Here is a 125,923-nt window from a genome sequence, read left to right as displayed (position 1 = left end):
TTTCTGAAGCTTTGGAGTCATCACTGTGTGTTTGATTTTTCTAGAAGCAATATAACAGTACGGGACCGATACAAGGGGAAATGACTAACACACATCCTGTTGAAAATTGGTAAGTTTCAGCTAGCTGAAGAGCCATCAGGTGGTCTGCACATGTGTGGCTGTCAAATGGATTGTCACAAACAAATTGTAGCCTTGTCAGTCTCACATGTAATTGAAACAACCCAACATGTAGGCAAGTACTGATTTCCCTTTCTAAAGCTCTCATCGGTCTATGATTGAAGCTGGTTCGGGTGCATCAGCTGTTGGCATCTGTCATCAGGAATGTCTTGATATCGCCTAATGCTAGCAAGTTTCATAGTTGGCATTTACCAATCCAAGCACATTTGGCCAGCCAAAGTAAGACAAATTGAAAGTGTGTTTGATGAGCAGCTACATCCCAGCAGGATCACTTTTATCAGCCACTTTCCCCTTTGTTTTGCTTCCTGACACCATCCTGAGCAGTGACATGGGGGTGCACATGTGACTTGAAGATTATGGGATCAGTGGTGGCGTGCAGAAAGACCAGAAGGGGCTCTAGGTATTGAAGGAGGTGTTTAAAGCGGAGATAACAGCTTGCTTCTATCAAAGTTTGGGAATGTGAATCTAGTATTTTTCTTTTAGAGCCATCACACAGAAATGATGATAAAATGGCCTACTGTGATCCTGCGGTTATGAAAGTCCATTCAGGCTGCAGGCTTTGCTGAATGCTTTCCCCGCATGTAGCTTTTCATTCCTGCGAAGATATGAAAGTGCACTGTGGAAATGTGAAATGGACATCCAAGATATGCTGTATTTAATCAGCGAGAGACTTCATCAAAAGCACTGTGTGCACATAATGCCCAGAAGTTATGTGCTGAGCTAATGACATATGAGAAGAGAGATTATACACTTTCCAGGAATCCCTAAATATACTATTTGTTAAATTGGGTGGCGCTAGCAGTGAAGTGACAGATACCACCGGGGAAGTAAAAATAAAAGCCATGTAAGAACAACAAAGGCTTGCACAGCCTTCCTGCAGTTCTGATGGATAGTCCTGTTGTTTACCCCAATGAGAGTATTTTGGAATGATACCTGTGGAGGAAAAAAAGTGTGAGAAACTATAATAGTCTCACGACTCAGAGTTCAGTAGTGGCCAGGACACTGAATTGGAAGCTGGCTGAGGAACTGGACCGGGTTCCTATCTCAGCCTGATATGGATGATCAGGGACCAATGAACCTGAGACTGATAGGGAAGGAACGGCCCCACCAAAACCAAGTTGAACCATTGTACCAGAATGTGTCTCCTTCCCAAAGCAGGAACAGTTCTGTCTTGCCTGATTGAGTTTCCTGTTGACTCTTGCTAGAGGATCTTTCCACTGTAACATTGCCTGCTTGCACATCTTCATGCAGGTAATCTACTGAGTTGCATTTTCAGTTTAATGGGGTCTCTTAAGTCCTTATGATTGGTTATATTTCCCTAGTGCGTCCAAATCAGAGGTGGGGAAACTCATGTCCAAGGGCAAATGTGGCCTTGCAGGCCTCTCTCTGTGGACCTTGGGATGCTCTCCATGGCATAATCCACACAATTGCTTCCCCAAGTTTTGCCCCTGCCCCTACACACCAGTCGCCCCTGGAAGATGGTCCATGAGGGAAAGTGCCCCTCAGGCTGAGAAAGGTTCCCTAGCCCTGATGTATGCAGAATGAAAACTCCATGTGCATGCTTGCCATGTGCAGTAATTGACACATGTATTTCTCATTAATTCTCCACATTACTTCTCTTGCCTTTAGCAAGCTACTGTCCTCCAGACGTTTTGGACTACAACTCCCATCAGCCCCAGCCAGAATACTTCCATTTTTTATTTATTGTTACATATGGAAAGGAGAGGCAAGTAACTCTTTGTCATGTGCTGAGCCATTTGGATGCCTCACTAGGACCAACACATGGAAATACATTCCATATCACAATACTGGAAGAATTACTGCATGTATTGTTTATTTGACTTCACATGGTAGGAGTTTTAAACTGCTTTTTAGAAAGTTGTTTTAAATTGCGTTTTTCTTTAGAAGGTTTAATTGTACAGTCGTACCTTGGTTTTCGAACAGCTTAGTGCCCGAACGTTTTGACTCTCATTCCGATATGACTGTTCCGGTTTGCAAACTATTTTTGGAAGCCGAACGTCCAACAGGGCTTCCGCAGATTCCGATTGGCTGAAGGAGCTTCCTGCAGCCAATCAGAAGCCATGATTTGCTTTTCAAATGTTTTGGAAGTTGAGCGGACTTCCAGAATGGATTCCATTCAGCTTCCAAGGTACGACTGTATTAGTATTGATATATTCACTGCCCTGGACTCCTCTGGAGGAAGATGTGTGTATAAATCTAATAAATAAAATAAATGTTAGCATATTTCTGCTGTAACATAGTTTATTAATGTTAATATAGTTTATTAATTTATTCAAGAACTATTTTGGATACTTATTTTCCATAATTTTTGAATACATGGTTTGCGTAGGATTGCTTCCTTGTATGTGAAAATTGTCATTTTGTCTGTGGTTTTCTCTTTTACTTTCAGGCCATGGATCTTAGAGGACGTAGCAGTTCTAATCAATCTTGAAAGAATCATTACACTGAACATTTTGTCCATCTTTCTGCAGGGAACAATCACAGAAGCTATTACACTCTAGAAAGATATCAGAATGAGGAAAACAAAGGGGGTTTTGTGTGACAGTACTAACCAGTATGGAGTACCAGCACCCCATTTTTAAAAAAAACCAAAAAGAGCAGAGTAAAACAGTTGTATTTGTGTTACAGAAAGCTGTGGATAGAATAATCTAATAGTATGAGGTCATTTACAAATTGAGATCGTACATCACAAGGAGTGTAAATCTTCTACAAAGGTTTCAGGGGAGTAGAGGGTGAATCATAATGCCTATCCCAGAATCCATTCTTTCCCCTTCAAATTCACTAAAGTTTCCAAGTTCATTCCAAATTCCAATTTTGGGAGACAACTGCATTTACTTTCAGTCTCAAAACTGGAGGAGTCACAGCATCCTTAAAGTGTAAAAGCCTGGAATAATCACTGTTAAACAGTGGGTGTACTAAACAACCTCAGTGGTTTCAAAAACAATTTAGGTAGAGGTATTAAGGATGTGGTTTTGAATACTAGCCCTAGAGATGTGCATCCTGAGATAAGGATCAGTTTTTCTCCTGTTCTCTACTTCTCCATCTGTAAAATATAATAATACTTAAGTTCCTGAATATTTCACACACAAAATTCCTGTTTTTGAGATGTGGGTTTTTTATTTTTGCTATTGTATGAACAGGAGACTCAACTAAAAAATTGTTCTGAGTTTTTATCCTATATCCTGCTTCTATTACAGCGTGTGAGGATGAGAATGTGGATGTTTATCTGAGAATGTTTTGTCAGTGGACAATTGATGTGGCGTTAATTTGACTGGGGTGGACTCCACACACATGTTAAAAATGTGTGAAAATAAAAACCGTATTGAATTTGCTATGGCTCACAGTCGCCGCCTAGTGTCACAATTGTATATTGCACTTTACAACACATTCAAAACGTTTTATTTGCAGCTGTATAGCTGAGTCCTTGACTGTTTTGGTGGTTTCCTGCTCCAGTACACCCTCCTCCTGCTTCCTCCTCCTCCTCCTCTTCTAAGGCACCAATGACTGCCTCAGTTAGATGTTGACATTGGTGGACTTATTTGAGAGCAGGGGCAGCTCATGTTTGGACATCCAAATATTGTGGGACTATGGCTGTTATCATCACTGACTGGAGACTCGACTACATTAGTAAAGAAAAAGTGCTTTATATGAGTTATAGCTCTGTGACACCAGATGGTGCTGTGGAGTCTCGTCTTTGGCCAACAGGATTTCCCTTTATGTTTAACTGAATCACTTTTTTTAATGTGTCTAGATCCGGTCTGGGACTGTTGGGAGTTGGAGTCAAGCAACAAGTTCTAGAGGGTCTAGAAAATAATCTCCTAGGAAGGTTTGATAGATGGATTTTGCTTTACATGCAGAGCTTTTGTTATAGGACTGGAAAGGAATGTTTCCCTGCACTGGATTAACTATCAACTATTTATTGTTTTCAGTCTGTCTGTGTGGCTTGCCTCCATTTGGATTATTTTACCAAACCACCAGTTGAACAGCACACTTTTAGGATGGGACCCCTTGTTTCTACCTGTGGGATGTAGACTGATTGTGGAAGAGTTTGTACTCTGTGTGTTAAGCAGGATCTGCCTTCTGAGAAAGAAAGCCTGCACAATATGATCTTTCTTTGTCTGGGGTTGAATTCTTTTCCATATTTAAAGAAATATGACTACAATCATTCAGCACAACAGGATTCAGTTGCCAGTCTTGGCCTACTAGCCCGCCTGCATGCTCACTATAACCTCCTTTGTGGATGCGTGATTGACAGATGTGAACACAAAAACTGCTTAGCTGGCCCAGAGTGCCAAGAAACATTGTGTGAACAAGTGAAATGCAAGGCAGAAAAGCACACACAAAAACCCTACAGATGACTGCAGAGTTTTGTTATTTCACTGTATCCGTGGTATGTTTTGAAAGCACTCTTATCCATTCTGTCAGTTACAATGAGGCAGGCATCCAGAAATTTCTATTTTCAACTCTGTTGTCTCTCGTCGGGCTTTATCAATACAACATTCTTTATCCTTGACCTAATGACCCGTTGCTATTACGTTCCGTGAATGTGGACACTTTTGGGTCTAGAAGAGAGAACAGATTGCTGATGAAATGGCACATGGAAGAAATCTTGGTGCTAAATTTAGATAAAGCTTGACTTTAAAAAAAAAAAAGGGGGGGGGGAGAGACATCTTCAAGCATGTGTTTCCTTTCCCAAGCCAGCCTGGTGTACATTTTAAAACTTAAAATGTGCATCAGGTATTGGTGGTGGCGTTGGAGGGTGGGGGAAGTATATCAGATAAACTCCAGATTGCCTGCCAATATGTGTTTGTTTAAGCCAGATCTTTCAGATAGATCAAAGGAGGCCTAAATTAGTTGTGTGATAACTGGGGATAATTGACTAGATCTAATTTTGTGCTTCTGGAAAAGCAAGATATAAGCCCATTCAGAAAAATTGTCAATATCTGCAAGGCAATCGATTGCATTAGAATTGAGCACTCTAAACAGTTGAGTGTTAACCCAGATGTAGGGTTTACCATACCTTTAATGGCAGTAAGAGATTATATTAGTATATTCAATTACATTTATGAGAAAAGGCATTACAAACAGCAGCACAGCCTTTTCAACAAACTCAAAGATTAATACACGCACACAAACACACACACACACATGGTACAGAGAGAAGGTCTTTAATGAATTGACTCCAATATTTTTGAAGCCTGTTGTGGATTCATTTGTTTTTGAACAGAATTAATGCTGTATTAAAATAAATTGCTAACGTTTTTATTTCCCCAAAGGGGAAAGGATTATGGGTGCGTCACAAGATGGACAGAGATGGTATGCACTGATGAGTAGTTAGTGGTCACAAGGACTTTAATCAAAACTGAATTAATTTGCATTTGTGAAGGGATTATTTTTCTATATATGCTTTCACTTGATCGGGGATGATCTAACACTATTTATAGGTCTGTATATCAGCCTGCTCTCAGAATGGGAGTCTGTTTACTTGTGAACAATTTCAGGACTTTCTATAAACAGTATGTGTGGGGTCTCTGGAGACGGTTTGAGTATACAAAAATACAACACTAAGAAGACTATCTGTAATGTGAATGCCATCATCATGCAGCCCACTGAGGTCACATCATAAAGCATAGCAAAGGGGATTGTTGAAAGCAGATGGCTCCCATGAACACTAAGTTAGTTGACCTTGAAGAAGAAGAAGAGGAGCTTGGATTTGATATCCCACTTTATCACTACCCTAAGGAGTCTCAAAGCGGCTAACATTCTCCTTTCCCTTCCTCCCCCACAACGAACACTCTGTGAGGTGAGTGAGGCGGAGAGACTTCAGAGAAGTGTGACTGGCCCAAGGTCAACTAGCAGCTGCATGTGGAGGTGCAGAGACGCGAACCCGGTTCAGCAGATTACAAGACTACCGCTCTTAACCACTACACCACACTGGCTCACACCACACTTGACAACCTATTATCCAGGCTTTGGGGAACATTCCAACTCAGGAAAGGTCTTAATTCCTTGAGGTGCGCGAAGCTTTTGCTACATGCAGATTAATGTCCTTGCACAAAATTGAATCGGAGCTTTCATAGGGAAATAAATAGCCTGGCGAAGACACCCTGGTCCCCACTTTCAGGTTAGCATCAGCGAAAGAAAGTGACTTGGAAACACAGTGGGGGGAAGTTGCCTCGCAGCATTTGAAGCTGCTAATGTGAACTTAGGTAAAGGGACCCCTGACCATTAGGTCCAGTCGTGGCCAACTCTGGGGTTGCGGTGCTCATCTCGCTTTATTGGCCGAGGGAGCTGGCGTACAGCTTCCGGGTCATGTGGCCAGCATGACTAAGCCGCTTCTGGCGAACCAGAGCAGCACACGGAAACGCCGTTTACCTTCCTGCCGCAGCGGTACCTATTTATCTACTTGCACTGGCGTGCTTTCGAACTGCTAGGTTGGCAGGAGCAGGGACTGAGCAACGGGAGCTCACCCCGTCGCGGGGATTCAAACCGCGACCTTCTGATCGGCAAGTCCTAGGCTCTGTGGTTTAACCCACAGCGCCACCCGTGTCCCTAATGTGAACTTAGTCTAAGTATTAATCACCACATTAAACTGAGTGGCAAATCTACCTGGACAAGTTCATAGAGCCTGTGATATAATAGTTCTTTCACTGAGCCTTTCCCTGTTTTGAATTTCCTTTGTTCATCCTTAATACATTTGAGACAAGAGTTTAAATCCATTGTCTGGGCATTGTCTTCCCTTCTGAGTTTGGAGTTTAAAAACTCAGCACCAGAGTCAAAACAGGAAAATCAGCCATATGGTTTTACTTATATGTGTATCTTGCATACTCGACCCATAAGATGCTTTAAAGCACATTTTTTCTATTTTGACTTTTCTTGCTAATCACTCTGCTCTTGGGGTTTAAAATACACTTGCTGCCTAGAGTCATTCCTTAGAACCAACTAATAAACATGTATTTGCATCCATAAGAGAGCTTGCAGGTAAATGTATCTCACTTTCATGCATTCTATTCCAACCAGCACTGAGAACATTTAATCTTGTGCCTGGGATGGGCTTAACATCTCATACCCTATCACAGCTATAAATGGAAATTTCACACTATTAGAAAGAAGAGGCTCTTAGATTTCCACTGTGACACCAGGGTTCATTCTATTACTGGAAGCACTTCATATTTAGAAAAATGTATATATTTATGATCTTTTCTCCTTTTTTATTTACGTGCTAATCATGCATATTTGCATTAATAGACTGTGTTTATAGCCTTAAGGAGAACAAATATAATTTCTCACAATTATTTTAGCACAATAATAAACAACATTTCCCAAGCTGTGGGCAATACAGAATTATGATGCAGTAAAAGGCTTGTTCCTCCCCCCCCCCCCCCCCAGTGAAATGTGCCTACCTGAGTATCATGTAAATGCTTGCCAGTCATTCTTTCTTCCTTTTAATTCTTCTCTTATTAGAAGAGTAAATATTGATACAACACGTTGGGCTTACTGTTCCTGGGTAAAAGAGGATTCATCAAGAAAGGGGATTTCAGCATTGTAGACAGTAGTTAAAGCAAAAGATTTGGAAATACGATGTGGGTTTGCATGCCAAAAGGCTTCTGTTATAAAGGCTGCAATCGTGATCGCAGTTATGTTGCTTAAATCCCAATGAAATAAGGGAATTAAAAATTAATTGAGCAGAACTGCAGTTCATATGCATAAACCAAAGAGTATCGCGCACTATCCTACATTGTTTTGCATGTTCCTGTAGCAGTTATAATTTTTGAAACTGAGGATGAGGAACTATCTGTGTTTTTAACTAGAAATACAAGGCACATTTCATTTGCGAAACTACTGAAATTTTGATATGAATACCAGGAGATTTTTATGCCCTTCTTTCAAACCCCCCAACAACTATTTATACCAAAATCTCAGTAGTTTTCTGTGTGAAACGTGCATAGTAAGTCTAGTTTAAAAATTAGGTTGAGGAACTAAAAAATAAGAAACATAAGAAGATTTTTTAAAAAATTAAATTTAGGCATTAAACCAGGTTGGAAAACCCTTGGCCCTCCAGCTATTGTTGGGTTCTGACTCCCATCAGCCAGCATGTCCAATGATCAGGGATGATGGGGGTTGTAGTCCAGTAACATCAGGGGAGGAGGGCACCAGTTCCCCAGTTCTGCTTTAGTTCTTTTCTTAAACTAGGCAAAGAGAACCCATGGGTCTCCAGATGTTGTTGTGCTACTACACCTTTCATCATTCCTGACCATTGGTCATGCAGGGTGGTGCTGATGAGAATTGAATCCCACAACATGTGGAGGGCCAAATGTTCCCCATCGCTTCCTTACAGTGAAACACAACCCTATGTATGGCCAGTTCTGTCCTGTTTCCTGGGAATGCTCTCAAGCTGGTATTGCCCCAGACCAATGCAAACATGCAGTTTGGCTCTGCCGGGAGGTTGGGATGGTGGTGGACAAAATGAAGCAGGGTTCAATGCTAATGTGAAGGGATAATTTGCCTCATTACGAATGCGCTGGAACGTGCAATTGTGCAGTTCCAGTTATTTGGTTTGCTGTTAACAGTACAGTCCCATGCATAATTACACAGATGTAAGTCTCGCTGTGTTCAGTAGGGAGCACTCCCAGGTAATTCTGTATAGTATTGCAGCTATAATTATGGGATGCCCCCCTTTTAAAGGAAGATTGTTTATATTTTAGTGCTTCATCCAGTTAAACTGTTTTATTAGGACAAGGGAAATATTATTGTTATTCTGCACCATCATCACTTTCAAAATACTGGTGTTCCGCTTTATATCCTATTCCCTTCTTTATCCACACATCTCACTATTTTGATTTTTTCAAATAGATTAGCTACTGTCTGGGGATCTTTTCCTTGTACCATCTGCTGTTTTTCATCTTGTGAAACAGAACCCTAAACATTCCTGCAGTGCCAATTTCTCTTAAGCTGCCATACAAATTACAATGGGGAGATATCACAGCCAAATCATATCATAACTAACTTCTATTGCCTAATCCTTATTAGCTGATAAACAGATATCTCCCCGGCCCAGTGATTAATGTGACAGCATCAAATGTACAAATGATGCAATCCTAAACTTCCTTACCTGGGAGCAAGCCCCTTCTGAACTCAGTGGCATTTGCTTCTGAGTAGACACGGATTGGATTACTCGGTAAAAAAAACAACCCTTAACATATAACTGTCAACAATGGCATACAAGAGCCAACATTCAGACATTTGAGATGGATATTTTAAGTACAATTATCATCCTTAAAATTAGAACCCATTTGTATGTATAAATAGTGTACGCTCACGTGAGTCTTAAAAATGTTCTTGCTGTGACCGCACTTTTCAGCCAGGCTCTTGATCTTACATGAAAATACTGAAAAGCCATATTTACATAATAAAACCAGCGTTAATAATAAGCAGCAGGACATACATTAGCATACAGAGAAATGAAACTAGTAGATTTAAAAGGCCTGGATAGTGAAATGAGAGAGAGAGAGAGAGAGAGAGAGAGAGAGAGAGAGAGAGAATTGGTTCCATTGTAGAATTGCTCTTACTCTCAATATGTTTCTCTTCAGCCAAAATCTTCTATCCCAACATAAGCCCATTAAGTTGGCTATGTCTCTTTCAGGCAGCAGAACTCACGTCTTTGCCTTCTTCCATGTGGCATTGCTCTTCATGCTTCCCCTTACACTTCTCTTTTTCATGCTAAACATATCCAGTTCTTTCAGTTGTGCCCCATAGGGCTTGTTTGCCACAGGACTCACCACCTTCATTGTCATTTGTTGCACTGACATAACTGCTACCAGGAAACTCTGTCAAAACACTCAAGAGTTTTCTCAATCCATTTCTCAGTCCATCAGCCTTCAGGTCTCTGTGTGTGTTTCCCCTTTGCTATATATTAAATATACTAGCTCGCTCTATGTTTATTTCAGGATACAGAGCCATAAAAACCCAAATACATCCCTATATATATGTTTTGTAAGAAGAGATGTAAAGGAGATATTAAGGGTACCCAATCAAAGATAAACTATTTTAAGCCCCACTGATTTCAATGAGACAGTGATGAAATATTTGACTTTGAAATCAATCGGATTTACAAAGTGCTGAATTTGGTGGCATTGTGCCCCAAATATATAGCAAAATACCCAGTGGATTTTTGTATTGTATATTACATTAATCAGGCATTGACAATTCAATCCTATGTATGATGTGAGTATCACTGAGTACAATACAGCTTATTCCCCAGTAAGTGTGCAGAGGGGTTGCAACCTGAGTTGATTAATTACATGATACTTTTTTCTTTCTTTTTTTTGCAGATACTATTCCTCAGTCTCATATGCCTTCTCTTTCTCCTTAATTGCATCCAGGGAGCTAGAAACTGCTGAAGAAGTATATTTAGGACTCCTGAATTTCCCTTCACAAATAGCTCCAAAGTGAGATGCAAATCAAGTTTACATCCTCTACAATCTGGGCAGCCTGCTCACTTTTGAGGTATTCCATTAGCACAACATTCTCAGGCAATATACCCCGTTCTGCATCATTACATCTTGTGCACCGAAACTGCAGAAGCTGCTGACGACATCGTTTTTAAAAGTGCATTTCACAGATACAAATTCCTGCTTCTGAAGTGAAGGTTTTCTTTTTTTAAATGGCTGTCATGAACTTAAAAGTTACCCAAAGCTTGTATTCACATTCACAACTGTCCCAGATAGATAAGTTCTGGTCAATTGCCAGATTTTTCCTTTTCCATTATTTCTAGCATTTAGGGACCTAGCCCATACAATAGGTGAGGGGATAGCCCTGCATTTTGGATTTATGAGAAAGGCAGGTAACCTATTGCTTCTTTAGAAAACATTCATGAAATACATTTCCACAAGGACACTAGGTAGAACCACCTCAGACAGGCATCATATGATATGTGCCCAGGCCAAAATTTTAGAAAAGGAGGCAAGTAATGACTTCAAGCCTTAGAAGGTTTCTCCTCATAAAAAATAGCTATTTGGCTCGCCATTTCTATACACCTGGGCAGAAAACTGGGCGTTTCTCATGCACAAGCCCCATTGACAAGGGGTGTGGACATGGCCATGCCCCCACTTCTCACATCACAAGCAACTATACATTCCATCAAGTACTTGTTGCGATGTACGTTACCTACCGTATTTTTCGCTCTATAACACGCACCAGACCATAACACGCATGTAGTTTTTAGAGGAGGAAAAGAAGAAGAAAAATATTCTAAACGAAATAGTGGATATATGATTTTTGTGGTTCATGCTGTGGCCACAGACATGTGATCTGACAGTGAGTTTGGAGTAGCCCAATGCAAAAATCCTGAGGATCCATGTGGATCCATGCTTTGTAACCATGGAGGAGGGAAGGAAGGGGAACCATGGATCCTCTGCTCACGACTGCAGCAGACCCCCCCCCCCGCCACCCGTAGGCATTCGCTCCATAACACGCACAGACATTTCCCCTTACTTTCTAGGAGGAAAAAAGTGAGTGTTATGGTGCAAAAAATACGGTAATGCCTGCTTCAAGATTTTGAGGTACTAGTCGTTTCCATTCTGGACATTTTTCTCAATTGCTGCAAGATTTATTCACCACCTCTTTCTACAATATCTTTTTAGGTAGCAACTTGCTTGTCTGGGATCAAACACACTGGAAAATTAATTGGACTGAACCACAGCCAGAATGTAGTAACAGATAACGCGGTATAGGTCACGGAACAAAAACACATTGCTTTGTAACCAGATCAAGCTTTTTTCCTAAGGAATCAGTTCAGCTTCTTGTGGTTTGGATTTCTGTAGCATCCCCCCCTCCCTTGGTACAAGACACTAAACAGGAGTTTAAAGTGCCACTGAACTTCACAAGACCATCACATCACACCACATCAATATGCTTTATATTAATGTTATTGAAATCTGACAGGTGGGAAAAGCCTGAAACTGCTGTTGGCTCTGTATTAATCTGATTACAGCTAAATAAAGAGAAATATGTCAATCCCTGGGGTTCCTCCTCACCCCCTGCCATCCTAAAGGATACCTCAGCACTGCAAGGATACATACTATTTGGAAAATACATCCATTGCACAGTCAACATAAAGTCAATGTACTTGCTCAGGGGGAAAAAAATATTGCAACCGTACTCCAACTCTTGATGAGTGCAGTAAAAGCTACTGATCAGAAATATTAAAGAACTCAGTTGAGACATGGCCACCAGGTCTATCCCAAGCAAAGTGTACATTTATGGGAGCTCGTTTTTATCTTTGAGATAACTGTAGAGCGCATTCAGTCCTCCATCTATAATCTGTGGCAGTGGCTTGGACAAAGGGTTGTGCACAATGTGTAGCCCCTTATCCATTGGATTCCAAGCAATTTTTGGCAATCGGCGCAGCAAATAGAGTTCATCTGGAAGCATTTGAATGGAATTGTAATCAACATTTAGCAGTTCAAGAGCAGTGACTGAGCAGATAGACCTTGGCAAGCTGCGAATCTTGTTATAATCAGCAATCAAGATCTGCAGGTTGACTAGAAATTGGATACTGTCTCCAATGTTTTCAAGCTTGTTGCAGCCTACATGTAGAAAATCTAAATTCCGCAACGCAAAAACACTTAGGGGAATGTAAATGAACCGATTGTTGCTGAGGTTCAGCTTTCGCAGGTTTATCAGGTCTGTGATGCTCGAAGGGAGATGGGAGATGCAGTTGTGAGAGAGGCTCAACACTTCCAGCTTCTTGCAGTGTCCGAGTTCGGCCGGTACTTCCGTCAAGCAATTCATGTTGACAAATAAAACCTTCAGGTTCCTGAGTAGCCCAATCTCTTTCGGCAGAGACCTCATGCGATTCCCACACAGGTTCAGCACCACCAGCCTGTCAAGTTTCGCCAAAGCAGGAGGAAGGACCACCAGCTGGTTGTGGGAGAGGTTCAGTTTCTGGACCTGTGGCAATCCCCACAAAAAGTCAGGCGTCCTTGTCATCCCTTTCATGATGAGGCTCAAGCTGACATACTGCAGTCCACGCTTCAGGAGTGCTCTTGGGTCTTTCCCAGAGAGGAGAGCGTCTTCCCACAGAGGCAACTTCTGACTCCTCTTCAACAGCATCGTGCTTTTCTTCTCTTGGTTCTTGGAGTTCCTTCCACCCATAAAACCTCCAGCTTTGCTGATTCTGCTGAGGGAGGTTTTGTTTTATGGGCTTCTGCAACTAACACCTGGCAAAAGGTTTCAGCTTTCAGGAGGTTCATAAAAGAAGATCCACCCAAGAAGAAGTGCAAAGACTTTGAAGAGCACCTTTCCTGCTAAACAGCCTCTGCAGCTGCTGAAAGAAGTTTCACTTTTCCAGGATGGGGCTTAAAGATGTTTTCCTTGGTGCTATCTGCTGTCATGACACGCTGGCGACTGACACTTCTGAGCAAACCTGTTCCATTCAAGCTGAATGCCACGAGGCAGCTGTCACTGTCATTTTGTCTGGGGCTTTATTGGAGAGATACGCATCCTCATTGCAAAGAGGTCACTGCAGTGCTGTATATAACTTTACCATGTCAGCTTTCTTGGATTTCTGGAGCATGAGGTAGCAGCAGGACAATTAGGAAGAGTAACTATAAAAAACATGGAGAGAGGATGATCCCCTCCCCTCTCTCAGTACTGTTTATTCAGCTGAGGAACAACTTTCGTAATAACTTTCATATCTACAGCTGCAATTTTTTAAAAAGAGGGAATTCCACACATAAATTTTATTTTCGGATTCAATTTTATTCAAATTCAAAAATAATCCAGGATGCCATTTTCGGAGGTGAATTCAAGGACATGTGTGCTTCTGCTTCCCCATGAAAATGGCAAGAAAGAACTGTATACTGGTATGGTGCCCCAAATTTCATCTTTATTCCCAAGATTTTGTGGGTTCATGATATTGCAAATGGATTTTTTTCTGTCTACAATCCTTCACCCACTTACCTGGGAATAAGCTTCACTGCACTCAATGGACCTTGTTTCTGAATAGACATGTATAAGATTGTACTGGTAACAATTTCTAAAAGTCAGCACAGTTAAACCCCGCAATTACTTCCTTTGGGAATAAAAGTGCTTAACTTTGAAAGGATCGTACAGATCTGAATGAGGACAATCAAGTTGACTGATTTGATTAAAAGAAGCAGGAATGCACCTGCTTATTTCAGATAGTGTTTGACCACGGGCAACTACCATGGAGAGATAAATCACATTTTGCTCTGCAGCTGGGACTCCTATTCCAAAAAGGAAACACAGCCTAATGCTCTGTGAAAAGAATATATTATCAACAGATTTTCACTTAACAAAACAAAACCACCCTTTTATACAGGCAAGTATTGTACACAGGCACATAAGTATACAAGTGATAACTCTTTCTATATGGTTGGAAGACAAAGCCATTCTGAACAGTTTGCCTGGAGTCACACTACAGTTCAGTACCAACTTCTGACTTCCAGCTCCCTTCCCATCCCTTTCCTTTGGACCATGATGTCCTGAGGGCAGAGAAAATGAAAGAGAAGTTGAAAATTAATTGAGCAAATACAATCTAATTCTAGCTGGTATTAAGTTTAAAACAATTGCATGTTTCTTAAACTGAAAGCACCCTAGACTTGATGTTTGTTCCTCATAAAACAAAAAAACTTGAAAAAGGAGCAAATCAATTTGACCAGAAAGGATGTGGATTCAGCCAATTGCGTCTCAAGTTCATTGAAATAACGAATGAAAAGAACAGGCATGGAAGTAATGTAACCAAAGCTGCTTCGTAGGGTTAATCCCGGATTCATGACTGCTCTACAAATTTCACAGGCAGAAGTTAAAGAAACTCTGGAATATCAATAAGTCATTTAAAACAAACAAACTGCAGGCAGACTTTATTAAACCATGTCCCACTTAGTCCATTATGGCTTTGTCTTGAATAGAGAATACTGACAGTTCATCCTTTAATATTTAAACTATTGAGTAGCTCCAGCTAAAGATAACACATTGATGAGAGAATCCCAGTGATCCACTGTAGCAAAATATGACAAGTTCTCAACAAGTCTTATTTTTCAAGGCATTCATCCTCCACCAGTCACTGTAGCTTGCTGGTTTGTCTGCATCCCTGGTTCTGGAAAAAAGAAAAATACTGATAGCGGACTTCCTAAAGGCACCACTTTAGGGTTTGTCTATCATGTCATATAATGTTTCAGTCTCCTTGGTTATCTCCCTCTCTCTTTAATTAGTGCCCAGTTCTGTCAGGTAGGAAAAAGTGCAGGCCCTATTCTGAAGAGACGAGTTATAAAGCAAAAGTCTCTTTTGATCAGAAGTTGCCAATGGAAGAACTGGGCAATAAGCCATAGAGAGATAGGAGCCTAGTAATTAGAAAAGAAAGTAAAAAGAAAAAGAAAAAAAATTTGAAAAGGGCAGAAAATCTTTACTTCTCTTGTCCGTACTGTTTTTCATTGAGAATGATCCCAAGGTGTAGATTAAAAAGAACAAGAAACTGTAGAAGAATGGAGCCCAGCAAGTGGGAAGAACTTGGTTTCAAATATTGCACCTTCCAGTTTGAACAGATTGTCTCAAACCATATTTTAATGAGCAGTTCAGACAGCTTTTTGCATTCATTATGTCTGTTCTCTGCATTTATTCCACTGTCTTATACAAAATAAGAAACCCCATCCAGCAGCACAATATTGTACTTTTTGTACCATGAACTGAAGGAAATTTTGTTCAAGGATGGAGAGTTCCACCCACTAAAGGGGCCCTTACTAATTAAACAGTAATTCAGGAGGGGAGAACAAAGGAAGAAAGAGGGGCTGTATCCAGATCACTCTGCTTGGGCTGAGCCAACCTGGGTTGATTTAGTCTGGATCCCGCCAAATTCTTCTGATTCAGTTTGGGCAGATTTGGGTCACAGCCCTGATTTGTGTTAACTACAACTGTGGCTGTTCGTGGACTGTGATAGCCTGACCGCCGTTGTCCATGCTCTGGACTGTTGCAAAACACTCTGTATGGGGCTACCTTTTTAGACAACCCAGGAACTACAGCTAGTGCAGAATGCGGCTGCTTGGTTAGTGAGTTGGAGCAGCCTAATGGAACTAAGTGTAGGGTTGCCATACGTCCGGAATTTCTCGGATATAGCCGGAATACTGCAGTCGGAAGCAGTGTCCAGGTGGAAATTGCAAAAATCTGTGGGAAATTTCTGGCGTATGATAACCCACATGGGCAGTGTTGTTTTCCTTAAAAAACAACAGCACAACCCTCAACAACTTTTGTGTCTGGATTTTCACTTTTCAAAATATGGCAACCCTAGTCCAGGAGCAAAGTACTTGAAGTACCAAAATGCTTCCCACCAATATCAATCATCATGGACCTGATGATTGACAGGGAAGGCCTCATTGGTGGAATGTTGTGGAATGCCTTCCCTGGTCTCCCTCCCTCCCCCTCTATATTAAGATTTAGGGGGAATTTAAAACATTCCTATGCACCTAGGCATTTGATGGCCAAAAGGTACTGTTTGACAGTCTTGGAATTATTATCTGTGAGGTTCTGTGACTGTTTTAAAATGTTTTTAGATGTTTCTAATTATTTTTAAAATGATATATCTATATAAAATTTAAATTGTATTGTTTTACTACTTTGTTGTTTGTAGCTTCTTTGGGAGGAAGGACAGGACAGAAATTTAATTAAGTGAAGCAAAAGTTAAAGCTTCGAAATACTGTTTAATGCCACAGTGTTTAAGCAGTGTACCATAGGCTTAAAGCAGAAAATCAGTTCAAATTAACCATAACTTCCTAAGAACACTTAAAAATGTTGAAATAAAAATGTCTTTGCCATGCACTGGAATTTCAGCAAGGAGGGAAGTTGAATGAGGGGGTCTGCCTGGTCTTAATATTTGGGAGCATTGTTTTGATGGCACAAGCCTATGATCTGCAGATGGCTGATATCCTCTCTCATCCTTTGGATCCAGTGCTATGAAGTTTGTCAACAGCAGAAGGATTACATAGAAAGACAGACAAAGCCACCCAGAGTGGCTGAGGCATCGCAGTCAGAAGGGCAGGGTACAAATTATAAAATTATTATTATTAAAGCTTACTCACTGAAGAGGAATGCCACAGAGGAAGAGGATGAACCAGGCAACTCTACTGCAGAAGGTGAAAGCTGACTTTGGAGAGGTTGCATAAACAGTTTTCTTCAGTGGCAATCAGGGAAGAGAGCAACAGTAGAAGGGCGCTGTGTTTGTCACTTACCAGGCAGTGTCAATCAAAACCTGTGAAAGATCATTTAGAGGTGAAGAGGCTGCACATGGCCTACAGAGTGTCACCAATGCACAAATTGTAAGACCGTGGAAGAAATTTCTGTCTGAAAGCAACATCAATACCAGTCTGATCACATTCCTAAATGATGAGTGGCAGAAAAAAGATTATAGAGAGAAGCTGAGGGAGAAGGTGCTCTTCACGACAGTCAATGGGAAATCTGTAAAATAAAAAAGACAGCAGCAAGGAGGTGCCTTCTCCCTGGTGCATGCATGAAGAAGGGGAATGCAGGGCTATGTCTGCATGCATCCCTTGCTACTGAATAGAGCTCTGCGTTGCTGAAACATATGTATTGGTTATGTGCCTGGAATTTTGTGACAGAATTGTGGCACAATTGTTCCTGAAATGAGGTGGTACGACTTGCAGCACTCTGACATTGGGAAAATCACCTCAAGGTTTGGCAGAGATGTATTTTTTTAAAAAAATAATTTTTATTAACAGACCAATCAAATCAAATCAAATCAAATCACATAAATACCGAATTACAGAGCCTAATTTTAAATTTTTGTTGGGGGTACCCATATTTCAAGTTCCAAAAGGAATCCAATCCTCTTGTTGCTGCTGCTTTAAAAGTCCACAAATCTGTCCAAATGATGTTCACAATTCTGTCCAGTCCTTTCTTGCTGTTTTCCACATCTCTTCTAGTTGTTTTCATATATTTTTCCTTTCTCTTTGTCTTTGTGGCCTCTGATAGTCTCCATAAGCAGGTTCAAACAAATTTATATTCCTGTGTGGGTTTTTCCGTTCATCCAAGAGTCATATTTCAGACAGCAGCAGTATTCCATCGCATCCATAAAGAAAAATATTATTGCTGTCTACTCCTTAGCTTTTCACAGGTCGGTCCCTCTTTCTCAATCCTCGAGGAGGTTCTACCAGGAATCCAATATGAAAACAAAGCTTCCTCCTCCCGATCATGAATCTTTCGACAGGACCTGTCAAAATGGCGACTCCCTTTTTGTTGCTGCGCCATCAAAAGCCCTTGTTCTTTTTCTCGATCTCACAAGCCAAACTTTTGGTAGTAAATCATTTCCACACAGTTTTTAATCATCCTGCTTAGGTCGGTTATGCCACGGTTCTTTTTGAGGAGGGTTTATTGATTAATCACATAGAAGAAAAGAAAAAAAGGTTCCCCCCCATCCATTCCCGCTCCGGCATACTGAACCTGGTGTATTTTCTTCATGTTGAATTCCGTTAAGTCCAACCCGTTGCTCTCGTTTGACAGAGGTCACTTCAGTTAGCAGTCTTCACTCCCGTTCTTCACTTGAAATATGTGCATTTGCTTCATTTCCAATTATATATTTCGAGCTGATGCAAACCAGTGCGCGATCAGAGACAGCGTCCAGGAGAGCCGGACCTACCCAAGGGCTTTGTGCCTAGTGCCCTCACCCCATTCTTTCGAATCCGGGGGTGAATTATGGACACAGCAGGCAAGGCAGCGTTCCCCATTCCCTTGGGGCAACGAAGGGAGGCTGCATACTCCCATATCAGCCTCTTATTTACCTCGTGTGGGTCGGAGAGATGTTATTGTCAGCCATCTTCCAATGCGCCCCCTGGTGGCCCCCTCAAGGCTTGGCAGAGATGTATGTAGGAAGTGAGAAGTGAGGTTACAGGGAACCAGACAGAGGGCCTTCTCTGTTTTGGTGCCCACCCTGTGGAATGCCCTCCCGTCAGGTGTCAAGGAAACAAACAACTGACTTTTAAAAGACATCTGAAGGGAAGTTTTTAATGTTTGGTGTTTTATCGTGTTTTTAATATTCTGTTGTGAGCTGCCCAGAGTGGCTGGGGAAACCCAACCAGATGGGCGAGGTATAAATAAAAAGTTATTGTTATTGTTATTATTGTTGTTAAAAAATAGTCAAATGCCCTGCAAAATTTTGGAAAACATTTTATGAGTTGGAGGAAGAGTGGAATCTGTAAGCTGACATAATGGAAAAAACTAGAGACAGATGCATGTTGTCTTTATACTCTGAAACTTTCTGGAGTGAATGTCAGTGATCTAAGGTACCACCTGTACTTGAAAGGTAGAGAGTTACCAACTGCCACCATGCAGGGATTGTTTGGTGAAACATGCCCAATGTGCAAACTATCAGGCTGCAATATGGAAAAGGTGTTTAGGGCAGCACTCAAAAACACCAAGGCCTAATGAGAGGTGCTGGAAGTTGGAAGTCAGAGCTTCAATTGAACACCTAGCTGTACCCTTGATGAAGGGCCTGTCAGGGACCTGGGACCTGGGAGCGTGCTCAGTCTACTATCCTGCAAGTGTGAGCTTTCAGAATGTGTGTGCATGAAAAACGGGCTCATGTACAAACTGCCCAACTGTAGTAACCAGGACTTAAGTTCAGAGGACGATGAACATTGATTTGAGAAGGAAAAAGGTGATAATTAGGATGACTAATTGGAAAATGAACCAGTCAAACCATATATGCCCCCAAGACAAACTAAATAAACATTTCATTTACCATGTGAAATTGTGAAGTTTCTTGTGAAGTTGCTAAAGTTGACAGTGCCTTGTTCAGGAAGATAGCAGTGGGCTGGATTCAATTATATGGCATGTCATAGGAGACATTCCCCTGCTGGCATACATGCATCATTTGAGTGTGACCCAGTGCTTAGTTTTTCATAATTGTGGACTGAGGTTCTTTTGCATTAATGTGCTTTGCATAAAACAACACCCCCCCACCCCATAGAATAATGGTAGATCTCAAAGGGGAGGGTTTCCCATTGATGGAGGTGCACGATGTGGGGTATTATAATTCATATTTTTTGGTGTTGAGTCAAATAAACGATTTAGGCTATTCACACAGCTCTTTGTTAAATAAGGGTTTGAGACCCAGGAAGCAACTTCAGCATCATAAAGAACACATAACTGCAAGGCCACTTCCTGTCTTCTCACTACTGAGGTATAAATCTTGTAAAAAACCCACACTCAACTTTATGCAGCATACATGGTACCAATTTCCACCCCTGTACTATAAGCATGAAAATGGCCAATCTCTATATTGTATACACACACATATTTTGCAGGGGAAATATTTCATAGTAAGCTGGATATTTCTCACATTTTGTGGACAACATTTTACCGATGGATTCTAGCATTATGTACAGGTATGTCATTATTATGTTCCTGATGATTTCCACTACTTGAGAAATGGTTCGGTTCAGTTTTATTTCCATATTGGCCATAGGCCATATTATGTTCCTGATGATTTAATGTTGAGAGCATGGTAGATTTGTTGCTGTAATTTTTCCTCTGCCATATATTTTGCTACAAATTGTAATTGTTTATATAATCTCTCTGAGAGACATGCTGCTTTAACAGTGCAATCAAACAGTGCCATCTAGTGGATATCTACACTTCATTCAGAAGAAAAAGTCCAAAGCATTTCGTGAGGAAGATTATTTAAACAAGCTTCCAAAAGAATTGAGAGACGATCGTGTAGAGCAATGGTTTCCAACTTGTGGTTTGAGAACCCCAGTGGATCTGTGGCACCATTCACGTCACAAAAACTACCTAAGAGATATCAACATTTTCAAAAGCTTTTGCCTTGGCTTGAAAAACAAGGGGTCTGCAGTACTTAGCTAACTGGGAACCGCGGGTGTAGAGGAAGGGAAAAGAAAAAGTTATTTTAACTATAACTGGAATACAGTGCAAACCCCACAAGAGGTCAACAAGTTGCACTGAAAAGGTATGAATATAATGCTAAATTGTGGTTGAACAGTGAATAAAAAATATCTACCCTTTGCCAAATACTGTTATGTTTGTCTTTTTGTTGAATATCTGACAAACTAACAGATTAATTATTACTATATAGCCATTAAAAATCCACACAGTCTGCTTCATCAAACTTGAAATCCAGGGAGCAATGCAATCTCTGTAGCACTAGAGCAGGCATCCCCAACCTGCGGCCCTCCAGATGTTTTGGCCTACAACTCCCATGATCCCTAGCTAACAGGACCAGTGGTCAGGGATGATGGAAATTGTAGTCCAAAACATCTGGAGAGCTGAAGGTTGGGGATGCCTGCATTAGAGAGAACCTTTAGAAATGATTGTGCCAATTGCTGTCCTCACTTCACTGTTCTGCTGTAAAACAAAAGCTTCAACAGGAGCACTTGCTCTCTCCACTGGGAAGTCCTCCTGAGCCATCAGGAATCCATTAAATTCCATCAGCCTCCAAGGGCAGACCATCTGAACAGGTCCCCACCTCTGAGGTGGGAAAAGCTAGACCAAACATCACCACAAATTGGTCTGACCATGACAATGGGGCAGTATCTACCCCTTCTACTTTCAGACCACTCCTCTTCCCATTTGGAGCAAAGGCCAAATTGGGCAGGTGTTGGACTGATGACCATTTGAGATAGTCCCATGTTTGCCATGAAATCTTATGGCCTGAGACATCCTCAGCATGGATGTTGAAGTTGCCCAGGACCACTATCACTATCAGAGAAGTTGTTAGTCAGCAGAATGGGTGGTGCATCAACAGTTTCCCTAACCTGTGCCTTTGGCCCTGCAATCATTCTCCAAAGAGGAGGAGTTTCCTGGTGATTTGACATCACAAAGCCAAATAAGACTAAAGGCAAGAAGCATTGTCCTCCCTCTGGTGGCCCACCTGCCAACAGTACTTCTGTCTTGTCTGGATTGCTTCAGGTATTCCATCCAGACTTTCATAGCTAGCAGTGTTTCCACTGCCTCCCTAGGATCAGATGCAAATAAGAAACAGCTGGGTCTCATCAATGTACTGATGACTTCACAGCCCAGTCTCCAAATGTCTTCAACCCAGGTGTTTCATGTTAATGCAGTATAGGGGATAGAATGGAATCCTGTGAACCACAATCCAAATAGTCCTCCAGACCCACCTTCTGTATCCTACCCCTCAGGATAGGATCCAGTTCAGTACAGTGCCACCAGGATCTGTTCTGCCAGGTGTCCCAGAAGAATGCTGCGGTTGGTGGTATCAAGTGCCATTGAGAGGTCAAAGAGAATCAAGAGACTCACACCATGTGTGATAATATCATGAAGTCAAATGGGTGAGGATGAGGGTTCCTGCCTTCACCTTGAATAGGTAAGGATTTTCATTTCATTTTGTTACCTCCTGAGCAACTGCCAAAATGGGAGCTGCATAGACCCTGCACCCAAATGGCATTGGCCCTTCACTATACATTTTTTCACAGTAAATAAATATTGAATAAAGCAACAATTTCAAAGAATATACTTTATTCACAAGAGCCTGTTTGAAATATGATACAACTGTTGCAAGCCCGCAATTAAATGGAACAAGATACTGGGGGGGGGGGGGAGGGATCTTCTATGCCTAGCTTTTAAATAACTTTCTAACACTGACACTTTCAGTAGAAGTAATAACTTTGAGAACAAAAATAAAGATACTGTGTTTTATAGAACTGGTTTTAATGATTTTAAAGAAAAAGCAACATTTCGGTTTAATCTGCAAGGGAAATTAAGCCACTTTTTTTGCTGGTTATGCAAAGAGAGGAAATAATCAAATGATAATGCTAAATGGCTTGTTATACTTTAATACATATCAATCAGTAAAATCATACAAACCTAATAAAATATCAGTTTTTATATAACATAAAACAGTAATGAATGTTTTTAAACCAAAATAACCTGTCAGTAATTTACTGAAAAGAATAGTTTACCTTGCTGTATTTTGGGCAATGAGTCAGCTACATTTTGGACAATGAGTTCCACTGGTAAGGAGAATGATTTAGAAAGTCCTGTTGTGTTCTCTTTGTGAATTAATCAGCTAAAAGAGTTCACAGAAGGACCACTTTGGTATTAACTGTCAGGAGCTGGGCCAACACTGGCTTTGGAGTCGTCCTGTATCACTTCAGGCCTGAGCTTCTTTACATGCAAGGTCAATCAACAGAGAACCATCACAGAGCTTTTGTGTGTGTGTGTGTGTGTGTGTGTGTGTGTGTGTGTGTGTGTGAGAGAGAGAGAGAGAGAGAGAGAGAGAGAGAGAGAGAGAGACTTTGACATCACCTCCCAGTGTTTTCAGTAATTTTGATTCCCCCTGGATCCTTGGGTCTCAGATCACTTTAAACAAGTGAAATGTGACACTATATGTGTTGGTTTATTTCATGCTAACGATAGGAGACCTGTGGTCCTCCAGATATTATTGAACTACGGCGCCTATCATTCCTGACTGTTGTCCATGCTGGCTGGAGCTGTTCAACAACAGCCAGAGGCCCACAGGTTTCTTACTTCTGCCTTAAGCAGAGAATACTATGCTGTCGACTGGTTGGCAGTGGTGGCTGATAGCCATTGAAACTAGTAGCAAAGTAAAACATGGAAACATGGACTGAGACCTTTGAAATATCCCCTTCTAAATTGCTTCCAAAGTCCCCCACTTCCTTTAGCATAGAAAGAAACAGGGCTTTCCCCCCACTGGACCTCAATTCTGGCACCTCTCAGGTGGGCACCATCCTCTATGTGACATCCTTTTATATATTTGAACATGGCTATCATATCACCCCTTAACCTCCTCTTCTCCAGGCTAGACATGCCCAGCTCCCTTAGCCGTTCCTCATAAGGCATCGTTTCCAGGCCTTTGACCATTTTGGTTGCCCTCCTCTGGACACGTTCCAGTTTGTCAGTGTCCTTCTTGAACTGTGGTGCCCAGAACTGGACACAGTACTCCAGGTGAGGTCTGACCAGAGCAGAATACAGTGGCACTATTACTTCCCTTGATCTAGATGCTATACTCCTATTGATGCAGCCCAGAATTGCATTGGCTTTTTTAGCTGCCGCGTCACACTGTTGGCTCATGTCAAGTTTGTGGTCAACCAAGACTCCTAGATCCTTTTCACATGTACTGCTCTCAAGCCAGGTGTCACCCATCTTGTATTTGTGCCTCTCATTTTTTTTGCCCAAGTGCAATACTTTACATTTCTCCCTGTTAAAGTTCATCTTGTTTGTTTTGGCCCAGTTCTCTAATCTGTCAAGGTCATTTTGAAGTGTGATCCTGTCCTCTGGGGTGTTAGCTACCCCTCCCAGTTTGGTGTCATCTGCAAATTTGATCAGGATGCCCTTGAGTCCATCATCCAAGTTGTTGATAAAAATGTTGAATAAGACCGGGCCCAAGACAGAACCCTGTGGCACCCCACTAGTCACTCTTCTCCAGGATGAAGAGGAACCATTGATGAGCACCCTTTGGGTTCGGTCAGTCAGCCAGTTACAAATCCACTGAGTGGTAGCATAGTCAAAACCGCATTTTACCAGCTTCTTTACAAGAATATCATGGGGCACCTTGTCAAATGCCTTGCTGAAATCAAGGTAGGCTACACCCACTGCGTTCCCTTCATCTACCAGGCTTGTAATTCTGTCAAAAAACGAGATCAGGTTAGTCTGACATGACTTATTTTTCAGAAATCCATGCTGACTATTGGTGATCACAGCATTCCTTTCTAGGTGCTCATAGACTGTTTGCTTAATGATCTGCTCCAGAATCTTCCCTGGTATTGATGTCAGACTGACTGGGCGATAATTATTTGGGTCCTTTCTTTCCCCCTTTTTGAAAATAGGGACAACATTTGCCCTCCTCCAGTCTGCTGGGACTTCGCCGGTTCTCCAGGAATTCTCAAAGATGACTGCCAGTGGTTCTGAGATCACATCTGCCAGTTCTTTTAATACTCTTGGATGCAGTTCATCTGGCCCTGGAGACTTGAATACATATAAACTAGCCAAGTATTCTTGTACTATCTCCTTAGTTATTCTGGGCTGTGTTTCCTCTGCTGAATCATTTGCTCCAAATTCTTCAGGTCGGGCATTGTTTTCTTTATCGGAGAAGACTGAGGCAAAGAAGGCATTGAGGAGTTCAGCCCTTTCTGTGTCCCGTGTTTGCATTTCACCATCTTCTCCTCTGAGTGACCCCACTGTTTCTTTGTTCTTCCTTTTGCTACGGACATACCCATAAAAGCCTTTTTTGTTGCTTTTAACCTCTCTAGCAAGCCTGAGTTCATTCTGTGCTTTAGCTTTTCTGACTTTGTGTCTACATGTGCTAGCTATTTGTTTGAATTCCTCTTTGGTAGTTTCCCCCCTTTTCCATTTTTTGTACACATCCTTTTTTTAATCTTAACTCAGTTAAAAGTTCTTTAGATAGCCACCCTGGCTTCCTTAGGCACCTTCCATGTTTCCGTCTCATTGGTATTGCCTGAAGTTGTGCTTTTACTATCTCCCTCTTAACAAACTGCCAGCCATCATGAACTCCCTTTCCTTTTAGTATTACTGTCCATGGGATCTCACCCAGCACTTCCCTAAGTTTTATGAAGTCAGCTTTCTTAAAGTCAAGAAATTGAGTCCTAGTATGCTTGGCTGCTCCTTTCCGCTGTATAGTAAACTTCAGAAGAGCATGATCACTCGTGCCTAATGATCCTTCCACTTCTACCCCACTAACCAGGTCATCAACATTGGTTAGGACCAGATCTAAAATGGCTGTTCCTCTTGTTGCTTCTCCCACTTTCTGGACAATGAAGTTGTCTGCAAGGCCAGTGAGGAATCTGTTTGACCTTATGCTCTTGGCTGAGTTTGACATCCAACAAATATCCGGGTAATTGAAGTCCCCCATTACTACTATCTCCCTTCCTTCTTCAAAGGTCAGATTCATGTGCTTTTCCCTTCCTTCTTCAAAGGTCAGATTCATGTGCTTTTCCATACAGCAGAAAGAAAAGATTGGCAGTATAACTTAGCTGCAAAATGGTAAATGTTTCTAAATTATTGGTATAGAAACACAAAGATGGCTTGCTAAAGCCACATGGTCTGAACTTGGAGCATCCAGCTTAGATCTCCTTACAGCTAGGATTCACACTGTGGAATGAGAGATAACAAAGAGCTTAGTATCCCTTCCTCCCAAAGGTTAGGGTTTGTGACATAGCTAAACCTGGCAGAACAGTTTACTCTATGGTCTTAACCCCCTCATGCATTAGAGATACACATATTGGTTATATGAGGCTGATCTATTCCACATGAGGTTGGTGTGGTACTGCTGCATTTTAAATTAAGACTTACGTAAATAGAAGCACACTCAAAGCCGCTAGGCAGGAGATGAAAGATAGAAGAATATTGTCATGGTAAATGAACAGCTAAAATGTTGAGTCAGTGATAGCAACTCAAGCACACCTGAAAAGTTTTTTTTTTTTACGTGTCTCAGTGCAGAGACTGATGATAAAAGTCAGCAAGAGAATTTATCTCTTGAGACTCCTAATTAGGTTCTGATTCCACATGTTTCTCATTCTTAGTAACATGACTCTAATCAACAGCTCTTGTTTACACAGAAACACAATCTTTATAAATTACTAAATCCCCCTTACCCAGTCTTCAGTTGATACAGAATACATCTGCAAGTTCTCTTTTCTTACTCATCAAGATAGCAAGATACCAGGTCATCAAACACTAAGGCAAATTTAGTGATGGAATTATCTTAAAGCAAACTCTAGAATTATTTCAGATTAGATTCACAATGCCTTTCAACTCACAACCAGAAAGTACGTAGAAATCTATAATTTTATTGTCGCAGATGCTTTAACAGAATCGCAACTTAATACATTTTGGACAGGATTCTGAAGCACCCCCAATATAATGGGGACACAGTCAGAAAACCAGCTTCCATCTTAACCACAAGTCGGGTCAGTGCAAGGTATTTTGGCACCTTATGCTAAATAAGATTCCATTAAATGTCCAGAAACCATTAAATGTTCTGGTATTTGAATGGTACTTCTGTAGTGAAAACGAATCATCATCTAGTATTGCATCTGAGAGCAATAAGCTATCTTAGAGGGAAGAGGACAGTTTGCAATACCTCGTCACTGCTCCCTATCTCTGTCTAATAATACGATACAAAATGGAGAAACATTTATGTGGTTTGCTGTGTTTCCATGTACACGTGAACAATGTTATAAATGCATATTCTGCAGCTTCGTCTTGGTTCATCTATTGTTTTAGATTGGATTTTTTTTTCAACCACTGAGTTTCTGTTCAGATTCAACTTTTTATAGTTACAGTGGTACCTCGGGTTAAGTACTTAATTCATTCTAGAGGTCCGTTCTTAACTTGAAACTGTTCTTAATCTGAAGAACCACTTTAGCTAATGGGGCCTCCCGCTGCCGCCACATGATTTCTGTTCTCATCCTGAAGCAAAGTTCTTAACCTGAGGTACTATTTCTGGGTTAGCGGAGTCTGTAACCTAAAGCATATGTAACCTGAAGCGTATGTAACCCAAGGTACCACTGTATCTCATGCTAAAGATGATGTAGACATGGAACATTAGTTTTAAGTTCAATGAGTATTCAGGTAACTACCTACTTCCTGTCTACCCAACTCAAACTTTTCATAGAAAAGCATTCTAAATCTTAAGAGGTAATTTAAGGGTGCCCATCATCAGGACATGCGACGATGGGTGGAGTGGCCGTGACTTGCCCCTACATCAAACAGCACCCTAGGCAAGGAGCATCTATCACATTCACTCTGTTGGTTTAATATATTTAGAATATTTTCTTTATTATCACAGTTGTAGCCCATTTCACAACTATGATGCATGGCTTAACTTTGTTATAGAAGGCAACATATTTGCATACATGTATCTGGATCACCATCACTCATGATACTAGGTATTGCATAGGCAATGAGGTTTTTAAAAAGGTGTTGTCAGCTTTAAATGTGAAGATAAAATGTTGGTACTAGATATGTGAGATTTGAGTGGCAGGCTCCCTGATCCCAAGCCAGGCACCTCAGGCTTGGGCCCTGCCTGCCCCTAAATTTGGCCCCTGCTGCTTAATTTATAAAGAGGCGCTGGTGCCCATCAGCCTACATCAGAACTCCACCAGCTGAACTACAAAGCTCTGCCCCCTAATGTCAGATGTGCAACTGCAAACGTTGGGGAGCACTCCTAAAAGTGCACTTTTCAAAAGTCGTGGATATCCTCCCAAACGTGAAAACAAGTTCTGGTTCTGAATTGCAGCTCAAATCAAGCTCCAAGGTGAGAGAGAGCAACTTTTCTGTTATGGCTTCGGATACACAGTGGAATTAAATGAACATTTTATATTGATGCTTCTCTGTCTCCCGCCCCATGTATTCACTGGCTTTATCCTGATTTAAGACTGTGCAAAGCGTCATTCCAACACCAAAAGCCACTTCTCCTTTGTAACACAGGATGTCCCGGGGTGGGCATTTCACATGGATAGGATAGAGCATATTCTTCGTCTTCAAAACACCCTGTCTCACAACGGATTCCTTGAGTTGAATGCAAAGCTTGCAACGTAACTAAACGCAAGCGGCTCTACAGTCATTGTTCTTGTTTCCTCTGGAGATTTCTCTCTTTTTTGGAGGGGGGGGGTCGCAGCACGTCGGCTTAAAATAGCTCTGAGCGGCTCAAGAATGTGTCTCCCCTGCGCCTACCCCAGCTACTGCTGGAACGAACCACGAGCGGGGTGGGGGGGGGGATGGAGAGAGGGAAGGGACGACGCTGTGGCTGGGAAGGGGCTCGGGTAGTCCAAACACCGCCCTGGGAATCTTGGGCAGGAGCCTTTGGAGGGCAGCTTTCTTGACTCGCGGGTTCCCAGAGGAGGAGCCAGCCGCGTCCCCAAAGCCCCGAGCCCTATGGGAGAACCCCGCCCTTTGGGGAATGGTATCTGCCCGACCCTCTCTCCGCTTTCGAGGGACGGAAGGCTCACTTGCCGCAGGGGGCGGCAGAGGCGGGCGGCAATAAAGGGGTGGGCTGAGGGAGAGGAGGAGGAGGAGGAGGAGGGGGCGGGTTGGCGCGGTGGGCGAAGCAGCAGCAGTAACAAAAAGGCTCCGGGGAAACTTTCTTCTCAGGCTGAGGCTTCCCGCGCTTCCACCTGTGGAGCTGCTGCCGCCGCCGTCGCCGAACAATCCCCGCGGGAGGAAGATGGGCTGCTGCCGCTCCTCCTCCTCCTGGCAACTGGCACTCCTGGCTTCGCTGCTCTTCGCCGTGGCCGACGGCCAGCTCCGAGGTGAGGAAGCCGCGCCGGTCGGGACTTGAGGGACTCCCCCCTTGCCGAAGGTTTAGCGCGGCGCCTCAGAATGGCAGTGCCGGGTGGGGTGGGGGTGGCCGGCTGAGCACGTGCGAAGGGTGCCGTTGCAACACGTGCAAAAAGGGACTCTGGCTTCCCTCCCCCGCCCCGTCGCTGGGGTTTCCCACTTGGAGGATGCGATGCCACCCCGGGTCGCTCGCTTCGACGTCCTCGGGGGTGGTTTGCAAACGGGCGAGGTGCGACCAGCCTGTTTCTGGTGGCTGCCCGAGGGAGCTGGTTCTTGGAGGCTCCAAAATGCCCGTGGACTGCAGTGGGTGAAGCCTGGATTGGGATGCTCTCGTTAGGGAGAGAAACCCCTGGCGATGCCACCAGATTAAAAATAAATAAGAGCCATTATTGTCTGGCTACCACGTGTTTAGAATGTAGCTTCTCGTCTCGCTTGAAGAAAGCAGATGGTGCCACTTTGGGAGACTTGGCTGGGCGCGTCTCTGGTTTATTTTGCACTTTTTGTAGATGTGTGTTGGTGTGTGTCAAAGTCCTCTGCCCCAGCTGTGGCAGGGATCCTTCTTCCCCTGGCCTTTCCCAATGGCTCCCCGTTTGGCTTTCTCGCCTCCTCTCTCTTCTTCTTCCAGGACTTTCTGTTTGCAATTTGCATCCCCCCTTCTTCCCCTTTTCTCTTTTCCTCCCCTGCCTTTTCTTTCATCTCCTCTGCTGGCGGTGAAGTGGATTCCAGCGCTCGCCTTAGCTGTTGAGGATGAAGGGGCCGCCGATTTGCTTTGTGGCAGATGAAACTTTTTTAGGGGTAGGGAGAAGGCTTTGAAGTGAGGGGGGAAATCAACTGGTTTGGGATTCCCCCTACACATTTAGGTGGAACTCAAGAGATTTTCTTTGTTACGGTTTATTGTATGAAAAACTTTCTTGGCATTAAAAAAAGTTTTAAAATAGTTTGATGCTGTTGGCCTGCTTCCAGATTAACATGTGATTATTTCAGGGGATGCTTTTCACAAATGCTCCCTCATTGTCTGCTAACAAGGACAAGCAGCCAAACTTGACAGACTTACCCCTCCCTCCTCAAACTGTTCTTTTCTTTCTGGATGGACAGAGTCAGGCATTCAGGACTGCTAGGAGGGGGTTCACTGGCCATTGTATCTCCCGGAGGATGCTGGGCTTTTCCCTGCCCCCAAACGCCTTGTTTCTGGATTTTTGCTTCCAGCCACTTTGAGGATTAGATAGATAGGATCTGGCACTCACCCACAGGCTGCAAAAGGGCTACTGCATCCCAGACTAATGATGCACGTGAACTATGGGGTCCCAGGGAAAGGACACATTTCATCAAACTGCTTTTGTGTGGCGCTGAAGCAAGTGTGTAGTCAGCCATTCAGAGTAGATGATGATGGCGTGCCTTATTATTGGGGCTGGAGGGTGAGAGAGAAAGAGCTTGGGAAAATTCATTAATATGTGCATTCTGTGTCTATGATGGCTGGAAACCCTTAAAAAAAAGAGAAAGAAACATGACATTTTTGCAGTGTGTATCACATATGAAAGAAGTAATTCTCAGCAGATTGCAAGTCGCAGAGATTGCATTCATGCATACTGAGTCAAATTTCTGGCAGAATTTCTACACCAAAGTTAGGAAGGCATAAGAGGCAATCTGTAGCCAGGCTGGAAGCATATGTTGCTTTATCTATGTCTCCCATCATGATGGTGGTAAAATGTGCTTTTTCATCCATTGGCACACTACTAGTCATGCAGGGTTAGCCAATGTGTCACCATCCAGATGCTGTTGGACTCCAACTCCCAGCAGTCTCTGTCAGCAGGACCAATCACCAGGCACAAAGGGAGCTGTAGTCCGCATTGAGGCAACCATGTTGGCTACTCGTGATATAGAGAAAGGTCACATTGGGTCATACTGATGTCATAATTGCTTTGCTAGTTATTGCATGAATACTTTAACTGACAGCACAATCCTATATATGCCTAGTTAAAACTTAATCCCTATGAGGTAAGTTGGTATAAGAATGTAGCCTTAATTAATTTATTGACATGCATTATTAAGACCCTAGTGCTACGTCTTCTCTAAAGCTTTGGGGCTGGCACATACATTATCTCTGCATGAGGCATGTGTTCCAATGTGTGAGATTATGCTGGACTAGTAACCTCATTGAGAACTAAGGATCAGCTTCCATGAATGGAAACGTAAATTTTCAGAGTTCCACTCCAGCAACTGATGTACAATATTCCATAGTTTCCCTGCTCATATGGATAAATCATTTGTGTGAATTGTTAAAAGATGCAAGAGGGCCAGCTGAAGTTACCTATGAGCCAGCTCCTCTCAATTTTACCAATGACAGATTAGCCCATGCAAAAGAATTGCCCTGGGGACTCCGTTCAATTAGTCTGGTAGAGCTGCAAGTGTGATGAAATAAAGAATAAGGCACAGCAGAAAGGACAGATGAAGACGAATATGTAGCACGTGGTCAAGGCAGTGTTAAAATCACCATTGCAAGCATTGTTAAGCAGCTGGGTGCTCTGGACTAGTGCATAAGGAGTAGTGTGTATGTAAAATGCACATGTTTTGTGTACCAGTAGAATCTTGGGGGGCTTTATTTGCCTAAATGGATCCTGCATTATTTTGTAATTCTTTGCTAGTCACATACAAAGGATACAGATCTACCTTGACTATGTGTGTTAAGCTGTTAATAGTGAGTATGGGAGCATCCCCACTTTAAAGGCATGGTTGATATACAGTGGTACCTCTGGTTACAGGTGCTTCAGGTTACATACGCTTCAGGTTACACTCCGCTAACCCAGAAATAGTACCTCGGGTTAAGAACTTTGCTTCAGAATGAGAATAGAAATCGCGTGGCGGCAGCGTGGTTGCAGCGGGAGGCCCCATTAGCCAAAGTGGTACCTCAGGTTAAGAACAGTTTCAGGTTAAGAACGGACCTACAGAACGAATTAAGTTCTTAACCCGAGGTACCACTGTATTTGTATCAAACCAGAAATGGCACCATGTCTGAAAGTGGAAATGCAGTTGTTTCTCTATAGCAGAGATGGGGAACTTGTTGGACTGCAACTCCTATGTCTTCCCATTGAACATGTTGACTGGGGCTGATGGCAGATGGAGTTGAACAACATCACAAGTTTTGTGTAGTGTAGGTGTTACATCACATGAAAATTAGTGTTGAATGTGTAGTGAAAGAAAGAAGCACTGGTTGTTTCTTCAAATTACATTAAGGGTTGGTTTAAAAGTGTATAGGCATAATAAATCAAACAAGTTGTTAGACATATTTGAACATGACAATACCGGAAACATTCTAGCTGTTAAGGCCCATTGGCATTCTGTGTACTTATTTGCTGTGTTTGTTTTAAGAGACGACCACATATGGGAACTAAGAATTTTAATCATTAATAGTAGTAAGTGAACATTTCTTGGTCAAAATTCTAATCTGAGATAAATTTGACCCATTCAGAAAAGCAGTTGGCACGTAAGAATCTGCTGAAATCTTTATTTGACTTCTGTTGATAACATTAAAGGCAGTGATGGGGTTTTGTGCTGTACAGGAAATGAGTTAAGCAATATCCTATAAAGAAGGTATGATGCATCATGTGGTTTGTGTCATCTGGGATTTGCATCTCTGGGCTATCTTCTTAGTGAGGCAAGACATGAGGAAACAGACAACTTACTGATCCTACTAAACAACTAGAAAGCAAAGACTTTATGGACCTGTAAACAAGCAAGAAGAATTTTAAGCTCTTACAGCCTGATATCTGGTGCCTCTGTAATCATCTTTAAATCTTATATGGGACTTTGAGCCAAAAGAGAAGACTGTTCTTCATCCTCCTTTGTGTAGTGCCCAATGAAAGCTCCCTATCCTTGTGATGAGTTGTATAAAGTGACGGTCTGTATAAAGTGCCATTCTTTAGTTTTGTTTTTCCTGTGCCACTCCTGAACTGGTATCAGATAGGTGAACAGGAAGGCAGTTGTTTATAAAGCATTTCATAACCAGTGCAAAATATTTTCTCATAGATTCTCCTGAAACTGGCAATATTGAGTGACATCCATATTCAGGGTTAGGCAGAAAGCACAACCTTATTGCATAAGTGGTCTTAATTGCTGAGCGCCGCAATTATATACTGTCTCCTTGGGGGCATTATACAGTGGTACCTCGGGTTACAGATGCTTCAGGTTACAGACTCCGCTAACTCAGAAATAGTAGCTCGGGTTAAGAACTTTACCTCAGGATGAGAACAGAAATTGTGGCAAAGGGGGCCCCATTAGTTGAAGTGGTGCCTCAGGTTAAGAACAGTTTCAGGTTAAGAACAGACCTTCAGAACGAATTAAGTTCTTAACCCGAGGTACCACTGTAATGGAGTTGGGCAAAGATAGACTCAAATCCTGAGTATCAAGGATCACGTTACCACTTTCCCCAGATAAGATGCATATTCAACCTTATCTTGGACCACATATGTGCATTAAAGTATACATATAGCATTTTCCTAATTGCTTCACCTACGCTGCACGTACAAGTAATGTGTATGCAGAGTTGCACCTTCACTGAAATTAATGGGAATATATATATATGTATCATGTGTGCACATGAGAGCAAGACTGTGCATAGTGTTTTTGAGTGCACACCAGAGCCTCTATTGTTATAATCAAGAGTCTTGATTATTCCCTTTAAATACACACTGCAGCTTCTCAGTTTTCTTCTGGAAAAAAAAACCTTCCCCATTTTTTATGATTTGGGCAGAAGACCACACTTTTCATTCATTCAGATAACAGATAAGCATGTCTGCCCATTACTGGAATTTTGTGGCTATCAAATCATTGCAACTGGTTTACAGAATGCAGCATTCCTTTTTTTATCTGAAGATTCTAATCCAGAAGCAATCCCAAGAATGTGGGGAAAATTCAAATGCCTACATTGCTTTTGCTGAAGATAAACACAGCTGAAACTCAAAATAACATAAAATTAACAAAACCTAGATTCTTGCATTACTAAGACAGCTACTCAAGTCATTTCCATTATCTAATGAAACCTGTTGCTGGTGACAGCCAAAATATATGTGCTTGATTACCATTGAAAATAATGTTGGGTGAAATAGTCTCTTCAGCATTTCCTGCTTTTCATTATGTGGGTGCATATTTCCTGACAGCAAACAAAGGAGCTTTAAGATGTAAGAATGCCATTGCCTTGCTAAAAACGCTGATTATGCAGTAACTCCACAACATTAGCTATGATGACCTTATTCTGAAGCATAGTTTCCTTTGATTCTAGCCAGCAAGTATGTTTTTAATGTGCTCACAAATGTTTGCAATATAGCAGAACAGTTTTGACCGTCTGTGGTCATTGTGCTTGCTGCAGCACTGGGTTGCGTATCTGCCCAGGCCTTTGACCCAGGAAACTCCTTTTGCTATGGGTACGGGTGTAATCTTAATGTTTAACATGTAACCTGAGGGGGATTTGGTAGAAATCTTAGCTCAACCATGAACCAAAATCCAAAATCTTCCACCCCTATCTGTAATATAGGGATATAACCACACACCATTCATTATTTAGTGAATTTGTATCCTTTTGCAGAGGTGGCGCTAGCTGCTCGGGCACCTGGAGTGGTGCACATGCTGTGCACCTGTGGGAGTGGGGCTAGCCGCCTGCAGCCAGCATCTCAGTAGGTTGGCATGGCGATGTCAACCGCCCTCAGGGATTACACCCGGGGCGGGCTGCCCCCACCGCACTCCCTTCCTCTGCCAGTGTCCATTTGTCCATCATGGAAATAGAGGTGGGGAGCATAGGGTTCCCAGGCAGCTTCTCCTCTAGGTACTGGCCAGACTCAGAAAGGTGGCTGTGTCAAATCCTCTTAGACCTCACCATGGTTCCATATTATGGGTACATGCTTAAAAAATGGTTATTTGGGAGCATTTGATTTCAACATATAATGGCTACTAGACTACTAATGTTTTGTTTTACTCTTATTTTACCCCCTAAACGTCTTGAGTTCCTTAAATTATTGGCTCCCTGCCTCACAATAGCTATTATCATTAAGAAAAACTGCTGGGAGTTGCTCTGAAAACATGGGATAGACTTGGGTGTAAATCAGATTAATAAAAATACTTAGGACTGACTTGGGTATTAATGCAGGGGCAGAATGCTAGATCCCCCACTGGTCAACTTTGACACACACACATATCGATCACCTGATGTCATAATGACACCAGATAATTGAAACCTGCCAAAGTTCAAAGGAGGTTGCTGTAACTGCAGATATACTGATTGGTGATTTCAAGGGGCTCCTTCTTGGTGCTTCAAGAAGGCACCAATCAGCTATGCAGAGGGGAAAATGTTCCTATAAATTGAGCATTTCTCCCTCTGCATTGCTGATTGTCAGGTATGAAGGACTTTCTTTAAGCACCAAGAATAAGCTTATCGCCAGTGCTTGCAGAGAGTCCTGCAGTTTGCTTATAATGAGAAGCTATGGTTTCCTCCTACATGTGTGAGCCTTGGTGAGCTCTGGGCTTGTGCACTTCTGCTTTCCTTAGGGAACAAACCAGCTGCGTAAACCATGGTTTGATCCAAGCTTGTCGGAAATAAGGACCCAGAGGTGGCTTGTCAGATCAGGATACAGAGGTGGGTTTAGGGCAGCATGACCGGTTCTGCCACACAGGGCACTGAGCCTGGGGGCATCACAGGGCAACATAACTATGATGTAGTGAGTTGAGCAGAACAGAAGGTGGGAGGCGAGGGGGGGATCCAATTTTTGGCCTTGCGCAAGGCGCTGTTGAAATTTGAAATACCAAAGTCTACTCCTTCAGGACCCATTAGTGGATCGTGGCCTGATCCAGATTGCAACAAGAGCACTACCGCTATGCAAATATATAGTAAAAGATTAAGAAGTGGGTCCCACAATGCACAGTGTGGTTAATAGTGAGTCCTGCGTATGAAAAGGTTGAAGATAGCTGGTTTGAACTGACCAGAGTAGCACGAGTTAAGCTAAAATCTTCAGTCTCCACATATGTGTGAATGTGGAGGAGAAAGGAGGGGAAATACAGAAAAGCCTGAAGCTTTTTCCAGATGGTGTATGAATAAGGAAACCATGGTTTCCCATCATGCCTTAAACTGACCCTGGGTATTTATAGCACTTTCCCTAACCTTTTCAGTAACCTTGCTGAAAGGTGATTATCAGTCTTACTGCATTGATGTATGTCAAGCACACTGAGCAGTTTAGAAAAGCAATTTCTAAGAACTGGTATTATTAGTTTGCGGGTCTATTACATGGCCCAAGGTAAACTTAAATATTCTCACATGTACATTTTAAGCATATATATTTTCACACAAGTAAGCTGTATGGATAAGAGACAAAGGGATCTCAGAACAAAGGGATAGTACTGGAAGGAACATATTTCATTATAAATTAATACTGACCAAGAGGTATCATGGGTATATATATGGAATAGAAGGGGGTGGGTGGTGGGTGGGAAGAGGAAGTGTGGTTGTTAAAGCACTTGCTAGGAGTAATGTAGGAAAAAAAGGTTGAAGGTGAAATACCGTAACTTTAATGGCTCAATCAATTGCTATGCAACTTACAGCATGGTTGGGAAAACTGCAAATCTTCTTAAACAAAAAAGAGAGAGGCATAAAATTAAATTTATGGACACCATCTGGGCTGTTCAGTGCCTTTCATAGACATTTGAGTTGGAGTTTTACATTTAAACAGTGTGACCCCTTGCCACGTGCATAACAATGTGTTCCAAATCCTACTGGTGTCTTTGATATTTTTGGTAGTTAAACTAGTTATAATCTCACAGCCTTTGGACATGATATGACAAGTTATTGTGCTAAGCTAGCCATATTTTTGTCTGTGAGCCACTGAGAGACATGTAAGAGTGCAAACTTGCTTTGTTTATGTGAAACAAAGTTTTTGTTTGTTTCTGTTGGCTCCTTGATACGATGTTAAATGTTGCCTGACTTGAGCCTGGTGTGGACCACTTGTCTTAATTCTGTAAACTAGTTCAGGATCCTGTTCTAGCTTTCTATTACTGTTTACCATGGTGTCATCATAGAATTACAGAGATGGAAGGGACCACAAGGGTCATCTAGCCAAACCCCCTGCAATACAGGAATCTTTGGCCCAACATGGGGCTAGAACCCAGCATGGCTTGGAAAGTGAACCAGAGTTATTTTCAGCATAAGGTAAAGCAAAATAGGTATTTGCTTTGCTTGTACAGTGCAAAGGTATGTGTGATACAGAAAAGTAGTGTGAATGCTTTCCTAAGCAGGCTAAAGATTAACATAAAATCTCCTTGCCATCAACAAATACTGTGCATTTGTCCATGTCCACCAGGATATTATTTACTGGGTTTCCATTTCCAGGTTTTAAAGGGGGGGCTTATCCTAAAAAAGAAGCAAAAGCCTCAACACCGTTGCTTTTGTTTTACAAGGGCTCCACAGCTGCTGTCCTTGATGCACTCCATCCTGATACCTTCCAGAGAGAACAAAGAAGTGTAGTATATAAACTAGAAAAAGTGCTACAATATGAGATCACTTCATCATCCTTTGATATACAGAAGTACTCACTCTATTTTTGGAAATGTGCAAATCAGATTGTGAGAACTCTTCTGTTATATGTGTTAATCATGAGTTACCTTATAGCCAAAATGATATTGTTGTATTGACATTGAAAATCTTCACTTTGTACATCAAAGAATAATTCAGAGCCTTCAGTTTTTCCATCCTTTCCATCTGGGTTCCTTATTCTTTAAAAAACAAGGTCCAGAGGAGTTGTACATTAAATTATAATTTTATGTTTTATGTTTCGTGTAGGGTGACCTGGAAGACTATGAAAATAAAAGCAACTATCTGGACCTAGCTTTTCACTGACTAGTACTTTTTCATATTAAAAAGGAATTATAAATGTGAAAAAATGCAATATTATTACATATGAGCTTTGATCATTATTTATCACATATCGTGTGGCTTGGCAATATTGTACTACATAAAGAGAAGACAATTTTTTCAGCTTTCTGAAACTAAAGAGTTAACAGCTTGGTTGATAATGATTCTTGAAGAAATATTACTACCTTACTACCTTACTACATCACTATATCACTTGAAGAAATATTGCTATTGCCCCTTTGAAGATAGGTACAGTGGTACCTTGGGTTACATACACTTCAGGTTACATACGCTTCAGGTTACAGTCTCCACTAACCCAGAAATAGTACCTCGGGTTAAGAACTTTGCTTCAGGATGAGAACAGAAATCATGTTCTGGCGGCGCGGCGGCAGCAGGAGGCCCCATTAGCTAAAGTGGTGCTTCAGGTTAAGAACAGTTTCAGGTTAAGAACGGACCTCCGGAACGAATTAAGTACTTAACCCGAGGTACCACTGTAGTTGCATTCTAACTACTAGACCCATTGAAATGAATAAAACAAAGATATTCGTGTTCATTAATTTCAGTAGGTCTGCTTTGCTTATGACGAGCATTGGATACAACCCATGTTCACTTGCTGTTTTGTAAGTTTCAAAAACAGGTTTGATTGAGAAAACACCTTTTGAAATAATGACCCTTTCCCCACCTCAGCACTGTCCCCCCCCCAGTAAACTCTGAAATATTTCACGAGATTTATCTTGGGAGATAAGGCTGTGTTCATCACTGCCTTATCTCCATACATATGCTGGGGGTTTTCTTTACTTTATGGTCCGCAGTCTGTGGTGATTGCTAAACTGACAGGAAAGTTCTCTGTGGGGTTTCTTTGGCCAGTAACTTGAAAGGGTCTAGACTGGGAGCTTTAGTGATATCACCTTAAACTCAGAAATGCTTGAGCAGCGGCAGATTGTTTTATTGCTTCCTCTTGGGAATGAGCTGTTTCAGAATGTTGACCAAAAGGATTGCATAATACTTTGCAAATTGGATGGTGCCTCCTCTATGTCCATGTTGCACACAGAGCAAGATTAATTTCGTTGCCTCCCTTTGATCCTAATATATCCAAAATCATCTGTTATTCATACTGTATCTATTTATTTCTTATCATGCTGAGAATTCCACTGTTATTTCTTAGTATCATGTTGAGAAGGAGGATTCATCACATTTTATTGGAACCACATGTAAAAACTGTACCATAGCAGTTTAATCCAATAAAACAGAGCACTTTATAGCACACTAAGGATTCAAAGCACTTCACATAAATTATATCCATAATCAGCCACATTTTATGTGGGACTACTATAAACACGCACCTCACCATTCAGAGCTTCAGTCATCATTTTTACTTAAATGGAATTATGTTATTGGTGTTACTGCCTTCTGCTGAACTTCTTTTAAAATATTAAGAATGAATAATTGTTCAGTTTAAAAAGTTTTTAATGTGCGAATAATCTGAATTAACTGTGCAATCTTAAATATGTATTCTTGGAAGTAAATCCCATTTAGTTCAATGGAATCTAGGAAAGTGTGAATAGAATTACAACCAGGCAGAGAAATCCTAATTATTGTCCAGGAAGGATTGGAGAGATGGAGCCATGGCTACACCCAAAACTCATGCTGGCTAGGATGGAAGCCGGTGGTGGGGCATTTTCTCCCTTCTTTTGTTGCACCGTATGGGCTGATGAAGCAGAGAGCTGGATTGGTCCTCTCTCTGGGAAATATATAATTGTAGGATTCAGTGGACCCATGTCTATTCCTGCTGTGCCCCCCCCCCTTCTTGTAACACTCCGTTTTTGAAATCCTCTGCTTGCTTACAACTGATGGAAACACTTCCTCTGGTAGCTTCTTAGTCACCCATGTTTTCAGTGGGTGCAGTATCAAGGCATCAAGATTATGGCCTCTGTTGGCAATCCTGCACAGTCATAACATATCAGTGGGTCTGTTCATACAACCAACTTGATGTATGGAGGATGCGAATTTAATACAGATGTGTTTTCAGTTCAGTGGCGTAGCGTGGGGGGTGCAGGGGGGGCCGGCCGCACCGGGCGCAATATCTGGGGGTTAGGGTTAGGGGGCGCAAATCCACGGGTTTGGGGGCGCAAATTACTTGCCTTGCCCCGGGTGCTGACAACCCACGCTACACCACTGTTTCAGTTCTGCTTTTGGTGAAGGATATTGTGATGGTTCTGTGTCATATAAGCCACAGTACTGTAAACCAAGTACTGCATGAACCTCTAGTTTGCAGCAAACTATGGAATAATCAGGTATTCACCAATTTACACACATAATTTGTAATCCTTGAGATTTGGAAATTCAGCCATAAGCCTCTTTCTGACACCATCCCAAGTAGAATCCTAGGAGAAACAGAGTCTGAAGTAATAAAATACAAGTAGGACAGAATCTATTCTGAGGGTGCAATTAAGCTACACATAGTGGGATTGTGTTTGTATCTGTTTGCTGTGGCAAAATAAGTGATAATCCAGGGAGACAATCAGATGAGTTCATTGCTAGGTAGATAGCCCCACAATGGTGGGATAGACAATGTTTCCTTGAAACTGAGGACAGAGAAAATGATTTATTTGTCGCTGATTGGGTTTTTCAGACATGAATGGGTTATTTCCCTCCATTATGAAATGTAGATATTCTAAGTCAACTTGCTGAATTAGTAACTTAGTAGAATTGGTTCTACAGTATGAGTTTACGCAAGTTGCTTAGATGCATACCAAACTAGTTAACTGTGCAGATTGTATGCTAATAGTAAACTCATTCTCTGATTCTGATCCTTATGGAGCCAAAGCAGTACCATCCACACACAAGAGGGAAATATCCTAGTTTGCAGAAACACATTTTTTAACCTAATGAGGGGGATAGCTCATATCCAAGAAAGACAGTATCACCAGTGGCGAAGCTGCATGCTCCAATACCGGGGGCGGAGACCAGGTGGGGCGTGGTTGGCGCCCCTTGGGGAGCTTGACGCACGCTCCCGGGGGCTGACATGCCCCCTGCGAGGGCGTGGTGTGCGTTCTGGGGGCATGATGCATCCTATGGGGGCGTGCAGGTGTGTGCGTGGCGCATGTCCGGGGGGGGGGGGGCTGCTGCGATGACATCCTGCCGGAATAGTGGTGCTGGGGGTGGTCCACTCCCTCTGCACTCCCGTTCTTTCACCAGTGAGTATCACTGAGTAGTAACTAATACTGTAGTCAAACCAGCAGTGTTGTAATTCAAGAACTAATCTCAGATAACCTAAAATAAGCAGGGAAAACTAAAGGAAAACGTATCAACTTGATGTACAGCAAGACATTTCAAGATGTGAGGTGGCAGATGGAAGAATCCACAGTGCAGATAATAGGGAAAGGATCTGCCTTCACAGGAGCAAGAATGACAAAAACTTGGTATGTCAGACAACAAACCACCCTGAAGCCCAGTTGATTAGATGAGAAAGATATTGTAGGACTGCAGTTACAAAAGAACCAGAACCAGCTAGAAATCACCTTTTTCTGAGTCAGCATTTTAAAATGTAATTCAGATGCTGTGGGACAGGAAGCTTTGGATACAAACCCTTGTAATTGTTATGAGGCTCTAGTGAGACAGTAGTTAAGGATGCTGGCTGATAACTATAGTGCATAATAATGTTATTAAAAAGTGAATATTGAGGTGTCGTCTTTGGGAAATTATTTTATTAATTTTAATGAAAATTACAGGTGTTCAGTTATTTTACTAAATGCTACTCACCAGAGGTTTGTGTATGCTTCAGTATGCCCATGGATTTTGTAGGCATGTGGAAGTCGATGTTAATTTCAGTAGCAGGAGATTTTATAACTACTGTATACCTTACCATTCAGTCAAAAATGAGCTTCAAGGAGGATTTACAACAGAATAGTAAAAGCAATCATAAAACCATGTTGGATCCTTGAATGAAAAGGAGTTTGTACACACATTGGCTTCTCCTGTGGGAATGCTGGTGAGGTGGATAATGCATGTGTTAAAAGTTCTCCAGGTCACTGTACTGGGTTGTGACAAATCTGTTCATGCAAAATTATGAGGTATGACAGGCTGCAACTCATCTTTTGTTATTTCCTCTGAGTCAAGAGTAAACAGTTACTTTTCTTTTTATGATACCTACTTTCTTTGTCCCTCATCCTTATTCCTAATCTTAATAAACCTTATTAATTTGGAATCTGGAGTTTGACTGTATGCATTTGGACAAGCCAAGGATTTCCCCACTGCATGCCAGATAAGTCTTTCATGCTAAACACTTTGACCAAAGAGAGGAGAAGGAAAATGGCTGGACTCACTCATTGGTGACTGAGAGATTTGGACAATAGATGCTACCTTCCAGATAGAAACCAACAGATATTGACGTTCCCATCAGATATATGGAAGAAAGAAGGATGTTGTCAGAAAGAGAAAGAAAGAAAGAGAAAGAAAGAGAGAAAGAGAGAAAGAAAGAAAGAAAGAACAGTAACAGGCTGGTTTTCCCTGCAGGAAATCTGGGCGCACTTTCCATTGACTGATTCAGCCATCCCAAAACAAGGCATATAGCCCCATCCATTGAATGCTTGGTTTTCAAACATCACAGTCATGTAGGGTGGGGCAAAGTCCCAAGGAAGATCTTTGTTGTAGTTCTACTCATGGTTGTAGCTAGGGGGTGGTAAGCGTGGCCCCTTCCAGGGGCGCAAGCGAGGGGGGTGCGCAAAATCAGCTAAGATATGTCCATAAATATGTCTATAAAGAAGAGCTAATTTGTCCTTGTCTAGGGGGCGCAATCTGAATGGTTCTGCCAGGGGTGCAAGATCACCTAGCTACAGCTCTGGTTCTGCTACCAAATATTCTGCTCCGATTCTCATAATTTTCAACATTCAATTTTAATGACGAAATAAGTGTCACTGATTCAAAAACAAGTAGGAAACTCTATGGAAATATTTCTATGTGGGAAAATATACCGGTAGTCTGTGCTAAAAGTGATTTAAGAAAAGACAGGAGCCACTAAAGATAACAAAAAAAAAAAGTTTAAACTCTTGGAGCACGTGGGAAAAGGGTATTGTTGAAAAAGCAATAACTAATTTTATGGTCTAGCAAGTTTGCTGTTTTTTGGCAAACTGCCCACCTGTCTCCTTTACTTTAGGTTGTAAGCTGTGGCAGAGAAACTGTTCTAAGCAGGTATCTACAGTGTCTGAAAATCAATACTTGAACACAGGAGTATTTCCATCTCAGATGCATAATAAGCCATTGCCTTTTGCCCCTATGTAATGTGGCTGAGTTGGTGACATATAAAACACACCCAATTTTTTATTGTTCTCCTTCACCCTAATATTTATCTGCAACTGGTTGCTGGTTTTTTGTTTTTTTAAAATAATTGCCCATTTCAAAAACGACTTTTTATTTTGCCAATTTTCTTAGTGCTATGTTCTGGGAGCAAAAGCAACAACAAAAGCTGTTTTATATATGCTGTTTGTAACATTCAAAATCTGGATCTTAATCCAAAACATAACGTCCGAATTTAGTGCAAAATGTCTGAATTTAGATAGTCGTGGTTTATTCAAGGTTGTATTTAAGATGATATTTCCTTAGAGAAGGTTGAAAGATGTCTAATATGGTGATTATGGAGCAACTCAATTTGACATTGATACCAGAAAAGATCCTAGAACAGATAATTACACAGTCAGTCTGTGAGCACTTAGAAAAAGGATGTTTTGATTACTAAGACCCAGTATGGGTTTCTCAAAAACAAGTTGTGCCAGACAAATCTTATTTCTTTCTTTCTTTTTAATATGAGTTAAAAGCTTGGTGGATCAGGGAATTGCTGTGGGCACATTTCACTAAGGCTTTTGACCAAGTCCCCCATTATATTCTTGCAGAGAATCTGGTAAAATGTGGTCTGGATGAAGTAACCGTTAGCTGGATTTGTAACTCAGTAATGGTTCCTCATCATCCTGGGGGGAAAAGTGACAAGTGGGGTGCTACAGGGTTTTGTCCTAGGCCCGTTGTTCAACACCTTTATTTGGATGAAAGAATTGAGGGGATGCTCATCAAATTTGCTGGTAACACCAAACTGGGAGGGGTAGCTAATGCTGCAGAAGATAGAATCGGGATTTAAGATAACTTGAACAGATTGGAGAACTGAGCAAAAAACTTAACAAAATGAATTTGTACAGGGGGGTGATTCCGGGGGTCTTCCTAACTTTATGTGATTTTGCCTTGACATGTGGACCCACAGAACATAACCCCCATGTAAATTGTGGGCCTACTGTTCATAGGAGCTGGAGGCTGAATCCTTTTCTGGTTTGCAGTAAGGTTCCACATGCTCCCTCCAACTCCAGCATAGTCTCAAGTACGGTTAGATGAGCACTTTGCTGGGTACTGAAGTTTGTGCCTCGTTCACCTTCTTCTCCATTCTTGTAGTCCTGGGGGAGTACTGTAGTAGTGGTGACTGAGACTAGCTAGGGACCTGGCAGCTGCCATGAGGACTTACAGTCCTGGAACTAGAGTGCCCAAATCTGGCTCCTCAGAAAAAAATAGTATTTGGTAAGCTGCTGGAGAATCCTGCTATCTTTGCTCTTCTCCTGAGGAGACCTCAGGTTTGTGGTCCAGGCAGGGCTGAGCCTTAACATGCTTATATAGAACTGACTGATTATGGCAGACCAGAATAGCATATTTAGCTTCCATCTTTCTTCAATAACTTGCATGGATTTCATTATTCTTCCACTAATTTTAAATTCAGAATATTTGGGCATGGAGAATTGTGTTGAAAATAAGTGTTTTGCTATAACATTGAGAGTTTTCCAGAATGGATTTTTCACATCTTCTTAAAAATTCTCACATATCTATCAAAGTCGCCTACCGCTTCTTTTAAAAAGAATTCGTATTACCAAAATTTCAATTCATTCACTGTATTTAAGTTTGGCATTTATTTAAGCCTCCTTCACCCTAAACAAGTGAAGTACAAGCTGACTGTACTTAAATCAAATAAGTGAGATTTCTTTCTCACATACTGTATTTAGGATTGGCTGTTACTGTGCCAGGTATGACTTATATTCAAGGTCAAATGGTCTTAAACATCTGCATGTTTCCTAGTATCAGGTAGCATATTTTTTTTCCTGTGGGAACTTCTTTCTTTTTTGGACAAAATGACACAGCTGAGTAATCAAAGGAATACAAATCAAAGACAACTTAACATCATTGTGTAAAAGGATAGGGAAAGGTTTAAAAAACAAAACAAAAACCCACACAGCTTCCTTGTTTAGTTTAGCACTTGGTCGTCTATCTTGCTCTCTTGTTTTCTCTGAGTCTTGATTGGTATTTTTAAAAATCTTGTTAGGCCTCTTTCAGCAAAGATGAAGGCACAGGAAATGGCCATGGATAGGGTTTAAAAGCCAATTAATTCGTTTGCAATTTCTCTTGTTCAAGTATACACCTCGCAGTTGCCAATTGTTTACATTGGGCCACCAATCTAAACTATTTAATTGGGATACACATTTTCCTTAGGCTGAGGTCCCAGTAAGATTATGGCAACAGTATCTTGTTCAAAACTCAGAGGAAAAGCAAGCAAGCCTTCTTCAGATATCCCAGGGGCACACTTGCCTTTAAAGCTGGGGCAAAGCACTGTGGTGGCAGGTTCCAGCCTTGTTGTACCATTTGTTTACATGTCTGAACCATACTTATGTGTGTACAAACCTAGAGGGCAAAGAAAGTAGTGTATATGTAGATGCAATGTAGCATGTACAGTGAATGGGACGTGCTGTGCTCCCCTGGCCTGCATGTATTCACATATGTGTATGTGGTACATGGCTTGTGTGAGCCTTGTGTGTGTGTTGCATGGCACATAGTCACCACTCCTTTGGCCTCTCTTGGCAGATAGACATTCCTTTTTCTATGGCGTACTTAACTGATGCTAAAGGCACAGTTCTTACCCTAATCCTAGATCATCTGGGATGAGTGAGGATGTGGCAGGACTCTAGCTCAGACCACAGGTTCTCAGCATAGCCAGACTTTGTCTCCTTGAGTCCTCAACCCCAAGTCAGCCAGAGACATGATGGGAGCATAACTCACTAATCCTGGCTCATTGAGCTAATCCATCTGAGCCAAGACTTCTGGAATTTACACTAGTTTAAGCCCTGAAAAATGGGTGTTCCAGGGGAGCAGAGGGATGGGACCGGATAGGGAGATTTATGCTTGATCCTAACAGTTCATCTCAGACGTGTGACCTGCAAATCCAGTGGAACATACACAGGCAAAAAGGGTGGTGTAAATCAAACTCTATTTCAAGTTTTCCATCTGCCCAACTTCCGCTGTCTCATCTGGCAGTAACCCCACTCCTGAACAAAGTTTGGAACTGGCATACTGTACTTAACACCGATTTAGTTTAAGATGGCACACATTACACTGGCTTTTCATATTTAGGATTGCTTCCTAATTGAGTTAATGTAGGACATGTTGCTTTAAGGCTAAGCACATTTAAGAAATCAACCCAGTGGTAACAGAAATCTGAAAAATGTGGGGAGCCCTCTCTGGTATCATCAAATGGCTTCTAAAGGCACCAGTAAAATAAAAGTGTAAAGTAATGAGAAAAAACCATTATAATTATTAAATGACCTTCCTTTTACTCTTTAGGTTTATTTCCTGCCATTTTAAACCTTGCTAGCAATGCTCATATCAGCACCAATGCTACTTGTGGTGAAAAGGGCCCTGAGATGTTTTGTAAACTTGTGGAGCATGTTCCAGGTCGGCCCCTACGCAATGCGCAGTGTCGGATCTGTGACCACAATAGTGCAAATTCCAAAGGCAAGTTCACTACTTTATACTTTTTTCTGGCTCTTCCAAGAGACACTGACTATGGTATTCAGCTGGTTCAAGAATGCAACTGGTTTAGCCACATGAACACTGTAATCCAAAGTAACCCCAGTGGAATCAGTGGGGACTGAAGCAAAATTCGGTTTTTTTAAATTTCATTGTGTTATTTTTGTCTGGAATGCATTTATGTTCTATGTGAAAGTTTTATTCTATCTGAATTTATGTTGTGCTTGTCCATATTACTCTCCCCCACTCCCCAAAACATAAGAAGACACAGAACAAACACACATCTGGGCCAGCGTACTTGTCTCAGAGTGGCCAGCTAGATGTCTATGGGGAGTCTTAAAATAGGAGATGACTGTAACAGCACTCTCCCCTCTTGTGCCCCCCAGAAGCTGGTACTCAGAGGCATATAACCTCCAATATTGGAGGTAGTATTTATTGTACAAATTAAGGTCAGTGGCTGAAATCCCCACGATAGGGTGAGCTCCCATTGCTTGGTCCCAGCTCCTGCCAACCTAGCAGTTCGAAAGCACGTCAAAGTGCAAGTAGATAAATAGGTACCACTCCCCCCAGAGTCGTTTGCGACTGGACTTAACAGTCAGGGCTGCTTTACCTTTATTTATTTATTTGTACAAATTCATATACCACTTATTCTTGTGTACACACACACACACACACGCACTTATCATAAACATTCCAGTGGTGGGCAACAAATGAAATAAAATGCATAAAAGAAGAACACCAGAAACCCACTTTCAAAGATCTGACTCACATATCAGGGAAAACTGGCTCATAGCCACCATGGGCTCATAGTATATGACCTGTGTACTTTACTCGTAAGATCGTAATCATGATAACCGAAAACAGCAAAAGTGGAGGGGGAAGAGGGGAAACGTGATCTTAATTTGTTTTTGCTTATTTTAGAACAACACCCTATCTCAAATGCTATAGATGGTACTAATAACTGGTGGCAAAGTCCTAGCATTCAGAACGGAAGAGAATACCATTGGATAACCATAACTCTGGATTTAAGACAGGCAAGTAAAAATTGTATAAATGTAGCTTTGGTGTGTTGCATGATCAAAGAATTCCTACTTATCGTTGGTTTATAGAAAGTACAGTGGAGAGAGGTTAAGGGAGGGTTCTCCTTGGTAGACTGGGAGTTTAGGTTTTTGGTTTTTTAAAAAAACTCCAAAATGGTTGTCTGTCTTTCTTACACTTACTAATGCATTACTTAATGACGGATACTCAGACACAGAACTTAAAAGCACGGACTATGCCTGGAAAGAGCGGAGGAAAGGTGTTGGTAAGTCCCTACTGCTGCACCAGAACAAGGGGTGGATCTTGCTCACTGTGACCGTATAAGTGCATTTGACTGTTGGACTTACTGCACATTTCCATCAGATGTCAAAGAGATAAATAATTACCTGACATTCAGAAGACATCTTAAGGCAGCCCTGTTCAGGGAAGTTTTTAATATGTAACGCTGTACTGTTTTTAACACTGATTGGGAGCCGCCCAGAGTGGCTGGGGAAACTCAGCCAGATGGGCGGGGTATAAATAATAAATTATTATTATTATTATTTCACATCAGAGCATAGGTTGTACTGGTGTATGCACTGGAATTTCCCTTGCTCCCTTCCCCACACCCCATCTGATCTGTAGGATACCCACCCCTCTGGAGTAAATTTTGGGGGTGCATGGGGACATCAGGGGAGAGGAGAGGAATGGTACCGGAGAGTGAGAGGGGTTGGTCACACCGCCCCCTCTCGCTCTCCAAGCTTCAGCGAAAGCCTGCCTTCGCCCCATAGGACGCACACAGATTTCCCCTTCATTTTTGGAGGGGAAAAGGTGCGTCCTATAGGGCGAAAAATACGGTAAGTCCTGTTTGCAGAAGTGGAAGTCTGATGTACAGGCAGGATGCCACAATAGGGATATCACTCTAAATGAGTATTTGGATGATTCCTTGTTTATTACAGTGACTTTTGCTGGAAAAACAATAATTATGATAATACTCACAATTTGTATTCTAACAGGACCGATAGTTGTCCTAAATCCATATGAATCATTTCTTTGATAAGGGCAGGTTGCAGCTGGAAATGAGTTCTACAGAGTATTTGTGTGGATCTCATTAGGTCTTGTGGTTGAAGTTAGGTTCAGAACCGGTTTTTCTAGTAATTACATGAAGCTCTCTTTCCTACAGTGCTTGGAGGAAATTTTTGTGATTTGAGGGATGAAGCTGAATGTTGCTTATGCCCTTAGTACATTTTTTAAAAATCTAAATCTTCATAATATTTTGGGTCATCGGGATTTCTTTTTTTCAGCCTGAAGGAAACATCTTGGCAAGCTTTCCTGAGGCTAATAGAAACTAAAAGCGCATTCTTGAGGGACCGTTTATTGTGCAACTTTCTGTATTATGTTATATGTAGCAAGATGCTTTGCATGTACACGTCCTGTTTTAATGCTTGCCCATGACATGCCTTGTCCTAATGTATGAACTTCTGAAATTACAGAAATTTGAACTTTGTGAACTCTTGTGCAAAGGCCAAATAGGAAATAGCATTTGAAGTTGGGGTTGTATTTATTTAATTAAAGTGTAGACTATGGAAATTGAGCTGAAAGCAATTTCCATTGCAAACAAGAGCATTAAAAATTTGAGAAATAATTATAGATGTTAGATAGTTGAAACCTGGGTTTTGAGCTACTCTGAAAAACTATATTTTCATAGGTTAGTACTAAGTCTTGCATCCCCCCCTTACATTTCTTGCAGGTCTTTCAAGTTGCCTATGTGATCATCAAAGCTGCTAACGCTCCCCGACCTGGAAACTGGATTTTGGAACGTTCTCTGGATGGGACTGATTTCAAGCCATGGCAGTACTATGCAGTTAGTGATACTGAGTGCCTAGTAAGATACAACATAACACCAAGGCTTGGGCCTCCTACATATAAGAGAGATGATGAAGTAATCTGCACTTCTTATTATTCTAAGCTAGTCCCACTTGAACATGGAGAGGTAGGTTTTCTTTTTGTTTGTTCAGATGCCTCTTATTCTTGGACATGGGGGTAGTAAAACCACTCTGCTCTTATGTTTAGTTTGATAGTAATAGGCTTCTTCAGACGCTTGTCTTCTCTCCCCTCCATCAAGATTTATTCGGCATTATTAGCAGCTGCCGCAGGTTTTGTTTCTGAAGATCAGAGTCTTCCCAATTTTTCAAAAAATACTTTTCACTTTGGGGAGGCTCATTGTTGATCTCACTCCAGGAAGAGAGGTGAAGCAGCTTCTGAACAGGAAGCCCACTCTTATCTTTGATGCTGCAGTTTGTATTTATAAAAACTTTGCACCTCTTAACACATCTTCAGTGGTGAATTGTTGAGAGTTCCTGTTATCTTGTGTAAACTTGTGCTCTGGTTTTTTTTTAATGCTTTTCTTAAGGATCACCTGATACTCGATCATAAAATTAAAAATGCTGTCTAAATAGCTCTGTGTAGCTTGAGCTCTGAAGGAGGACTTGGCATTGTTTCAAAGAGAGAGCCTAATTAAAAGAGCTATGTATTGTGCAGGTCAACAGTTGATTGTTCTTTCTTTAAAGCAAGCTCTGTTCATAGTGGTTCTGTAGTATAGATCAGAGAGCCAGGCCAGCAACATCAGGAAATGAGGCTCTAAAATCTGTGACTAGTTCACTGTGAATGTCTGCCTTTATGCGTTGACCTTATAAAAATAGCTACTAAGAGAAGAATTCCAAATTCTTTCTTAGACTGAAAGCTGTCAGAGTTCTGAATGTGTTTGGGACTAAAATGCTACCAACGTTATCTTTTTTATATGTTACTTTAACACTTTAGGCTAAATGTGCATATACAGTCATACCTCATGTTACGGACGCTTCAGGTTACATGTTTTCGGGTTACAGACTGCTGGAAACCTGGAAGTACCGGAATGGGTTACTTCTGGGTTTCGCTGCTCGTGCATGCGCAGAAGCGCTAAATCGCGCTTCACGCATGTGCAGAAGCACCAAATCGTACCTGTGCAGACGCGGCGCTTCAGAATGCAAACGCTGCGGGTTGTGGACGTGCCTCCGTTACGAATTACGTCCGCAACCCAAATTTCCACTGTATAAGCAAGTATGTCATGTGATTTTTAATGGGATGTGTAAAACAACATTCGTAGCAGAAGCATAATCTGAAATTAATTTGGGTACTTTAGTTCAGATTCCAGGATGTTTAGCTTAGCCCTTGTCTCCTTCTCTGAAGGGGGTGAAATCTGTTGATTGAAGCCTAAGCGTGTATTCAACTAAGATTTGTTCAGAATAGATCTGTGGAAATTAACTAATGATTAAGTTAAGTTAGTTAATTTATTATTGTCGGTCTCCTCTGAGTGAAACTTAGTTGAAAATCATCCTAAGATTGCTAAGTATTTTAGATTGTCTGAATCCAATTCTAAATAGACTTACTAAGGAGTAAATTGCATTTATTTCAGTAGTAAATTACAAGTCAACATGTTTGAGTTCTTCGAACATTTCACAGGAGATGCTAAGCAATTTTCTGAAGCCTAAGTACAAAAATATATTTTTATTGTATAGTAAAAATAAAATAGAAACAAGTTTAATTCAAATATAACCAGAGGTGACTGCATTAGATTCCAAAGATCTGGGGTGACCAAGGGCTGCCCCACTATATTGTGCTTGAGAATACATTGAAGACTGTGGGACAGCCTTTGTTCTTCCTGTGTATCTTTTTATTCTCTAGATTTTCTTCCTCTAGCTCATCTAGTTGGGTATATAATGCATTGCATGGGAATCAAAACTAGCATTGAAGCATTGGTATGAAAGTTCATAAAATGCTGAGGGCAAGTACATTCCTGCTTCCCCAGTGAGTGTTTCATTCTGCATCCCTATGCCAGTGTTTTAGCTGCAGGCCTGCTTTCCTTTGCCCTCGTCCTGCAGAAGCCCATTAATAAATGCGCTCTCAGCATTTAATCTGTGGACTGGAAAGCGATTTCTGTGAGATGTGAGTTATAAAGTAATTCATTCAACACGCTTAATGAGGACAGCAGTGAGCAGGGACGGCACAACAGTGTATTGAGCCTGGTAACTACTTCACAGACATGCCCAGCTTGTATTGTGGTGTTGTGGCGGAGGCAACAGTGGGATGGGTGCGGAGGTTGATTTTAAACTTTCACTCAGAAGGTATTTTGAAATGTTGACGTGTTATTTACAGGCTTATACAGAAACCATTATTTCTTTTTAGATCCATACATCGTTGATCAATGGTAGACCTAGTGCTGATGACCCTTCACCGACATTATTGGAGTTTACTTCTGCACGGTACATCCGGCTTCGATTACAACGTATAAGAAACCTTAATGCGGACCTCATGACCCTTAGCCACCATGATCCTAAAGATCTTGATCCTATTGTTACCAGAAGGGTAAGATGCTTTCTTCTGGGTTTTAACCAACCATATGAATTGGATATGTGTTATATCTGGGTGATTTTCAACATCTAGTTCTACTCAAAGTAGACCCATTGAAATTGGTAAATGTACTTAAGTGGTCTGTTCCAAATATGTCTTGATGAAAGATTGAAACCGATTGTGGGACTGAAGTCACATGCTAATTTTATAAAGCAGCATTCTCTCATAGGCACTATGCCGTTTGAATGCATCCCAAAGTGCGGCAGGTTCAGATGAAGCCCCTCGTGTGTTAAAAGCATGTAGGCTAGTCACATCCACCCTCCACATTTGCCCGCTATTTGTCCACCAGCAGTAAGAAGATGCCCAATGAGTGTAAAATTTGTCCATGTGACGGGGATTTCTGGGGCATGAACCTGGTTTGTTATACAGGGTGAGTCCTTTAAAAGAGGCCCCTGGATCCAGAGTACACATGTTCTACGGGGCCTCTTTTAAAAGACTCACCCTGTACTAGTTAGTTAATCAGTGTTAAAGCAGAGTTCCCCATTTCATATGTAACGGGGAATTGCATTAAAACAAATCAGGCTCTCCATGTTGAAAGCGGTCTCCAAATGGAAGAGGAGTGTGCAGCCTTAGTGATCATTTCTGGCTTCTTGATCCATGGCTTGTGAAGCTGGAGGCGTATGTCCAAAGTACTTAGTACTTAGAGATGTGAAGGCTGGGAGAGGGAACCCAGAAACATTGGGGATGGTGAGGATTGGAAACACGCAGCCCCCACATTCTTACAGTTCTTTTCCTATTTGGTTCCTAAAAACTGAAAAACCAAACACAACACAATTCCCCTCAATTTATTTTCTGTTCCCCCCCCCCATCAAACTCCAAGAACACCCTTCTTGTTTAATACCTTTCATATGGTACTTGTCTTGTATGCTAAAGAAAGATTGCATGATACAGTTCAAACAATACCTAGTTGTAGATATTATTATTAGCACATGAGAACTATTGTTATTTGACGCTATAACCAATGTAATGTATAAGTTCAACACAAGCTTGACAGATGACATAAATCTACATTTGAACGCATGGTTTGCCTCATCGAGGGAATCAAGGCATGTCAGTGCTACATTTGCTAAGCAATTCTCCCTAATTATTAGTTTAACTTAGCTCTTCTGAAAATAGCTAAAATGAATGTTGTCTATTCTCAGAAAAAGCCTCTGGACCAAATTGATCTCATTAGCATTCTCACAGATGAGTGAGTTTTTCAAAAACTTTCTTTGGTTGTTACATCAGTATACCTGAAGCCAAAATTAGTTCTGAGTTGAATGAGTAATTTATGCTTCAAATAATTTACATTCATGCAGAGTTTTACTTTACTTGTAGTAGATTATGACATATAGCATAAGAATTGTGGGGCTGCAAGAAAATTAATAAATTCTGAGGATATATTCATGAAGAGTTGAAAAAATGTTTAAAACTTCTATAGAAAAGAAGCCAAAGGTTGTAACAGGAAAAGATATCCCGCAAGATAAGAAAAGACTATTTTTATATGTGACGGCCACAGCCAGACTAGTACTTGCAAAAAATTGGAAAGGGGAAACCATCCCCACTAAAGAGGATTGGATAAATAAATTATGTGATTTTATAGAATTGGCAAAGTTAACAGCAGCCATAAGATAACAAACAAATCAAAAATTAAGAATGGAATGGCAATGCTTCGAGGACTACATGAAAAAACACTGTTCTAAGGATAACATGTTGATATGCATAGACTAAGTATGTAATGGCGAAATAGATGAAATTAATATTAGGAATATTAGAGATAATATATAAAAGAAGCAATGTAAATAAGAAAATATAAAGAATGTCGAGTATTGGTGGAAGGAAGTCACATGGGGTAATAGTAATTTGCTTTATTTTGTATGTAGGGTGGAATGTTATAATGGTGTTTGATGTTGTATTTTTTCTTTCTTTTTTCCTTTATTTTCGTATTTGAATAACATTAATAATAATTTTTTTTTTAAAAAAAAAGAATTGTAATGCTAGCAAAAAGAGAAAACCTGATCTGCTGCTGCTGCTGCTGCTGCTGCTGCTGCTGCTGCTCCTCTTTGTGTGTGTGTGTGTGTGTGTGTGTGTGTCAGGGAGAGGGAGAGAAAGAAATACCTGTTCATTTACGTTTCCATGAATAAGTCCTGACTAGTATAAACTTCACCTGAACTGAAAGATTTGTTTGGTTTTTTTAAAAAATAGAACTTTGGCACTTCTTGTTTCAAATACTAAAAGGAAACTGATTTTATAAATCAAACTTTGCTTTATTTAGTACTACTATTCAATAAAGGACATCTCTGTTGGAGGGATGTGCATTTGCTATGGCCATGCTCGGAGCTGTCCTTTGGATCAAGTCACAAAGGTATGTTTGTTTGCTTGTGTCACCCCCTCTGCAAACATGCATCCATCTCAAGAAAAACAAATTTCTGAATACCGCTAAAATGTTGCAGAAGCCAGTTGTTAATGTTACAGAATTACGTCTTGGTTCATTACTTTGTTGCTCAGTATTTAGTGAAATTATAAATGCCTGGGTCATCTGCCCTCACTTCAAGCCCTTTCAGCCATACTGGAAAGATGTGTATTACACTGCATAGGTTTTTGAAGTAGTGCAGCCTATGTGGCACAGGTGTTAAACTGACTGCGCGAGGAAGGCTTACAGGATTATTAGAACTATACTTCCAATGGATCCTTTTAGGAATGCATAGGGATATAGAAATAAAGAAACTATGTTCCAGGATGTGTATACCTTATCAAAACTCTTGTTCTTTTGCAAGTCTTCCTTGCTCATTCTTTCAGCTATTTCCATATGCAGTGGTACCTCAGGTTACAGATGTTTCAGGTTACAGACGCTTCAGGTTACAGACTCCGCTAACCCAGAAATAGTACCTTGGGTTAAGAACTTTGCTTCAGGATGAGAACATAAATCGGGCGCGGCGGCAGCTGAAGGCCCCATTAGCTAAAGTCGTGCTTCAGGTTAAGAACAGTTTCAGGTTAAGAACGGACCTCCGGAACGAGTTAAGTTCTTAACCAGAGGTACCACTGTACACACTTGAACACATTCATTCATTCATTCACACACAGCTAACCTTTAATATACAAGTGTGTGTGTGTGTGTGCACACGCACCTATACGATCAGCAGGAGGAATGTTGCAAACACTATAGCTTCATACAGTCTCTACAAACTTGAATAACTTCTCACCCACCAAAACTTCTTAGAGGTTTTTCTCTACCTCCACTTATATACTTCAGTTACGATCATGACTGTGTGCACAGCAGCAGTGTTATCATATTCCATTTCAGCTTCCCTCTAGGGTAGGTATTGGTTTCATTGTTAAACTGCTGTTGCTATCAGGACATTTATCTTAATGCTCCATTGAAACCTCCTACATTGTAGCTTAAGCCCATCACATCTAGTTGTTCCCTTTGGGGCAGCCGAGAACAGGTCTCTGTTCTTTGTGACAGCACTTCATGTACTTAAAGAGTTCTTCTCTTTAGCAACTTGCTCATCCGGAAGTAATATTTCTACATTTCCCATATAAAATACTTCCTTCTCCCAGAATTTCAAGTATAGTGGTGTTGTTGCTTTTAACAGTAAATTCTGAAATTGCACACGTGCACTCCAGCAGGCACACATACTCTGCCTTGTTTTCTTAAATATATTGAAGAAGAGGTGAAGAATAACCCCAAGGTTGTGACACAGGGCATTGATCTCCTTCCCCTCATGGTTTTCTGTAAGCCAAGCAGTCATTTTATCTCAGGTGATCTCCCGCCAAGTATTCAAAGCCCCAGAATGCCTTCCTGGGAAGCAGGACATATCTGACAAACTGACAGTGGCTCTCATTGGCCAGAAAAAGCCAGGAGCTCTTTAAAACCTGGACTTTCATTGGAGTTTTGTCCCTCCCAGGTGGCTGGCATAGCAAATAGGCATTCCCCCCTTTCTCCTAATCTTCCGTCCCATCTAGCAACAGCAGCAGGGCTGTGGATGCAGTGATGGCTGTGCTGCTTCATTAAGCCCTACTGCTGCTGGTCAAAGGTTTGGATTGCCCCTTAAACAAACAAGTAATAAGGGAAGGGAAGAGTCAGAGGTACGCTCCCTGAACTCCTGACAATACAGAAATCCATACTTAAATATTGCAGGGCCTTGTGAATGCTTGTCAGTCATCCACCAGCAACTCCCACTGCTCTCTCTCTCTATTTTAAAATAATTTACCCATCACTCTGCCCCTTTCCCTTCTGTCTCCTTTTACCACTTTTTACACTGTAGTTTCCCTGAACTACATTGCTTCCTACAGGTTGAATGGGTTTCTGCTGCTCTTCCAAGGTAGATTTTTATACCATGGCAAGAAGGTCCTATACAAACCTGTAGGATGCTCTAAATGTTTAAAAGCTAGTTCTAAGATCTCAGGTAAAGAGGGATTTTTGTTTCCAAGGCATTAGGTAATAGAGCTGTGTTATAATCTGATTTTATTTAGAAGCTTCAGTGCCAGTGTGAGCACAATACTTGCGGTGAGAGCTGTAATGAGTGTTGCCCTGGCTACCACCAGGCCCCGTGGAGACCAGGAACCATTTCCGCTGGCAACAAATGTGAGAGTACGTAGCACTAAAATGATGCTTCTCTATACACTTGCCTTAACATTGGCTAGGTATGTAATCCAGCCACCACTGAAGCCTGTGGAATGGCCAAGTAGGTGAACCTGCCTTAATTAAAAATATATATATATGATGTACTTGTGTTTCTAATATTAGCACTACAGGGACTGTTAGATCTGCACTAGGCTTGTGATGCTAGGAGTTTGCAGATCTGCCATGACTATTTTTGGTTGTAAATTGCAAGTTTATTTCACCCCACCACTTTTTAGCATTATCAGCCATAATGGCACTTGCTTTCAAATAGTATGTCTTTGTAAGATCTTAATTGATCTCTGTGTCCCTGATTCAGGGACCCCTAATGAGCACATGGTGCCCCCTAATATGCACACACAACTAGATGCATGATGGGTTGCCTTGTTTTCTGATGTGACAGCAGTGGTATATATTGGTTCCTCTTCACATATGGGAACTATGTAAGCTGTTAGTAATGGTTTCATTAATGCTTGTTTTAATGTGCACGTGTGCAATATGAATAGGGCACCTTAGGGCTGGAAGCTGAATGTGGGCTTCAGGTCTCTTTATCTGGCCCCCAGGGCTCTTATTTGGGCCATGATACCCATCACAGTTAGCCACACTCCTCACTTCCCTGTGCTCTGCATCCCCACTAGTGGTTTTTTCCCCTGGCTGCAAAGCATTCTTGAACTGTGCTTGCTTGGCTAGAGGATGAACAGCTGTGACCGCACCCCCTTCTGCTATGTGGCCCTTAGAAGGTTGTCCATGAATGAATGTGGCCCTCGAGCTGAAAAAGGTTCCTTGCCCTTGCTGTACAGCATTAACTTTAGCAAGTATCACCTGACTATTTAATATCTTCAGCTTGTGCTGCAGAAATATACTCCGAACTACATTTAGTAATTGCAGGGAATCAGATGCTCCAGTACTAGTAGTTCATTTTGAAGAACTCTGCAGGACTTCCTGGGCTTTAAAATGTAGAGTCACAAGAAAATTAGTAACCATGTTTTATTCATGCTTTACTTTTTCAACAATGAGAGAAGTTTAGAAAGCAAGGAGGAAGAAGCCAGAATACTATTAGTAATTATGTACTTTAATAAATGGTGAAACTTTTAGATCAGTGTGAACTGCATAACACAGTTTTTAAAAAGCCAGTTCTGTATATATTAGCTGCTACATGCACAGTAAGAAGCCATATAGTACAGAAAACATTCAGGGTTTTTTTCCTACTGTTTATATGTTTAGCCATGCTTTGTTTTTTTTAAAAAATGGAAAGTGAATTTCTTTCTTTCTTTGTAGGATGCAACTGTCATAACAAAGCAGAAGATTGTTATTATGATCAGAGTGTGGCAGATCAGAAAAGAAGTTTAAACATTCACGGCCAGTTCAAAGGTGGCGGAGTGTGTATAAACTGCACTCAACACACCACTGGAATAAACTGTGACATGTGTACTGACGGTTACTATAGGCCACATAAAGTAAGAGGCTTTTATGAACATACTGTATGTTCTGTTGCTTTGAACTGTGCTAAAAAACAGCACTTATTTCTTTCAGCCCATTTCTGTTGATTTTTGCAATACCGTGTGATTTTAAAAAGCCATAACGATGGGAAGGTTATTAGCAGAAAAATGGCAGAGTATACTGAGGTTGTATCCCTGCAAGTCCTATAAAATTGTTTGTTGTAACTCTTAATATGTTGCTGTAGCTGTTGGTCATATTATATAATTATATCATCATTATCCTCAGACAGCAATAATTATGCACGCTCACCAGCATCTTATTATTAACGTGAACAAAAATATTAACTTCTTTTAGGTGTCTCCCTTTGATGATAACCCTTGCTTTCCCTGTGAATGTGATATATTTGGGTCACTTGGTTTTGACTGTGTTAAGGATGATGATCATGCTGACCCACAACGTGGTAAGTGACTGGAAAATACATTTTCTCTAAAAACTAGTCCAGCTAATATTTTTTGTAACTGGGAATTGTATGTGAGGAAACACTGGCAATAAGGACCAGTTCAAACATGTTTAGATTTTTGCCTGGATTGTAGTTACATGCATTTAGAATGGGATTTATTAGCAATTTCAGCTGGAGATTTGGCAAATCCCATAGGATATGCAGGTAATGATTGGTGGTGGATTTTTTTTAAAAAGGGAACCTGTTATGACATGAGACAAGTGTGAGGTAGGATGAAGACCAGGACTGAGGAAATTGGGACCAGGAATTCAGGCTTGATGCCACTAACTGCTAACTGAGGATTTGTGCCCGTGTAACTGCTTCTGCTAGTGCAAGGCAAGGCAGAATTTTCACCAATTCTCCCTACCAATTGCAGTGCTCTATGGCATATCCTGTCTTGCACTAGAAGGCCCTGCAAACCCGAAGAAAAGTTCTTTGGGAGCACAGGGTTGGAGAGATTGGGGGGGGGGGGAGGAAATCAGCTCCCCTGCCTTAAGGAAGCACTTCCAGTAGCACAAAGCATAACTGGAACAACCCTTAATAATTAGGCCACTATTCGGTTCCCAGAAAGACTTGCCCATGGCTCACTTATATCGCAGAAAAAGGTTGCTGAGCTTCAACTTTTCCCAGACTTCTTGCACTTGCTGGTACTATAGCACACTGCATAAGGCTTCTTTCACCATAGGACAAGAATCGTGGTTCTAATGCTTAGGGAGCAAAAAATGATATGTATCTGCATGTGATAAGTCTTCCTCTTTTTCATCCTTTTCTCTTTTTTCAAGGTGTTCAGCCTGGTCAGTGTCACTGCAAGGAAGGTTACGCAGGAGAGAAGTGTGATCGCTGTGCCTTCGGCTACAAAGGTTATCCAAGCTGCATGCGTTGCAACTGTAGCCTGGTTGGTAGCATTAATGATGACCCATGCACAGAACCTTGCCTTTGTAAAGTAAGCGTACTACTGGTTTTCAGTTTGATTTGGTGTGAACTTTGGAGTGGGATTTGTAAATTAATTTAATAAGGAAAACATTTCTGTTAGTGGTAAAGATCACATCCTGTGTGTAGCAATTAACTGCGGCTTAGGCAAAAATCTCTCTGGGGTGGGGATTTGAGTTATGATTCATAGTATATCTTTCACAAATTTCAGGGAGGCACTGCATGTCAAATGGTGTGAGAGAGCTAGTAAATGCAGTTGAGGGTGGAGAAGGGTGGCTACAATGAACAACAGACAATTAAATCAAGGACAGCAACTTATTTAGCATTGAGGATGGCATTGGAAATGTTTGCGGATCACTTTTACACAACTATCAAAGTGGAAGGTCTTGATGCTTACTTTTCCTCACATTCAGTGGGAACTGATCTTCTTTGGATTAACCCCAAACTTATAAGCCATATGGAACTTCATATTGCCAATCCTAAATTAACAGGCTTAATTTTACTTGTATATGTCAAAATAAGAAATTTGTCGGATGAAGGTTAAAAATAATGATGAAATGCATTAGTACTAATTCTAGGACCATCAATCAATCATTATGCCAGGATTACTTCTAACCTCTAGTGTATGCTGGTTATTATTGTGATGATAACAGAACAAATATTGCATGTATTTCACAGGAAAATGTTGAAGGAGAAAACTGTGACCGTTGCATGCCAGGATTCTATAATCTCCAAGAAAGAAATCCCCAGGGCTGCACTGAATGTTTCTGTTTTGGGGTTTCTGATGTCTGTGAAAGCCTTCCATGGCCCATCAGTCAGGTATGATCTTGCTAATGTTCCATGTCCAAACACCTCATTAGTTTTTCTCAGGCAGCCCCATAAATGTGCTTCAAGGCTATTGTTTGGTGGCAGAGCACATGCTCTACATGCAGACAGTGCCAGGTCCAATTTTCCAGGCAGGTCTGGAAAAGACTCCTGGCTGAAACCTTGGATTTCTGCTTCCAATTATAGTAGAAAATACTGAGCAAGACTTCCTGTCTATCTTCTTTCATGATAGACAGCCCATCTCCATCTAATTTCACATAAGCAGGCCGTACCAAGTAATAAAGTTAAGAGTGTAGTAGTAGTAGTGGTAGTAGTAATTTTTAGCTATTGTTAGTAGTTATTAATAGTAGTTAAAATTAGTAGCAGTTGTTGTTGTTGTTGTTGTTGTTGTTGTTATTTCTTTAACCCCACTTAACTGACTGGGTTGCCCCAGCCACTAAGGGTGGCTTCCAAGAAAATATAGAGGAACACAACAAAACATCAAAGATTAAGAGCTTCCATAAACATGGCTGCCTTCAGATGTCTACAAAAAGTCATATGGTTGCTTATCTCTTTGACATCTGGGAGGGTGTATCACAGGGCAGGCGCAGCTACTGAGAAAGCCTGGTTTCTTGTAATATCACTTCTTGCAGTGAGGAAACTGCCAGAAGGCCCTTGAATCTGGACCTTAGTGTCTGGGTTGAGCGATGGGGGTGGAGATGCTCCTTCAGGTATACTGGGCTGAGGCCGTTTAGGGCTTTAAAGTTCAGCACCAACACTTTGAATTGTGCTTGGAAACATACTGGGAGCCAATGTAGACCAGGTTCATGGTTTGTTCAGAAAGAAACTGTTAAGTCGTGGGTTGACATAGCAGCCGGCACAGCGATTTCTTCAAGTAGCTCTTTATTCTGGTAAGCTGGAATAGAACTGACTGCGAACAGCTCAGCCGGCCTGTATTTATAGGCAGCCGGCTGTCAACATTGTAACCACAACAGCCCAGAGTTCCCGCCTAAAATAACTGGCGCGGACCTGAGTGAAAACTATCTACAGACCTGAGTGAAAACTATATACAGTATCCCCCTGTTGGCCCAGGGTGAAACTACACTACATAACACCCCTCCCCACCGAGATAAGGCGTTAGTTACAATCGTAATGGTTTCCTTATATACAGCACTACGCGTAATGGTTCAATTAGGCACAAAAGCATATCGGTTACATTTCCCATACTTAGACCAACAGTGATACCTGTCCAACAACATTAAATAAGTTGGGCGCTTGGAAACTCTGCCAGACCGCCGGGGACTGGTAGCCAAGTCCGGAGGGCCACACAGTTCTCGCTGAGGCTGTGGTGCGACCCTAGGTGGCGTTGGAACCAACTCCCCTGGATCCGCTGCTGTGGGTGGAGCCTCCGCAAGTGGAGTGGTCTGAGTCTGTTCTGAAACGGCTTGGTTCGGCTCCACGCTGGCAGTTTGCGAGGGAGGTGTAGGTGGGGCCTCGCCATCTGTACGGGTCTCTTCTGGAGCCGCAAGCGCAGTTGGGGGCACCTCGGTAGTGTCCAAGTCCCCAACCCTGCGCCTAAGCTGGTCTATGTGCCGTCGCCACAAGCGTCCGTCTTCGAGTGCCACCTGGTACGAGCGAGGTCCAGTGACTCCCACTACTGTGGCTGGCACCCAAGGGATGTCCCCCACATAGTTCCGGGCAAAGACCTGGTTTCCTGGGACAAATGACCGTGGTGCGTTGGCACAGCCTGGGGGTTCAGCCACGGCAAAGTCTGGGTGTAGCCGGTCGAGCGGTGACCTGAGGCGGCGGCCCATAAGCAGTTCAGCAGGACTCCTCCCTGTGGCCGCATGAGGGGTGATGTGTTGCACGAACAAGTATTCGGTGACCCGCTCATGCCAGTCTCCCCGGTCCAGGCGCGCCAGTGCCTCTTTTGTCGAGCGCACCATTCTTTCCGCTTGCCCGTTGCTGGATGGATGAAAGGGTGCCGTTAGGGCATGGCGGATGCCCAGTCCCAAAAGATACCGCTCAAACGTGCCTGACGTGAACTGCGGTCCGTTGTCAGAGACAAGGACATCAGGACACCCATGCGTTGCAAACAGGCCTCGCAGCACCCGGATGACAGCTTCGGTAGTGGTGGAGGGCATCAGGGCGACCTCCAGCCATTTGGAATAGGCGTCCACCACTACCATAAAGGTCCGGCCGTGAAAGGGGCCAGCCAGATCGATGTGCACCCTCGACCAGGGTGTCTTTGGCGTCTCCCAGGTGTGTCCCTTAGCTGCCGGTGGTGCAGGCCTCGACTCCTGGCACGCTTGACAGGCGGACACCCAGGCAGTGATGGCATCGTCCATATTAGGCCACCAGACGTAACACCGAGCCAACGCCTTCATTTTGACAATTCCCGGGTGGCCAACGTGCAGATCCTCCAGGACGCGCTGACGGAGTCCCTGGGGAATCACGACGCGGTCTCCCCACAGCAGACAGCCGCGATGAGCTGAGAGTTCATGTTGTCTGGTTGCGAAGGGCTGGAACTCCGATGCAAAAGGCCCTTGTGGCCACCCCCTCCACACCCAGTTGAGCACCCGGCTGATGGTGCGATCCTGGGCAGATGCGGAGGCCACAGTGGCAGCCGATACAGGCGCTGCCGGAAGATCCTCAATCAGAAGGAGCGATGAAGCTGGAGCCGGGTCTTCCACAAATGCTGGAAGAGGGCAACGGCTGAGGGCGTCGGCATGGCCCATCGATTTCCCCGGGCGATGGATGAGCCGGTAGTGGTAGGCAGCCAGGAAAACAGTCCATCGCAGCATGCGTGGTGAGAGGACCGGTGGAGTTGGACGATCACCGGCGAGGAGGCCCAGGAGTGGCTTGTGGTCAGTGATGAGGTCAAAAGTCCTGCCATAGAGGTATTCATGGAACCTCTTCACTCCAGCCACAAGTGCCAATGCCTCCTTGTCGAGCTGGCTGTAATTCCGTTCCGTCGGAGATAGTGTCCTGGAAAAGTAGGCGAGCGGTGCTTCTCTTCCATCTGGAAAACGGTGACTAAGGACAGCACTGATGCCAAAAGGTGAGGCGTCGCAGGCAAGGACCAGCGGCCTGGATTCACTGTACTGTACCAGCACACTGTCTGAAGAAAGGAGAGCCTTGACCGCGTTGAAGGCCGCCGTCTCCCGATGACCCCAGGCCCAAGGCGTCTTAGTGCTAAGGAGTCGGTGAAGAGGCTCAGCCACTGTGGCTTTGTGGGGCAGGAACATGTTATAAAAGTTCAGCAGCCCCAGGAATGCCTGCAACTCCGTTTTGTTCTTTGGGGTGGGGGCCTGCTGGATAGCGCGGATCTTGGATGTGGTTGGATGAAGACCGGAGGCATCGATAAGATAGCCCAGGAACTCTACCTGTGGAACGGCGATCTGGCACTTCTCCCTCTTTACCTTGAGCCCGGCCTCCTGGAACCTGGTCAGCACGGCACGGAGGCGCTCGAACAGCTGCTGGTGTGAGTCTGCAGACACCAAGACGTCATCAAAATATGGTACCACGCCCGGAAGCCCTTGCAGGAGACGCTCCATAAGGCTTTGGAAGATGCCAGGAGCCACACTCACCCCGAACTGCAACCGGCGGCAACGGAATGCCCCCCGGTGGGTGACGATCGTCTGGGCTTCAGCAGTGGCATCATCGACTGGCAGTTGTTGATAGGCTTGGGCAAGGTCCAGCTTAGCGAAGACCTTACCCTCACCCAGGGAATGCAGCAGGTGTTGGACAACAGGAACCGGATAAGCGTGCTGCTGAAGTGCCTTGTTGATCGTGCACTTGTAGTCAGCGCAGATTCTCACCGACCCATCTGGCTTGACAGGCGTGACGATGGGGGTTTCCCACTTTGCGTGGTCAACCGGCTCCAAAACTCCTTGGGCGATCAGTTTGTCCAGTTGTTCGTCCACCTTAGCCTTGAGAGCAAAGGGAACCCGGCGTGGCTTTAGCTTGATGGGGGCGACTTGTGGATCAAGGCTAAAGGAGATGGGCGTACCTGTATATTGGCCCAAGGTGCCGTCAAAAACCTCGGCAAAGTCTTTGACCAGACCCTCAGTCTCTGTGTTAGAGATGCAGTTGATGCCGGTGACTTCCAGGCCGAGGGCATCAAACCAGTCTAGCCCTAGGAGGCTTGGCCGCTGACCTTTGACCACCACCAACCGGAGCAGGCCCGAAAAATCCTTGAAGGCGATCCGGAACCGGCCAACGCCTACCACGGGAATGTCGTTTCCCTGGTAGTCTCTCAGGTGTACGCGGTGAGAGTCGAGTTGCCTTTTGGACACTCTGGGTACCAGTCTTTTGATGGTGCTCCATGACACGATGGACAGGGCAGACCCGGTGTCGATCTCCATGTCACATGGAGCTCCTTCAATGAGCACCGTGACGTTCAGCTTGCGTCGCGTAGGCGAGTCGGTTTGGCCAATCGTGGTTCCAGACGGGCAGCGGCAGTTGGTGAGAGCGAAACAACTTTCCTTGGCAGACTGGAGTGAAGACTTGGACTTGCGAGTCGATGAAGGGGGGGTGTCAGACGGAGCCGATCGGCAGACCTTAGCGATGTGGCCCCTTCTGGAACACTTCCCACAGATGGCGTCTCTGAATCGACACTTGGCACGGGAATGGTTGCCTCCGCAGCCAGCACATTCCGGTTGGCCCTTGGACTTCTGTTGGAACTTCCTGCGCTCCCGCTTTGTCTGGTGCACGTCATCGTCTTCACTGGAGGATGCCTCCTCACTGCTGGCCTCTTCATGATGCACCGGAACTGGCTCCCTAGCAAGACGCGGGCTGCTGGACTTGCGGATCTCCTGGGCAGAGCGTTCAGCAGCTTCTGAGGCCACAGCCTCCTCAATGGCTTTCTGTAGCGTGAGGTCTGGCTTGGCTAGGAGACGCCGTTGCAGATGGATGTCCCGGACCCCGCAGACGATTCGATCCATCAGGGCATCGTCTAAGTCTCGGAACTCACAGTGCATTGCAGCCTGTCGCAGGGCGGTGGTGTAGTTGTTGATTGACTCCCCCTCTGCCTGGTTCCGGTGGTAGAACGCATGGCGGGCAGCAATCTTGGACGGCTTTGGTGCATAGTGGTTGCGGAGCTTCTCTTGGATCGTGTCCCATGGTGTTGCCTGGACTGCTTCGGGCGCAACCAACGCTCGGGCCGTCTCAAACACCTCAGGCCCACAGAGGCTGAGGAATAGGCCCCGCTTCCGATCCTTTGATACTGCTGTCAGCTCGTTGGCTTGGAGGTAGCAGTCGAACCGAGCGAGGTAGGAGTCCCATGATTCAGAGGCTGGCGCAAACGGCGGTAGAGGCACAAGTGAAGCCATGATTCCGATGCCGGCGTGAAGGGCGATGGATGGAACACAGTGCTCTAGCCAGAACAGTCAGCTCTGAATTGGTTCTGCCCAGTGATTTCGCTCAGTGATTTCGCTCTGTGATTCTGCTCAGTGATTCAGCTCAGTTCAGAGGCTGGCCGCATCTGGCTGTGCTCTGATGTCCATCTATCCCACCTTCGTCGCCAGTGTTAAGTCGTGGGTTGACATAGCAGCCGGCACAGCGATTTCTTCAAGTAGCTCTTTATTCTGGTAAGCTGGAATAGAACTGACTGCGAACAGCTCAGCCGGCCTGTATTTATAGGCAGCCGGCTGTCAACATTGTAACCACAACAGCCCAGAGTTCCCGCCTAAAATAACTGGCGCGGACCTGAGTGAAAACTATCTACAGACCTGAGTGAAAACTATATACAGTATCCCCCTGTTGGCCCAGGGTGAAACTACACTACATAACAGAAACCATCTTATTTTCACTGTGGCTTAATGGGATGTGTGAATCAGACTGTGGAAGCCTGAGCACATGGATACAGGTGTTCTGAGGGTGCCGATTGCAGTGGTGAATTGGTCCATGCATACATCTCTTCCAGCCAAGAGTACATAAAACAATTTTCTGTATGATACTTTTTTTCCCTGTGCCCCTTTGGGAGATAAAAGTGTCCTGTGCTTCAACAGTAGGCAGTATTATGTAGAATAAAATGGTTACTCCATTAAAACACACACACACAATTGTGTGTAAATTAACTTTCTAGGTGTGGTAAATTATGTTTTATAGTTTCTTTTCCTTAAGGTGTCTTCTATGCCTGGGTGGCTGGTGACTGCTCCACTTACCACAAAAACCGTACAGCCTCAACAAGATCAGTTTGATGGACCTCATCAAATAAGTATTAATAATATAGCAGCTGCAAAAATACTGAAGTCTCCTTATTACTGGTCTGCACCCAAGCCATATCTTGGAAATAAAGTAAGTATCCAAGGGAAAATAGGTACTTCTTGTTGTTTTTGTAACTATTCTATATCGTATTACAGGGATCTCCAATCTTTTTGGGCCCATGGGCACCTGAGGAATTTTGGGAGAGTGCCACGGGCATCAAACCCTTTAGTTTCTTCTCTCCTCCCTCCCTTGGATCACTCCTGTCCACTGAAGAGAAACATAAAGAGGAAGTGTGTCTACTCAAACTCACACAAATGGTTTTTTTAATGGGTCTGGATAATAGTTGGATCCAGTAGAATTAAAATGGACCCTTTTGAATTTTTATGATTTAACAATGTGCCCCCCCCCCAAACCCCACCACCATCAAGTTAATTCTCCATAGGTGATTTACTGCACTGTAGTTGGGGGATCACAAAAAAGTTGAAACAAGACATGGATCTTCATGGTTTCTACAAAGAATGTCAACAAAAACACCAACAATCTTCAGAATACATCTGTGGGCGTGGAGAAGAGCTATTATTTGTTGATGGTTTTGAGGGGAATCTTTAAAAAAAATTATGAGGATCCGTTATGATCTGTGTTGCCTCTCTCTCCCATACTGACTCTGCAGCAGCCCACTTTCGCTCCAGCAATCACTTTGTTTTGCTGCTCCCCACCTTGCAATTGCCCCCCTTTCCCTCCCTCCCTTTGGGCTGCTCTGCTTTCTGTTCAGCAGCTCAGGTACCAATGAAAAGGGCACAAAATTAAAAGAAGTAGTAAGAAGAAGAAAAGTTTGGATTTGATATCCCACTTTATCATTACCCTATGGAGTCTCAAAGCGGCTAACATTTTCCTCTCCCTTCTTCCCCCACAACAAACACTCTGTGAGGTGAGTGGGGCCGAGAGACTTCAGAGAAGTGTGACTAGCCCAAGGTCAGCCAGTAGCTGCATGTGGAGGAGTGGAAACGTGAACCCGGTTCACCAGATTACGAGTCTATCGCTCTTAACCACTACGCCACACTGGCTCTCGTTGGAAGATCGTTGCTCTTTTAGCTTCCTCGTCCAGCTCTATGCACTTAACAAGGGGTTGGGGTGGGCAAAGTAAGCACACACTCTCTACCATGGCAAGTGGGGCAGTGTTATCTCTTATTTGGGTGCATTTTACAGGTAAATTCTTAATAGTGAGGAATCCACACTGGTGCTAAAAAGTAAGAATGGGGAAATGGTTGTTCAGCCTGCTGCATGTAAGTTTTACTCTTCCCTGTCATGCTAAAAACTTCTTTTTAAAAAAATATTTACACATTTATTCTTCCAGCTCACTTCCTTTGGTGGTTATTTGAAGTATACTGTGTCCTATGAAATTCCCATGGACAGTACGGATAGTGATTTGGTATCTAATGTGGATGTTATTGTTCAGGTAATTTAAGATTATGTGAATTGAAATAGTGGTTTGTAGAGCATGGGATTCAAAGAGAAAGAATGCACAAAACACAGGTGAACACGCATGGATGGTAGTTGTATTGGTTGCTGGTCCCCCCCCCTCTTCTGGAGACAACTCTTGTGTGTCATGGAATGGCAATATGGTAGATCTGATCACCTTTTGACTATAGCTTATTGGGGGTGGGATATTTGCTGATGGAATGAGGAGGTCGAAAAGCTCCAGTGTGTGTATGCAGCCCTTTGGACCTTTGCCTTTAGATTTATTTAAACAAATTAAATGCAGTGAATGGTGTATTTGTATTGCTTGGCATTTTGGTTACTGCCAGTTAGAGGAGTTTAATTCAAAGCCTAAAGCTATGAATTTGATAGTCTCCTTTGCCATAAACCTACTAGGTGGCTGAAAGTATAAGCCACATTCTCCAGCCTTGTCATTTCTGCAATATGGGGGTGGATTTCAATAATATAATATATATATGAAGCCTTTTTAACACCCCAAAAGTGCTATATAAACAGGTTATATCCAGTATCAGCGGAGACCTGTTGAAATTAATGAACAAAAATTAGTCATGTCCGTTAATTTCAGTGGGTCCACTTGGAGTAGGACTAACAAACAACGGGAGCTTACCCCGTTGCAGGGATTCGAACTGCCGACCTTCTGATCGGCAAGCCCTAGGCTCTGTGGTTTAGACCACAGCGCCACCCACGTGCCCTCTAAACACCTTACATGGAAGCAAATTCCATTGGTTTTGGTGGGAATTATTTCCATGTGTTTAAAATCAGAATCTAGGCATCCCTTGGACATGGATCAACTTAAACAGAATTTTTCTTAGGGAATGGACTGTGAAAAGGTTGGAAAGTTGATTCTGGAATAAGAGGACAGTTCTTTGTAAATGTTTCATAAGTTATATGGTTAAACAAATTTCCAATTAACTTTTGTCATGGAAAGCTCTATACAGTTATATATGTATCATTTCAGGGCAATGGACAAATTTTATGTACAAGATCTGAAGGGTTGTCTTTGCAACCATATGAGGAGTATTCCAGCACTGTGCGACTTGTGTCTGAAAACTTCGTTGATTTTAATACGAAGAAATTAATAGATCGAGATATGCTGATGACAGTTTTGGCAAACGTTACCCATCTTTTGATCAGGGCCAGTTACAACATTGCAAAAAAGGCTGTATACAGGTAATGGAGACAAGAAGATTCAGTTTAGAAATAAATTTTCTGTTATGCCAGTTGAATATTCTTTGATGAACCTAAGTCAGAAAAAGTTTCCACAGTCTTAAGGCCTTATTTATGCTGTTAATAATTTTCTGTCAGCAAAATCCTAACTTTACCTGTGTCAGCTCTAAGTATATTTGAATGTATGTATTCAAGTGTTTCACTTAATTCTTGCCTAGATCTTGACCTGAAGACTTTTGGAAAATTAGGTCGCAAGATTCTCCTTACTTATGGGCGAAATTTCCAGATAAAAAGGGGGACAGGAATCCTACACCTTTAATAACTCTGGAAGAGGAAGTTTAAGAAGGCAACTCATTAACAGAGTATACTAGAGGTCCACATAAAGCTGTTGCCAGTTCGTTGCAGATTTATACCTTGCAATTGAAATCTTATTCTGGCAAAGTGAAAGGCCTTTCCACAACTGGATTTGGCCCATGGCCCAGACATTTACTTTTTTGTCATCATCATCATCATTATTAAAAGAGGGAACACACTCAACCCTCCTTGCCTATGGTGATAGAGGGTGTTAAATAAATTGGTTTCATCTAGCACATGCATTGTTGACAAAGCAGTTCATTTATAAAAGACCAGTTGCAGAGCGAGAAGGATGGACCTTCCTTTCTTGCATCCTATTAGGGCCTTTAAGTTGGAAAGTGTGTGCTTCTGAATTCTAATAAGCTGACATTTTGTTAATCATTGTTCTGTACCAGACTGTGTGGAACAAGGAGACTTTATATTACCAAATCTCACATTTATTCTTGATTTTCATCCAATAAGATGAGGCTACTGTGTGCATTTGTTTGTTGCTACTGTGGAGCTGTAATGTCTAATTTTTTTTGCTGAAATGTCATGTTAAGATAAGCTGATAGACACATCAGAAAAGAGAGTTCTGTGTGTATGTGCAGGGTATGAAATCTGATGCAGAAATTTGTATCCTGAGTCATCGGAATCAATAAAACAAGTTTCTGTCTGTTGTGGAAACCTTGGGAATGTGAAGTCTTTGACTAGTGAAGATTCAGATTGTAGGCAAATATGCAGAAGTCCCACAAATGCATGTTGTTTAGTCTTTTAGTCATGTCTGACTCTTCGTGACCCCATGGACCAGAGCACGCCAGGCACTCCTGCCTTCCACTGCCTCCCGCAGTTTGGTCAGACTCATGTTTGTAGCTTCGAGAACACCGTCCAACCATCAAATGACTATGCACAAATGCATAGTCTGAGTCAATTGCAGTCCATCTTTTTACATCTCTGGTGATGTGAACTGATGACCTGGGCACAAATGACTAATTTTTAAATTGAGACGTTAGGATTTTATGAAAACATCAATTACTGGGAAGGGACCTTATCACACGTTTGTGAACTTGGCTTTAGTTCCTAACATACTCAGTTAGAAATACCATATAGCTGGTGTTGGGGAAGGATGTCTGAGAGTCTGGAGAACCTTGAGAATCAGAGTACATAGTACAGGGTTAGATGGAGTGGTAAAGCACATGCTTTGCTTGCACAGTGTCCTAGGTTCCCTGATGCTTCAATTATTAAAGACTCGAGTAGCAGGTGATGTGGTCCCTCTCCCTCTCCCTCTCCCACATCCCAAGTTCCTGGATTGCTGTTGCCAGAGACATGGCTGAATGGACAAATAGTATGATCCGATATAAGGCAACTTCCTATGCTGTCCTTTGCCCATGTTTCTGTATATCAGAGAACACAGGACCCTGTATCCATAGAAAGTGCTGGAGTACCGCAAATGATGCAAAGCTCATATTAATTATGTTGGGAATTCATTTGGTATTTAATACCAGGATATTTAATACATCGCCAAATGTAATTGATAAGTGACTCTATAAATTATTAACAAGGTATGGTCCGAATCCATACCTGGGTATGTTTTCTAAATGTATAGCCCCTTCCAGTGAAATCCTTTAGTGTCTACTCAGAGGTTGCCCCCATTGAGTACCATGATGTTTACAATGCTATTCAGGAAGGTTAGCTTTTCAGTGATACATGGTTTTCATGATCCCTTTTATGTTTTTCATTTCAAATCTTTCAGCAATATATTTATTTCATTTAATCAATTCATATACCTGTTAACTAGAATATTCATGTGTGTGTGTGTGTGTGTGTGTGTGTGTGTGTGTGTTGCTGTCTCGATACAGGTTGGATTCTGTCACTTTGGATACAGCAAATGCTAATCTCATAGATGTGTCTTCAGCTGCAGATGTAGAATATTGTGAATGTCCCCAAGGCTATTCTGGGATTTCTTGTGAGGTAATCTGTCATGGTTTTATATACAAGAAGGAAGCACTTTTCAATATACTTTCCACATACAGATCATAGTGTTTTTGCTTGCAGTTTTTAAAACCTTAACGACAGAACAACATATTCTAATCTGCATTGTTTACAGTTGTTTATGGCAATTTTATCCACTTGCTAAAAAATAACATTTCCCCACATTTTTACGGAGTTTATAGCTAAAGAAACTGAAGGTTGGATAGGCCATAGATTATTTTTAAAGCTGAACACCTAACAGTTGTTCTGTTATAAATTTGACAAATTACAGTTTCTCATATGTGCTAATTGACACTGTGTGCAAGATTCCTGAATATATTTTAATGTGCTTTAAGAAAATATGGCAGCATTTCAGGGACTATTGTAATAGGGTTTGGGATTATTTGGTCTGGATGTCATATTTGGGTCCTTTCCAAGTCTGGTTTTATATCTGTATGATGGGATTCTGTCCCTGTGTGTCGGAGTATAAATATTAAAAAATAACATATTTAATTAGTGTTTTTTGTTTTATAAATACAGACGATTACGCTATATAGCAAACAGCACTACTTACTCCCCATGCCAGACAAAGGTTCTGTTTAAGCATAGATCTGTGGATTGAGTTCAGAGACACGTTTGTGCTGTTGTTTTATAGGAGAGCTAATGCAGAACTCACTTTTAATAGGTTTTCAAATATTCTAATAATCGGGTTGAAGCGCTGTAAGAACTGTTTCATGCTGTCATTTCTTTCTTTCCTAGTCCTGCCTTCCTGGCTACTACCGAGTAGGTGGCATACTTTTTGGAGGGATTTGCCAGCCATGTGATTGCCATGATCATGCAACGGAGTGTGACATTCATGGTGTTTGTGTTGTAAGTTACCTTGCAGTGCGCTTTCATTTTCATTTCCGAAAAGATCACATAAAAAAACATCAATTCATATAATTTTTTCAGTGCAAGGCAGTTTTGTAGTATACCCCAAAGAAGCATGGAAGCGCATCTTCCCACCCAGCTTCTGTAACGTTAAAAAGTTTTGTGTGTGTGTGTGTGCATGTTAAAGGAATTAAATTATCTGGCTTAGGCAAGAACTGACATAAAACACTTTTATATGAAAAGTCATGAAAGCCATAGCTTTTCCTTCTCAGCTGAGTGGAAAAATTCCTGTGGATCCAAGTAGTAAAAATATTGGAGCATAACTATGTGATTACATTTCCTCAACTTTTGTGCTGGTTCCGTTAAGTTCTGCACCAGAAAGGGAACCTTTCCTCAAAGTGATTTTTTTTTTAAAAAAAGAACTTTAAATCTTCTAAATTAACCTGTTAATTTCCAGAGTTCAATATTAGCAAACTGATTTAGTCCACAGTCAAAGTAACACAACTAATCCATGAGACCAAATATTTGCTAATGAGGGAATTGTTGCTGCTGGCTTGGAAAAGCATATTGTCAATAGCCTGCTTGTTTCTTTGTTTCTGTTCTTTGAATCCTAATGCTGCATGTCATTTCATGCTGAGATCCCCCCTCCGGGGATAGAATTCCACTCAGAATAAGTATCAAAAGGTGTCTTGCATGTCTCACAGGCTTGCAAGCACAACACTACAGGGAGTTCTTGCGATCAGTGTTTGCCTGGGTTCTATGGGACGCCGTCCAGGGGGACTCCAGAGGACTGTGAGCCGTGCGCCTGCCCACTGAAAACTGCTTCCAACAAGTAAGCTGCTAACTGGAAACATTGCATGACATCTCCAGCAATATCAGACAAGCAGTGCCAGTTAGAAACAGAAAGGAATGGGGGGTGGGAAGAGAAATCAATCTGAAGGGAAGGTGTTAAAACATGACAAGAATTCCACGGTACCCTTCAGAAATGATAGCTCCTAGACGGCTAAGACAAGGAGCTGGAAATTTTCCAATACTTTACTGAATACAAATGTCGCCCTTGGGTTTTTTTTTCCTCGTAAAGGTATTTTCATGCATTGCTAATATTAGAAAATATTTTAGTGTTAACGCTCTTTATGTGAACAAAATCAATTCAGGCTGATTCTTGCACAGCTGCTAGATACTGGTAGCAATCCAGCAAGCTGCTATAGAAGCATGCTGAAAGGTTCGTGTATGCCCATTCGCTTTCCCCTAAAAGCATATTTCTCCCCAGTTCTTCATCTTTCTGAAATGTAAAAAAGCAGTTTATGTTGCCTCACAGAGAAGCACTTGTTGAGGAAATGGTACGCTCACCGGACAACACTCATTGTGATGTTCTCTGTGGTGTTATCAGTAGTGACCACAATTCATGTAATAAATATGCAGAGCGTGCATTTAATGTGTGTTGCTTTTAAACTGTATAGGTTGAGTATAATCCCCCAAATAATTGTTTTTTAGTTTCAGTCCTACCTGTCACTTGGATAATGGAGGTGAAGTTATCTGTGATAAATGTCCTCCGGGTTATGCAGGACCCAAGTGTGAAAGGTATGGAACTAGAACCCTGGAAATAACAGCAAATATTGTCAATTAAATATATTTGGAAATAACAGTTTTGCTTCTCTCCTGTTTCAGAATTGTTGCTCAAAATACACATTACTTGTACCCGTGTCAGTCTCATTTCAGGAATGTGTTCCCCAAAGCTGCTTTTGGCAGAAGTGGAAACCCCACTCCCTGCTGATTTGACGTGTGTGTGTTTGTGTGTAAAAGAGAGAGAGATGGTGTTGCAAAAGGGCTAGTCCATTCATGATGGGAATAATACTGATGGTTACCATATCTGTTCATGTGTGTATATCAGAGTTTCCCAAACTTTTCATGTTGGTGACACGCTTTTCAGACATGCATCATTTCATGACACAGTAATTCAGTTTTACTAGCAAACTGGAGGATAAACTAATCCGTTTCCAGCCCTGGGAGGAGTGCAGGGAGCGTTCACATGACACACCTACACACTGCAGCCGACTTACTAATGTGACACACAGTTTGGAAAGCACTGGTAGGGTTGCCACATTTCAAACTGTGAAAATCCGGACAGAAAAGTTGTTGAGCATTGCTGCCATGGGCTGCCATACGTCCGGATTTTCCTGGACATTTAGCCAAGTATTGCCCGGAGACTGCTGTTGAATGCAGTATTCTGGATATGTCTGGGAAATTCCGAACGTATGGCAACCCTAAGCTCTGGTCTATACGCTGATGCTGCTGCAACTTACTGAGACTGGGGCAGGACAAGGCGGCAGAAAAGTTGGGGCTGTGTGGGTGCACTAACAGGAGTATTGGATTGACTCTGTCAGTTCATCAGCACAGCTCCGACCTCATTACCACCTTGCCCTGCCCCAAAGCTGTCCAGGTAAGTAGCAGCATCTCAGGGTTTGGAATGGCAGCTCTGCCCCACCACCCTGGCCACTACTGCCTGTGGCCCACCATGGGGGAAGGGCAGCTGCAAAAGATTAATGCAGAGCAGTATGCGGGGGTGATTCGAAAAAGCTGAGCTAACTTTGAATGCAGTGTGCACCCAGTTATAGGGAAAACATGTAAGTGAACTTGAATCTGAATCTTAAAAGGTTTGCCATGATGTTGGGTAATGTATTTCCCTTTGCCTGAATGGTTTGAAATCAAACTGCAAGAGCAAAAGAAGTGTTTTCCTGCAGACCTCACCAGAAGTGCTGAAGAGCAAGGAACAGTAAGGAGCGTGTTTTAAGGCTCTTTCCTGTTCCTTTTGCAGCCCTATCTTTACCTGCCCTGCTGCTGGTGTCATATGCCAGATATGGGGCAGGTGGGCCTAATTTGGACTATGGTCTGGAAGTTTGCCATCATTCTAACATTTCACTATAAGTCTTGTAAGCAGTTGTAAATATATAACCTTTCAATAAAATATCATGTTTTTAAAATGAGGAATTAAAGTATGCAGGGGTGGGTGTTTTGTTTTGTTTTTAATTTTAGAGAATATTTTGCCCCCTGCCCTCCCTATTTCTACCTTTGCCCTGGAAATCAAATTAGGTGCACATGTAGCATAACAAAGGGTGAAATTATCTTTTCAAGCAGCATAGTAAAGATCCCGTTATGTACAGTAAGTTTTGCAGTCCTGTTGTGTACTTCTCCACTAACCCTAGTTTTGCATCTGTACATGAACATGCTATGCTCTTCAGGCTTGTGATGTGTTTCTAATATGTGGCTTTCTGTAACCTGACACAATTTCCAATCCCTTGTGCAGATGTGCAAATGGCTACTATGGTGATCCTTTGGTTCCTGGGCAGTCATGCATTCCTTGTGATTGCAATGGCAATGTAGATCCCATGGAAGACGGCCACTGCAATCCCCTAACAGGAGAATGTCTGAAGTGCATTGGGAATACTGTGGGACAACATTGTGAAAGCTGTGCTGATGGGTATTATGGGGATGCGGTGATCAGCAAAGACTGCCGTGGTGAGTAATTCCTGTTAAATCAACTGATCAAGTATTTTTGTATATGTAGGACAGTTGCTTTATGTAATGTCCTAAAAAAAGGCACATTAAGGTTGAGGAAATCAATGGATTAATAAATAGAATCACTTTACTTTTAACTGTGAACACAGTGTCTCCTCCTTTTCACAGGTGTTCCTCTGTGTTCCAGCAGAGGATCATTTTTGCAGAAGGGTGGGGGTAATATTTACTGATTCTTTCATCTCCTTCTGCTGCTTCACATGCTGCTCTACTGTCTACTTCCCCAACCCTCCAGAGCAGATTTTTGGTGGCACACAGGCCTTTTGGAGGAATTGGTGAAAGTTGTCTCTCTGCTTTCCATTAGCAGAACAGTCATGTGTGTCGAACTCCACCCAGGAGACATTCCTGTCAGTGGAAGCCTAGTTAGGATCCAAGCCATTTCATTGGCACCCCAATGCAAAAAATACTTGTGTTTCCTGCAATGAGAGTAGTTTCCTGCCTAATCTCTTTGTATGCATCGCCTCCAGTATTTTTGTATTGGTACAAGGACATCTCAAGAAGAGAGTGAGGTATATGTATTTCAACATGAATGGAGTCAAAACATTTTTATTGTAGATCCCGTTATTTACAACAATGAGAAAAGAGTGTTTGAGGATTTTCCAAATGCTACATCAGTGCTGGCAATGGATTTGTCTCTGTAGTTCAAGCTGGGGCCAGTCATTTTATACAGCTCATAAAAGAGTATTTTGAATTCTGGTGCTCAGCTTTCTTTTTAGAAAATTTAGTCTATTTTCTAAAGATATGCATAGATAATCTGTATAGTCTGTGGGCCAATTCCCGCCTCTGCTTTTCACTGCATCTCCTTGTGAATCCCACAAAGCTGCTACTCAAATGTTGGAAGACCCTCTAGAGCAGAATTGATGTGGAACAGAGTTGCAGTTGGGGGGGGGGAGACACAGAACGCCCCCCCTTCTTTCCTGAGTGGAAATACTTTCCTTTCACACATGGCGCTGTTTAGATCTTGGCCTTAATTTTAAGTCCAGGATCCAAAAATACAAATTTAAAATATTGATGGAAAGAATATGCAAAAGTGGGGTATAGAATCCTAAACCTCACATAGAGAAAAGTTATTCAAGTATTTTGTTAATAGCTGGTTATATTCAGCTTTTCTATTTGTGCTTTTTACACATCAGAGTGTGGGTGCCATGCGAATGGCTCCATTTCCAGTGTCTGCCATCCGAAGACTGGCTTGTGCCAATGCAAAGGAAATGTGGTGGGACTCCGATGCGATAAGTGTTTGGTAAGAAAGAAATAATAAATCTTGATGTTAGCACACATGATTTTACTTCTTTTGCTCTACTGATGTATTGGTAATTTACTCATGTTTTACTGGTGTCCCCCTAGGCAGTGCCTGTGGGTGAAATAGCACCCTTTGAAAGCCTTCCCTTTTGCCAGCGAAGGCTGTGCACCCCCCCCCCACTCTCACTTTGCCAGCAGTTACTCTTTTGTCAGTTATACTATGACCTTAGTGTTATGGTCCTGGCCCTGTGCAGTTACTGAAAATCCGGTCTTTTCTTTTCTGTCAGATATATAGAGACAGACCAAAGATACCATGTTCTATTTATACTCCATATTTGTGTTGGTGGAGCGGCCTGGTGGTGGTAACCTGCATGCTGTCTTGAGACATGGGCCGAATCATAGTACAGTCATACCACGAGTTACAGCCGCTTCAGGTTGCATTTTTTTGGGTTGCTGAAACCCGGAAGTACCGGAACGGGTTACTGTGCTGAACTTGGTTACCTCAGCAATTTTTAGATTTGGGCTAATAGCTCCAAATATATGTCTTAAAACATGTGTAACTGATGTGGATTGTAGTATTTGACATTGATGAGAAGTGAAAAAAATTGAACTTTTTTTTCATTTACTTGTGCTGCATGGTTATTCAATGGTAAGTAATGTTGGGATCTATTCATATGCTAATAGATACTTGACAAACAAAACTGCTGGCCCCACCCCACCCGGCCCCCATTTTTATTTTTGTGAACTTTTGCATTTAAGGAGTTTCATCTAGGAAACTGGATGTGTATTTCAAAAGCCTTTCTAAAATAACAATATTTGCTTTTCCTATATATTCTCCAAAGGCTTCTGATGGGCACAGTAGAACCCATAAGTTCTATGTGGTGGGGGAAATGTGAGCTGGGTGCTGTTTCCCAACACACTGCCTAGCAGAAAGGCACTATTTTTATGCAGGCCAAAGAGCAGGAATGGATCGCATTCAGCGATGGAAAAAGAAAACAAGAGAGGAATTGTTTTTGTTTCAGGGAACTATGAAATATTGCTGAAACACTTTTCTTTTCTCTGTGACAGCTTGGATATTACGGCCTAAGTAGCGGACTTGGCTGCCGTCCCTGCAACTGCAGTCAAGCTGGCTCAACTGCTGAGGACTGTAATGATGAAGGACAATGTCTCTGTGTGCCAGGAGTGGCTGGGGAGAAGTGTGATCGTTGCGCTCATGGCTTTTATGCATTCCGGGACGGTGGCTGCACACGTAAATTATAGCCCATAATCTGGTCATGGCAGTTTCTTAAACTCTTACGAATTTTCTTTTAACAAAATGCTTTGTGCTGCACCATGGGAAACGTCAGTTGTGAGCCTCTTTAGCATTTATTTATTTGTAAAGCCTGGTCAGCAGAGTGATATCAAAGCATTTCTCATCAAGTTTTGTCTGCAATGGGAATCCAATTAATCTAACTATTGGAATAAGGATTTGGGTTTATGAAAATGGTTCCTGTGCCAATTTTCCCTTTTGCCATTTGGTGTGGGGATTATAGGAGGTGTGTTGGTAATAATTTTGCTTTTACTATTGACTCGATCTGTGAAGAATTTTGAGCTCTGTGTGCATATTTTTTTAATGTAGTTCTCAGTAGTCATGTCAAAGTTGGCCCTTGAATGTTCCAACATGAAAAAAGCATTAGATAAAAAATGTTGACCCAATAGAGAGGCAACCAAATGAGATGTTGAACGGATACACCCAGTACTTTTTTCTGGGGGGGGGGCACAGGGGTACGCATACCCCTAAACATTTTGTGACTCTTAAGTTTGGCCTCATTGAGGGGCAGTATTTCAATATGAGTAGGAAAATGAGAGCACCCCTAAACATTTTTTTAAGAAAAAAAGGACTGGTTACACCTAAGACACAACAGTGTACCTTGGATAATACCAGTGTACAGTCCAGTTCAGACATTGGAAAGGACTTTATAGGAAACGTTTATGAGCTACTTCCTTCCTTATGAGTAAACTCACAGGTAGAGCCCACCTAAAGCAGAGATGGACCTGATGCTACAGCACTGCTACTAGCACTGCTATTAGTCTACCAGCACTGACAAAATGGGTTACTTGCTCCCTGTCTTCTTCCTGTAGCTTGCAATTGTGCTCATACACATGATGTTTGTGATGGAGATTCTGGAAGATGCATCTGCCCCCCTCATACTGAAGGAGAAAAATGTGAACTATGTGAGGAGAACTTCTGGGGTCTTGATCCAGAGAATGGGTGCAAGGTAATGTTGTGCTTGTTAGGAAACTTTTAAAAAACAAAGCTTTAAAAAAATATTTCACAAGATAGCACATTGAATTTGTGGTATTTAAACACTACAAATTAGGTCAGCTTCTGCTATATTAGCTTTTGCTAATGCTGGTGAAAAGAAACTTTTTCTTCTTCCTTCCCTATGTTTTGATGTATGTAGAACAATATATGTCCCCTTTATTGACATAATCATAATAAATGAGGTTTATGTCATTTAACCATGAATCAAGGTAAACATCTGTAAGAATTCCACAGTATATAACAGTTTCTTTCACTTAATCAATCCAGCTTCACTATTGGGTGGATGATTTAAATTGTTACTAGAAAGATACATTGTCTTTGAGAGGACAAGGAATTTCCCCGAGTTTGAGTCTTTTTCTGGTTGTGGAAAAAGAAATACCATTCAGCAATTCATTAATAAAAAACTGGCTCATACAGCCTTGGATTCTATATTCTCAAAATATTTGTAACCTGAAGCCTAAGCAGTCTATTTCTAAGAAGCCAGTATGAAGCAGAAAGCTAGAATTTGTCCATCAAGGGAGATCACCATTATCATAACAATGTGTTTCATTAAAAAAAAAACAAAAAGAAGAAGCTAAAACAAGGTTGCATGGCTCTAGAACAATTGACTAGTTCCATATTTTCACATGGGAACGCTCAGATTTGACGTCGTGCTAGGAGCTTATAGCTGCAAGTATAGGGGGGAAATGTGACAAGCACATTGTAAGTGGTAGACTAAGAAGGTATAATAAGGAATTAGATGCAGTATGCAAACTGCAAACCAGTGAGCTGTGACTTCAATAAGCTCTTCATTAGGTGAAAAGAACCCATTAATACACTTTCAAGGGATTATCTACTCTACAGATGTAAGATTTAACACCCTTTCCTCTGTCCAGAGGACTATGGAAGTGGTAATTATGCAAGGAGAACCAGGGATCTTTCACAAAGTATGATCAGAACCTTTTCTAAACTACAATTTCCAGATTATTATTTTTTAAGAGAAGAGCAGCAGTTCAGCTAATAAAAACAGCAATAGAATCAAAGCTTATTTAAAGCTTATCTTAAGATGTTGGTGGAACACTGATAAAGAGGAAGATGATTTAACTTGCTGAGGTAGGGAGTCCCACATATGGGGTGTTGTGAGAGTCCTCTGCCTCCTTTTTCTTGCTTCATGGCCAAGTAATTTGTTGTTTAGATGGGTTATTTTTTTAAAGGTATTGTAATGGTGATGTCTCATATTGGATCAATTCTAGTTGTTTAATGGTCTCCTGCAAACCAATATTATCTACTATGGGGAAATATAATTTAGGGCTCAGATGATAAATCTTTTGAGAATGTTGGGTAAAGTATTCAATTTCTAAAGTTGGACTTTCCTCCACAGAAAATTGCTGGCAAGTTTTAATGTCTGTCAAAAGTTTATAGTTTCTGAACTTCATGACCTTTGCAAGATTCACATATCTCTTGTCCTGTTTTCTTCTAAGGCCTGCAATTGCAGTGATATAGGTTCAGTCAGTCTCCAGTGTGACCAGCTGACTGCTCAATGTCAGTGTAAGAATGGATATGGAGGAGACAGCTGCGCTATCTGTGCTTTGGGGTATAGAGACTACCCAGATTGCATTCCTTGTGATTGTGACTTGCGTGGCAGCAAAGTAGACATGTGTGATCAAAATCAAGGAATCTGCAACTGTGAAGAGGAAACTGGTGCATGTGTCTGCAAGGTAGCATGAAACCTTTGCCTGGTTATTATTTTTCTTTGTGCGTTTTTCTTTGCCTATAATACAATAATAGTCACTTACACATGATCAGACATCAACTAGTGTTTTCTGGAAAAAAACTGTTCAGTCCAGTGTTCAAGCCTTACTGGCATTAACAATCTATTTCTTTGTCAGGAGAATGTGATTGGATTGCATTGCAGTGAATGCAAACCTGGGACGTTTGCTCTTCATGCCACCAATGCTTTGGGATGCATTTCATGCTTTTGCTCTGGGATGTCGGAGTTGTGTTCAGAAGTAGAAGACCATGTGAGAGTTCCAGTGAGTAAAGCAGTTTCACCCTTTGTGCATGGTTTTCAGTTGCATTTGAACCTTGTTTTGTCATAATTTGATCTGCACGCAGCTTGATCTCGTATTTGATCCCAGTGACTGCAAGAACAGCAGAGAGCTGGGAAGAGGCTTTAAAACCATGTGCCATTGTCACCTTTATTGGACATCCAGATAGCATCAGATGAGTTAGTTGATTTGTATCTGTTGTAAACAGTCTTGGAGATAATTTGATTGGCGGGTGGGATACAAAAGTTTGTAATAAACAAATAAAATATTGCTAGCATTTGTTTACATCTCCTTGTCAATGAAGTTTGGATTGGATTGAGCTCTAGTAATCCTAGGGCCATAGTACAACCCTAAAGCTCTGCCACACCATGATAATCATGCAAAGAAGGTCTTCGCTACCTTTTATTCCTCTGCTGCTGTGGCTGCTTCTCCCTCACTGCCTTGCTTTGACATGACCTGTGAACTGTACATGGGAAAGCCAGTGATGCATTCATATACTGCCATTCAGCTTTATGAAACTACTTCATAGTAATACAGGAATATAACACATTTTTTTTTAAAAAAATCATTCAAAATTTCAAAGTTATAATGTGTATGCTTTATTTACTTGAAAACAGATAATTTGAAATCTTGCTTAGCTAGAAATGATATAGTGCATTTTACAAAGAGGTATGACCTATTAGTCTGGCATTTCAGGTCACCCTGTCTCTGCAGCAGACGGTTCTGTATGTGGTTTCTCACAGTAACCTCACTGGAACCAGTGAAGGTGTATTTTCCCAGTTCCCTGATATCTTAATGGATGTCAAAGCAGTCCGACAACACTTGAATACAGAACCTTTTTACTGGAAATTGCCGGATCAGTTCCAGGGAGACCAGGTAAGCATATGAGTTATTTTTAGGGTCGGACCTAGACATTCTTTGAGTACTCCCATTGAAATAGTTGTGACTGATGTAACCCCTTTAGGGCCCATTGATTTCAATAGTTCTGCTCTAACTATGAATAAATCTGGATTTGACTGTGTTTCTATATATTCTGGGGGTGGGGACATGAGAAGGACTGCCACCTTCTAAGAACTTGGAAGAGAGACAAAAATAAATATATATTTTAAAAAACCAGTGTGCATAATTTTAGTATTCATTCACTTCTTATTTCTAAATGCATGTTAAAGCAAAAGTATTTTCTGTAGCATATTTAGATTCTGTGCTAGATTTGAGCCTGCTTGCAGAATAATAGTGAAAGGACTTTTTCATATGGCACTTACTGTAGTTTATGGAATTCAGTGCCACACAATGTGGTGTTGGCCACTATTTTAGATGACTTTTAAAGTAAATTAGGCAAATTTACAACTGAGATCCTTACCAATGTTTACATTGATTGTCCAATGGAACCTCTCTGGGTTATAAAGTAATATACCCCAGAATACCAGCTATTGGGGAGCCATAGTGGAAGAAAACTATTAACTTCATGCCCTGTTCAAGAAGAGCTGAAGAGCTTGTGGTTGGCTGATGCTGAAAAGAAGATTCTGGCTTTGATCAACCTGTGCTCTTTTTTTTGTTAACACAGTCAAGGTCTTGCAAGGACCTGTGTACTGGCAATATCAACATTCCCAAACTTTATTTAAATTCGTTTCCAGAAAATCTGTGTTGTGAAGTATTTTGCTTTCATTTTGCAATCTCAGCTCTTGCAAAGTTTCCATTAAATTCCAAGATGCGAAAAATCATCCGAATAAAGGTAGTCTCAATATCGGACTGCTTCGATATCAGACTAAGGATGAGGAGCTGCTGAGTTTCAATTAAGCTTTTTCCTCCTCCTGATCTAGATTTCAGTTAAAATCATCAAAGAAAATAAAAGTGTAATGATTTATCATCCAAACAGCTCATGGCATATGGTGGAAAATTGAAATACTCAGTAGCTTTTTATGCTTTGGATGGCGTTGGAACCTCAAACCTTGAACCACAAATCTTAATGAAAGGGGGTCGCACCAGTAAACAAGTCATCTATGTGGAAATTCCTGCTCCAGAGAATGGAGTAAGACAAGATGAAGAAATAGAAATGATAGAGGTGAGTTTAACACATTTCAATTAGATGAGTTAGAGGCTTTGCCTGCGAGAAAGTCTTTTTCTTGTACTACTTTGGAACTCCCTCAACATTTGTCTTGGGACCATTTTGCTCAAGCAAAAAGCTATATGTCTCTTCATATAGATCTGGGAAGGAATCTTAGATGCCTGTTAAAATTCCACACATATTGTGGAAACATGTTAATCCTAGATCAAGGCTTTGTTTGAAAACATTATAGATACTATTGGATGAAAACAGATAACAGCAGCAATGCAGAGATTTTGCTTGGTGTACACTGCATTTGGGGCTGTTTTAATACCTCTCCAGACTGGGTTGTGCACCATTTGAAGATATAGGCTGGGTTCACAAGTAACACTGAGCCATGGTTGACATGAGCCAAGGTTTATAAACGAACAAGAAACTATGGTTTTCAAATTCAGGCATAGCACAATATTGCAACATAGGGATGGGCTACAGTGCAATTTTATGTTGCTCACACAGTCTGTAACCATTCCCCTGCCATATCAGAGTGCATGTGAAGACAATTTAAGAGCTTAAGTGTTTTGGCTTCTGCCTGGAACCAAATTCATTGGTTGTGGAAGTGCCTTGTTGCTCTCCTCTTTCATTGCAAAACTAATACCATCAACCAACATTGTAACATTAGGTGTTCGCAAGTGATGCAAATTTATTTATTTTTCTTTAGAGCTCCTGGAAATATTTTAATTCGGTGTCTGATGAATCTGTTTCACATTCTGACTTCATGTCAGTGCTGAGCAATGTTGAGTACATCTTGATAAAGGCATCGTATGGTCAAGGATTACAACAAAGCAGGTAAACCTCTGCTAACTACTCTACCTAGGGGCTCTTAACTTTGATAAAATGTGAGTAAGGTAGTAAGCATGTTGTCTTGATATGAGTGATACTCAAGGGCCACTTTACTCAAAAAACCCTGAAAATCACAGTACCTTACAGAACAAGCCTTCAGTATAGCCTCTTGAAGTGGAAAACTGGTAGTGCCCCAGTGCATGTGGAAAACTGCTTGTACTTGGTGAAACACTCTTTGGTTCTAGTCTTTTATGTTTTTTTAGGAAACTAAGGGTTAAATTAGTAGGACTCAGATTATTAGTGCATATTTGAGAGATTACCTGCATAGTCAAGATATAAATGGCAATACCTAAGGCAGGCTGTTTTTAAAAGCACTGAACTGGGCTCCAAACCAAACTTTGTGATTGAAGCACACCCCTAGTAAACAGTCAAATTGCAGGTTCTGTTTCCTAAATGAACATCACTGCATCATTTTTGTTTTAATTTTTGTTTTATGTAATTATCACTTAGAATCTCAAATGTCTCTATGGAAATTGCTATGAAAGCTGACGAGATGCCCTTGATTAAGGAAGTTGCTCATCTCATTGAGAAATGTATATGCCCTGAAGGTTATGCAGGCCTCTCATGCCAGGTATGTTACTTGCTGGGGCGTCTTAAAATATCTTCTGAACAAGCAAAAGTTCAGTTGCCGTTTAAAAGCATGTTCAACTCTTTTACAATGTAGGACTGTGCACAAGGATACTACAGAGAGAAACAATATGTGGACAAGTCTGCAAACCTTAAAGCCTTCCCCTCATTCATCCCACCTTGCGTGCCATGCAGATGCAACAACCACAGTGATGTTTGCAACCAAGAAACAGGACAGTGTTTGGTATGTGGACTTACTAGGGCTAGGCTGGTTTTTGTCACAGTATCAATAACTTAACAACTCGGGGGGGTGGGGGGAGAAAATTCCAAAGAATGAAAGTTCATGAAAATCCTATTTAGTTCCCAAATTGAAAATGTGAAGTATTTTTTTACACTTGGATAGTATACATTTCGACGGAAGCTGCACACTGCTTTGGATTAATAGGTGGGTAATCAGAGGCATGTTTTTATTTCATTTAAGTATTTACTTAAGGTCTGTAAAGAACAACAACAAGGAACAATTTAACACACACACCCATTTTTGCAGCACTGGAGGATGGGGTTGGCAGTGCAATGGTTGTGCTTAACAAATTAAACTTCACTGATAAAGTAAGGCCCTCTGAATTCAGTGTTTTAGCATTGCAGCGTTAACAAAAAAAGCTTTAATTACAGTTTATAAAAATTAACATGGGCTAGTCACGAGTAGGGGTGACTTGAATTGGCTTGAGGGACTTGGGAGGTATTGGGACTGCATTTTGGAATACCTTTGGCAAAGTGGGGGCATACCTGTTCCTCTCTTGCAGGGATATTAGGGCTTGAGATGGAATGTTCCTGTTCCTTATACCTTGCTGTTTTTCTAGATTTCAGCCTCTTTTCTTTTCCCACCAAAGTTAAATGTTCTCTGTTGAATTTTCTGCTTTCATCTTAAACTTCCTGATTTTGCCTGCTAGGACTGCAGAGATAATACAGTTGGTGACCAGTGCAGTGTTTGTGCTCCAGGCTATTACGGCAAGGTGATTGGATCTGTCAATGATTGTTCTCTGTGTGCATGTCCAAGAATGAGCCCAGGGAGGTAACTAAAAATTAACTTTGATGTTTTTAATAATTACTATTGTTATACTTACTGTTTCCAGGTAGTACTGTAGAGGTTGTATTTCTAGGAATTTTTCATTTATCTGTTGGTTTGTTTTTAAATCCCTGAGCTAAGAGATTCCATTATCAGGGTCAGTGTGGGTAGCTTGAAAAGTAATGGTGATAGATGATGAAATGGCTAATCCAGAGCGGTAGCTTTCCACTGAATATTCTTTGTGAATTGTGTCTATGGGTGCTTCCATACAGAAGCTCAATACTCCAAAAGGATCGCTGAAATATCATAAATGGATTGTTGGCTGCTGGTTTTCCTTTTTTTCCTCTCCCCCCCCCCTTTCCTTTCCTTAGTTTACCAGGTTTCCACGAGAAAGGGTAGTTTGGATATAATGGTAAAAACATGGACTGATATTTTGATGCCAGCGGTGCCTTGTGGAACTGCAAAAACTCGTGCGCATGGGGAGCGCAGATTCCACAATACACATCCATTTGGAAGCACCCTATATCCAACTGAGAGCAGGTTCATACAATCAGTGGTGTGCATTCAATGCTGCAATAAGCAGCTATACCATCAGAGAAAGGGAGGTTTGGATTTCCGCATCGTATGCCCCTCCCCCTCCCCCAATCTTCTCTGGAGGGTTGGAGGAACCCACAGAACAGATTGAGCGGGGAGCGGGGAGGAAGTCCCATTGCACAAGCAGAAATCCTTGCCCCCAACAAGATGGTTACTTTCACCCTCTATTGCATACAAACCAGTAGAAACACACATTCCTGTGTGAATAGATTTTTTGTGGGTATATATGAATTCTTTCTAAAACTTGCTCTTTTTATTTCTTTCTCCAAGCTTTAGTTCCACATGCATTATGAAAGGTGTGAGTGATTTCTACTGCAATGCTTGCATCACTGGATATGAAGGGCAATACTGTGAAAGGTGAGGGATACGCAGAACCATCAAGAGGCTTCCACTGTGGGTTGGCAGCTTTGAGTTCCAGAAATTGGGTAGATTGCCCGTTCTATAGGATCTGCACTGGGTGCCTCCGAACCAAGTTAAAAGTATGACTGGTAACTTATAAAGTCCTCAGACAACTTGGGACTTGAGATAATGGCTCTGCCCATGTGTTAAGATTTTCACAGTCTAGTTACCAGGTGAGATAATATTGCTCAATGATATGAGTTAGGACCTTCTCTGTGGTGATGCCCTGACTATGGGATGCCCCTCCGCGTGAGAGATGGTTTGTGCCAGTGTTACTTGCTTTTTGGCGCCAGCTAAAATCACATCTCTTTGCCCAAGCTTTTGCTGGAGTCTGATATAGTAATATGGCCTGTCGTTGAGCGAGGGCCCTCCTGCAGCCATAGTGATATATTTTTAAGCATTTTATATGGTGTTTTAACATCAGCATTGCATGTTGCTGGTAAATTGTATTGCATTGTTATAGGTTGCAACCCACCTTGGGATTGTGTGTTGATGAAGGGTGTGTGCTGAAAACTGAAGAAACAAAATAAACCAAATAAATAAATGAACCTCTGTTTCCCTCTAGGTGTTCTCCAGGTTATTATGGCAATCCTAAAGCACCTGGTGGCCACTGTCAGCAGTGTCAGTGCAACCCAAATGGTTCTGTTCACAATAATTGTGATCATATTTCTGGGGAATGCATCTGCAAACAAGGTGTAACAGGGCAGCTGTGTGATGAGTGTGAATCAAGGCACATTCTCGTGGAAAATGAATGTGTTGGTAAGTGTCCCCCTTTCTTTCTTTTTTTGCTTTGATGTATTAATAATACTGGCAACTTCTAATTTAGGCGCATCTGAATGATGAGTGATCACGCAAGCGTTCACAGCACCAAACCCAGAAGTAGCCTCCAAACATCATAAAGATGTTATGAAAAGGGGCGGGGTGCTAGAAGGGGGTGGAGTGGGCTTAGGCACGCTCCGTCGATGCATATGGTGGTCCAGAAAAGAACAAGGATTTCCTGTAGACATGAGGTGGTGTTTGTTGATACTGCATGTAGATACTATGGTTACATAAGACTGCATTCCTAAGCACACTCGCTCAGAAATAAGCTCTGTTGGAATGAGTGGAACTTACTTGTTCGGTGCTATCCAGTTTTGCGTATTCAACTAAAACTTAATATTTTTTTGAAATGGTTTCTTCAGCTTGTGATGACGACTGCACAGGATTGTTGTTAAATGATTTGGACAAACTAGATGAAGCCATGCTTTTGGTAAACCTTACTGGCCCTGTCCTGGTGCCCTATGGGATACTTGCAGACTTGGAATATGCCACAAAGCATTTAAAGGTATGTAAGGTGTCGCTTAGCTTCTGTGTTGGGTTAGCTGCTCATATAGTCATTTTTACTTCCGTTTATCAAGAAGTTTTTGTGACCATATAGGCATTTTGGAGTGCTCTGGAAGCATTAATAGCACATAAGCGCTATTAAGGTAGTGGTCTACATTAAAATTCATGGCCAGTAGATACATGTTCTTTGTTTATCATTCCTAGTCGTGAACACTGAGCTGAATATATTTGAGTACATAATATTCTTTTTTCTTCTAGGAATCTTTTTGGACTAAGAAAGAACCAACCACCTCAACGGAAATCATGAATGACCATCTTGTAACCCTTTCAGGTGATACAGACCAGCTGCACAGAGAGGTAGGAGTCTTGCTTGTTTATTCCCAAAGATATTTTAATAGACTTATTTCAAAATGATCTACAGAAGTTTCCCATGGGATTTACTTAGGTTGGTTTATAAATCAAAGTCACTACAGTGAATTGGGTCTGCTAGACTATGGGTACAAGTGGCAGCTGGGCAGAGCAGTTCTAAGTCCTGGTTAAGTGTAGCAGTATCAGGTCAACCACTGTCTGAAGCCCTATAATAATAATAATAATAATATAATAATTTATTATTTATACCCTGCCCATCTGGCTGGGTCCCCCCAGCCACTCTGGGCAACTTCCAACAAAACACTAAAATACAATAACCTATTAAACATTAAAAGCTTCCCTAAACAGGGCTGCCTTTAGATGTCTTCTAAAAGTTTGGTAGTTATTTTTCTCTTTGACATCTGGTGGGAGAGCGTTCCACAGGGCAGGCGCCACTACCGAGAAGGACCTCTGCCTGGTTCCCTGTAACTTGGCTTCTCGCAGCGAGGGAACTGCCAGAAGGCGCTGGACCTCAGTGTCCGGGCAGAACGATGGAGGTGGAGACGCTCCTTCAGGTCCCACTAACTAACTGGCCCACTAACTAAAGCAGGAGGTGTGGTGTGTGGTTGTGTGTGGTTTTTGTCATCCAGATTGGCATAGCCGCAGAGTCCAGGTTGGGTGCCTCTCTGAGGAACATAGCTGTCGTCAACTTTTCCCTTTTCTTGTGAGGAATCCTATTCGGAATAAGGGAATTTCCCTTTAAAAAAGGGGAAAGTTGACAGCTATGCTGAGGAATGGTATGGCCTTGGATCCAATGGGTCTATGACTGGCTCCGTTCTGTCACTGCTCCACCGTGTAACATCCCATTTTAGGGCCCTACACTAGCTACCACTGCCAGAAACAGGACAAACAGCAGGTCACATCTGCTGCGCCTAATGCAGCCATGGCAGGTGCTTCAGTGGAGCCTCCATCAGAAGTTTGTGGAGGCCAGAAGACAGAAACACCCACTGCATCATAAACCCCTCCAGCGGCAAGAATGAGGGGATTAGGATTCTAGCCTTAGATTTTTTTTTACCCAGAAAATACTAACCTGCTTTGCCAATACTATAGGTTTTCCCTCATAGATTTGGGATCTTTTCATTACCAGCTATGCCCTTTCTACATTATAGCACTAAATACTTGAAATAATTGATCATTTGATTCTGTCAGGATTTACTATGACCAATAGTAAAGACATGTTGATAATTCTCTTGGATATATGATTGGCTTTTGCTGATCCTTTTATTCTTCCTGCAAGATCTGGTTAATAGAAACCAGTTAATCTGAAAAAAAATCAAATAAATACATTTCATAAAGTAATGTTAGTTTCCTGTATGAGTCAGTATGAATTCGAGATACGCTCTTCATTCTTTGGTTCAGCCATTGAAGCCACTATTCTAACAGCAACTGAAATAAACTCACAATTTGCTTTTATGCTAGCTAACTAGGATATTAGAAAGAGGAGGGCTTCTCCATGGTGCTGCAGAAAGGACCTTGAACAAGAGTCGAGAATTGGCTATATTTATCGACACATTACAGGCAACTGTTAAAGGTAAAATTCTTGATGGCAGGCTATAGTAATTATGTTTCTGAAATACAAATATTATTTGTGAAAATCATTTATAAAGATAAAATATATGTGGTGCATTTGTACAAAGTACTAAAACAATTCTTCTTTTGTAACTTACTTTTTCTTTCATCTAGTACTTGGGGAAGTGGCAGCATCCCTTAATGAAACATTAGGTATGGATTTCCCTTTGTCAAACAGGACATTTCAAGAACTGGAAGATGAGATCCCCGTCATGTTGGATGTAATGCGTGGAAGATATTTCAAGCAGATGTACCAAGACAGTAATCTTGAGTTAAAGTAAGCCAACTGGTGTTTCTGATCATGCTTCTATTAACATATGCAATGAACATATAGAGAAGTATATCTAATATGTTTCTAAAAGAAGAAATTGCAGGCAGTAGGCTCCGAAGTGTGTCAATATATTAATTTAAATGGAAGCTTAATATGTGATGACTTTAGGAGGTTTGAATCAAGCTAGACAAATGTGTGTGTTTTTTAATGCGTAAAATGATTTGATTTTCAGCTGTGTTTTAAACAAATCCACAATTTCTATCTTTATCTATAAAACAATAAACATAACTTACATTTATATATTCATTTTTAGAACAGTTCCATGGTCCATGAGCTAGATAATGTTGATGAGAAAATCAGAAACTCTTATTTTAATCTGTTACTACTATAAGCAAGGAATTGAATTTGAAACTTGGGAAAGGAATCAGTGCTGGAAAATAAGTGAGCCTTATTTCATTTTAAAAATAAAATTGAAGAACTGTGTTTTGGAAGCATTCAGTAATATTTTTAAAGTGATACACAGGAAGATGCCAAGAGCTCAGTAAAACCACCACAATAGCCACTGGACTGGCATTGCTGCTGCTTGCAAGCCTAAGAAGGAAGAAAGAGGCAATGAGGTCAGACTGTGTTGGTGTACTGATGAGCACACCAGACTGGCTCCAGTAGTGGATCTGTGCATCCCTGACCTCACTGCCACCACCTCCCTCCATGGTAATGCCATTGCCAGGATCCTGTTGCTGCAGCTCCACCACACTGGATGAGCCACTCCTTGCTACAAAATAGCCTGATTTTTACAACATTTCTGGCTGTCGCACATGGTAGTTATAAAATTATTTATTTAAGTAGCAGGTAGAGACTTTATCTCTGATCTTAGTGCTGTGGTACTTAGTGCCAAGATGGAGAGAGAAAATCCCTCTGCCTGCTCTTTAGAGAAGCTTTCTCTAAAAAGCAGGTGGCGCTGTGGTCTAAACCACTGAGCCTCTTGAGATTGCCAGTCAGATAGTCGGCGGTTTGAATCCCTGTGATGGGGTGAGCTACCGTTGCTCTGTCGTAGCTCCTGCTAGTAGTTCGAAAGCACGTCAGTGCAAGTAGATAAATAGGTACCACTGTGACAGGAAGGTAAACGGTGTGCTCTGGCTTCCATCATGGTGTTCTGTTGTGCCAGAAGCGGTTTAGTAATGCCGGCCACATGACCCGGAAAGCTGTCTGTGGACAAATGTCGGCTTCCTCGGCCTGAAAGCGAGATGAGCACCACAACCCCAAGTCACCTTCCACTGGACTTTAACTGTCCTGGGGTCCTTTACCTTTACCTTACCTTTCTTAGGAGCTTGCAGAGGGATCTTCGCAGCCAGATCCAGCCCAGTCCTGGAGTTGAGTTTTCTGGGAATGCTGACTGTGTGCCTGCCTGTCTCACTGGTGTGTGAGAATTCGTCTATGAGTGTGTGAAGGAGAGTGAGAGAATTCTGTGTTCCTAGTGTATGTGATAATTCACAGTGATAGGAAACTACATGCATTGGGGGGGGGGGTAGAGTCTTTTTTTCACTTTGCCCTCCAAAATGCGATATGACTATTTATCAATGGACTGTACCTTTCTACAACTTTTGATCTGTTCTACTTTTAAGAAAGCTTATGTAACTGAGTTTCCTTTCCACATTTATTAGAGCGGCAGAACGCTTGTTGCTACAAATCCAGAAAGAGTATGGGAGACCACAGCAGGAATTTAAGAAATTACAAAAAACTGCAAAACACATACTATCAAACCACAGCACCAGACTTCAGGAAGCCAAGGATCTTGTGAACGAGGCTACAACTAACACAAATGAAACCATGCGGCTGCTTTTTCTTATTAACAGCAACCTCAAGGAATACACTGTAAGGAAACTGGCAATATATGTCTTTTGATTTTACAAGAGAAATTGTAAAGTAGCTTTTAAGAGAAATTTGCTTTAAAAATGGATTGATGTTAAGATTAGTGAGAGAGGCAACTTTTAACCTTTTGTGGTCCTTTTAAGTATAGAATGTCAGATATAATAACTGTTGTTACCAAGTATTAAATTTGCCCACCGTTGCATTTATGCCATAGCAAACAAAGCTGAATATTCAAGAAAAGAAGGAACTCTCTGTTATGCTGACCAGAGAAGCCAAAGTACAGGTGGATGCAGCTGCTGCACTTGCTAAAGATGTAATTAACTCTACATCTGTAAGTTACTGAACACTTGAGTCATCATTTGTTAAAGTGAATTATCCATGACTCAGCAATAACTAATTTTGCATATTCAGAGTCTAGAAATCCACCGCGATGGACTGGTCCTATGGAATGGCAAACTAAGGCAGCATGTGGATGACCTGGTCATGCAGATGTCCACTCGGGGGGCTGTGGATTTGGTTTACAGAGTGGAAGAACATGCAGCTGAGTTACAGAGAGTTGCTCGTGCACTAGACAGGTGAGTACATCATGAACTGAAGCGTGGAGTTGACTATATTACTACCTTTACCAATAAAGTCACCCCAATAGGCCTGCTGATCTTGATGCCCTTCTGAGTTTTGCCCTTGGAATTTAGTCAGCATTTTAAAGTTTTAGTTGCTATGTAGGATGGACAAGGAAGGCAAGGATGCAGGAACTGGGATTTAAATGACTGTTCTCTTGGTTGAGGAATCTGAACAAAATAAGTAAACCAAATGAAAGCTAAAGTGCAAAGGGAAGCTCAGTTAGTGTGGCTGCCTTGGGTATTAGGGGGATGTACTGCCAGAGTTTAAGCAACACTATAATGTTTTTTATTTCATGAAAATTATTTATCTGTTTAAAGTGCAATAGTCAAGCTATTTAACGGTTTCCAAAATATGGTATGTTCCTGCATTGTGCAATGTTTTAATTGGCTTAAATGTTACATGAAAAAGTTACAATTTTTCCTTTCTACCGCAGTGGTCTCTTGAATGTTAGAAATGTGTCCTTGAATGCAACAAATGCTGTCTCTGCGTTCTCCACCATTAAAAGTTTGGTTGAAAGTGCATTGAATCTAGCAGGAGATGCCTACAGGATTTTCACAGATGCGGTAAGTGCCGCTTTGAGAACTGAAGCACACTGCATTCTTACTAAAATCCATGTTTCACTCTCTAGAATGGGGCTGAGGGACCTTTGGCTCTCCAGAAGTTCTTGGACTACAGTTTTCATCATTGGCCATGCAGACTGGGCCTGATGGAAGCTGTAGCCCAACATCTGGAGGGCCGCAGGCTTACCACCCTTGACCTAGAACCAGAATATGTACCATATTGTTGTTGTTTAGTCGTTTAGTCGTGTCCTACTCTTCGTGACCCCATGGACCAGAGCACACCAGGCACTCCTGTCTTCCACTGCATCCCGCAGTTCGGTCAGACTCATCTTGGTAGCATCGAGAACACTGTCCAACCATCTCGTCCTCTGTCGTCCCCTTCTCCTTGTGCCCTCAATCTTTCCCAACATCAGGGTCTTTTCCAGGGAGTCTTCTCTTCTCATGAGGTGGCCAAAGTATTGGAGTCTCAGCTTCAGGATCTGTCCTTCCAGTGAGCACTCAGGGCTGATTACCTTAAGAATGGAGAGGTTTGATCTTCTTGCAGTCCATGGGACTCTCAAGAGTCTCCTCCAGCACCATAATTCAAAAGCATCAATTCTTCGGCGATCAGCCTTCTTTATGGTCTAGCTCTCACTTCTATACATCACTACTGGGAAAACCATAGCTTTAACTATGTACCATATTGCTAGCCCTCAAATAAAAAATATGATTTTTCCGACATGCCTAAGATAAAACCAAAGGCAAATTTGAGCTTGGATGTAATTGTTTGATTTGTTAGTTCATGGTCACAACCCATTCTCATAAAAGAGAATGTGAATGACTTTGGATTGGTAACAGTAATTGGCATTCTTGATCAATTATTTTTTTCACATTATGAAATTACTTAAAAGATTAAAAAAATAACAATAATCTGAGTTAGAGTGTAGTCCTGTGCAAACTGGGAATAAGCAGCACTGAACATAGTGTGACTTGTTCACAAGTAAATATCCATAGGATTGTGCTGTATACTCAGAAGCAAGTTCTGCTAAGTTCAATTGGATTTACTTCCAACAGCATAGGATTTCAGCCTAACTGTCAAATCTAGGATGCCTAGGAAGTTAGTACTGCATTTAAATACTGGATATGTTCACAATGCTCCATTTCTACACATTTTGTTCCACTATCCAGTATAGTAATATTTTTTGTTGATGCTACTGTTGTTGTTACATCACTTTCTAAGAAATAAATGCTTTGCAGAACTAATCTTAGGACTGAGGAACATAAACCAGAATCATATGTAAACATAAGAATGTAATCCTTTAAATTCTGGCCATACATTGGCAAATAATACTTTTTTTTCAAAAATTGTATTGTAGGGCTTTTCATATATATAAATAATACTTTTCATAGATTTGTTCATATATAACAATGTTTCCTTACTTGATTATTTTAAGCCAAAAGAAACTTTTAATTCTACTGGGAAAAACATTCTCCAGCTTGGCTCCAAGTTTTTGACTGAAGCAAAAAGTTTGCACAAGAAGTATGAAGGTAAGTATAAAATATGGATAGCTTATGAAATGTTGACTACTTATACTGATAGTCGTTATTAAAACAAGTGAAGTAAGTCCAATTACACCCTCTCCCTTTAAAAGGAGAGAATTGTTTAACTTTCCAGCAGCAATTATCAGACGTTGACAAAATGCTGACCCTTTGCATTACTCTCTTTCCCAGGTGATGTGTATGTATGTATACAGACTTTTATAGATATATTATTTATATCCCACATCACCTCCAGCTATGGAAGCCATCCTACTGGAAGTTAGTGTGGGGTTTTTCTTCATTTGCTCTCCCAGTGACACATGGACCTGGCTGCAAGCCTACCATCAATTTTTGTCCCTTTCATGCAGGCCTTTTTGCGTTGAAAAAAGCTCTTTGTTTTGGGCAGTGGGCCGGTGAGGAGGGCTTTATAACTGATGTAAGGGCCTAGCAATCAGCTGGCTGGTGGTGGAGAAGGGAATGGCTTCAAAATTGTCAGAATCATCCATCTGCAAAGTTGGCAGATGGTTGGTTGCTCACCTCATTTTGAAAGTTTGCACATCTGTTTGCAAAAGGGGTGAGTGTGGATCCACAGCGTGTTTGTCATTCAAGCACTGTACATGTGTACACAGCCTTAAGAGGAACCAGAAAATTATTTATTCACAGTTGGGTGGGAAAATGTTGTCACCTAAGATGAACAAGTCTTGCGGGAAATTGGTTCCTGAGAAGGATGCTGAATGCAAAACTCTCTGCTTACAGATACCTGTGTGGGAAAAGTCCTGCAACTTATGCACATTTAGCTTGTGCACATTCAGCTTTACACACTTGGCAAAAAATTATTTTTAAAAAAGGTGGGGGGGAGGGGGCAGTGTCTAGGAAAAAAGACTTCGGTAACCACACCCACCATTGATCCCAATGTGTTCTGACCATACATGATTTTGGCTTTAGATGGGATCTCTAGTAAATGCTGCATAAGTTTTGGGCTTACTGTATTATGATTTATGTCTTAATTGAGAGCAAAGCAGCCATTAATTTAATCAGAATTAGATCACCATAACTGTGTGTTGGATTTGGATATTGAAGAGATCTGCACTCAGCCATGAATGTTACAAAGTGACCTTGGACCAGCAACCATCCTACCTCACAGGTTGTTCTGAACATCGAATGGGATGGGCATAATTATGTACCTGAGCTCCTTTCAGGAATGGTAGAATAAAACTGATACATACTGTATATTAGCATGGAGTATAAACATTTAAGAAACATGTTATGAGCCTGAACCACTTCCACATTTCCCCTCTGGCAGCATACTTGGCAACAGGGAAGAATTTTGACAGGATGTTTGCTGTGTGTGTCCTCTTGCAGCATGCGGTTTGGCTCACTTGTGCTATATAAAGCCTTTTCTTTTCCTGACATACTTTTACAGTACATCTGCTCTCATTACCATACTGTGGTCTCTACTGCGGGGTCTGATTTGGGATGAATGTTGAGGGAGATGGACAGGAAGACTATTAGACAACTGGTCTTGCCTTGCACCTATGCATTGAGTTTGATAACCTTGGAAGCAGCCAACCATGTCAGGATTACAAGTGTTTATTCCTCCATAGGGCTTACGTCTGGATTAAATGAGATGAACATAAAAGTGGAAAAACTTAAAGAGAAAGCTAGTGGATTTGCTAAGCAGTTTAATGGCTCACTGTTGCAACTGACTGCATTGCCAAATGGTAAGTGAAATCCATCTTGACTTCCTTTTCATTATACAAGGCAAGTATATTTAACTTGAGCAGCACCGCTGGTCATCACTAATTGGAAAGTTCAGCAATACTTTTACGTTTTGAGAATGCTGAAAACAGAGGAAGCGACAATGGCATGTAAGAAGAAAAGGTCTTCATTGTGTATCACTTTCTTGGATATGTACCATATAGGATAGACATTTTCTTTTTCCTGGAAGGGTTCCTATGACTTTGCCACATGCAGAGGAAGAAAACTTCAACAGGCAGCCTTTACTCTTCGTTGCTCCATATCCAGGCCAGGCAACGGCTAAGGTATTGACATCCTGCCTGGTATTCATCTGTAAAGACACAGGAGCTCTGAAACAAAATGAAACAAAAAATAAATAAATCAAAACCTTTGCAACCTTTAAGCTGTAATGAAGATTTTAATTGAATTCATTGAAAGCATGCTGCTGAAACAGTAATGAAAAGAAGAGCCTTAAAAAACTTAGGAAAAGCCTTAAAAACTTTAGAACTTCGCATAAGTTAAAAAAAAAAGAAAGAGAAGGAAAAAGAATAGCTCTATTGTGTTGTTCTAAATAATATTTATTAATAATACAAACAACCTGATAGAACTTTATGATAGCATTTCTGTTATATTTTTAAACAAGCAAGGGACTTTACCTAGTTTAAGATAATAATAACTTGGAACACAGAGTATTTTTTAATGGAAAAGAACAGACTTTTAACATCTACTGCTTGTCGAGTCCATTTGAGTAGACAGTGTCTGAATTTTTTTCTGCTAGAAGATGCTGAGTCTGTTTTTGATGGCCCAATTAACTTAATACTGTTCAGTGAGCCAACGTCTCTCTTAAGATTAAAAACCAACCCATTTTACCATTCAGGAAATTAAGGTGCATCGAAATGTAACATCTGTTGACTAAAGGAAACCTACATTTAAATGTTAATGCAGTGGAGGTAATTGACTTGATGACTACTTAAATCATAATCATTCCTTGATGTTAATAAATTAAAATATTTACCTTCTGCTGTGTGTACCTGTGTGTTTGCATCCATAGGAAACTAGCAGCTTTGTTGGGGATGTGGGTGCAGTTTAAGTTGGGGAAACTGCATGTATTAATCTCTCAACTCTCCATGGCTGCTTTATTGTAAAGAGACAAAGAAGTCTGTTAAGGGATCTTGTTTGCTTATCTCTCGCATCATAGAATCATAGAGTTGGAAGGGACCATGAGGGTCATCTAGTCCAACCCCCTACATACCCAGTTTGGCCTCAAAACTGGTAGCTAAGACCCAGAGCCTGAGTTTTCTGCCCCAAATGCAAGTAGGTAATCTACTTATGTTTATCATATGTTTCAGATACCAGTGAAAATATTCTCGCTGTAAGAGAGCTGGCTGTGTCTGCTAATACAACTGCTCTTAATGGTTTAAGGCACACTGGGGTTTTCAGTGAGAAGTTCCTGAACACTTCATTCACATTGTCTAAGGTTAATGAGACATTGCGGAAAACCAATGAACTTATAATCGACTCATCAAAAGCTGGTAGGTTTGCTGCTTCATTGCTCCCTAGAAATGTCCCTGCATGTGAGAGGGGAGTTAATTTTTAAACCTAAGTATTCCTTATCTTTATTTACATTAAAGCTAGTTTGTACTACTTCTCTTAAAAGTGTGCAGATGAGATTTGCTAAATACTTTTCCCATTACAAGTATGCATTTCAGAACTGCAATCCTAAATTAACAGGCCATAATTATAAGAAATGCTTTAAACTGGCCGTTACATATGCATTTTGTACCTGTGTATGTTTTTTCACTTGAACGCAACGAAATCTTCAGTTTTCTCCTAAATTCAAGCAATAGCACCCTGTTTCAAAAACCTCAACTTCTTCTTTTTTGGCAGCAGCGTCAGCTGAAAGAAAAGTGAATGAAGTTGAAATCCAGGCCGGCCTCCTGTTTGGTAGGCTGAAGCCTCTGAAAGTGCTGGAAGAGAACCTCAGCAGAAACATCTCGGAAATTAAGGAGCTCATCAGTCAAGCCCGTAAACAGGCCGCCTCTGTAAGCAGCTTATTCCCTTCTACATGGTCTAGGAGGGGGAAATGCTACTAAGCTCCAATGCTACGCACATGCCCTAATCAATACTGTACGTGTGTGTGTTGCAATATGAAGACACAGGCCACAATTCAGGGTCTCATGGAATATCCAGTAGCACTTTTGATTTCTTTCTTTCAACAACATTACGCCTATGTATGAACTCCCTGCAGTTTAAAAGGTGATTTATTATGCAGTGCGTCAAATTACTGCTTAGGAAAAAAGAATTCGAAAAGCTTTACAGGGCATGAGGAGTTCTGTAGCTTGTACCCATAGTAGTTCTTATTAGTAATGTTGAGCTCTTTGTTTTCTTAATCCATCAGAGTTTCTAGAGAAATTTCCTTTATGACAAGTTCCTTTATGTCAACTTGTTGCTCCTTGTGCTGTAGTTCATAGATAGCCAGTTGACATACTAGCTGGCAGAAGGGTCCCCTGCAACAATTTTACCTATTTCCTTACTAAGCTGTTGTAAAACATTTGACCCTACAGTGGCAAAACAGAACTTTAGCAAATTTCTTAGATCACAGTGAACAGGTGTCCCATTTACGTTTAGAATTCCTGGATCAGAACGTAACAAAAATGCTTCTTTGTCAGTTTCTCTCTCTCTCACTCACTTACTCTTTTTTGCTTTTCTATATATAAAGGCCCTGCCACTCCATAAAGCCCCAAAGTTGTATCATTAAAATTAAAATTAATTAATATCATTTATAATTTAATAACAACACCATTATTGATGGTGGTGATGATGATTAATACTATAAATACGACACAATCCTAGAAACTAATTGGCTGAAGCAAGCCTAAACAATTTTAAATTTGACAGACCATTTCTGAAGACATGTACAACGTATATACCAACCTTGCCTTTTATTTTTTTTCTCTCTTTTCAGATTAAAGTCGCTGTGTCTGCAGAAAGAGACTGCATTCGTGCTTATCAGCCCCAGATACTGTCTACAAACTATAACACATTAACATTAAATGTTAAAACAACTGAACCTGATAACCTCCTGTTTTACCTGGGTAGCAGTGGTAAAGTAAGCAGAAAGATTTAGAATATTTTATATGGCAACTTAAGTCTTCATTTTATATGCTGGAAACTCTTTACCAAAGACCAAGTGTTCTTGTCATTTACTGGAAAGCCTTTTAGCTGTCCCTTTATACTAGATGGCTATTGGGTGTGATAGGTCACTCTATCTATTCATATACATTCATTGGTGAAATGGGGATTCTAATCCACATTAGAACCATAGAACTGTAGAGTTGGAAAGGACCCTGAAGGTTTTCTAGTCCAATCCCCTGTAATGCAGGACAGATGACCATCAAACCTCTGTTGAAAACCCTCCAAGAAAGGAGACTGTGATATTGTATCTATGTAAGCTCTTGAATACTCCAAATAGCAGTGGTAAGGAAAGGGTTCTTAAATTTGTATCATATGATATATGAAATACATGGAAAGATACTGTTCTTGACATTAATAGCATTCATGATTGCTTACAGCTAATTTGGATTGTTTTGTATAGTGGTTAGCATTTATACAATAACAATTGGTTCTTCAACTACTTTCTGGGAGCGCCAGCTGTATCTTCAATTAAACAATCCTTCGGATAATTAAGCTTGGATAATTTTGTATCGTCGGCACACCTTACAAATGCACTGTTAGTTTTATTTTCCTTGAATGCTTCATTTGCACATAGCAAGTTTAATGGTCCCCAAAATTCTGAATAGAGGTTTTTGTGGGGGTTTTTTTTTAGTGTTTAAGTTGCACTTAACACTGTGTGTGTGTCTTGAGGTATTGAACCATTGGCTTCTCGAAACTCAGTGTGATCTGCATGTGTTCAGATTGCCAATTTTATTTTCAGTATTCTTGTACAAGTGATTAATATGCAAGTGAATTGGTGACTACTTATTGCAGTGTTTGGCCAATTTTAGCCATTCCATCCCATTAAAGCCCCTCTTTTTTGAGCAGAGTCATGTTGCTTTGTTTGAAATGGCCCAATCCACAATGTGAGGTCAAATGACACAAATAGTTTCCTCAGAGAATCATTCCCATATGGGCCAATGTTGTAAAGTGTTAGGTAAAGGTAAAGGGACCACTGACCATTAGGTCCAGTCGTGGCTGACTCTGGGGTTGCGACGCTCATCTCACTTTATTGGCCGAGGGAGCTGGCGTACAGTTTCCAGGTCATGTGGCCAGCATGACTAAGCCGCTTCTGGTGAACCAGAGCAGCGCACGGAAACGCCGTTTACCTTCCCGCCGGAGTGGTACCTATTTATCTACTTGTACTTTGACGTGCTTTCGAACTGCTAGGTTGGCAGGAGCAGGGACCCAGCAACGGGAGCTCACCCCGTAGCGGGGATTTGAACTGCCGACCTTCTGATCGGCAAGCCCTAGGCTCTGTGGTTTAACCCACAGCGCCACCCGCGTCCCTTTGTAAAGTGTTACTCTGCTGCTTATTTAACATGTGAACTGAGTCTCATTTGGATTTGATCAATGCTTTCAAATACTGTCTTTTAGTAGCTGACATTCACCAACGTTAGCCATTTGGGCATTCTCTCAGTGTTTTGGCAACCTTGTTTTTAGGCTGATTTCATGGCAGTGGAGATGCGACGTGGGAAGGTGGCCTTTTTGTGGGATATGGGCTCTGGATCAACAAGGCTGGAATATCCTGACTTTTCCATTAACAACAACAAATGGCACAGAATACATGCTACAAGGTAAGATGTAACTGGTGTGCAGCACATGTAATTAATGAACCCTAGGGGAATATCAGATTTGCACAGTCACCAATAAACCTGAAATAATTACTGTCTAAAGGAGAATTATTATTATTTTATTGGAAAGTACAACTCATCCAAATAATTGGGGTTGATGAGAGCATCTGCTGTCAACCATGTATAATGCAACCATTTTTAATTTCAGAAAATTTCGCAGTTCTTTCTTTAGTGATAAGTATATAACACAGATTGGCAGTTAAGCATGCATAACTGTTTTTAATCCCCTTATTATTTGTGATAATTAGGTTTGGAAGAACTGGCACTCTGAGTGTAGAGGAGGCAAACGCTTCTCAGAAGCCCTTTATGAGAACTGCCACCTCATCTGGGACAGCTACAGTACTGGATGTAAACCAATCAACACTCATGTTTATTGGTGGACTTGGAGGACAAATAAAGGTGAAAAAATTAATAGCCGTGCTGTAATACTTCATTATTGTTCATTTTATTGACTTCCAAGTCACTTTCCACTCACTGTTCTGTGATGAATGAACAATAATTGCCACACATTCAGAGATGACAGGATATATGTTTAGCAGCATTTCTTCCAAATCATGCAGCTTCTCAGCTGGCAGATCCTGAATGTAGAATTGTGCCCCTAGTTGACTATGGATATCATTTTTGTATTTTTCTTCTTATTTTAAGCTGGCCACTCACATATAATTATGAATAACTGAATCAGTAATGCTCTTATTTGCCTGGTACAATTTATCCTGATTATCAAGTTACAACTTTAGGCCACGGATTGCTGTTTATCTGGATAAATGTCAAATTCCCTTTTTTATTATCATTCATGGTGAATGTGTTTCTTCTGTAACAGAAATCACCTGCCATTAAGGTTACTCATTTTAAGGGATGCATGGGGGAAGCATCCTTGAATGGCAAATCTGTTGGACTTTGGAACTATGTGGAGAGGGAAGGCAAGTGCAATGGATGCTTTGGAAGGTGAGAACTTGAAGCAGTTTATAGAAATCTGTAATTAAAACAGGAGTTGCCTTTCATGTTTGCATAAATGCAGCTCCTCCACAGGAGTGATGGTTGGTTGAGCTGGGCATTCCTGCTTTGCTCCTCATTTGTATAAAGGCTCATGATCTTTTGCGTGGCTGGGTCCAGGTTCCAAACCACACCACCATGACTGTGGAAACTCCTTGGGGCTTTTATTTGGTGCAGTCGCCTGCCATCATTCCCTGTGAGCCTATTGAAGCTCCTTCTAACCATTTTACAGAATCCACATGAAAAGAAGGGAGTACATGTGCTTCATCACAGCCAAACTATGGATGGCTATTGGGTTCCTGGTTTAGGACTCTGCTTTTCCCCTCCCAAATGCAGATTGATTTTTTTTCACCCACTTCCTGGCTTGTGGTAACTATAATTTGCCATAATAAAAAAATTCCTTCCAGTAGCACCTTAAAGACCAACTAAGTTAGTTCTTGGTATGAGCTTCCGTGTGCATGCACACTTCTTCAGATACACTGAAACAGAAGTTGCCAGATCCTTCTATATAGTGAGAAGGTGGGGAGGGGTATTACTCAGAAGGGTGGTGGGAATGGGTGATTGGCAGATAGCTGAGATGAGCCTGTTGACGACTCTTAACGACTGCAATAGGTCTTACAGGAAAAGGCAAGGGGTGAGAAGGTGAAAAATGGCTTAGTCATGTATAATGAGATAAGAATCCAATGTCTCTGTTCAGACCAGGTCTCTCCATGGTTTTAAGTTTGGTAATGAGTTGCTGAATTTTTTTATTTTGACTATGGCAGACCAACACGGCTACCTATCTGTAACTATAATTTGCCATGATATGCAAACTGAGCAATCCTTGGTTCCTGCTAAAAACAATACCTCAAAAAACTAAACAGTGTGTTCTGATTCTTGTTGGGCAGAATGCTGTGGTTACCGCTGATCGGTTTTTTTGCCTGAGTTTTAAAGTCACAGGAAACTGGTGTAAATGAGAGATAGCATGGTGCAGTGGTTAGAACCAGAAAGACTTAGGTTCAAATCCCCAAACATGAAGCAAACTTTCAGCCAGTCACTATCTTTCCACTTAACCTACCTCAGTGATCTTATGATTACATGACAAGGGGATGATAATTTATTACTACTGCTACTCTTAGAAAGTAGACAAGGGAACACGTGCAAGCAGAGCACATTCCCCATGATTAAACACTGATTTGGATGTTTTCCCATGCATGTATATTTGTTCTCTGTGAAAATGTGCTTTAAAATAGCATCAGATATTACATTCATTTAGTTCTCAAGTATTCATGTTTTAACAACTGTATATGACAATATATATATATATATTATTTTGCAGATTCCTGGTAGGTATCATTTGTAACCAGCAGAGGGGGATGCAGGACTATTTTAGAAATGTTATAATATCATCAGAGCAATCCTTATAATGATGGCTTGATTTCTTGAGCCATTTTCCCTGAAAGTGTTTATCCAGTAAATCAGTGACAGCAGTTTTCAAGATTGGAACATATATATTCTGTTTTTGCACTTGATGATTTTACCATAATAATTATGTCAGAATATGCCCGCAATTTGCAATTTGGCTTATCAGGCTGGTTAACGTGGTAGGCAAATTGTGTCAGTTAATTGAAGTTAAACAAGCAAATTTCCCCCTGTATTGGTCTGTAAGATCACTTAGATGACCCGGAGAAATTCAGCTTGTGATATCACACCCTGCAGAATATAATAGGATGGTGACCCACAACACAAAAAACAGTACTATTAACACCATATGAAAACATAAAACAGGAATTCAAACACATCAAACATGGGCTGATCCCATAGATCAGGGAAAGCCAGGGCAAAATTATAAATCTGTAAAAGATGCCTGCAGCAACGGAAGCTTACTGCTTTATATGTGGTAGAGAGGAGAGCCTATTGAAGCTCCTTCTAACCATTTTACAGAATCCACATGAAAAGAAGGGAGTACATGTGCTTCATCACAGCCAAACTATGGATGGCTATTGGGTTCCTGGTTTAGGACTCTGCTTTTCCCCTCCCAAATGCAGATTGATTTTTTTTCACCCACTTCCTGGCTTGTGGTAACTATAATTTGCCATAATAAAAAAATTCCTTCCAGTAGCACCTTAAAGACCAACTAAGTTAGTTCTTGGTATGAGCTTCCGTGTGCATGCACACTTCTTCAGATACACTGAAACAGAAGTTGCCAGATCCTTCTATATAGTGAGAAGGTGGGGAGGGGTATTACTCAGAAGGGTGGTGGGAATGGGTGATTGGCAGATAGCTGAGATGAGCCTGTTGACGACTCTTAACGACTGCAATAGGTCTTACAGGAAAAGGCAAGGGGTGAGAAGGTGAAAAATGGCTTAGTCATGTATAATGAGATAAGAATCCAATGTCTCTGTTCAGACCAGGTCTCTCCATGGTTTTAAGTTTGGTAATGAGTTGCTGAATTTTTTTATTTTGACTATGGCAGACCAACACGGCTACCTATCTGTAACTATAATTTGCCATGATATGCAAACTGAGCAATCATTGGTTCCTGCTAAAAACAATACCTCAAAAAACTAAACAGTGTGTTCTGATTCTTGTTGGGCAGAATGCTGTGGTTACCGCTGATCGGTTTTTTTGCCTGAGTTTTAAAGTCACAGGAAACTGGTGTAAATGAGAGATAGCATGGTGCAGTGGTTAGAACCAGAAAGACTTAGGTTCAAATCCCCAAACATGAAGCAAACTTTCAGCCAGTCACTATCTTTCCACTTAACCTACCTCAGTGATCTTATGATTACATGACAAGGGGATGATAATTTATTACTACTGCTACTCTTAGAAAGTAGACAAGGGAACACGTGCAAGCAGAGCACATTCCCCATGATTAAACACTGATTTGGATGTTTTCCCATGCATGTATATTTGTTCTCTGTGAAAATGTGCTTTAAAATAGCATCAGATATTACATTCATTTAGTTCTCAAGTATTCATGTTTTAACAACTGTATATGACAATATATATATATATATTATTTTGCAGATTCCTGGTAGGTATCATTTGTAACCAGCAGAGGGGGATGCAGGACTATTTTAGAAATGTTATAATATCATCAGAGCAATCCTTATAATGATGGCTTGATTTCTTGAGCCATTTTCCCTGAAAGTGTTTATCCAGTAAATCAGTGACAGCAGTTTTCAAGATTGGAACATATATATTCTGTTTTTGCACTTGATGATTTTACCATAATAATTATGTCAGAATATGCCCGCAATTTGCAATTTGGCTTATCAGGCTGGTTAACGTGGTAGGCAAATTGTGTCAGTTAATTGAAGTTAAACAAGCAAATTTCCCCCTGTATTGGTCTGTAAGATCACTTAGATGACCCGGAGAAATTCAGCTTGTGATATCACACCCTGCAGAATATAATAGGATGGTGACCCACAACACAAAAAACAGTACTATTAACACCATATGAAAACATAAAACAGGAATTCAAACACATCAAACATGAGCTGATCCCATAGATCAGGGAAAGCCAGGGCAAAATTATAAATCTGTAAAAGATGCCTGCAGCAACGGAAGCTTACTGCTTTATATGTGGTAGAGAGGAGAGCATTCCACAGTACAGAGGCAACAGCTGAAAATGCCCAGGTTTTGTAATGTGCATTGCTTAGAGGTGTTTTTTAAATAAATAAATGATTTATAAATGCTTTTAAATAAAAATGATTAGCTCAAGGTTCTGTGGGTAGAGTTTGCCTTCTTGACAAGAAAGCGACTCCTTTTCTGGAGGCTGGAACCATTGAAATGTTTTGTTTGTTTCTGTAGCCCACAGGATGAAGACACTTCATTTCACTTTGATGGGAGTGGATATTCAGTGGTGGAGAAGTCACTTCGCTCCACTGTGACCCAAATCATAGTATTTTTCAGCACCTTCTCGCCAAATGGGCTCTTAGTGTACCTGACTTCTAATGGCACAGTAAGAAAACTCACCCGGTGTTTAAAAGCTCTATTTAGACCAGTAGTTTCCAAAGATTCTGTGGAAATGACTAGTGATTGTATATACTTTTCAACAAAAAGTGGCACTGACTATTTATATAGTACTATGTTTTTCTGCTGAATGTTGAAAACCATTGTTTAAAGGCATATAGAATCTTTATTTTCCCCTGACATGCATACATAAGATCTTGGGCAGTATCCAACTAACTTGTTCTTGCACAATGGAACTGTCACCCTCCTCCCTCTGCACAAACCCCTAAATCTTTTCTGGGTTTCTTCCAACCCTCTAGAGCAGATTTGGGCAGGGCACATGGAACATGCTTGGAGATGAAGGGGGAAGTTCCATTGAGCAGGATCAGGTTGGTTGGATACTACCATTGGTGTTTTATATTGTATGTTGCCTTGAGCTTATTGAGAGGAGAGGGGGTTACCAAAGAGATTTTATTTATTTTCTGACTTTTGTTTCATCCTTGCAGAGGGATTTCTTGTCTCTGGAGCTTGTGGATGGCAAAGTTAAGCTAACTGTTGATCTTGGTTCAGGTCCTCTTACCCTTAAAACAGAAAGCCGCTACAATAATGGGACATGGTATAAAATTTCATTCACCCGAAACAAAAAAGAAGGTAAAATGTTACATATGGGCTGAAAAAAGCAGATGCTGACTCTTTCTATAATTATTAGCAGATAGCCAAATGGAGGGAAATCCAAGCAAAGTAAACTATTCCTGTCTCCATGATTTTGATGAAATAATGGTCTCAGGTGATTTAACTTGCATTGTTTTAATAAAGGCCACAGCTTCATGCAAATGTCCAGGCATGTTTTTAGCTAAATCCAAATAGACTTCACCATAACTTCTTATGTTTTTTTGTATCCAACTTCTAAGAGAAGTTGCTTGATCTATTGGAACTGTGTATCAGCAACAGTGACAAAAGCTGTATTCTGTGAATTAATTTTCAATATAGCGCAGAAGCTTAAACATTTCTTGGCTTTTGAGAATTGTTTTATGAGGACAATGCACTTTGTTGTACATTAGGGTGAATAACGTAAATCAATAAATGGGCTCGTGCTGGGACAGGAAACGTTCCAAGTGACAGTCAAGAAGCATATGTGTGTGTGTGAACAAGATGATGACCCCTAGTTGGGTGGAGCATCCATTCTGCATGCAGGAGGACCCAGGTTTAATCCCCAGCACCCCCAGGTTGGGTGGGGATCAGTGGCACTGACTGCTGTGGGTTGAGCCCTTTTAGGGACACCAATATTTTTGGGGGGTGTGGCTGCCCCCATGTCCAAAAAGCGCAGAGGCAAAGTGTGGAACCGAGCACAATGCAGCTCCAGTGGCCAGCTCCTCCTCCTCCTGCCACAAGAAGCAGCCTCCCACTGGTGGTGGCATCAGGGGGAGAGAGCTCTCTCTCTCCCACTTGCCATTAAAGCTGCATGGCCACCACATTCAGCTCCTTCCCTGGCTCCTCCCAATGTCCTGGATGTCATGCATGAGATGTTGGCCACCACCAATCATCCTCCTAAGCTGGGGCCTCTGGCTGGGTTAGACTCCCGGAGAGCCACTCCCAACTAGAGGATAATATTTGACTAGAGGAACCAAATTATAACGGGTCTTCCAGTGTTCTTATGAGAGCATTGGCTGCTACCATGCGATGACATGTTGTAACATTCCCAGATTACTTCAGGAAGTAGGATGCTGGTCTAGATGGAGGTTCGGTCTCATGCTATAGGATTCTACTTTTTATGCTGTTTTGTTATTCTGTTCACATTGATCTGACTTATCAGTGAAGGTCACTTTCTGTATAATGCTACCACTTCTTTTTTATTACTCCTTGGTGGGAGATTGTTTTGACTGGTTGGTTCTGTTCTTGCTGATGTCAGCGCCTGACAGTTGACAATTCATATATAAGCTCAAGTACTTACACATTCAAAAGACCTGTTTAGGTTTGTTTACTTTAATTGAATTCTCCATGGGCCTTTGATCTTTTGGATTAATGCTAAAATGTCCTTACATCAGTTTAACCATGCGACAAATCAGGTTGTAAATTCCAGACGGTGAGATTATTCAGCATGGAATCTATATAGCTGTTTTCTGTGGAGGTCTCTACTCAACTGCATAACAGTGGAGGCAAGGCAAGGATTTAAACTGAGATTAGCCCTTTAAGATTCACAACCGTATAACCAAGTATTGGAACTTGGTTAGTGGAAGGAAGAAATCATACAGTGTCAGAAGTACTTTACCCAGTCACTATCCAACTGGAGTGACTGGAAACCATTGCTCACAAAGAGCTTGACTTGTGAAACATGGAAATAAATAAGGAATGGCATCCAGGGTCAAGTGAATGGACATCTGCTTGTGCAAGAGCGCCTCCCCATCCTCTTAACTCCCTTTCAGCTCCCATCTCCTGCCCCTGCTTCCCTCATCTGCTCTGGAGAGTTCTTCAGTCCTCCAGGATAATTTGGGGTTGGGAATTGTGGAGAAAGCAGGATCCATTCTGTCAGCTGTGTTCATTCTGCAGGCAGACATACATTGTTGGATTTCACCCCAAGGAGGTTTTGGTTCATGAACCTATGAGAAATTTACTGCATATGTGTTTGTTGAATCAGGAAGACTGGAAAAACTTGGAAATTGACAGTGCTATTACCTGTTATGGAAATAGTGTCCAAAATAGCATATAAGCCATATGTTTCATATTTTTCCTTAATGAGGAAGGGGCCTTCATAGAAGAATTAGATTAGCTCAGTAAAATATCTAGACTCATATTAGTAAAGCAGTTTGTCAAAATGATATCCTGTTACTATTATGTTTTGCTGTAATGTTTGAGTCGTAACAAATGTAGCATAGCAAAATCTCAGATATTTCTGTTTGCTAATCTCTGATTTCATTACCCTTTCAGGGATTTTGGCAGTCATGGATGCTTATAACCTGAGTTCTAAAGAAACCAAGCAAGGAATATCCCCTGGTACAGCCTCTGACCTGAATCGTTCTGATAAGGATCCTATTTACATTGGCGGGTTACCGCGGTCAAGGGCAGTAAGGTAGGCTTAAATAAAAAGAGTTACACACTTAGATCTTCCTATATTTGAACTTTCAAATATAGTATTTAAATGCAGGGTCCCAGGTTCCTTTGAACTCCTAATTTGCTTTGAACTTCAGGCATCATAACACTCCTTACTTGTTTATATATAGTGTTTTATTTTGTGTTTTTTGCTTTTGTTTGTCTTAGTAAACTAACTAAGCAAGCAAACTAAGAAAACAAACATGAATGCATCACCATCTATATAAATACACTCATCCCCCCTTCTTTTCTGCCTAGCATATTGCAAACTGAATACCAATACCAAACTGAAAATTGCCCTGACATTGCTTAAGAATTTTCTGAGAATCTGGGAAGAGATTCAGGGAGAGAGGGAAGAAAAAGTTTCTCGCTGTGTCAGGTTTAATTTATGGACAGAATTCAAAACGATTGTGAATGTATCCAGTAACCGTTTCCCTCTACTAGTTTTCGTTGTGTGCTTGCTTATTCTGTAATTTGGATTTACGCAGCTATTCCTTTTGAGCTAAATATCGTAGACCAATGTTTCTCTCCCCACTCCAATAATATTTTCTCTTTTTAGGAAAGGGCTTAACAGCAGAAAATATGTGGGATGTATTAAGAACTTGGAAATATCCCGTTCCACTTTTGATTTGCTTAAAAACTCATACGGTGTGAGGAAAGGCTGCATTCTGGAGGTAGGACACACAGGCAGTTCTTGGTAAATTTAAACTGATTGCTACTTGTTGCTGGAAAAACCAATCAACAGTGTCTGCTGATACTATAATGGATGCTATAATGTTGATAAATTGTCAGATAATCAACTCCTGCATTGTTATGTCTCTGACAGATAGAAGATCTAATTCACTCATTTTATTTCTCTTCTTTTGCAAAATAGCCCATACACAGTGCTAGTATCTTGAGCAATGGCTATATTGAGTTGCTGCCCAAACCCTTGTCAGCAGAATCAGAACTTATGGCCACTTTTGCAACAAAGAATGCCAGCGGCATCATCCTTGTTGGGCTAAGTAAAGGCGCAGAAAAGCGAAGGCGCAGGCAAGCCCAGCTGGTAAGCACCTGACCATCTTTTCAGCTCTTGTGGTCTCAAGTGTCTTCTTAGTCATTCCCTAGTGGTGTCATCCAAAGTCAGTCAGGGATGCTCACACTGTTGAGTACAACTCAGATTGGAATGGGGTGAGCAGAATTGGGATTGGGCAGCACAGTTTACAAGGAGTATGCAAGAGAGTAATAGCTGAACTTGATCTTCTCCATCTTTCTCAGCCCTTTTTCTCCATCATGTTGGTCAATGGCCATTTGGCAGTGCATGTCAATGCCGGGGACAGAGCAAGTACAAGAAAGGTCCTCGTTGAGCCTGCTAATGGAACTTACAGCGATGGACGAGAACATTCGGTCATCCTGACTCGGAATAAGAGGTAGAAGCTGAATCACTTGTTTAATTAAGTCCTGTTGTCAAGTTTACCATGTTCCCTAAAGAACTGGCTTAGTTTAGTTTAGTTTATTTCAGTAGAATAACCACAGTTGTGTTTTTCTGCTGTTAATGGGGAAGTTGTGATTTATATGGTAATTGCATACACTACAGAGCCTCTGATTAAGTTGTGCATGGATGCTCCCTTGAAGTTGCTAGACATTTTGGCCACCAGGGAGAATCATGCCAAGTACTGATACAAGAAGTACACACGCAATTAGCTATTTTATTTATTAGATGGAGAAACATATAAATCCAGTGTTTTATGCGACACCTACAACTGAATTACTGCTAGAAATTAATTGGAATGCTACTGAACACTCCTGGTCTGCCACACAATCAGGACTGCAAGATCATTTGGAGAACCACCATTATTTCTGGTTCATTTACTGTTGATTCTTCACTATTATTGTTCTTAAATCAGACATTTTTTTAATTGGATAATAGTTCACTTTGTGGTGTTTTCTTCTTCTTTCCAGGATTATAACTGTCCAGGTGGATGAAAGTAGCCCTGCAGAAATTAGGCTTGGCCCACTGGCAGAAACTAGGCCAATGAATATATCCAACTTCTTCATTGGTGGGATTCCTGCAGGAGAAGGCATTTTAGGACTAAAGATGGCAGGCTCTTTCTATGGCTGTATAACCAACTTGATATTTAATATGGAGTAAGTTTATTATTTAATTAAAATATTCATGTACAGCCTTTATTGTCAGAGCCAAAGCTCCCTCAAGGTGGCTTCTATGAAAGTACACAACACAATTAAAAATTAACACTAAGAAACCAGAAATAATAAAACACACAAGAAGCCCCAAAGTTAACATGGGCAAATCCATAGCTATAGTTCTTTGACAATGATATCAAATTGATTAGATTGCTGTCCTTCTTTCCATTGCTTTAGCCTTAAACCTTAAATTCTTCCTAAGGCCTTTTTTTGCCCAGATGATGATACAACAGATTATGTTGCCCCTCTGTAGCTGCTTGCAAGTATTCTCTGGGTACAATGGTTGCTTGCTGGTGGAGATGTGCGTCACTTGGCATTCACGTCACAGGAAAACATGCAGGTGTCAAGTTTTGCCTTGCTTTGTTTAAAGTTGCAACGAAGTCCAGAATCACAGCTTACTGTTATGGAGGATGGGTCCTGGGTGGAACAGAGAACAGGCAAAACCTGTAGATGTTACACCCAAAACACATAATTGTGGAGATGCCTGACTAGTGTAAATAAACATGAGGGCTCTTTTGAATTTCACATAGGGAGTTTTTGTAAGCACTGCTTGTAAAATGTCTCCAGCTTTCATAGTATGCACCGTGGACCTGTTAACAGTGGTCCTGTTTCTTGTGTGTTTCATTGAAATAAATAAATTATTCTTTCTTTAAAACCCAGACTTCTGGATTTCACCACTGCAGTGAGGCATGAAGGTGTTGATATGGACAGTTGCTTCCTTTGGGAGAGGCCTAGGCCTACCATCCAGCCAGAAGACATTGAGATCCTTCCTGAGATGCAGATGATGCCAATTTCCTACAGGCCTCTTGCAGAAATTAAGAAAGTATGTGGTCAAAATCTAATCAGCCTTTTCCTCCATGGCAAGACCTGGAGATATGAGAGGTGTTAAGACAGACATAGGGGGGGGGGAGAAGCAGGGTGCCAGAATGACCTGCAAAAGGCTTGCCACTTCTGAATCCAGTTCCCCAGCCCTGATCTAAACCTACAGCTCTTGTTTGCAAACATGAATGTTGTGTCATTTCTGCCTGGGTTCTGATAATGTTAGTTTTGCTTGAATTTTATACTTGTGATTTATATATTGTGAGGCATCAGCATTCAGGTGAAAAGCTAAGCAAAGCAATGCTTGGATGCAAGGGGTGGAATTTTAACTAATGTTTTCTTTAATAGAAACCTTGTGCAGAGGATGAAATACTGAAGTATGTTTCTGGCGCTCATCAGTTTGGCCTTGCAAGGAACAGTCACTTGATGCTTCTTTTCAATCAGTCCACTGTAAGAAAAAAGTAGGTATATTTTGCTATGATTGATTTTAATTTTAAAAAATTAAATGGAGCTTTTAAACATGTGAAATGCTGCACAACATGTGAGATAGGCCATCATCCCGGTTTCACAGGGCGCTATTGAATAAAAGTTTAGAAAGGTTTAATTCCACTGATTTGTAGGAGAGTTAAGCAAGTATGTATCTCTCTTTGGGATAAGCTAAAGCAGTTAGTTTTAAAGGGTGTGGGTGTGTTAAAGTCTATGCACCAGAGACACTTGGAGGGCAGTCCTTCTCCACAGGAAAGCTCCTCCCTCAATGGAGACAGGCAGGATCCAGAATCTTCCATCTTCCTCAGTGGAAGATTGGTTGGTTCAACTGCAGCTCCTGAGAACATAGCCATCTATCTTCATGTTCACTAACTCTTCCTCTTCTTTACCTCACTTCCCTTCCTTACTGGTTCTCACACCACCTGCCTTCACCTTCCTTCCTTACCTGTGGAGCTCTAGCCACAAGCAGAGAATAGGTGTGATGACGTTTCATTTTCTTTATCATAGGCATACCATACTTGCACCAATCTCTTCCTCTGGGGAGCTTAGAAAAGTTTCCATTGAGGATTCCATTGGCTTCCAAGCTCTGATCAATTTCATGTTTCCTCCCCTAGGCTTTCTGTGCAGTTGAACCTCAGGACTTTTGCTTCTAGTGGCCTAATATATTACATGACTCACCAAAAGCAGGTCGATTATGCAGCCCTTCAGCTACAAGGGGGAAAGCTTTATTTTTCATTTGATCTTGGAAAGGGTCGGGCAGTAGCCTTTCATGGAGCAATCGTCAATGATGGGAAATGGCATACGGTAGGTGGGCCAAATGCCTGCATCCAGCCTTGTCTTAGGTCTGGGTCTCCTGCCTTTCTCACATACTTTCTTATGTTGGAAAAATAATTCCCGATTAAGTATTCTCTTCTTGCACTATTTCAGAGCTTTTCATTATCTGCATGTTGGTATTTTAAAAATAAAAATAAATTCTCATTAAATGCATGGTAGCTTTTGCATTTCTTTACTAACACACTGTGCATTAAGTTATCCAAAGGCAATAATTTGCTGCAAAAATGTAGTAAATAAAGATTGCATTGATGTCTTGTATTGGAAGAAGCAGAAAACTTAAAATAGTCATGCTCGTCCCACACAATATATGGAACCCTATTCTTAATTGGATGTTTCCTAGTCTTAACTATTGGTGTCATCTTACAAAATATTGTATCTTATCTTATAGGTGAAGACAGAGTATACTAAAAGGAAAGGTGTTGTCATAGTTGATGGGCAGGAATCTGCGGCTGTAAATGTTCCGGGAGATGGAAATACATTGGATGTGGATGGGAAGCTGTACCTAGGGGGGCTACCCTCGGCTTATGCAGCCAAGAAAATGGGAAATGTAAGCTTTTTCTCTTTAATTGTCCTTTATGTCTATTGTCTGCCAGGCAAATCAGGCTGCATAACAGCATTCTGAAAGAAAACAACAATTTGCAGTGCATTGAAACACAAAATCCGTGCGGGAATCGTTGCACACCACTGACTTGTCAATATCAGATGTTGATCTCAGCAGCATGGAAGTTTTGGTGCTTTTATACCATTGTTCATCCCTCTCGCCTCTTAGGTCTGAATGTGTTTAAAGTATGCAAGTCCTTTGAATCTTTATTTTATTTAGAAAGATAATGGCAAGAGCAGTGATTTCTACCTTAGCTTTGCAAAGTGTATTAGTGTCTGAAAGAAGCAGCTTCAGCTTTCACTGTGTCTGCAATAAGTAGGAGCTTGTTCATAGCCATAACAAAAGCAGTATGACATTTCTGAACAGTGAAAAATGTATCCTGTAATCAGGTTGGGGCTCCCAACATTATTTCTTAAATTAAATAAACTTCTGGTGGTCTGATTTTTATCCCAGCAGTGGTGCTGGCAAGAAGGGAGAATTAACTCTTTCCTACATCCTGTTTTCTGAATTCCCCTCTCCCTTTATTTCAGTAGCCATCAAGGAAAAAAATGTAGGTATTTGTATTGTGTCTGTGTTTTTCCTGCTGTGGAGCTAATAACAGGATTCAGTTTAATTTAGAAATTCACATTTCAGCCCTAGAAGTAGGATTATTGATCTGTTTTTATTTATTACATTTTTTATTCTGCCTTTTGCTCAAGCTCAGATATCTGTTTTTCCTCCCCAATTTATTCTCACAACAATCTTATGAAGTAGGCTAGGCTTAGAGAGTATGACAGGCCCAAGATTACCCAGCAACCTTCACTGCTTAGTAGAAACATGAACCCTGGACTCCTCAATGCTGATCTGGCTCACTAACTACCCTGGCACTTTGCTTTGTTTACAGTCTGGACACACTTTATATGCATTTATGCTGTTTCTTTTCTTTTTATGTGCTCACAGCTGTGTTACTAACCCTGATCTTCAGTGATTTACAGTTCTGAAGCAGTAAGGTTTTGTGGTGTGTATGTGTGTGAGATGTATATACTCCATTAATCATGACACTGAATTGTTTGCAGATTACTCACAGTATCCCTGCATGCATTGGTGGAGTAACCATTAATAGCAAACAAATGGACAAAGAGAGCCCAGTCTCAAATTTTGCTGTGAATAAATGTTACGTTGCAGCCCAGGAAGGAACGTTTTTTGATGGAAGTGGTTTTGCTGCCCTTGGTAAGCAACAGATTGTTTTGCAAACCTTTTTCCCCAAGCAAAAATAAAATAATACAATAATATTCCATTATTCTACACTTCCACTCTTGTATTGATCCTCTGCTCCAGTTTTGCTGATTCCCTACTGATAATATGTAAACAGCTATTGCTTAATTCTGAAACATAATTGCTTAATTGATCACATTTCAAGTAACTGTTTATTGGTCAGAAAGAAAAATAATAATTGTATTACCAACCATGGAGCAAGTAAAAGCTCTATGATATAGCAAAATTTAGTGGAAGCTTTAATTTGTACTTTCTCCTACAAAACCAGGCCCTTAGCCATTATTTTACATTGGAAGTGTGCCAGGAGGTAACCCATCCTGTCTCGACAGCTGTTTCTGAGCCACTTTTTAAAGGCTTTCATCTATTATAAAATGGATTCTTATCTGGTGTACCCGAAATGTTTTGGGCTACAACTTTCATCAGCCCCAGCCAGCAATAGGGGAAATGACTTTTTTTAGATAGGTTTCACACCATTCGATCAAAGCCCTATTTAACAAACAACCAAAGACTATAAAATGCAACAGCATCATGCACGTATATGTTCTGAGAAGTACCGGTAACTTGTATTGTGACTACCCCAGAACTTTTCAGCAGCGCGTATCTTCCACAGTCCAAATGTGTACCTACTTTTACCCACATAATCAACATTACATCTTTAGGTATGGTGCAAATTTTGGGTTGCGTCTAATGCAACGCTGTATGAACATGACATCAGAGGAAGGATTACTAACTCCCAACTTTGTTATTTCTCTCTCTCTTTAAATAGTTAAGGAAGGCTACAAAGTCCGATCTGATGTTAATGTTACATTTGAGTTCCGCACCACAGCTCTCAATGGCGTTCTTCTGGGAATTAGTAGCGCTAAAGTAGATGCCATTGGATTGGAAATAGTTAATGGCAAGGTGAGTTATAAGGTCGTGTGAAAATGTGCTTGTGAATCAATCTGGCAGGGGTCTGTTAATAACAATCAAGGAGAATGCATATTTAATGTGTAATGCTGGAAGAAAAAGCTGGGTCAGTTATTAATATGTGACAGGAAAATGTTGAATGCAGAATTTGTTGTGAATGTAGGTTTGTCCACTAGTTAGCTAGTATGTTTTAGCTATCTCCGTGAATCATACTTCCGTGTTCTCCTACACCAGTGTTTCCTCCCCATTCGCCTCATTCTGAGTATAATACTTATTTCACAACTGTCTATTTGGGGACTTTTAATTAAACAATGAGGAAGTTAAGGTCTCTAAAATAAGATGATGAAAAATGTGAAAGGTTTTTTTAAAAAAACAAAACACCCGTTAGACATAAATTCCATGGCTATCGTTTTATAAATATATCCATAATAAACCTGAGAAGCCTAAAACTTAATTATTTAAGCTGTTTTGTCAGATAATACATTGCAAATGAAGGAAAGCATAAACCATCTTGAGAACCGTCAAAATACATCTAAACAGTTTCAATGAAGCCATCTTCAAAGTACTATTTTAGGTTCCTAGGAATTTTTTCCATTAAACGAAGCTTTTGTGGAATAACTTGAACCCTCTATTACCTCTCTCTGTTTTCTCTGTCCCTCTTTTCTCCTTTGCACTTTTCAGCTTATATTAAGTGGGACGAGGGGAGGCTTTTGAGTGTGAGCAAATTCATTAATGAATACGTTTCCACACAGAAGGTCAGAAAAGGGGACAATTGTTTCATGGTTTTACCTCCTAGAAAGTTTTGTTAGATCAGGAGAAAGATTAATTTTCCATCGTGGTAAGTACAGGGGATTAGATATGGGCTTTGATGATGCCCCCAACTCTGGGGCAGCCCTCCCACCTGATCTGCTCAGTGTGTGCAGTTGTCCTATTCAGCCCCTGCTTACTGCTAGCTTGTGCTCATCCAGAACTGCCTTTTCCTTAGTCACTGGTGAGTCACGGCCACTTCGGCTCCTCTCCCCACCCATAAACACTCATATGAAGGATTATGATGTAGCAGGAGTAACACTAGCCTTGCCAAGGAAGCCTATTGCAATGCTTCACCCCACCCCACCCCACACCCAGCATGAGCCTTCAGCTGCCAAGGAGGCCATGCATGGGAACTCCCCAGAGCCATAGGGAGCCATCTTGACAGATGACGATGATGATTACCATTTATGAATCGCCTCCTATGCAGCATATCAAAGTGATATTGCAATATAATAAAAACAAATATAAAACAATTGCACACATAGAGCCAGTTAACAGCAAGTACGTATATGAAAACAGTTTCAGACCAAATCCGGACGCTAGCTGGGATAAGAATCTCTGCTTAGAAGGCTTGTTGAAAGAGAAAAGTCTTCAATGCATGCCAAAAGGACAATAGAGGTGGCACGTATCTGATATTTAATGGGATGGATTTCTAAAGGGTAGGTGCTGCGACACTAAAGGCCTGATTCCGATATTGTGTGGAGTGGTATGTGCAAGATGCCCTTTCCTGCAGAGAACAGGGATCAGATGGAGATAGAAGAAATGAGGCAATCATTTAGTTTCTAACATAATAATTCCTAGGAGAGAACGAAGGCACCCCGCATGCTAGAGTTCTCCTTCAAGGCAGAGTGTTGATCCATCACGAGCCCTTAGCCTGGGTTAGAAAAGACAATTGGGTAGTACTCTAAAAATAGGGATGGCTCCTGGGAGGCTAGTTTGGCCTCTTCCTGATAGGGAATAGTCTCGTGGGCATTACATACTGCTCAACTGTCAAAGCTACTGGCAGTGAGCTTTGAATGAATTACCAACCATTTGGTTAAAATGAAAACTTTCCCACATCATTATTGAGCAAATTGTTATATTTAAAAGAACAAATCTTTTTCTTGCCTCCTTCTATTATTGTTGCATGGCTGCTGCCGTGTAGGTTTTATTCAGTGTCAACAACGGAGCTGGTAGAATAACAGCTACCTATGAGCCCAAAGGCACAACTGGTCTGTGTGATGGAGTGTGGCACAAACTCCAAGCAAACAAAAGCAAGCATCGTATTGCTTTGATAGTTGATGGAAACTTGGTTCAGACTGACAATCCACATCTGCACTCCACCTCTGCAGATACGAACAACCCTATTTATGTTGGAGGATATCCTGGTATGTTGCTTTCCTCATTTTCAAAATGCAGAATTATTATTTTTTTACTCATTATATTTTCATCCCACCCTTGGTTTGTGTTCTGGCTGACTGGTGGTGCAAATGCCATAAAGCAGCATGATGTTGGTAAAGTTAGAGAATGTCCTGCTTGATACTTTATTTTCCCATCTTCTCAGAACCTGGTTCAAGCCAGGTTGGGGCTTCGTATGAATTAGCAGCTACGTATAAGGGATGCGGTTGGCGCTGTGGGTTAAACCACTGAGCCTAGGGCTTGCCAATCAGAAGGTCAGTGGTTCGAATCCTCGCAATGGGGTGAGCTCCTGTTACTCGGTCCCTGCTCCTGCCAACCTAGCAGTTCGAAAGCATGTCAAAGTGCAAGTAGATAAATAGGTACTGCTCCAGCGGGAAGGTAAACGGCGTTTCCGTGCACTGCTCTGGTTCGCCAGAAGCGGCTTAGTCATGCTGGCCACATGACCCGGAAACTGTACGCCGGCTCCCTCGGCCAATAAACCGAGATGAGCACTGCAACCCCAGAGTCGTCTGCGACTGGACCTAATGGTCAGGGGTCCCTTTACCTTTTTTTATAAGCCCATTTAGAACCCATCATGGGTCTAGGCACTCCCTACAGTCCCCAAATTGCTGTCTGGTAACAGTGCTGTGGCAGAAGGCCTGTTTCTCTCCCACCCTTTAGTCTGGAGTTTCCTTTGTGCATATAGACCCCTTGGGTCCTGCAATGGAAATCCTATTGATGGTAAAGGGGTGAAGGGAACTACCGCAGGCTGTGGGTTTTTGTTTTTTGTTTTACTTGGTAGTGTACAATCGAGGACTTACTGGAAGCTGTCAAACCATTTCTAAGGTACAATTTTAATCTCCTCCTAACAGCAAACAGGCTCACTGTGTTCTTTCATTTGTTTTCTAGCTGATGTAAAACAAAACTGCTTGACCAGTAAGAGCTCATTCCGAGGGTGTTTGAGAAACCTTATGCTGCTTAAAAGCCAACAGCCAGAAGCCTTTGACTTCAGTGAAGCCTTTGACCTGCATGGAGTTTTTCCACATTCCTGCCCTGGGGCTGAACAGTGAACGGTCCATCTTTAGATGTTTCATCTGTTTTTAATGGGGGGGGGGGGATGTTTTTAATGATAATCCTGGTCTCAGCGATATCCATGTATTTCCCAACTCAGGACAACTGTTTTTAACCAGAACTTCTACGATACCACATTTAATTTTTAAAGTCTCTTTGTACAACAGATACCTCTACTAAAATGTTAACAACATTGAGTACTGGTTTTCATTTTGGGTGAAATTTGTTTCTTTCTCTCCCCGCCTCCCACCCAAAGTGTTTACAGTGTATCTTCTGCGGATTTGTTTGACAGTATTTCATTTGGCGTATATTGGTTTTTCTATAATAAAGCTATAAAATGGGGCCCCATGCAGTAAAACATTATTTCAGGTTGTGTGTGTTTTGTAGCTGTAAAATGTGACTCAGAAAAAATGTTAGGTAAAGGCACAAGCTTGAGGAATTTAGTAGGAAGTCAATGCTAAAATCTTGAGGAGATTCTGCCTGTAGCATTTCAGTAAATCACATCTGAACGCTACTGCTGAAAACTTCACACTGGTAATGCTGCTAGTAACTTGTATTCTGTATAGAAAAGAAGCTCAGCTGGAAGCTGAGTATGTAAATTGCTCCCTAACACTTAGAGAGGGGCCAGGTTGCAGAGCCAGTTCTACTTGACCCATGCTGAAGCAAGTGCATATCCTTAGTGGCCATTTGCTATGCAGATGCTCCCCATTTATATTGTAATGAAAGCACTGGAGGCATAATGCTAAGGTTCCTGTTGGTGCTGTGCACTTCTGCAGCCCTTGTCACAGACAGATGAGAGAGTTGGCAATCAGCAGAATCGCATGGTGCAACTTTTCCCTGGACTAGATAACATTTAGGATTGTAGGTGTGGAGGTTTGCATGTTTGAATGTTCTCCCACAAAAATGTCCTCCAAATAGAAAACTATTGTGCTAAGGAGAAGACTGGACAACAAATCTTCATCACAGAATCCTAGAGTTGGAAGGGATCACAAAGGTCATCTTGCCTAACCCCCCTGCAGTTCAGGAATCTTGCTGAAAGTGGAGCTTGAACCCACAACCCTGATGCTCAACCAACTGAGCTACTTATATTTCCTGTGTTCTGGGAATGACTTGCAGACAGTGCTGTTTTTCTGTTAACAACATTTTACATCCCTCTCCAGAGCATTTGTAACAACTGAGGCCCACAGATCTCATGTACTGCATTCTGGAAGCCTCTGATTGGCAGGTCACATATATAGCCTGATGTCATTGGTTCACTTTTAGAAGTGGACTAGAAGATACAAAAGGTAAAAAATCTTATTTGGATTACTTCATTATTATTTGGTTTTATAAATATAGTTTCTAGTTATCAATTAGTAAAGCACCCATGTTTCCTTCAGAAGACTTACCGTATTTTTCGCTCTATAACACGCACCCGACCATAACACGCACATAGTTTTTAGAGGAGGAAAATCTGTAGGCATGCCACCCGTAGGCATTCCCTCCATAACACGCACAGACATTTCCCCTTACTTTTTAGGAGGAAAAAAGTGAGTGTTATGGTGCAAAAAATACGGTAATAATGCTTAATGCAGCTGATATGAGACCACTGGTTTCCAGAAGTGAGGTTGCAATCCTAATCCCTTACCTGGCAGTAAACCCCACTGAATTCAATGGGACTTCCATCTGAGAAAATGGTTAGGGTTGCAGCCAAAGTCTGCAATATCTGTTAGAATCTAAATTTATTCTGGGAGCACTCAACTAATTTGGAAAGCTTAATGTCTTCTTAAAACCCGTTTTAAGGAGTTGATAGGCATGTTTGTTTGATTTTGAAGTGTAGTGTGGTTTTCTTTGTAGCAGATCACATCATGAACCATTAACTAAATTCACTGGGATTAATCGTTCAAGCATAAGACAACATTTTCATGCCTCCAAAAATCCTGGCCATCTAATATACAAACAAGACACAACAAAATATCTTATTTATTTGGTTTAGGAATACAAGATTAATCTAAGTAAGCCTATATATCAAGTCCTTTTTATGCATTTCACTTTTAAGTCACTCATTTTCAGGAAGCCATGTTTTAAATACAAGATGCAAGAAAGAATGTAAGAGGTTTAGTTGATCGCATTTTAATTGTTTTCCTGAATTAAGTACACACATGCTCTACTTTCTAAATCCTCTGTGTTTAGTCAGAATGCTGTAATCAAACATTCACAACAGATGGTCAAAGAAAACAAATGCTAACAGATTTCATTTTAAAGGAGTGTTTAAATACTACTAGAGTATTATTATTTTTTAAGGACTGCTTTAAAAAGTGATATGCCTCTGACATTAGCTTCCAGCTGAATTCAGTATGAACAGAAATGAAAGTGCAGAGGTTGTTTTTTTTTAATCTAGTACAATACTTAAGACACTTAACACGTTAAACGTTTGCTAAAGTCCAGATTTAACCATGGAAAAGAAGATATAAAAACTGCAGAATGATAGTTTCCCCTCCCTATATAATAGAAAAATGGATGTTGCAATAGAAGGGAATGCCTGCAGCTATACAAATATTAGAATCTGGGTTGGGGGACATCCTTGCCTTCTGTCAAATGAATTGGAGGAAAAGAGCAGCCAATGCACACTTGCCTTCATGCAGCCAGGACAACAGCAGTGTGTAGGTGCAGGTCACTAGCTGTACCTGCTGTCAGCTAGGCTGAAGGGAAGCAAGCAGCTTTTTGTTTGCTTCTCTTCACTTGCTTCTCTCTATTCTGGGGCCTATATGATAGGTGGGGGGAAATTGGGTTGTGGGGATAAGCACAATTAGGAACATTATCCCAGAGCCCAATTTCACTTTCCACCTAAGATAATATATGGTACAAGTGATACTGTTTGCTTGCAACTTAAAGGGGTGTATGTGTCTACTATACATTTTGGAAAGTTGTTAAGATATCGTAACCAAATTTTGCATGATGCTTCCTGAGATCAAGGAGCAGGCTTTTTCATCCATGTTAGATGAATCAAGATTCCCTCATGAACCTTTTAAAACTGCACTTATTTTAACCACTGATGTCAGAACTGCAGTGATTTTTTTGGTTCCTCAGAATTCCCAAGCAAGGCCAGGTATACAAGGCTGCTAGTGTTTATAAAAAGAACAAAGTTGGCTTGATTACGTGAATAATTTGCCCACCTTTCCTGGGGTCCTTTAACTGACAATGGGAGAGTATCCTTTGCAGCTTAAGAGCTGACCAAATTGACAGCTAGAGCTCTCCAGTATCTGTTTACTTCCATCCCAGTGTGTCTGTCTTCCACTGAGGAAAGTTTTGTAGTTTCTGATGCACTGTAGGGTAGGTTAGAAGAGGCAAGTGTGGTTGGCACAGCACCTTTCCAGTTGTGCTACCCCATCTTGACTCTGATCCTGTTGTGGAAAGCGAACAGCTCAGTTGAGAAACTGGGTTCAAATCTTCCATAGGGTAGAAAGGAAAATATGGGAAGATGGCTCTTTCCATGACCATACAGATATGAGTAGTTGACAAACTGAAATGGAAAGCATTGGAAAGAAGCACTGGTGGAAAATACTTGGTCATGTGCAGAGAGGTAAATAGTGGCACAGGAAATAAACACTGATATAGTTCCAGCTGATTGAAAGTTGGGTAGTTAGATAAAAGACAACCATTGTGTGAACCTTCATGACACTGAAGGGAAAAGAGCTTCGGCTGTTAAAAACACACAGATAAGCTTATAACACATGAACATCAAAAAAGACCAGGTTTGAAAGGTAGAGCGGAAAATGCATTCTCTTAACCTTGCCTTTCACTCCTGTGGCAATTTAGCACAGGTTCATACATGCAAATAAAAATTAATAATAACTCAGTAAGCTTGTAGTGAAGGGAAAGTAGAACCCACAAGCTGAATGTCCCCACATTTTTCCCCCAAGCTGTATGCACACCTCCAAGTTTAGTTAGCACTGATCACATGTAGTGGGGAAGCAGCTGGTTCAATCCACTCCCCCCCCCCATGAACAGCTGATCAGGGCAGACTAGGTATTTGGGTCCTTTCGGATTAAATGCAAAGGTGCTGAGCATGTATTAGTCTAAAACAAAAAAATACAATGAGGTAGTTTGCACTGTTAAGACATGAGAAACTGATTGTTATAGAATGTTCCAGTACTTCACTTGATTTTAGCCGGAAGGCTGAGAAGCCTTTTAAGACTTTATTCTGTTTTGTGCAATCACAGGCTCTCCACTCACTCCTGGGCACACAACAGAGCTTTCTCTCCTGTCCCCTCCAACTGCCTGCATGCCTTCAAAATCAGTACATAAGGAGAGTCCTGCTGGTGCAGCATTGGATACAGCTCACGGAGTGTAAACTTTGTGCCATCTCTGCCTAATATCCCTCTAAATGTTTTGAATTGTCCCCCTATATCCAAAAGTTACTACATCAATATATGCTACATTGATTTCATTTAATGAAATCAATGGGATTCCCATTGTTCAATGCCATCCGGAAAAAAACTATGCCAAGGCCTATTGAGTTAGTGCACTTGCTAGTTATAGCTCAAAATACCCACCCTTCTTGCTTTCCATGGCCCACAGCCCAGCTTTTTAAGAGAAAACCAAACCACATTGAATTAACTGTGCAGTAAGTATTTGAATTTAAATGAGATTCTGCTTTGCATCTTATGAGGTTTACCAAAAAACCCACAAAAATCTTTCTACAGATAGGAATAAAAATGGAAATATAGATTCATGCTGCAGAACTAGCCTCCTATTGCAACCATCAGTCAGTTAATACCTCTCATTGGACATCCAAATTTCTCCCTAAATCTATTTAATTCAACTTAATTCAAGGCCTGATTCAGCCAACATTAGGCACTTTTCTTTTTCTTGTTATGCAAGAGATTTAAACACATACTCAATTCTCCAGTTAAAAGTGCTCAGTGTTGTCTGGATTTCCCCAAAGTTTATACAAGTAGCCTTCAATGTTTTGAGACCTTTAATACAAACATGTGTCTGGGAACTCATTTCTCTTTTTTTATCCATATATTTGTATGGTGATAGTGCTGCAGTTGTGACCCATCTTAGATCAGGCTGGGACCTGATAGTGAAGGGGTAGCCAATGTGGAACTTACACCTTCTAT

At 41.4% G+C, this 125,923-nt stretch overlaps 2 protein-coding genes and 1 long non-coding RNA gene across 4 annotated transcripts in view; 2 read left to right on the top strand and 1 right to left on the bottom strand.

Annotated features, from left to right (window-relative positions):
- LOC310714049 overlaps window positions 1-4,711 on the top strand; it is a 4,990-nt gene extending 279 nt beyond the window's left edge. Inside the window, exons 1-2 of the long non-coding RNA XR_014529555.1 lie at window positions 1-1,428; window positions 2,670-4,711. The exon at window positions 1-1,428 is cut by the window's left edge and continues 279 nt beyond it. This is a non-coding gene — a long non-coding RNA (uncharacterized lncRNA). The remainder of the gene's footprint in view (window positions 1,429-2,669) is intronic.
- A 2,876-nt stretch (window positions 4,712-7,587) lies between these two features.
- LRRC30 (leucine rich repeat containing 30) lies at window positions 7,588-13,662 on the bottom strand. 2 transcript variants are annotated; one of them, XM_083518828.1, is made up of 3 exons: window positions 11,734-13,662; window positions 9,311-11,364; window positions 7,588-7,701 (listed from the first exon to the last, which is right to left on the bottom strand). In XM_083518828.1, the coding sequence occupies exon 1, from the start codon at window positions 13,351-13,353 to the stop codon at window positions 12,457-12,459; it is 897 nt and encodes a 298-aa protein (XP_083374954.1). In that variant the 5' UTR covers window positions 13,354-13,662; the 3' UTR covers window positions 7,588-7,701; window positions 9,311-11,364; window positions 11,734-12,456. The 2 variants fall into 2 exon arrangements, with proteins under 2 accessions (XP_083374954.1, XP_083374953.1); XM_083518827.1 differs by having other exon boundaries at window positions 7,588-11,364.
- A 15,623-nt stretch (window positions 13,663-29,285) lies between these two features.
- On the top strand, window positions 29,286-121,011 carry LAMA1 (laminin subunit alpha 1). Its single transcript, XM_083518441.1, has 63 exons — window positions 29,286-29,492; window positions 47,048-47,218; window positions 48,155-48,267; window positions 50,001-50,243; window positions 52,475-52,654; window positions 54,954-55,043; window positions 57,155-57,272; window positions 58,581-58,759; window positions 59,097-59,202; window positions 60,024-60,184; window positions 60,850-60,990; window positions 67,102-67,275; window positions 68,540-68,641; window positions 69,641-69,852; window positions 72,042-72,153; window positions 72,913-73,023; window positions 73,728-73,855; window positions 74,518-74,604; window positions 76,328-76,539; window positions 77,730-77,836; window positions 78,904-79,084; window positions 79,957-80,093; window positions 81,601-81,837; window positions 82,009-82,152; window positions 82,864-83,043; window positions 84,044-84,229; window positions 84,930-85,057; window positions 85,562-85,682; window positions 85,776-85,922; window positions 86,629-86,750; window positions 87,609-87,695; window positions 88,303-88,496; window positions 88,919-89,061; window positions 89,319-89,417; window positions 90,888-90,999; window positions 91,152-91,314; window positions 92,970-93,180; window positions 93,392-93,508; window positions 93,589-93,752; window positions 94,232-94,361; window positions 95,792-95,885; window positions 97,481-97,597; window positions 98,963-99,145; window positions 99,501-99,655; window positions 100,579-100,722; window positions 102,270-102,403; window positions 102,709-102,859; window positions 103,281-103,405; window positions 107,249-107,399; window positions 107,896-108,040; window positions 110,315-110,456; window positions 111,036-111,150; window positions 111,351-111,521; window positions 111,734-111,885; window positions 112,418-112,603; window positions 113,321-113,483; window positions 113,828-113,940; window positions 114,580-114,769; window positions 115,188-115,346; window positions 116,456-116,609; window positions 117,421-117,554; window positions 119,515-119,737; window positions 120,657-121,011. The coding sequence occupies exons 1-63, from the start codon at window positions 29,408-29,410 to the stop codon at window positions 120,815-120,817; spliced, it is 9,297 nt and encodes a 3,098-aa protein (XP_083374567.1). The 5' UTR covers window positions 29,286-29,407; the 3' UTR covers window positions 120,818-121,011.
- The last annotated feature ends 4,912 nt before the right edge of the window (window positions 121,012-125,923 follow it).

The sequence above is a fragment of the Podarcis liolepis genome (genome assembly GCF_965112155.1).
Source record: "Podarcis liolepis genome assembly, chromosome: 8".
Taxonomy (NCBI): domain Eukaryota; kingdom Metazoa; phylum Chordata; class Lepidosauria; order Squamata; family Lacertidae; genus Podarcis; species Podarcis liolepis.
Note: the sequence above shows the minus strand (reverse complement) of the source record. Positions and strands in the feature narration are given on the sequence as shown.

Coding starts and splice junctions, on each gene's coding strand:
- LAMA1 (XM_083518441.1), top strand. CDS start 29,408: ATGGGCTGCTGCCGCTCCTCCTCCTCCTGGCAACTGGCACTCCTGGCT. Junction 73,024..73,727: donor ACATTCATGGTGTTTGTGTT/GTAAGTTACCTT, acceptor CATGTCTCACAG/GCTTGCAAGCACAACACTAC. Junction 80,094..81,600: donor ATCCAGAGAATGGGTGCAAG/GTAATGTTGTGC, acceptor TTTTCTTCTAAG/GCCTGCAATTGCAGTGATAT.
- LRRC30 (XM_083518827.1), bottom strand. CDS start 13,353: ATGGGTGGAAGGAACTCCAAGAACCAAGAGAAGAAAAGCACGATGCTG.